Source organism: Anabrus simplex, chromosome X (genome assembly GCF_040414725.1).
Source record: "Anabrus simplex isolate iqAnaSimp1 chromosome X, ASM4041472v1, whole genome shotgun sequence".
Taxonomy (NCBI): domain Eukaryota; kingdom Metazoa; phylum Arthropoda; class Insecta; order Orthoptera; family Tettigoniidae; genus Anabrus; species Anabrus simplex.
In genome coordinates, this window is record NC_090279.1 from 6,338,658 (window position 1) to 6,482,836 (window position 144,179).

Consider the following 144,179-nt stretch of genomic DNA (forward strand, 5'->3'; position numbering starts at 1 on the left):
CTCAGCCCGGTGGTCTGAAGATTACGAGGTGTCGTGTGGTTAGCAGGACGAATCCTCTCGGCCGTTATTCTTGGCTTTTTTGACCTCCATCTCACCTTCAGATAGCTCCTCAATTGTAATAACGTAGGATGAGTGGACCTCGAACCAGCCCTCAGATCCAGGTTAAAATCACGGACCTGGCCGGGAAGCGAACCCGGGGCCTCCGGGTAAGAGGCAGGCACGCTACACCTACACCGCGGGCCAGCTGTCTTAGTGTAGAACAATAGTAAAGTTCATAATAGCTTTACTGCACTGCGAACACTGAAGGATGCGAGCACCATTCCTGGTTTTTAAACAGCACGAAGTTCACCTGGGTATGACAAGAATGTGTACCGCATTTACCCGTAATTTTTTAAAATAATTATTTCCGGATTGACCCCAATAGTCTCCACATTATCTCGGTTAGTCAGGGTTCTACTGTATCACATGGTAATTATTCTCATTTTGCAAATTATAGCCACAACTCTAAACAATTTATAGCATGCAGTACAACCAACAACACTAGATCATGCTTATTTAATTGATAGCATTTAGATTAGCAACTCACGTAAATGCTGATTACTTGTACAGGAAAGCAATCCTTCTGTCCTTCAATCGCGCAAATTTCTCAATCACTTAACGATTGAATACACTGATGTAAAGCAAACTTCTTCCCGCGATTACAAACACCTGTTCACAACGAGCTAGAAAATGCCTATTCAGAATTAGGGTGCTAGCGAAATCTGCCGGTAATGTAATGCAATAGTAGTTCCTGGGAGGCTGTGGCTAACCGTAATAGGGGAGGTGGCGGACCCTTGTGGTCAACTGTAATACTGCCACTGGGTTGAGGGTGGCTCTAGATGACAAGGCACGTACCTTACCGTGCTCTTCGCTAATGGGAATATCAGTGCAGAAAACCATGACGTCATCTGCTTTGCGCATGCGTATAGTCTTCAGCACAATAGCGCATTATCCAGTGTACTCGCTGCACTGTCAGTCAAAACGAACAACTATCGGTGTAACGGAGCTTCGATATAAGTCGAATGCTTTCGATCGATTGTCGAAATCAGGTCGAAAGAAAGGAAAGTTTTAAATTATTCATGAATGCGTGAATACGTATTAAAACTGGGTGTTCACGTGCTCCTGTGCTCCTGAGAGCCCACCGCCACTGGTTAATACCTAAATATCAATATGCTTTCCTTAAAGGCAAAAGCACCCAAGATCCTATTAATATTTTTACTATTGACCTGCTCCTAGCCAAACATCGAAAGCAAAGTACTCTTTCTATATTTTTAGATATCAAAGGTGCATATGACTCCACTGTCTTTGGGAAAAATTAGTGGCAAAAGGCATACCTCCCGCCTTTATTGTTATCCTGCAAAAATTATATACATATCGCTCATTAAATATTAAATCATCGTATCATCACGTACCCAGCCGCTCTGCTTGTAATGGTTTGCCTCATGGTGATATATTAAGCGGAATTTTATTTGCCCTTTATATCAGTGAATTGGAACATCTCATTTCACAATATGCCCGAGTACTTATTTATGCAGATGATATAGTTCTTTACACATCGCAAGACAACATTGATGTTGCCCGACAGCTGATGAACCAGGTCATGAGTCACGTGTATATATGGCCTTCAACTATCCATCGAAAAATGTGCGGCAATGATATTTACTCATAAGCGTTCATATGATCACTCTCCCTTTACTTTTGAGGGATATAGTATCCCTCTCACTGCTCATCATAAATACCTTGGCATAATCTTTGATCACAAACTCACCTGGCAACGTCATATTACTTTGATACGTCAAAAAGTTGATGGATTTATCAAAATTCTTAAAACTGTGGTTCGTCGTAACTGGGGCGCCGATCCCAATACTGCTCTTTCCTTATACAAAGCATCTATACGCTCCATTTTTGATTATTCAGCTCACATAATAGACATCGCTTCAGTTACCTCGCTTATTCCACTCAATACCCTCCAATTTCAAGCTTTACGCCTTTGTATTGGAGCACTTAAGACTACCCCAACCAATGCATTATTAGTGGAAACGAGTGAAGTCCCACTTGTGATAAGGCGTTTACTGCTCTCACAAAAATATCTGGTTAAAAGGCTTGCTTTTTCATCTTCCCCTTTAATTCCAAAGCTACAGCTCTTACATGACTACTATCAACAATGTCCGCCTAGATCGGGACGCGTGCTAGGTATATATACTGCATATACCATTATAAACAGATTCTGCACTTCGATCCTTAGAACTCCTTCCATACCCGTGTATTCTACTCCATTTGCAAGCTTACACTACACACCCACAATAATTTTCTCTCATACATCTTTATTAACAGGATCGTCAGCTATCGCTGATTGCGCCTACCCCATGTCAAAAAGAATGCGCATATCTCCCTCTGTTATCGGTGTAGACTTCTACACAGATGGGGCAAAACACCCCCAAGGAGTCGGTGCTGCTTTTGTTATTAGAGACTCCAACACAATTCAATGTTTTCATCTTCCGACTACTTTCTCCATCTTTTCTGCGGAGTTATTTGCCATTCAACAAGCATTAATTTATATACAACAACATTCCTTGCCAAAAGCTACTATTTATACCGACGCTAAAAGTGTATTACAGGCATTATCCTCTGTTACTCCATCCTTAAATTTATATATTTATACTGTTAAATCCCTACATTATCACCTTGAACAAAATGGCATATATATTACACTCGTATGGATACCGGGACATTCCAATATTCTTGGTAATGATCTAGCGGACACTGCTGCTAAAGAAGCTAGTCGATTCCCCACGCCCCTCTCACAGTAGCTGTACCCCCTCTTGATTTCTATTCCAGTCTTAAGGACACCGCCTACAGCTCCTGGCAAGATGACGGGAATCAAACTGCACGTTCTAGAGGCACGTATTATTATCAACTACAACCACATATTACCACAAAACCCCGGTTTGCCAAGTGTTCATACACACGTCGACATATCACTAACATAATTCGATTACGTTTCAATCATTCCCTTACGCCGCAATACAAGTTTCGTTTTCATTTAGTTAATCATCCTAACTGCGTATGTGGTGAATTAGAAGGGGATAGTAACCATCTCTTTTTTCAATGTCCTGTCTATTCTGCACCCCGGCGTAAGTTACTCGCTAGCCTGACACGAATGAAAATTCCCTTTCCTACAAGTCTTACTTGTCTATTAGTTGATCTCTCATCTGATATCATTGCAGTTGTTAATCAATTTATTCACGATGCTCATTTGACCCTCTAATCATTCCACGCTTTTGGTCCTTGAATTACATATTTCACTGGTATATACGTTTATTCACTCATTTTCATTTGATCTTAGTTTTCATTTGGCTCCCGTTATATTTCACTTTAGTTGCTACTGCTTATCTCGCTACTTTCAACAGCTACGATCTTTTGTTACTCCCGTTCCTCGTGCTTCAAACATTACTATACGTAATTACGGTAAATTCGTCTTTCACCAACTAAATCAGAATATTGCGCACTACTGTTTTTAGGATAGTATTCTCATTTCTGCACTAAATTCTCTGGTATAGGCCTATACCTCAACTCCTCCATATTCCTTCAATTAATACTCCCATTAGCTTTAATTTTTTCCTTTCTCCCTACTACATTTTTTCTAAGTGTTTGTCTATCCCAATTGTAGGCCCGGTGTTGTGTTTGAGTAGTAGACAAATCGCCAAGACAGGCCACTTCGGCGTGAAGTTTAGTACCTTTGTGTCCCTGTGCTTTTTTCTGTGTCACACACCCTTATTTTCCCCCTTCTCACCTGCTTTACATTGTTACGTTCCATACAAGAATTTACATGACACGTTCGCAGTTCCATCATATTTACTGGTGCTCCATATATTTTGTTCTCTCCACAAGTTTATACCTATCATTATTGCGTGCTGTTCTGGCTTCCATCTTTGAATCCAGTGCAAGTTTTGGTTGTATATGAACAGTGAACCCTTAGACTGCTTTCAAGACAAAATTTTCTTCAACCCTCTATAATATGTGCAAAATGCACTTATCCTACGTTTTTTGGACTCTATTTGGCGTGTGATCTCCTTTTTATACGCATAGTGGCTGGACGACAGTAAAACAAGTCCATAAGTATCAAGAAGGAGAAGAAGAAGAAGAAGTCTTAAGTAATACATCCTTTTCTAAATTCAGCCTGTTCTACTGACTGTTAGAAATCAAATTTGTACTTCAAAAGTTTGTTTCAAGTGGTTGAACAACATTCAAATATCCGGTTTTGTTTTGAAGTGGCTGGTATGTTGTTAAATAAGGCCAATTCTGCAGCTTATTCCGTTAAGAAAGTTACGGATTTTCTTCATTGAGGAATTGTGATTTATGTCTTTTTACACTGTGTCCACAACCTCTAACATATTGTCGGTAATGTTCAAGTTCAATAATGTACATTTGCTAAATGTATAGATCTCAAGTGAGAATATTAGAAGTTAATATTAATCCTTCTCAGTTTCAGCATTCTACATATTTTTAATATTTAAAGTTATTAGTTTTCTTAAATTTTATTTTTAATTTAGCATTAAAAATGAATACGCATATAACTAGCATGCTTTTTAGAAAACTCCCAGCCTTTGCGTTGCAAGTGCCTGCAAGTTGTGTGTAGTAGCAATCTATCATGTATCTAAATTTTGTGGAATGAGGATTTTTTTTCTGAAGAGCATCGCCGATGAAGAATTGCGGATGGTAGTTAGACAAAAAATTGCAATATTTAGTGTGTAATTTTAATTACCGATATTGTTTTGCTGTGTTATTTACCTCTGTGTGCAATTTTATAGTAAGGCTGTGAATGTTGAGTTATTCATTACTCTGTATGATGCGACATATGGAAATAGGGTTCAAATTTCTGAGAGGTTTCCATTTAGGATATCTGTATCTTCTTTTATCAGTGTTGTTATGGAGATTCTTCTGTATCACATCAATACCCCGCAGCAGCTATTTCTGGTATTTTTTGTGATGATTTAGGTTACTGTCGGCTGTCTTTCTGATTTATTGCTGTGTAAAAGATTTTCAGGAGTGAGTGGTGGTGAGATTGCGTGGGGTCGAATACTAGTATCTGCAGCCCTGAAAAACGTTTCCGTGGTTTCCCCATTTTATCATTAATTAACCTTAATTAATGCCACTGCATACCTAATCTTAACCCTTTACCTTGGAGTTGTTAGTGCAACATTAAACTGCTTTCAGGAATGGAAGAACAATCTTCAGGAAAAGTTCTGGCTATAGAAACTGTAAATGGTAATCAGAACAAGTAAACACGGCACATTTCAGTATTGTCCCCTACATTAAAATGTATAAAATACAAATGAGCATAGTTTCCTGAATAGATATGTGTTTACATAGAAATGTATTCCCTGGCAATGTGTAAGAATCTACAAAATTAGCCACAGGAACAAAGCTTGTATTACCTGTAGGAGAAATTGTAGTATTCATTGTTTGTGCAGTATGTTTACATTTACAGTAAAATATCACAAAGTGACTAATGAACACTGCAATTGGGTGAAGTGAATTCTCTGGGGCACTACTCGAGGTATTCAACATATAAAGTTAAAAATTTCATGATTTTCCCGTATTGAATAGAGAAACACACAATATTAAACAGAAGGAAGGATCCACCTTTCAATACTCCGTTGTTAAGTTGTGATCACTGTGTTAGTTGTTTTTAGACATTTATGACTTAATTTTTGCACTGCTTTGCCAATTGGCTGATGATGACACTTCAAATGTGTTGAAACCGGTCCCAAACGAACAAGTTGTAACCTCTGTTTGGTTCAACTTAAAACGGAGTATTGAAAGGTGGATCCTTCCTTCTGTTTAATATTGTGTGTATTCAACATAGACAATTTTCGTACCACCTGGGAAACAATAAAAACTGCTTAACATTTAAACCACTCGTTTGACATGGAACTCCCTACAAGGGGCTCTCTGTTAAACACCACTTGTTTGTGTCAGTAGACATGACATGCATAGAAAAATAAAGAAAAGGCACTTAAGTAAAGTTTGCTGGCATTGTTCGATGAAATGAGCTGATAGCAGTATTGTATAAACTTTTGTCTTCATTTCAACAGAATTTTCTTCATTTTCCATTTCCAGTCTTCTGGGTAGAAATGTGAATCAAGAACCTCCTCAGTTTTTCTCTCTCCACCACTCATTTCCTTCCTCAAATATTTTTTCTAATTTTACTCCACTCTTCTCTGTACTCTCCTTACCGTATCCATTCACCCCTTTGTGGGCATACTCCGATGTCATTCTCCTATGACTTTCTCTGTAAATACTTACTGTGGAACTCTATCCTCTTCCATTCTCATCATGTGTCCATACCATTTCAGCTTATGTGTCTCTATCTTGCCTTTCAGTTCAGGGAATCCAATTCACTCCCTCATTTCTATGTTTCTGACTTTATCCCTTTATGCCCTCCCTATTATTTCTCTAAATAATTTCATCTTGGCCTCTTGCATTCTGCGTTCATCATGTATTTTTGTTGTCCATGGTGTGTAATACATTGGATGCAAAATTTTCTTGCATTCTGTTGGATGTCCCAGTTACAGACTATACATCTCACACATTCGTAAAACTCATTGGCTTGTTCAAGTCTCTATCCAGTTTCTTAATTTATTTTCCCATCTTCTTCAACTATTCTCCCTGAATACTTGAAGCTTTCCACAACTTCTAATGGTCTTCCATTTACTTCAATATTCCCAATTCCTTCTCTATTAACGCTCGTCACCACTATTATCGTACTCTTTTCCACACTGATTTTTGTTCCATATTCCTCCATCTCCTGATTCCTTACATTATCTTGTTCTTGTCCTTCCATTTCATCTTCTCCACATATTACCGTCTAATCTGCAAAGAGTGAGGCCTTTGCCTCCTTGGTTCCCATTTTTTTGTCGTATACTCTTATGGATTTCATCAATGATTGTAATTAAGATTGGAGGGGATAAAACAAATCCATTTTGAAGTTCTGTTTCTACTTTGAACCAGTTTGTTTGTCCTATCTTAGTATTCATACTACTTACTCACTTTTCCTTCATGGCTTTTATAATACGTTCTTCACCTCTCCCTGCCTTCTTTTTTATCAATGCATCTGAGACCACTTGCCATGGTACCCTGACATATGCCTTCTCAATATCGATAAATATCATCACTGAATCCAGCCTAAATTCCCATCTGTTCTCCGTCACGTTCTTTAGGTTGAACAGATTTAAAAAATTTAAAATTATGTTTACACTGAGTAAGGAGTATTACACCATATGTAAGTGAAACACAGATAATAACTGGTGCCAAGAAAAACAGAGTTTGAAGCCTTTTAAATGCCGTGTTATCAGAAGTTCTTGAAGATCATTTTGATAGAACATGTCTCAAATAAAGAGATAGTGAATAAGCTTAATGAGAGGAGAATGGTTTGAGAGAATTTGATCCTGGGAAGGAAAATTTTGATAGAACACTTCTCATAGAACTGTGATCTTGTTCAGTTAGTTTTGAAGCCGATTGCAAAGGATAAAAATGGTAGGAAGATTCCATTATATGGACCCCAGTGTCTGGTAACTTCAGGCAGAAATTGGTCGCGATCATGGACACAGGAGGAACTGCTGAGGATGGAAAAATGTGAGGAGGAAATGAGTTGCAGAAATCGAGAGCAGGGCGACATCAATATGGAGAAGGAAGAAAGAAGAGGGGACTGCGGTGTCAGCGGGCAGGTAGTGAAGACAGCAGAGTCCTTGGTGAGTCAGAACAGCCCAGGAAGGAGTGAATCAACAAGTAGGACACTAGACCGTAGTGAAGTAGATACAGGTAGTGAAGAGGTGACGGGAAGGGAAAGGAGTCAGGGTAGTGACTCAACCTCCCCGAATAGGAGTAATGCAGAAATAAACCTGGAGAGAAAGCAGGCGTTAAATAAGGCGAGATCCTTAAGTTTAAAAGATCTATGGGGTGGGAAAAAAGGCTCTGGCACGGAAAATGGGAAGGATGGGGGGTGAGAGGAAAGAGAGGGATGGGGTGGAGCCAAAAGGAAGAATCACGAGAAGTAAGGGGGGAAGTGGTGAAATGCAGAAGTATAGGGAGGGAGGGGGAGGAAATAAATAACTAGATATGGTGATAGGGATGCTGAATATTGAGGGGTTGATGGGGAAGTTAGGTAATAAGGAAATTGTGGATTTAGTGAAAGATTTTGAGATTATTGCTCTAGTAGAGACGTGGTTAGGGAAGGGGGTTGAAATTACATGGGACGGTTATAGAGTAGTTAACGTGTTAAGGAAAAAATAGGGAAGAGGGGCCGAAACCCAGGGGGCATAGTAGTTTTAATAAGAAATGAGGTAGCTGAATGGGTGGAGACGTTACAGACTAGGGTAGAAGGGGTGGTGTGGTTGAGAGTAAAAATGGGGAAGGGGGCAGCGGAAGCAATTTGTCTGGCACTGCTTTATAACCATCCGAGCGATTCAGTGTATGCAAATAAACATTTTTTTGACAAATTGATTGAAGAAATAAACACAATTAAAGGAATGAATGTAGATGGGATGATTTTATTGGGGGATTGGAATGCGAGAGTGAGCAATAGAGTACCGGTATACGGCAAAGAAGTAAAAGTAGATGGGGTACTGCAAAGGAAGAGTAAGGATAATGTTGTAAATAGTTATGGAGAAAGGTTATTACAGTTATGTGCTCCAGAACATTTATTTATTTTAAATGGGTGGATGAAGGGGGATAGTGTGGGAGATTTGACGTATATTACAACAAATGGAGTGAGTGTGGTGGACATAGGAATAAGCTCAGAGATAGTGTTAAGGAGAATAATAAGTTTTGAGGTTTTAGAATATGGGTTGACAGAACATATGCCTATCAAAATAAAATTGAGAACTTTGGTTGCTGATGAGAAGGGAAAGATGGAGGAAAGTAAGCAGAGGTATAGGAATGGAGGATGGAAGTATGTATGGGATGATAATACTAAAGAGAAATTAAGACGGCATTTGAAAGAGGAGGGAGATGTAATAACGGTAGGAATTGAAAGGGCGGTAGAAGGGAATGATATGGATAACGTGCTAAAATTAATTGCACTCCCTGTGGGGAGGGTGGGGAAGAAAGTGAGGAGAAGGGTAGAGGGAAGAAAGAATAAAATGAATGGATGGTTTGATGAAGACTGTAGGAGAAAACGTGAGGTTGTAATGAGAGCCCTAGCAGAGTTTAGGAAGGAGGGTGTGCAAGAAAAAAGGAAGGAATATTGTAAATTGAGAAGGGAATATAAGGAGGTATTGAATGAGTAGAAAAGAGGATGGAAGGAGGCGGAAGCTGAAAAAATAAATATATATTGTAGAGAGAAGAAATTTGAGAGGATTTGGGAGTCAATAAACAAGATCAGAAGAACGAAACCGGAGGGGAAGGGGGATAAAATAGGAGAAAACGAGTGGGTTAGGCATTTTAAAAGGCTTTTAGAAGGGGAGAGGAAATTGGATAGATAAATAGACAAGTCACAAATTGGAAGGGAACTGGGAGTAGGCATTACAATATTGGATGGGGAGATAACAAGGCAGGAGGTAATTACAGTATTAAAAAATGCTAGAACCAAGGCTGCAGGAGGTGTGAATGGTATTTCCAATAGTGTATGGAAAGAGGTAGGGGCAAATGAACCGATGTTGAGAGGGATTGTGAAATTCTTTAATAGGTTGCTGGAAACGGGGAAATTTCCTAGAGAATGGAGGAAGGGGGTATTATGCCCTATTTATAAGAATAAAGGAGCTAGTAGTGATCCAAACAACTATAGAGGAATTACACTCCTAGACTCGCTGTCAAAGGTGTACACAGGGGTTTTGGCGAATAGGATAACAAATTGGGCGGAACAGTACGGTAGGATATCTGAGTTCCAAAATGGATTTAGGAAAGGATGTAATACAGTTGATAATGTTTGGATTCTGGACACTTTGATTACAAAGTATGTGAGGATAGCAGGGCGTAAATTATTTATAGCAGCGATTGACTTAGAAAAAGCCTTTGATACGGTCAGTAGGGAGGAGCTATTTTTGAGATTAGGGGAGGTTGGAATGTCGAAAAAAATGAGGGTGGCAATTGAAACTATTTATGAAGAAGTGTTTGTGATGATTAAATTGCAGGATGGAAGGTTGAGTAAGTGTTTTGAATCGAAAAGCGGGGTGAGACAGGGATGTGAGCTATCCCCGATATTATTTATATTATTTATAAATAATATTTTAGAGAGTCATGGTGGAGACGCATGGCAGTGCCCTTGGGTAGGGAAAATGGAGGTTCCGGGGTTGCTATTCGCGGATGACCTATTGATTTTGGCTTTGACGGCAAATGGGTTGCAAAAAGGGTTGGACAAGGTAGTTGAATATACTAGGAAATGGTCTCTCAGAGCAAATGTAAGAAAGACTCAGATAATGGTGTGTAGGAAAAGGGGTGGGAGAAAGAATAAGGAAGTCTGGAGGCTAGAGCAGGAAGAAATTAAACTAGGGGGAAAAATTGAGTACCTAGGTGTAATAATTAGTAAGAATGCTTCTTGGAAAAATCAGTGTAAGAAGGCAAAACTTAAAGGAAGAGGAGCGCTTGCGGTAGTAGGGGTATTAGAAAAGAAATTTCCAGACGTTAAATACAAAATTCAGAAAACGGTGTTTAAATCACTGGTAATGGGTAAAATGCTATTTGGGGTTGAAGTATGGGGAATGGAGGAAGACAGGAGTGAACTAAACCAGGTGGTGGCGAAATTTAGCAAGATCATGATGGACCTACCGAATTGTACAGCCAATGCCGGGGCCAGATTAGTCTGTAAAGAATCGATAGAGGTTGAAATAGCTAAGAGGGTGTTCAAGTACTGGATTCGATTGGAGGAAGGGAATGGTGGGGCATTAGTACAAGAAACGTTTATTTTCAGAAAGGTATGACGAATGAAGGTTACTGGGTGAATAAGTGCAAAAAATGGTTACAAAAGATTGGATTGGGGGTATATGGAGAGGTCTGGGGGGATGGTAGGAATAAATGGGTATGGGGAAGGATAAAGGGAAGACTACTAGATATTGAAAGACAGAGCTTAATAGGGGAATGTAGAGAGAGAGTCTCTTTATCAGTATTAAATAAATTGGTGGAAGTAATAAACCCGAAAACGGAGTTTGAGGGTAGAAGGGATAAGAGAGGTTTGTATTGGTGGCTATTGGGTGTTCCGAGGAATAGGGGATGGGTAGGTAGTGAGAATAGGGATAGATGTGTGTTATGTGGAGAGAAGTGGGAGGACATGCATATTTTTAATCAATGCCGACCTTTGGCGGAGATAAAGATCAAACTACCAAGTAAGAAGGAGCTGAATATGGTAGGGGAATGCTATAAGATAACATCTTGGTTATGTAGAGAGTGGGAGAAAGGAACGAATATAGCGAAATTCTTAAATGTGGCCAGAGCTATATTTATAAAGAAATTGAGGGAGTAACAGGGGTTGTGCAGATAATGTGGTTCGTGCTGAGGGAGAAAGGTGGAAGGCATTCTGCTCAGAGGAATGGATATCCGCCCTGAGCAGATGCAGGAAGGGTATCATGGTAATCATGATGATAAAGAAGGTATATGTGATAGAATTGAGATAGAGTAAGTGTGAATGTAGTTAGGGGAAAGGGGGAGAGCACCTTGCCCTGTGGAAAGGTGATCCGCCTGGGGCAAAGGGAAAGCCTGAGAAAATTAGGTAAGCGTTGAGAAAAGGGGAGGTTGAGTAGGTTTGAGGGTAGTGTAAAGCTTAGGTGGAAGTAAAAAAAAAGAAAAAAATAATAAATAAATAAAACAAAAAAAGCGAGTTGACTGAGTGAACTAATGGACTTGGAATGGAGTGCTGTCTGTTGGTGTGTAAATGAGGAGTGAAAAAAATGGATTGTTTAAGTGTATTTGTGTGAGGAGGGAGTATAAAGAAGGTATATGTGATAGAATTGAGATAGAGTAAGTGTGAATGTAGTTAAGGAGAGAATGTTGGCAGTGTGGAAATTTTGAAAGTAGGTCATTAAAAAAAATTTAAATGGTGTAGATGCCTTGATGAGGGGTGTAAAATTGAGGGATTCTTGATGTTTATGTATTAAGTTTAATAGGATGGAAGAAATGGGATCTAACAGTTTGATGTAATTGAGGTGTTGTAGACTGAGAAGACGGAGTGAACTAATGGTTTGGAATGGAAACTGTTTGTGTGTAAGTGAAATGTTAAAAAAAAAGTCAAATTGTTTTAAGTGCGATGTAAAATGATTGTTAGTTGATGTTTAAGTCTGAAGCTTAATAAGGTGAGACGGTTTGATATGTGAAGTGTGGTGCGGTAGGTGGAGAAGACTGAGTGAACAAATGGACTTCGAATGAAAAAAAAATTGTCTGTGTAAAAAAAAGTATTAATTGTTTTTAGGTGCGTCGATGAGGGATGTTAAATGGTTGTTAGCTGATGTTTAAGTCTTCAGTTTTATAAGGTGAGATGTAGAGAGCGGGAGTAGTGCGTGAGAGGTGAGGGTGACGTATCAAGGGAAGAGGGAGGGGTGGGGACTTGACCCACTCCAAAGAAGTTAGACTTGAGCATTTCTGCACGGAAAGGAAAAGGATAGCGAAGGTAGTGTGCTGACAATGGACAAGAGTATGTGTGACGTACATAGCGGAAGTGTGTTGCAGGCCACCTGTTGGGTCTGGTTTCAGCCAGGGTGGCTTGTAACACATGATAAGGAAAGGAACACAGTGTTTGTCAGCGAGGGTCGGTGAGATACGACACCAGTTCTCACGTGGCAAGGCTGGTGGCTGCTGTAGATGGGTTGGTGGGCGTGTGTTCCATGCCAGGGCTGTTGCAGCGACCAGTCTAATTAATTTTTTTAATTATTTTTTTAGGTGGTAGTCAGGGGTCGGGCTTTGGGTAGTAAGTAGTGCGGTATCGTCCTGCATGTGTGCTGGCTATCCGCGTACGTGTGGGATGATACTGAGTAGATGTAGAGGTAGTAAATGTAGTTAAGTAGTTTTAAGAGAGATGTAGTTGCTATTATTGCTTGTTTTCCTTTGTTTCGCTCTGCCTGTCTTTATTGCCTAAGCCGATGGTGTACACTAGGGTGGGCAATAAAGATATGTATTATTATTATTATGATTATTATTATTATTATTATTATTATTATTAATACGATATAAGGTGTCATGTAATACTATTATTTTTTTGCTATTGGCTTTACGTTGCACCAACACAGATATGTCTTATGGCGACGATGGGACAGAAAAGGGCTGGGATTGGGAAGGAAGCGGCCGTGGCCTTAATAAAGGTACAGCCCCAACATTTGCCTGGTGTGAAAATGGGAAACCACGGAAAACCATCTTCAGGACTGCCAACAGTGGGGTTCGAACCCACTATCTCCTGAATACTGGATACTGTCCGCACTTAAGCGACTGCAGCTATCAAGCATGGTCATGTAATACCAGGGGTCCTTTGACTATGATCTTGATATCGACAGATAAGTTAAATTATATTTCCTATGGAAGTGATCACTGTTTTAGAAATCATATAAAACTGCAGGTCCTTAGCTTTGATTGAAGTATCAGTCATAGAAAACTTGAGGTCCTATAGGTACGATCATAATATCAACTGTAATGTAAAATTTCGGGTTTTTTGGTATGATCATAATATTGATGGTCATATAAAATGACACGATTGTTGCTTAGTTTGTTGACAAACACCATAAGTATCAATGACATCAATAAGGTAATATATTTTTCTGGCTTATGTTTCAGTCTAAGGTCAGTGGAAGTAATCAACCATACCAGTACCTTCTAACTACTTCAGTTTGAAGTGCAAAATGGACCTGGAAGCAAAGATCAAAGAGGAAGCAGCCTGGCTTGAAGGAAAAACAACTGTATCACTTGTAAGTCTCATTCCAGATAACTTTATAGAGGTCAGAAATTAACCCTTAATAGCTGAATAAGTTTGGCAGGGGCATAATTTTCTATGTGCTTCCTCAGTATTAACACCAGCAGTCACCAATTGCTGAATGAGCATCTATGTGTAGTACAACTCTGTTTTGCTTATTTGTCTGGGAATACACCACAACGCATTACACAAAGCTGCCAACTCTTAGGAACTTAAGGTTGGGCTTGGATTAGTCTGTACTTTTTACTGTCAGTATCGAAATTACTTTGGTTTAGGGGTTGCACTTTTTTATTTTTCCCCTCTGATTAAATTAGAGGATGGTTGCCAATTGTACTTTAAAAAAACTAATATCCTCCTACACTACTGCACCAGTATTAGCACCACATGTTAAAAATTATTACTCCTGCCATAATTAGTGTAGAAGAAGTTAAATCACAAATCTTTCATTAGTGTTTTTGAGCCTGGATACACCAGTCTGCTAAACGAAATGTCAACACAGGTGTGATTATTCTGGGTTACCCTCACATCCACAATGTGCTGGAAGATATTATGTGTTTTAAGGAACGAGCAGATTTGCCTATGACATACAAGGAATGAAATAGCTCAAAATCTGAATGTACGTTCTCTCAAAATAAGTATTTTGCTCAGATGTTGAATTCTTCTAGAAAGACAGAATAGTGATTAGTTCATTTTATTCCTCAAATACAGGTCAGATTCTATGTTATATAGAGAACCATGTCTGAGAATGATTTCTTTTATATGCCCCTTCTTAGTGGGCTCTGACACTTTAAGGACTTAAGGCACATTAAACAGATTTTTTTCTTTCCTCTTTGTCATTATTTCCCTGTCCTTTTTGTGCATCCTTTTCATCCATTCCTTAGTTCGGCTACTCTTCTCTTCTGTATTGAATGTGTTAAGTTGGCATATTCTAGAACTTGTTACTTTAATTCAATTTTATTAGTTACTTAATTTACATGAGAACATAAGCTTTTAATCACAGTCCCTTCCCCCTGTAGTGCTGACAAGGTTTTATGAATCTAAGAGTGAAATTTAAATGTCTCGTAGTAGATCATAAAAGATCTTCTGAAACTGCAGATATTAACTCCAACACTGCTGATTCTCCACTGACGGTGTCCTCATCTCCTCAGCTCCTCACAGAACATTAGATAACATGCTTATGGTAGTGCAATATTTCATTTCCAGCTGCTTTGACTTTGGGTTACATCACATCTTTCACTGTTATATGACTGTGATAAGTCTGCTTCTTTCATGTTTATGTTTTTTATTTTACACTTGGAAGCATTGAAATATGCTGTTTCAAACAGAACTGTATTAATGTTTTATGTAGCCCCTGTGATCTCAGCAAAACCATAGTAGAGAATGTGATTCCATTATTTCAAGTAATCTTAATCTGTCTATAAACAAACTCTTTGCTGAGAACAAAAAATCATATAGAAATGTAACGCTTCTAATTGGTTCAGACAACTTTTATCATTTGATTGATATGATTGAACATATGAAAACATTTCATACAATTTAGTGTTTATGCCTATGGCTGCGTCCTTCCAAATTATGTGTGAGATAGCCCCCATTCCATCTCTGGTATTATATCTTCTGGTATGGCTAGAAAACGTTTGGCATTTTATATTTTGTTCTCAGTCTCATCCTTTCTCTGACATAAGGAGTGAGCAAGAATAGTAACACCATTCTCAGTACAGCCTTTGGTTATAACAATCCTCTGCTGGTAGAAATCTTCCTTAAACATTAGTGAAATTGTGAAAGAAACTGTAATACTGGAAATGAATGAATTAACATGCTCATTTGTTGGTGACTGTATTTGTAGATGTGTGTTATGAGCATACCTGATATTTCTTATTTTCCACAGGAAAATTTTGAACATGTATCAGAAGTGATAGCTCTGAAAGAAGAAGTTAAATCAGAGTTAACCGAGCCAGAGTCATCGCAGGAAGACTCTGTTGAGGTAATGTATATAATTTGATAATCCATCGTCAGATAATGGAAATGGGTAGAAAATAGCTCAACAGATACCAGGGTTTGATCCATCTTTTTAGTGCACATGATTGATAGTCCTAGCGATAATATATTTTTTTATGAGATTGACGGTTTACATATCTAGTTTTCACTTTTCCTTCAAGTTGTTCCACGATCTTGCGTTATGAATTGTGCAGCAGTTAGGATTATTCCAAAGAACTCTACTGTATGTCATTTGGTAGCTGGTATCATTCCTACTAATACTTTTGAATTCGTTAATTAGTTTTGAACACAAAGTAGCTGAAAGGTACATTCTTTTGTTACTGTTACAGAATATTTTACTAGTCGTTTCCAAATGAAACACCTTTGTTATCTTATTGATTATATTAATTATTGTTTTCAAAATAATAATTTATTGATACAAGTTGCAGGTGATATGCTTGTTTACTGTGATTGTTCGCTTGTATACTACACACATTGCAGCCATCTCTTGGCAAGTGAAAAATATTCTTTTTCTCCCTAATGTGGTCTGTGATGGTACTAGTCCATTGTGACTTATAATATTTGTACCGGGAGGTGCACCTCAACCCTGCACATTGAAAAGAAGCGCCTTAGGGAACACTATCTATCGAACAAAACTTGAAACCACTAATGCATTAAGTAGGGACATTGATCAGAAGATGTCACTACTGAATAACTGAGTATGTTATTTTAACATTTCCTAAACTGACTGGATTTCTTTGTTTTGTTTTGGTGTACATCAAAAAGTTTGGATTTTTCTCCATAGATGTCCCCACAAAAAGCTACGGTCATGCACTCTGGTGCAAGGTGGAATAATTACTGATTTAAAGAAGTTTTGGGTTTATAAGTTTTTTCAACTGAATTTACATTCATTTGTTTTGATACTTCATTGTTTTGCAACACTTCCTTCTCATCTCGCCAGCTTTGAAGTCTGGCCAATCACAAAGTTTCTGTATTTATTTTTCAGCTAATCATAAGCTTCTTGTAACTTTTTGAGTATGAGAGGGTGAGGTCAGATTTTGCCCAGAGCTTTCTCGAACCCTCCTGTCGGGTATAAAAACCACGACTTTTTCTAGTTATCTTGTCTTATTCTCGTCAAATTTCTGAGTGTGTGTTAAGACAGGAGGCCTAATTCTTTGGCAGGCAGAACGTCAGCCCAGGTAATGGCCACCAGTTTTCTATATCTGTAGCTGTCTCCTTAAACTCACAGGAGGGGAAGCTTCTAATGTTTAACTATGTAACCATCTGTTTTCAAAAATGTAAGCTTTCATTCTGCTAATGTAAAATTTCATACAGACTTAAACTGTAAATTGGGGATAGAGAGTGTGTTACCCTCTCAAATTCCCCTTCAGTTTATCTTGAGGTGACTACGATTTTGTAACCTTTTTCTTCTGTAAATCACTCATTAACTTCTCTTTCGATTCACCTCAGTTGTGTAGAATTAGCCTCTGCATCATCGGGCCACAAGCCCAAGTAGGGTTTCAAAAGTTGGTTTTCAAGGAGTGCAAGTTTACGACTGCATACATTTTGAGTTTGGACCAGTAATATAACCTGTTGTTCTCTTCCATGAAGGCCCAGTAGTATGGGTAATAGATACCGCTGTGTAAAGGAATTGTAGGTTGTGCCTAGAGATGCCAGAAATTGTATAGTTTTGTGTAATGTTTCCTTGAGTAGGCTGTAAGGAATTGGGAGCACAGCATCCTTGGTTGAATTTAAAGAGCATGTAAACTCTTGTCTGATATTGGTGCAATTTTCAGTCGGGCCTTTGGAAGGCCGTATGTGTAACGTATGGAGCAAGGTGCTCTGGAACTGTGTCTTGGGAGATATCTCTCGTTATCTAACCAAACACAACATTTGTGACATTGTAAACTTGTAAATAGGAGCTGGAAGCTCAAAACTTGTAATTTCCAACCCTTGGATTTCTATTCTTGTTTGCTATTTTGTTCCTTGACCTAGTGAAGAATTTTGTTAAATTTGATATCTGAAAAGAAATATAACCTTTGTTTTAAAGTTTAAATTAATCGTTGATATCGTAGATAGACCCATTAATGCTGACACCTTCTTTCACCTCTCTGCTTTCCACAGATAATCTCGGAACAATATTACTTAAACATGCAATGAATAAATAAGCCATTGAAGTGTTATCTTGCCTTTCTGTTTTATACTTCATAAGGGATAGTGTTTGTGAATAGACCTTGTTAGTTCACCATTACTCACCTGAACATTCGTTACATGAATAATTCATCACTACCAGGATGCACATTTGATCACTGTCATCGTCCACTTCATAGCATGCGTGTCATCTTCTTTTACTATGACTATGTTGCTATGGGGTATTTCATTGCCCATTTATTGAGATATTCATTTCACCATCTCATCCAGGAGTTCTGGGTTAGCTGCTGAAAATATAGCCATGTGGGCAAGGTTGTGATGAGAGAGGAGGTATAATCATGACCAGAGAGTGTAGTAATTGGCTCTCCTATAAGGAAATTGGTTGTAGTTAGGTAAAAAGTGTCAAAATGTTCATCATTTAGTTTTGGTGAGAGGATGTATGTGTTTCAAGAATGGTACATTCTTTGTTGGTGAAGCGATAAGAATCCATCACTTGTCTGGGGTGTTAAATCAGACTCATGACAGCTGCTTCCTAGATTCCACCAAAGTGTGGTGTTGCAGGAGGGATGAAATGCCATATCAGTCCCATGCCTGCAGTTGTGCAAAGAGTTGGTTTTCTGAGGGTTATTTTTCAGGAAGGCCTTGATTTCTGTAGCTGCTCCGTTGAAGTTTGTGCCATTATTGCTGTAAATGTTTAGGGGTTGACCTCTATGAGAACTAAGTTGATAAAGTGCGGAGAGAAATGTTGTTGTGGTGAGATCGGGTATCATGTCTAAGTAGAGAGCCTTATTAGCTAGCAGTCTGGTCTTGTTCGATTTCACACAATTTTTTTATTAGATTTGGGCCAGCATAGTCTGTTCTAGTTTTAAGGAATGGGTATGTCGGGGTTAAAGGCACCATTTGTGTATTTCTCATTAATTATTCCTCTATGTAACACTTTGCATAGAGTAATCAGGATCCTGATTTTTATTCCCCCAGGCGTGAGATCATGGCTGATGATGCGTATGCAATGGGCGAAACATAAATTAGTATGACACGATGTAACATGTGAGATGTGTATGAGTGTGGCTTCTTTCTGTTCCCCTTTCTGAAGAGATCCTAAACTTGTCTCTCAGAGTGTTGAGTGCCAGGATGAAGTAGTCCAAGGTGTTCTGCCATCATAATTATATTTGTGAGGTGATACAGAATTTCTAATGTTTCCAGTCCGCTAGTATTGGAGTATTGTGCAGTCATCCACTGACAAGAAGATGGCCTTCTTGATCTATGATTGGATTAATAGTCTTTATATGAGTTTTTAGTTTCCTGCACAACATTAATATAATATTTGTGTAAAGGGTTCAACTCCGATACAAACAGTGGACTTTAATTTCACTCCATGGGTTGTTTACAACAATCTCAGATAATTATATGTTGCAAATCTCATGACTGGTCCATATTGAAATGTACATTAATTCAACGAGGTTACAAAAGTTTATTGAAATCCTCGTATTCAAAACACATTGGCTTCTTAAAATTAAGAATTTCATCTTATTATACTAATTTAATGGGACATGTTTTGCCCATTGCATGTGCATCATCAGCCGTGATCTCATGCCTAAGGGATTAAAATCACGATCCTGATTACTCTAGTCAAAGTGTTACGGAGGAAACTTAGTCCCATGCCTGCAGTTGTGTGAAGAGTTGGTTTTCTGAAGGTTGTTTTACAGAAAGGTCTTGATTTCTTTAGCTACTCTGAAGAAGTTTGCGCCATTATCGCTGTAAATGTTCAGCCTACAGCCAACAGCGCATAAGCTCAATGCTCTGCCCATCTCCTCTCCTCCGCCACACCCCCTTCCAAGAAGTAAGTATAAATAACCACCTAATCGATACTTTATGAATGCCTCAGGGAAAATTGAATAAAATTCAAACTTACAGGACATGTTTCGACCACTTAGTGGTCCTCTTCAGCTGTATAAATAAAGAACTGAAAAGAAAAACATTGACAATAAGCACAAATAAAAGTTCTTTGGAGACTCCTTTGATAAAAATGGAGGTCATCAGAATAGGTCATCTTGCCTCTCGTTCTTGTTTGGAAAAGATGTTTATTCTGCGCTGTCTAGAGGGTCTGTCTTTGAGCGTGACCTGGTGAAGTAACGATGTGATACAGTTTGACAGTTCATGGAAAGCTCTGGAGAGAAGGGAAGTAGGGTTTTATCGTCATCTAAAATAACATGTGAGGGAGGAGATTGGGCTGTGCTTCTGCGATGTCGTGTTTGATTATATCTCTTGTTTGTCTAGTCTGTTTCATGTCTACCCATTCAAAGTATTTGCAAATATTCTCATATAATATGTTTTTATGCTCGTTTTCGTTGAGATTCTCTTCACCGTTTTCCAATTTATCAAGAACGATGTGGATGTTTTCCAGGTTGTTCATAAGATTACCTTTATTAATCAAACAGATAATTTGAAGGTCCTGTTTTATATTGGTGAATTTGTGGTTGGACTCTTTCACATGGGATCCCATGGCAGAGATTCTTTTGTATCTTTCAGCATTGACGTGTTCTTGATATCTAATTGAGAAGTTCCTTCCAGATTGTCCCACGTAAGTTTTTTTACATTGAGCACAAGTCAGCTTATAAATACCCGATTCCTGGAATTCGTCATCTTTAAGTTTATTAGCTTTATTATGACTAATTTTTTCAAGGAAGCTGTCCATGTTGAGTTTCTAACCTATCTGATAAAATGGTTCGTCACGGACGTGGGTGAGTGAGTCTCCTCAGTAATCAAGTGATTTGAAGGTGTTATACAGCAGTGGAAGTGAAAAAACTTGCGGCAGTGTTACGTTTGTATTTATGAATCGTACCAACACATTTTGTTGGTATTGTTCTTCTTCTTCTCCTTCTTCTTCCAAATTTGCATTGTAAACAAAATGGGCCGCCAAAACAACAGACTTAGAAGCCCAGCCACTACCAATGATGCCAACGTAGACCACCTCATGAAGTGCACGCTGGACGACTTTATTAACTCGGACAGCTTCCTTAAAAAAATTGTGCAGGCCATTTTGACCTGCATAACAGAAATGGTTATAAGAGAACTTGAAAAAAGTTTAATATTTAATGTCGAAGCATTTTCAGAGTTAATCAGAGAAAATCTTAATGAAAAGGAGGTGGAAATCCACAAAATGAAGGAGGATATGGACTCCAAATGTTATTCATTGGAGCAATACAGCAGGAGGAATAATGTAAGATTTTCTTCATCCCCGAATGTTTGAACGAAAACTGAGATGAACTAGTGCTCAGCGTGTGCAAAGCAGTAGGTGCATATGTTACACTTAATGATATTGATAGGTGTCACAGACTAGGTCCTTGATCACCATGGAAAACAAGACCTATCCTATTCAAATTTGTGTCTTATCACTCATGGCAGAATGTCTTCACTATGAAAAGGAAACTGAAAGGCTCATCCACAACAATCTGTGAAGATTTTACAGCTACCAGAATGTCGATCATGACGACAGCAATCCAGTATTTTGGTCTTAGAAACACTTGAACTGACTCAGGAGACATCATAATCAAGAAGGCTGACGGATTGAAATTAAAAGTGTGCCAGTTAAAGGAACTTCCTATGGCATAAGCTTCTCTTGCAGTGCTATTTGATTACTTGACTACGTGAGTCCAAACCCATCGTTAACCATAAGTCACAGCTGAGGAGCTAGCTTTTTTATTTTTTCAAGTAAATTTGTCTATCTATCTATCTATCCATTTACTGTATTTATCTATCTGTCCAAATATCTATTCACTTAATCTGTCTTCTTATCCTACCACCTGTCGATCTACATACTCTTTAATAAAATTTTCCTAACTTGTTCTCTTTTAAGTCAGGCCTCCATATTACGTGTACATAGCTCTAACGTCAACACTACGTAGAAAAAGCTCCTACCTGGGTATTCTCTATGCCTAATCTGCTGTTGCACATTTTCACTCTTATTATTACTGACAATTTAATTCCCTAAAATATGTTAATTGCTGACCATTAATAGGGTGTACTCACATGCTGTGTTTTAGTTTCATTTTAGCAATTGGCAATGCATACCACAAACAGCCATAATCCCTCTGACCATAGCAATATTTTCCCTTCCACACTTCCCCTTCCTCACCTATCCCATCAACCTGTCTACCTGCTAGTCCATTCACCCTAATCTCCCCCTCCTTGAAGTTACAACTCACATTGTCCAGTCAGCCCTAAATAGACATAAAAGCACACTTCACTTATGTCACCTTAGTGCCAAGAGTTTAGTTTCTCAACTCATATAGATGAACAAAATATGTCATAGAAAGAAAGAGAGCCACCTAATCAATACTAATTTATTAAAATTTTTCTTCTTAATAACAGGACCTGTTTCTACTCTTCACAAGTCATCCTCAGCTGTCATGTACATTCACATTAGAATACATTTTTTTAATAGTTGTACCTTGCCCATAAACATTTCATATTTGACTGACATTAGGTAATATGTTTCAGAGTGAATAATACTGTGTTTTATGTCTATGTTTAGAAAACTATTATATATTAAAGAGATACCACTTTTTGAACACATTAAATGGATTACAACGTATGATAAAACTTTGCTATGTACATATGACCTTGAATTACACTGACTGACAGAGCAAATGCAACACCAAGAAGGAGTGGTCAGAACTTTATACCAATTGCAGGGTAGACTGACGTCACTGAGGTATGCTCATGATGTGAAATGCGCCGCTGTGCTGCGCACGTAGCGAACGATAAATGGCACACGGTGTTGGCGAATGGCCCACTTCGTACCGTGATTTCTCAGACGACAGTCATTGTAGAACGTGTTGTCGTGTGCCACAGGACACGTGTATAGCTAAGAATGCCAGGCCGCCGTCAACGGAGGCATTTCCAGCAGACAGACGACTTTACGAGGGGTATGGTGATCGGGCTGAGAAGGGCAGGTTGGTCGCTTCGTCAAATCGCAGCCGATACCCATAGGGATGTGTCCACGGTGCAGCGCCTGTGGCGAAGATGGTTGGCGCAGGGACATGTGGCACGTGCGAGGGGTCCAGGCGCAGCCCGAGTGACGTCAGCACGCGAGGATCGGCGCATCCGCCGCCAAGCGGTGGCAGCCCCGCACGCCACGTCAACCGCCATTCTTCAGCATGTGCAAGACACCCTGGCTGTTCCAATGTCGACCAGAAGAATTTCCCGTCGATTGGTTGAAGGAGGCCTGCACTCCGGCGTCCGCTCAGAAGACTACCATTGACTCCACAGCATAGACGTGCACGCCTGGCATGGTGCCGGGCTAGAGCGACTTGGATGAGGGAATGGCGGAACGTCGTATTTTCCAATGAGTCACGCTTCTGTTCTGTCAGTGATAGTCACCGCAGACGAGTGTGGCGTCGGCGTGGAGAAAGGTCAAATCCGGCAGTAACTGTGGAGCGCCCTACCGCTAGACAACGCGGCATCATGGTTTGGGGCGCTATTGCGTATGATTCCACGTCACCTCTAGTGCGTATTCAAGGCACGTTAAATGCCCACCGCTACGTGCAGCATGTGTTGTGGCCGGTGGCACTCCCGTACCTTCAGGGGCTGCCCAATGCTCTGTTTCAGCAGGATAATACCCGCCTACACTCTGCTCGCATCTCCCAACAGGCTCTACGAGGTGTACAGATGCTTCCGTGGCCAGCGTACTCTCCGGATCTCTCACCAATCGAACACGTGTGGGATCTCATTGGACGCCGTTTGCAAACTCTGCCCCAGCCTCGTACGGACGACCAACTGTGGCAAATGGTTGACAGGGAATGGAGAACCATCCCTCAGGACACCATCCGCACTCTTATTGACTCTGTACCTCGACGTGTTTCTGCGTGCATCGCCGCTCGCGGTGGTCCTACATCCTACTGAGTCGATGCCGTGCGCATTGTGTAACCTGCATATCGGTTTGAAATAAACATCAATTATTCGTCCGTGCCGTCTCTGTTTTTTCCCCAACTTTCATCCCTATCGAACCACTCCTTCTTGGTGTTGCATTTGCTCTGTCAGTCAGTGTATGTCATTAACGTTCAAGTTTTATGAGTAAAACAAGTTCCTAGAATGACTTTGTCATATTACTTTGTTTTTAGTCTTAAGGTCTATATTACTTAATTTGACAAGGTATAAGCCTAATATAAAGTATATTATAAAAGCATACGCAACTACATTTAAGCACATTTTATAGACCTTAAAACTAAAAACACAGCAGGCACAATTTACCAGTCGGTGTTGCACAGAGATATCGATGTTGTCCTGTCTTCAGAACATACTAATGCACATGTCGTATGAATATAGATTTCCTATCTCTAGTCTTTCAAGGTGTTCTGGATTTTATGGACATGAGTGTATTTCAATCATTCACAAAATTTACCAACATCAATAAGTAGATCAGAAGCGATAAGAATCTGCAACAGCAGAAAGTAATAGAAAATATTATTTCAAGAATGAAGTCCCTCTGGAAATGAAATTAACATTTAAAAGAGTTACTTAAAATTTTATGATGGAAGTTGATTTATTCATGGCTGGCAACGTCTCATGATTGGTCCCTTTACCACCCTTTAGGGTTTGGTGGGATCTCTCCTTTAAGTTAGACACTCCGGAAGGAATATCCCTTGCAAGGTGCACCATGATGAAAGTAAAGATACCTCTTGCAAGCAGCATGATGATTCCCCTTCTTCCTTGTCTTGCAGGCTTCTCGTAACAGTAGGCTTCCTCTCTCTCTCTCTCTCTCTCTCACACACACAAACACACACACACACTCACTCTCTCTCTAACTGAAGCGGCACATTGATATGTGTTTCAACCATGCCTATTTGAATGTCAATCGACACTTAACTTGCGGGTTCAGATGATTTATGCATACCACACGTGTTCTGGAATTAATATAGTCGTGGTTATGTCTTGTAGAAGACAAAATAAAGTGTTCCCTCTATGAGACATCACGACTAATAAACGTCTCTTGGCGAAGAATATCTTGTAGGATTGTAGTAGGAAAGCAAAGTGAAGTTGTGCTCTAACGTAGAGCAGTATGAAATCAGTAGTGTAGGAGCTGAGTAAGTAGAGCGTCGATTACACACTGCTTTTATCAGTTCTTGGCCTAGAAAGTGTGATTAGTTGGAAACCAATCATAATTTTTTTCACGTCTTCTTAAAGTATCATTGTTCGAAACTGTTCTTCTGAAGAGTTCTGAAAACTTGCCGGGCGGTGTTAGCCTTGAAAATGTTAACTGTTCATATCTGTTGCATGCTAACCTCCTGACCAATAAGAGAAAAGGAGTAAATCGCCACACGGCCATGCAGCAATGAGCCTAAAGGCGAATTTCTCCAATGTTATCAGATCCTGGCCTTCACCAGAGCTGTTGTAAATGACCCACTGACCGAATTAAATTAGGCTTTTGCAGCAATCTCAATTTTAACTCCAGTTATGCCATTTTTGGTTACAATATGTTGTAGGTGAAAGATTTCTTACCGGGCGAGTTGGCCGTGCGCGTAGAGGCGCGCGGCTGTGAGCTTGCATCCGGGAGATAGTAGGTTCGAATCCCACTATCGGCAGCCCTGAAGATGGTTTCCGTGGTTTCCCATTTTCACACTAGGCAAATGCTGGGGCTGTACCTTAATTAAGGCCACGGCCGCTTCCTTCCAACTCCTAGGCCTTTCCTATCCCATCGTCGCCATTAGACCTATCTGTGTCGGTGCGACGTAAAAGCGCTAGCAAAAAAAAAGATTTCTTTCCACAGTATACACTGCTGTATAAATGATGCAGAATTATTAAAAGTGTATTATTTCGATATATTGATGCAGAATTAGTAAAATTGGTTTGTTGAAATCCTGTGTGTGGTATGGAAACTGCATTTGCACTATAAAGTGTTGTGTAGAACTTTAAGGTGAAACTATCTGTAGACTTGTACAGTGCTTATGTAGTTTCATTCTACATTGTTAACAGTTAACTTCTCTGAGATGCCCAGCTATCTTTTAGCTGTTAATGTTAATACTATAATTGGTTTTACAGTAAAATAATGATAATCATTACATTTACTATTTCTTAATTGATATTTCACCCAAGTGTCATTGAAATGTGTTTGATCCAACCCTGTCTCCTTACTTTTTGCGATAAATTGACCTGTGAGTATTTCTCTATGCCCAGATACCTTTGATCCATGATTCCCGTTTACAGCATATACCCTGCAATTTATTAGTATTTTCGTACACTTCTCTTCCAAATATTCCATGCGATAATTCTGGACGTCGGTTTATCTTCACGTGTATGTGTACTTTGTTTCTTAATATGGATAGATCTGTGTTGATGTAGGACAGTCAAAGTTCATAGAACTATTGTGATAAACCTTTTTCTTGATTGTTGTCTCTTTTTCTTTGTCCCTCAGTGAGAGACGTTGCTTGTTGTATCGTGTGGTACCAAATGTTCACATTGTCAAGAAATGTTAGTTGAAGTGAATTGTTTTACTCTAACTGAAGTGCTGTTAGGTTCAACTTGCATTAGCTTGATCACCTCAAGAATCATGTCTTTGGCTGTTCTTCTGAGTAAGGTTCTTTCATGGGGTTACTTCGGAATGTGTTGCAAGAATATAAGCATAAATTTGGAAGCATTGTCTAACGTAATTACAATGCCGATAAGCTTGATAAGTCTCTTAAAGGGATTCTTGGTGAAGGGCATACAGAGAAGCTGCGAAGAAGTAAGGGCCACCTCGATCCTAGATCCGAAGAACATACGTGGGCAGCCCATCTTGACTTCAAGGGAGGAAGGCATGCTCTGCATAGAATTTTGGGAATCTACTTTACTCTTTACTTTTCCAAAGTAACCCCATGTATCGTAAAATTTTGGACATGTATATGAAAACTTATGTCCAAATGTGCATGTACATCTGGGGAACTGTGAAAGCTGAATTTCTAAAATAAAAACTTACTTTTTAACGTATTGTTTGAAATTACATATTAATATACTCTCACAGTAAGTATTGGAAGAGAAGGAATTCAAGCAATTGCTTCCTTGTTGTACTGAATAACTGGCCATGTAGCTCTTGGCCTGCATTTATAAGATGCTGGGCTCGAACACACTGTCGACCGCCCTGAAGTGCATGTTTCACATTTTCACAGCAAACAAATGGTGCGAATGTACCTTAATTAAGGCCACAATGCTTCCTTCTCATTCATAGCCATTTTTAGCTCATCATCGCCATATGACATATCTGTGTCGGTGTGAAAGAGAAATGGTAGAAACCATCAAATAAACAATATGCCGTAGGTTATGTTCAGTTAACTTTCATTAATACGGCTTAAATTTATGATTATAACTGGCCACTGTTCTTTGACTGATAATTACATTCAAACTATTCACCTTTTTGTCTCTTTGATGTATCAAGGAAACTAAATTTTATGTACATAGTCAAGGAATATTTATGTTCTCATAAGTTCCATAAATTCATACTTTAGGATTATTTGTTGCTTCAGTTAAACTATTGTAGTTAGGATGCATCTAAATGTGGCTTAGAATTATTGTAGAATAATTATTTTATTAGTAAATATCATTCTTGCTTTATTATTACTTAATCTCTTCATTCTATTGTTCCTGTTAACCTGTTGCAATTTGGATAATGTAAGTCCGGTTTAGAATTGAAGTGTAGCTATATAATTAGATTTTAAGTTGCTCGCTTTGGAAAGGCCAGAAATCTCATGACATCAAAGATGTCTGTGAACTTATCTGCCAGGTTACATCCAGCAGGAATGGTGTTGATTTCATTGTGTGCGCAAGCATGCAAGATTGAGTTGCTGAGGTTCAGTGCTATTCCGACAGCCTTATGTGAATTACATTCGACGTTGCATCCTCTCGAACTTGTGTTTTCTATGTCACAATCTGGCTGTGATGACCTGGATAAGGAAGAGCATTGGCAGGAACTACGAGGTCATGTTGCAGCGTATCCTGGAGATGAGTTTCCACTTCTCTGTGATGACCTTAATACGCATGATGGTCACTAAGAATTTTTATAGCTGCCATGGTGGTAATACTTTCGGTACCTGATATGATGATGGAGCTCATATTTGAGGTTTCACTTGTGGTGACTGCAGCAAGCAAATTGACCTTATCGTTGTTCAGCACCGTGATCTACGACGAAGAAAGGATGTGAATGTCATATCATCTGACTGTATTACACCTCTGCATAAGGTAGGCATAGCGGATTTAAGGACCTCTATGCCCCTGAAACATCAAGTGGTGGAAACTTAAAACTAGAAGGACACCCTAGCAACAACATAAATTTTCCTCTTGTTGATCTTAATTCATTTGACAACATGTAGACACATTCTACAGATCTTTCACTGCAACCGTCACAGTAAACTTGGGTATGATATAACCTAGTTCCTCTTGTATTGAATATCTAACGTTCCTATGGATGATTGCAGTCCAAGAAGAGTTGTAGGATAAGACGAAGGCAAACTGTATATAAATCTCAATCGAGACGCACTCACTGTAATGACTTGTGTACAAGGTGTATCAGAACTATACTGACAAAGAAATCAGGGATGCTCTTCGTGGAATGTTGAGAATGATGGTGCAGTCAGATTCTCGGGGAAATGTTTCCTTTTGAGGAAATGAAAGTGACCCTGTTAGTTCCGGTCATGCAGTTCAGATTGATGAACTTGCTCTATTTGCTGTGTCAGAGAGTCAGCCGCTGTGCGTCAGAAAAGAGAAGGGAGGGGAAGTGAAATTTGGAGAAATAGGTAATTCTCGATGCGAATGCACAAGTTTCTCGTTCTTCTCGCATAGTCACTTCCACACTCCGGTAGGCACTGTACAGTTTGTTCTACACGAATTGACTACTATGTGATCCCTATAGAAAGAGAAGACATCTTGTAACAAGAATACAGGCAGCTTTCCAAACTGTTCGCCACACACTACACATCCTGGACATAGTCCATAGTCACTCACTACTATGCCATAGTGAACTATACACCAAAGTAGGAGGGGGCCTTATTGAACATACACTGTAATCAAATCATTCGGCGTGTTGATTCCTTCATTCAGTATTTCATTGAGTTTACAATATTATGAGGGAAGGAATACACAATCTTCGAGCATGTTAATTAATATAGAATATTACTGGGACAAACAGACGAGAGGAGAGACAATCTGTGCTTTCCTTGACTAACATGTGTGTCTTAAATACAGTGTGTTCTTTAACTGTGAGTGCAGTTACGGCTATTAGATAAATGGACTGTGGATATTGCCTGTTAGAGACAATAATATTGAAGTCGTATGAGGAAGCATTATCTCTGTTTGCGCATACATTCCACAACGCCTCCCCTACCCGTATCTTCCCTGAAAGGCGGCAGCAGCTCTTCAATTTCAATAGCGCACCAGGAAGTAACAATTTAACCTCATTTTCTCAAAAATATAATTTTTCCCGCCAGTCTGATTGAACCATTATTCTTAACATAATAAGAAGAGCATTCTTGAATTTTTGTGGGTGTAATTCTGATAAGCACTGTACACCACTGAGCTCAAGGGATGAAGAAGAGAACTGTTTTCCATCTGACGAAAATTGACACTAGTACTGAGCACACTGTCTGCATTAGAGACAAAGATGACCAGTGATTAGAGGACAAACAATGAATCCTCAATCATTGGCAACAACCTTTGTAGATATTTCCTGCATTGAATTACCACATCACCCTATTCCTGATTGTAAGTCCCATCTTATGCATCACACGAAAGGAAGTGGAGAGTGCCAGGAGTAGTATGAAGGACCAAAAAGTGCCAGGACCGGATGACCATCCAGCAAACTTCTGGAAGATGAGGCAGTTTAAAGAGCTCATTATCAACTGGCTGAGAAGCTTATTCAGTGCCAGAGTTGACTCTGGCTCTGTTCCCAGTCATTGGGCTGTAAACATCCTTGTGCCTATTTTTGAGCAAACTGATGATTCAGCAGAATGTGCAAATTACCATCCAAATTGCACCCAATTGTACATGAGAAGGTCTTTTAGAGTAGCCTTCATTATTGACTGCTGCTGCTGCTTGCAAGTTTTCATTCCCCACCCTGATGGGGTGGGGCGGGCCACCTAGAGGGTGTCGCCCTCTCTCTGGCCAGGAGAGATGACGGGGTTGGGAAGGAGTGAAAGAAAGAGGGAGATGGGGGAAAAGGTGGTTTGAATAAGTAAGGGAGACGGGATAAAGGAAGTGTAGGTTCTCTTGCGCTTTATTGACAGATTTACATTGTCTGTGTGTGTTGACAAAGTTGCATACATATATACAGAGCTTTATGGGTGTTTATGAGAGTTACATGAGCGATTTTACACCCAGGTTGCGGATGGTGATGGGATGAAGTGACGGGTTTCGTGAGGTGGAGGGAGAATGTGGAGTGCTAGGATGTGATACAGGGATGAGAAGTTTATCAGGGAGGTGAGTAGGAGACTTAGGAGGTTGGATGGAGGAGGGGGTAGTGGAAAGATTGCAGGTGGGAGTAGTGGATAGTTGCTGGGTGAAAATGGTGGAAAACGGAAGTGTGGACTGGGAGGTTGCTGAGGGGGTGCAGGCCGGGGGCGTGTGCGGTGGCGGGGTGATTTATGTTGGTTAGGAGTTAGGGGCGGAGAGCGGGACGGTTCTATCCGGAGATGTCGACCGTTGAGGTATATCCCTTGGGTGATGAGGCGCTGGACGTCTTCGGGCGTTGGTAGTTGCAGGCGTACTAAATATGTAGGGCCATCATCGTTGTGGATCCTAATGGCTTTCTTCACCGGAATTCCTGCTTTTTGGAGTTCTTGAAGGATAGCTATTGGTGATAGATTAGGTTCCACGCCACAGGCAACACAGCTGTATAGGTTGTTCTGGCTGGGCGGTGAAGTTAGCGGTCGTGCATTATCTGGTGTTGGTGGTTGTGTATTGTCTGCTTGAATTGCTGTTGCTTCATTTGGCGGCGTTGTTACTTCTTCCTGCGGGCCCTGAGCGTGGGAGGGTGGGGGTGGTATGCCATTATGGGAGAGGGGTGGGTAGTAGTTGTGGTGGTGGTAGGGGTGTTTGAGGTAAAATGAGAGGAGGTGGAAGTAGTGGTGGTGACGGTGGTGGTGGTGGTGGTGGTGGTCTGGGAGGTGTAAGAAGAGAGCAACTGCTGTGGGTGTGATGTGCCAGTAGTGGGAGTGGCTGTGGCGTACTCCTTCATTAGCCGGTCGAGTAATTTCCCTGGGGTATCTTGCACTCGATGTAGTTGTCCTTGGATATATACCCCACTGTCTAGAGCGTTGTAGACGTCCTCTAGACCAGATAATATAATAGTAATTCTCTTGTGGGTGTGTCGAGATGATAAAGTCGAGTGGCAGCGTAGACGCCTGTGGGGCGAAGTTCCGTAAGGATGTCATCTGCTGAAATTGCTGGGTCAATATCGTGGGCAATGCAAGTATAGTACATTATGGGGAGGGCCGACTTCCTCTTGGTGTCTGGCCAATTTTGCTTTTTTGGGTCGGCTGGGCGCGTAATTAGAGGTGTGGCGCCACCCGGCCTAAGAAAAAATGTTTGGGGGTGTTTTTAGGGCTATTCAGTCCACGTTCAGAGTTTGGAGATGTGATCCGATCTCCCTTCACTTGTAGAGATTGAAGTCCTTATTGACTGGGTGAAATCGCCGACATTATTGCTATACAATGCATCTTCATTAAGGGTGTTGGAACAACTCATGCAATTTTCACTGCCAGAATGCTAATTGAAAACCACTGAGAGCACCAGCCAGCAGTGTACATTGTCTTCCTTGATACTGGAATTACTGTCAGCCGTGTTACTACGGCTTGTTGCTGTGCACGGTGTTGAATGTTGACAGATTTAGAGAGGTATGAAGTAGCAATTACACAACATGTGAATGTGTATACTTTATTAGTCGATGGGCATCGCAGCCGTCATTCGTGACGCATACGATATGTTACCAATGGTTTGGTCATGTCCTTTTGCAGTACCTGACGCAGTTGACAATTTCACCTAATCCTTTGAAATTACTTTACAATATCCACTATAAGGAACATTGAATGTAATATACAAAAATTTAAAACTAGAAATGCTTCTGGGATGGGTGAAATTTCTGGGCATATACGAAAGTCAGTTGTTTGAGATATTGATTAGAGTATGTATGAAACAGCTACACCAGATGAATGAATACTTAGTGTAGTAGCACTCTGTGTGTAGAGAAAATGTGCTAAACTTAAGGCTAGTAATTACACACTGGTCGTCTTGACTTGTGTTGCATGCAAGCTCTTGGAATGCGTTCTTTCTGATTATGTTATACACATTTAAGAAATTACCAACTGGCTCGATAGAAGGTAGTTCAGATTTAGGAAACATTATTCCACTGAAGCTCATCTTATGGATTCCAGCAGGATATAGCAGATATATTAGATTCAGGAAGTCAAATGTATCACGATTGACATATCCAAGGATTTTCTTAGGGTAGATCTCGGGAAACTACTGACAAAAAATTAGTGCGTTTGGGACAGATAAAACAGTGGCTAAATGGGTGACTATAAAGATATGGCCAAATTATTAAACATTAAAAATTCGAGAATTGAACAGATAAGATGTTACCAATTTTTAAGTTGATGACATTAGTACTTGGTATGCACCCCCTTAGCTTTCATGAGCGACTTGCTTAGACTAGGCATACCCTCAAACAGTATTTTACACTGACCCCTTAAATCGTCATCATGACACCAGATCTGAACGATCTTCTCAATAAAGCCAATTTTTGTCGTTATAATTTTTTGGAGTTTCCTTTGCTATTTTCAAAGGATTTTCTATGGGGTTCATGTCTGGGCTGTTTCTGGGCTTTGTTCTTGCATAAAAATCTTATCTTGCATAAAAATAAATTCACTTTGGCCAAACTACTCTTGCACCTGAGCTACCAAACGGGTTCTTAATACTATTCTGGTCACGTCTCATAGTTCCTTCTACAATATATAATCGTCCACAGCCATACCAAGAAAACACACTCCAGACCATCACTGAAGTTGGATGCTTCACTCAATCTGGATGGAATGCTTCTCCTTATCTTCTGACATATTGACTTGTCTCTTCTTCGACAGGAAATACCGATTCGTCACTAAAGCAAACCTGAAATAAATAAAACAAATCAGTGTAGCATTAAATGCAATAAGCTGTATGGTTTAAAAGATGAATTTCATACATTTACTGTGCTGTACGGTTACATCACTTAGATTGGGTTATAATGGAATAATGAATGATAATTTAGGAATTACAGTAATTGTCATGGACTTGCCTGTTTCCATTCATCAGATGACCAATTCTGGAGGGTCTTAGCACACTGGAACCTCTTTACAGCCATAGCAGGAGTAAACTTCGCTTTGCCTTGAGGTCATCTTGCTTTCATTCCAGCATTAAACAGCTCTCGCTTCAGAGTCCTGGCTAATACAAATGACCCATACTCTTCTAATTTCTTACGTAAATCCAAACTAGTAACCTTGCAGTTGTTTACTGACAAATTAATCAGTTTTGCTTCCTCCTTGGGGTTGGTTTCTTCTTCTGGCCACAGTTTCCAACACGTTGTTGACAATTTGTCTTGGGCCGATGACCTTCGATGTTAGCCCCTTAAAACAACAAGCATCATCATCATCATCACATTTTGTCTTCCCGTTATCTTCACATTTTAAAATTCTACTTACAGATTGCTGTGGTATTTGCAATCTAGAATCTACTTCTTGTTGTGAATGACATTTCTCAAGAAGTAGCTCTCTGTCAGTGCCTTTCTTGGCGAAAGGTCTCTTCGTCTCCCCATAACCTCAACATTTGAGAGTTCTCTAGAACCTCTCTTAAGAAATATCAATTGAACTCTTGAAGAGTATCAATAATACATGTAATTTACAGAATGCACAGTCTTAACAATAGGTCACATTATTTACTTCCAAACAGCAACAATATTCAGCTAATAAAGATAAACAACAGAATATGCTCACTAACAAAAATGACACAAAACCATGTGATAATGAAATTACATTGTGGTTCTCACTTTAGCCACTGTATGAAAAAATACAATAGTGTGGACCAGGATATCCCAAGTGGAAACTTTGCCTCCAAACAAGTTCAAGGATTAGGGTATAAAGGTTGATAGTTTACATAAAGGTAGAAATATACCTTTTACCATTAAAATTTGGCCTCGTCTGGTGTATTTCTAGAAAATAGAACTCAGAGCATAAGAGTAGGTGAAGCTTTATTTGATCCTGTAACAATTATGGGATTGGGTCCCACAGGGCAGTATTATGAGACCTTTATTTTCTGATATATATAAACAATATGAATAATGAACTGAAATAAGTGATGAGGCTCTTTGTAATAAATAAGTTTCAGGATTTTGAGTAACTGAAAAAGACCTTGACAATATTGTAAGTTGGACATCGTGCAATGCTATATTTGTAAACGTGGTGAAAAGTCAGTTTCTTTGTTTCACAAATAGAAAGAGTCCTCTCCGGTTTCATTATTGTATTGATGGGTGAAATTTCTTCATGGGGATCTCTGTAAGTGCCTAGCTATTCATAATAAGGATATAGCTTCATTATTGTAATCATTTAAACATATTGAAAATAAAATTTACAGATCCCTTAATATGATTATGAGGTTATTTTTTGGTTGTAAAGAAGAGGGCATATAAATCTCCAGCAAAGCCACAATGAGAGTGTGAGACCATCACCAGTATTACTTGATTAGAGAACAGGAAATAATCTACAGAAATAGCTCCATTTCTTGCAGGTGATTTCTAACAAAAGAGTTGTGTTACAGAGATGTTGCAAAGTTTCAGCTGGGGAGACTTGGAGAAAGGAAACAAGTTGGAGAGATGGCTTGGAATGACATTAGTTGATGAATACATTTAAGTCATGTTCTTTAAGTGTAGGAAAGGTCACAACATGAAGATAAGTTTGAATTCAAGGGGACAAATTTTGGCAAATGTTCACTTATAGGAAGATGATTTAGTGATTGAAATAATATGTTTCATATATTTCCACAATCTTTTTTGTATATAAACAACCAACAGCCCTAATTGCTGTGGTTTGATTGATTCATTGATTCATTCATTCATTCATTCATTGATTGGGACATTAACTGATTTATGCTTTTGGTCTTAATGTGATGTACAGAGGGGGGATGATGGATATTTCTATGCTTATCATTTAAGCATTGTCCACTTGTAGGGAAAGTGGTGGGAGTACTGTGGGATTATTTGATATTACAGTGAAGTGTTTTTGGAAAGAAAGTATATAGGAACATAGAAATGAAAAAAGAGGTGACAAGTTAAGTCGTATGTAGGAAGATGGAAACAGGGGAATATGAATATAAGAGGATGAAGAATATGGCTAATCATTGTGGAATTAGGGATCAACAGAAAGAGAAACAGAAGCAAGGAATGGTATTGGGTAATGCTTTGGAGATACTGCTTACTATTATTTATTTCCCTAAAATTGTACATGTTCACATACATGAAAGTACCTCCACCCATACATGTATGTGTACATATACTCTGCTGAATATTCACAAATATGTAAGTGATTTTAAATTTACAAATTTGCAATGTTCCTCCCTTTCTGAGCTACTGTGTCTACTGCTCTCCAACAGTGTGTTCCTTTTCATGTTCTTACATCTCATCAATTGTTTGAAAAGCATTGGCAAAAGGGACTCAGGTTAAAACCCAGCAGGTCATTGTGCAAGTTAGGCTCCAAAAAGGGTAAAAAATAAAATAAGTAAATGCAATGTAATTTTTAACCTAATAGAATTTGTATAGTATTATTTGAAGTAGTTGCACAAGTGGTATGTGTGTTGTTTATGTTTGTAAAACAGAAAATATTATGAGTAAGAGTTTGTAAATTCTTTACATTTATTAAGGATGAGCTGTGTGCTTAATAGAAAAAAAGAGCAAAAATTTTATAATACTGTTTTTAGGAAATTGTCTTCTTCTCTGTTCTTTTAAAATTTAGTGCTTGATGATAATGTATTTTTGTGTACCATTTGCCACCAAGGTAGACACCTCTCTTGCATTTAATGGGATTTTCATTTGATTGTTCCTTTCCATTATATATTTTTTAAATGGGAGATAAATTAATTATACTCTTCTTGTGCCACTATGAAATTTATTTTCTCAGCTGTTTCTATTTTAGGCCTATATATTTTTATTCCTTACTTCTTTATTCTACTTTTCTTATTTCTTACTGACAGCCTTCCGAAGATACTAAGGAGGAAGTATTCATAGAGGAACAAACTGATGATCAGCTGTTGCCATACATCAAAGAAGAAACAAAGTACGTACACTACAAGTCCTATACAATATGGGATATGTTGTACCTATTCATAGTTGTGTTCAGTAGTGGTTGGTTTATATCCAAAAGTGGCCATTTTCATCAGTTCAATCCTGTCTTTACAAGGTTACTTTTAAAACTAATATCTGAAAATTCTATTGGTTAAAATTATCTAAAATATTCAGGAACTTTAAGGTCATATTTAATGTTCCATCATGTACTCGTAGTTTTATTCAATATATATCTACAAAAAGAATCTCTGGTAAAGCTAGATATTTTTGAAGTGTATTTGTTTACAATACCTTTAAGCAACCATGAAAAAATGTTCTTTCTTTCACTTTCTCTGCATCATTTGTTCATCACATTCTTATCATTTGAAATGCTATCTGAAACTCTTGCTTCCAGATATTCTGAGTAATATTTTTGTACGTTCATGCCAACAGCGACACACAGAAAAAGCGATATTTGTAGATTAAAAATTAAATCTACTAATTCGAAATTGTTAAGTTTTATGTACATTGTAAATAATAAATATTTCAAACTAACATAATCAGTTTCATTAATCAACATAATGATGGCTGAGTTCAATAATGTGATAACTCGAAGAATATCATATTGAAATTATTTGGTTAGATTCCTTTTTTCTGATCATTTCTTTTCTCTTGTGTGTTAAGTCAGATTCTTCCATGTGTGGATGCCAAAGCAGATAATGTGCTGTAGAAATGAAACTTTGAGGTCAGGTATGCTACGTCTTCGGTATCATAGTTTTCAAATAAAACTTGTGCATTGTTGTAAGCACAAAAAATTGTGCTATTGAATTTATGTTCATTCCAGTGATGTGGTCACACTTTCTGAATCATTTTAGTGTTCATTGTCAGTCAGGTGCTTTTAGTGTGTTGATTGCAAACATACTTACACAATTAGTATTAACTAATAAAATGGACAGGTACAAGTGGAGTTTTAAATTTGTGCAGGTTGCCTAAATAAACTCAGAATTCTTCAAGTAAATGAATTTATTTTCTCATAAAAGTAGATAAATAGGCGGTACATTATTGCTTCACGTCCGTAGGTTTACCCTCAAAGTGCCCTACACGTGACCCTCGGGTGGTGCTAAGAAAGCAATAACTGTGGCTGCTGGACCTATCTTTTTAAAGATCCTCCAGCAATAGCAGAAGTATTTCATGGAAATGGCTCTTCTCAGAGCTACCAGACAAGAAACATCGGACCTTTCATCCATGTTTTCGAGCTTAACGTAGAAAGCATCAGCAGAGCAAAATGTGACTACCTGTCCAAAGTTATAGATGTTGATTCCCATAGGGAATCTGAAATATTTCTCCTGAATGAGTAAATTTATAATACCAATATAAATGGTCCGTTATTGGACATTATAAATTTTCCAGCTAACTCATTCTTGGTTGCCAGCGTTTCGCCCTCGTGTGCTAGGGTGGGCTCGTCAGTTGGTACCTAGCACACCTACCAATACGCTGGCTAGTGCATACCGTGGAGGCCACTGCGTAGGCTAACTGGAGCCACCGGCAGTGCCAATGCACTAAGAGACTTTCAGATTCCCTATGGGAATCAACATCTATATCATCTGATGGCCAAGCAGGCATCAATTTTTGCTGAGACAAAGTCTCTTAGTGCATTGGCACTGCCGGTGGCTCCAGTTAGCCTACGCAGTGGCCTCCACGGTATGCACTAGCCAGCGTATTGGTAGGTGTGCTAGGTACCAACTGACGAGCCCACCCTAGCACACGAGGGCGAAACGCTGGCAACCAAGAATGAGTTAGCTGGAAAATTTATAATGTCCAATAACGGACCATTTATATTGGTATTATAAATTTACTCATTCAGGAGAAATATTTCAGATTCCCTATGGGAATCAACATCTATATCATCTGATGGCCAAGCAGGCATCAATTTTTGCTGAGACAAAGTCTCTTAGTGCATTGGCACTGCCGGTGGCTCCAGTTAGCCTACGCAGTGGCCTCCACGGTATGCACTAGCCAGCGTATTGGTAGGTGTGCTAGGTACCAACTGACGAGCCCACCCTAGCACACGAGGGCGAAACGCTGGCAACCAAGAATGAGTTAGCTGGAAAATTTATAATGTCCAATAACGGACCATTTATATTGGTATTATAAATTTACTCATTCAGGAGAAATATTTCAGATTCCCTATGGGAATCAACATCTATATCATCTGATGGCCAAGCAGGCATCAATTTTTGCTGAGACAAAGTCTCTTAGTGCATTGGCACTGCCGGTGGCTCCAGTTAGCCTACGCAGTGGCCTCCACGGTATGCACTAGCCAGCGTATTGGTAGGTGTGCTAGGTACCAACTGACGAGCCCACCCTAGCACACGAGGGCGAAACGCTGGCAACCAAGAATGAGTTAGCTGGAAAATTTATAATGTCCAATAACGGACCATTTATATTGGTATTGTCCAAAGTTATCCTGAATAATAATATAGATGTTGTGGTTATACATGAAATCCATACAGCCGATAAAGAAGAGTTTCGGAAAAGGGGCCTCATTGATGGTTCCACAGCTCTTGGTGCAACATATCACAGTGCACATGGTATAGCTACTTATGTTCGTAATAATATCCAAGATGCCTCACTGCTCTTTCAAAACGAAGACAAAGAAGAAGACATCCATTGTGTTGCTGTGCGAGAGGCACATGTTACTATTTTTAACATTTATAAACCCCCAAACGCACAGTGGTCAGGTACCATACTCCCGACTGCTCAACACCCTGCAGTTTATATAGGCGACTTCAACAGCCATCACGAACTATGGAAGTACTCGAATAACAATGAATGTGGAAAGAAACTCGTAGAATGGACAGAAATGAACAATCTCCATCTGATTTTTTACCCAAAAGATCTTGGTACTATCCAATGAGCTGCATGAAATAGGGATTTCAATCCTGACTTGTGATTTGTTAGCTGCAATGAGGCAGGATAGCCCTTACATACCAGTCGTAAAGTGTTAAGACATTTCCCCCACAGTCAACATGGCCCCATTTTAGTGGACATTGGCATCAAAATTCCTGTTGTACGGTCAATACCACATGCTCGGAGGAACTTCAGAAAAGCAAATTGGTCAACACTCACCACTGAACTGGATAAATGTGTTCGGTGGATTGCTCCCAAGCACAATTACAAGCGTTTCGTAGATGCAGTTATGATGGAGGCTAAAAAGAGTATGCCATAGAAAAGAATACATCCCTGTTGGAATGCAGATACTGATGTGCCCTATAACGAATATCTGCATACTGGTGATGAAGACATAGCTGATGAACTTCTTTCCAGCATGGATACTACACGGAGAGAACGGTGGATTGAAACAGTGGAGAATATCGACCTAACTCATTCCAGTAGAAGATCTTGGGGGCACTGCAGAAAACTTGGAGGAAGGACACCTTTGGTGAAGCAACAGCCTGGAGTTACTCCGGATCAAGTAGCATCTCACATCATCACAACTTCCCAAAGTCCATCAGATAAGAAACATACCAAATACATACTACGCCAGCTCCAAACTCTGGAATCAAGAACACCACGCACCTCAAGGTATTCACAACCGCTTACGGTGCAAGACATCAGTGCTGCTCTCAAAGATGTTAAACCAAGTACAGCTCCAGATTTTGACGACATTCATCCAGAATTTCGCATTCATTTAGGAAAGAATGCAAGAAGTTGGCTGTTAAGGTTTTTTACCAACCTTCTACTGAACAGACAACTCCCGGCAGAATTCAAAGGAACGAAACTGATTTCAATCTTTAAACCAGGTAAGCCTGCCAATGACCCAAGCAGTTATAGACCAGTTGCCCTTCTTTTTGAGAGGCTATTCCACAACAGAATCAGCGCAACTATTTTTCAGCATATTACAGTTGATCAAGCTGGATTCAGGCCAAATCGCAGCTGCTGCGTTCAAGTGCTTTCACTGACATTCCACATGGAAGCAGGTTTCCGGAAACAACTCAAGACCTCAGCAGTATTCATTGATCTTACAGCAGCATTTGACGCAGTCTTGAGGGAAGGATTAATTTACAAGCTTCTCCGAATTGTACCCTGTAGGACCATCGTGCAGGTTATAAGCAATATGCTCAATGACAGAAGATTTCGAGTGTGTATGGGAAATAGTATGAGTAGAGAAAGGAAGCCCAAAAATGGATTACCCCAAGGATCGGTACTGTCTCCCCTACTGTTCAATTTGTACATCTCCGATCTCCCAGACACATCATCACAAACATTTTGTTATGCTGATATCATAACACTAGCCACTCAACATCGAGACCTTAGTGTGACAGAAGAAGTGCTACAAAGAGACATGATTTCACTTGAAACATACTTCAAGAAATGGCAACTGTGTCCTAACCCTAACAAAACAGAAGTGTCATGTTTTCACCTGAATAATCGCCAAGCTGGCATTAAACTTCACATACGTTTTTGTCACCAAGAACTTCGGCATAGCAGCTATCCCAAATATTTGGAGATTACACTTGATCGCACACTATCTTGCAAACAACATCTTAAGAATCTGTCCAGAAAGCTCAAAACACGTAATATTATCCTTCAGGAATTGTATGGCTCAAGTTGGTGTTCATCAGCAAAGACTTCATGATCTTCTGCTTTGGGACTGGTTTTCTCGTGTTCTGAGTACTGTGCACCAGTTTGGCTGGATAGCCCATATACAAGACTAATTGATACTCAAGTGAATGCTAGCTTGCGGTTAATATCTGGTATTGTCCAATCCACATCCTTTTATTGGCTCCCAATTCTGTCAGGTATAATGCCACCTGTTTTAAAAAGATCAAATGCTCCTATCCGAGAGTTCAAGAAGATAGAAATGAACCCTCAACTGTATGTTTTGGATGATATTCCTGTTCTCAAGGTAACGAGGTTCTGGTCACGATATCCATCTTTGCATGATGCTGTCGCATTGGCTTTATGGGAATTTTCACCCTTTAGAAGAATGGAGAAGTCGCTGGAAAGTTGCCACAGACGGTTCCTTACACAACATCTTTTCTGGTGAATATCATCTACCGCGTAAGATTGGGACCAGTCTGAATCGGGTGAGAACAAATCATGGACGATGCAGGGATGCCCTTTATAAGTGGAAATATATCTCATCACCAGAGTGCGACTGTGGTGCATCTCGGCAGATGAACCCCATATTGTAAGTGAATGTACACGACATTCCTACACAGGTAGCCCAAGTGACTTTTTGGAACCAACACAGGAAGCCATACAGTGGATCACTCAACTGGACATTCTGCTATAAAACATGTTTCTTGTCTGTGTATATTTGTAAATACTATATATTTGTATATATGTATCTAACTTGTTGCCCTATGCTAATAATAATAATAATAATAATAAGAGGTAAATAACGTAGTGATATAATACTTTCAAAATTGTAATTATTGTCACTGACCTTACACAGTACCACAAGTGTATGTCCTTTTTTTAAACATTTAATGCAGTAGTGTTTTTGAACTGTAGTTGTGACATTGCTAATTAATTTTTTGCTGTCACACCTTTGTTGGTTACTGTGTGAAGTGATCTTTGATAATCCCTGGGAAATGGTTGTAAAGTCTCGGATTGGTGCTCTTAACTAAGCCCTTGTATCAGCACGTCATGCGATGGCTAGTCATAGCCTAAGGTTTGACTTCAAACCAGATTTGTGATGGAAACTACGAATTCTGAATGGTTTATTTGATTTTGTGAGTGGTTAGAGTTTTCTCGGCTCTTATGTGATGCATTGACTTGTTCGTACTGTACATTCACAACCAGTGGCAAGAAATATTCATGTCGGTCCTCAGAACTACCCAGTACCAGCTCACACTCTCTGTTTCTTTGTAATTCATGTGTAACAGGACACAATAGGCTACGTTAGAGAACAATCTTGTATTATGACCACCAGTAAAAATGTTGCTTATGAATCCTTTTCACACACAAAATCATATTTCTATTTTTGATGGAGTCTAAATTAGCTTTCTACTTTCTAAACATATTTTGTGCAGAGACCAGCAAAGCGACATGCATTTTATGTGTCTTCTTTTTTCTTGGCATATATGGCAGAGGACAGTCCATTGTCTACGTAGCTTAGTCCATTTTACATCATAGATTTTAGATGCTTCTGAAGGATTTAGTCGACCGGACCTGATCTGCTACTTCCCACTTTGTTTTATATCTAACCTCAGGCGCTATTGTTTCCTCACTCTCATTCCAGCAGTCTACAGATATCATGCCGCAACTTAAATGACTTCCTTTAAAATGTCTAAAATATTTGCCATGCCAGTTTGGTATTGATTTTAAGATTCATAAAATTTCCTAATTGCTGACTTGTGGAAATACACGTATTTCTGAGATTACCAATTAGTGATGAGATTACCTTCCATTTGTGGAGAGACACATCGTCCTGAGCTAAATAGTGATGAGGCTTACTTCCGTTTGTGTAGGACACATGGTCCTGAACTAACCACTTAGTTATGTGGCTTCCTTCCAGCTTTAGAGCGTCGAGTGTCACATGGCCCTTAGCTGACCTCTTTGTGCCACTCCTCCATGGTCTTCATATTTATAGGCGTGATTGGAGTGAAAATAACAAACTGATTAATATGATCGTCTGCTGTCTATGACGTATGTAAGCTGAAATATGAATTGTAAAATTCTATTCAGGCTAGAATACACTGACGGACTCCCCTCTTTTAGGTACTCATAGAATTTCACCGGATATTCAAACTGTCCTTCCCATTTAACACATATATACCCATTTTTTTTTTTTTTAGTTATAAGTTTTTCTTCACAATGCGTTTATAGGAGTCACTTAAACACGAAATGCAGAAGCGTTCGGCCATTCAAACACTATTTTTTGAAAATAAGTATTTATAGATATCGGACATAGGCTTTAGGGGAGAAAATTTGAACATACAATAAACTAATTTGAATGTTAGGATGTGTAAAATATCCTTTGCATTCCATTTTTGTAACAGAATATTCATCAGTCTGCATCTGGTGGCAGGGTCCGGTGTTGTGGTTCATTGACTCCAGTTAGTTCGGTCTCGGGCCATGTCTGCATGTAGTCTTCCAGCTTTCAGGCCGTTGTGCACTTTATCAGTCTCTTCTGTCTGGTTCGTCCCTAGTGCCTCTTTTCACCGACTTTCTGTGTAATACTCTGACTTTCCCAATGTATCGTCCTCTACACGCAACACTTGCCCAAACCAGCGCACACGCCTTTCCCCAATTTTCTTCTGGATCGGTGCAATGCCAAAACATTTTCTAATAACATCATTTGAAATGTGATCTAGTCTAGTTATGCCAGCCTTCCACCTAAGCAACTTCATATCCATGATGCCTATTTTGCGTTCTACCTCTAGAGCTGGGCAGCATTCGTTGCCGTAGAAAACGACAGGATGGATATCGATAGGACAGATATCAGTTCGGTAGAACTTACTTTAGAGATGGCCCTTCGTCCGAAGTTCGAAAGGGTGCCTGTTGTCATTCTCCACTTCAATCAGGCTTTGTATATCCTTAAGTTGACTTCATCAGTAAGTCGGCCATAATCATAGATTGTGGAGCCAATATACTTAAATATCTCTACTCGTGCAATATCTTCAACGTCAACATGCATGGTTCCAACTTCTCGACGATGTAATGCAATGTATTCTGTCTTGTTCTTGTTGAGGCGCGGGGCTTATTGCGCTAGTCGATTGTTCCAGTCTTCTGTTTGACGCTGCAGGTCTAGCTTATTCCCTTCAGCCAAATGATATCATTTGCTTAGAGAAGTGTTCATGGTATTGGACTGTGCAGGTTTGTGGTAATTGTGTCCATCACATGAATGAGCTGCAGTGGTGATAAGCCGGGGCCTTGATGGACTCCTACAGTTATGCGGAAGTCATCAGACGCTCCTGCGGCAGCTTGAACACAGCTCATTTTTTCTTTGTAGAGCAATTATACCCTCTCAGCAAGGTGCTCTGGAATGCCATGTACTCGTAGGGCTGACTGACTAGGTCATGAAGTACCCGATGGAAGGGCTTTTAAGGGTCCAGAAATTTGTGATGAAGCCTCTTATTCTTTTCACGGTGTTTCTCAAGTAACAGTCCGGCAGCATGGGTTTCTCCTATTGCGCCACAATTTTACACAAATCCAGCTTGGCTTGTTGTATGTTTGTCTAAATCGCTAATCCTTTTGTCGAAGATTTGTTCTAAGTCTCTCATTGCGAGGCTCAGAAGTATGTTCGGGCCGTAATTAGAAAAATCGCCAGGGCTTCCCTTATTTCTGAATTGATACTCCGTCGCTAGTCTGTTTGTTTTTGACCTTCATTGATGATATGGTTGAAAAGCTTGCTTTAGCCACACTGCTGCATCCCCCCATTGAGAGAAACAAAACTCTGCTGGAAGATAATCGGGACATATGGCTTTCCCTGATTTCATTTCCTTCAGCATAGCCTGGACTTTAGTGACGTCATTTTCGTACGTTGGACCTTCAACAGCGGAGGTGATTAGGATTGGTAGATGCGGAAATTCCATGATTGAAATGATGTTAAAATAGTTCCGCCAGTGTACTCGCGCTTCCCGCCTGTCCAGCAGCAAATCGTCTGTTTCCTCATTGATGCCGTAAAAACGTTGGACTTCTGACGTTTTGCGATGGCTCGATTGGACTAGCCGTTAAAAATTCCGCTAGAATTCGCGCATGTCATGTTTCACATATAGTCCTGCCTACCGGTTTGATTTTGTTACGGCAAATACCTCCTTCATTTTACGAGTGGCTGCCTTGTAGGCATTCCAACGAGCAAGAAACTTGTGGTACAGCTGCTTTTTCAACCGTACTGCATATTTAACATCTTCATTCCTTGGCCATATATGATGTTTAATCCTTCGTTGTCGTCGCCCTGACTTAATTGTTCCAGGAATAGAGCGAAAGGCGTCTTTCGGTTTAGTCCGGCTCACTTCAACTATGGTGATTTGTGACTCTGTAACTTTTGCAACGACGTTAGTCTCCTTCTTCAGGAGCAACCATTTGATCCTAATTTGTCTATATCCTGTGAAGTATTGGGCTCTTGGTGACATTATCCACAGCTTAGAAGACTGGTCGTTGTTGCATCGCAAGGATTTAATAAGGGACAACTGTTATCTCTAGAACATCTTCGAGATTTCACCCTCTCACAAGGATGTAGTCAATGCGAATTGGATGGGAGCCACTGTAGTACTGAATAGATGAATATCACTTTGTTTGAACCGTGTGTTTGCGATGATCAGTTTCTACATAATCGCGAATTTGTTGGGCATCGTCGTTCTTTTCTCCATGTCCATGAACGCCATGGACTGTTTGTTCTTCTTTCCTCGGTCCGACACGTCCATTCAGATCAGCGGCAGCGGTCTTCTTGTCAGGCGGTGCCCAGAACGCATCTTTGGTTTCCATGCGCACGTCAGTTTGTGGAGCGTTGCGCTGAATAATTGGAATTTCCTTCTCTCCCCAATGCGGACGAGTTACATCAAGCGATTGTCAAACATTTGCACCTCGGAGACTGAACCGTCAAATTTAGCTGATATGACAATGTCAACACCATGAACTGTCCTTCGGTTTCTGTTGTACACCAGTTAGTAACCACACCTCTTTTCACATGACTTTTCTACATTCCATCTTTTTTCCGCACCTCTCAGATGCATACAAGCCTTCTTTCAAGTGCAGTGGCGTATTCGCTACTTCACCCAAGCATAATTCAATGATGTGATACAAAATGGGGGTACTAGCATGGTTAGCCGTCACAGCCCGTGCGACGGTAACCCTAGCATACTTTTCATGCTGACTGGGCACTGCCAATGCGCGTCCCTTCCAGGGGCTGCACTAACCTTGGCTCCGATACCATGAGACATATTTCTGTAATGATGTAACGGCATTATTTTACGGCCGGCTTGTCTTGAAGCATTTAAGTGCTCATGACGGAAGGTAGTAACGCAGCTGCGGACATGGAGAACAGATGCCTTTTGCAGTCACTCCTCTAGAGAAGAAACGCTACCCTCTTTTCTGCATTAACTTCCAGAAATTTAGTGTACCTCTTCCGCCATCTGGTCCCTAGTGAACGTCTCCATCTCCGCCAAAGTTGCCATTAAAGACTTTGTACATGTTTGGTACGCGAGAGCTTTTATATTTTACTCAAGTTCATCGGCAGGCCAGCGGGAAACCCGTATCCGTCACCTGGGAAGCGCCACATGTTACAGCAATATAGTTGGTTGGTGTAGAATATTTATCAATGCTTAACTAAACATTATTTTACTGAAAACTAATTGTGAACCTGATAAATTACTTGTCACAAGAATCACGTATTCACGTAAAGAAGAAGGGTTACTGACTTTTGCACCTTTGCTTGGTGTGATATGCCACAGAACGCATGACATACCATCCAGTGTCGTATTTCCTGCCCCCTGTTGTCTAGTGGTGTCAACATCAATATCTTGTTTGATGATCAAGAGATTTAGTCTGTCATATCTGGAATCAATGTCCCCCTTTCATTTGTCGACTTATTTTCTCCAAAGAGTGCAGTAACAATACATGGTCGAGCCTCCCATTACTTTGCTTGTGTGCCAGTCATGCATTCGACTGGGCCATGTGAATTCAGTTCATACAGTATGAATTGGAATGTACCAGTCCATGTTACGATATATTTTAGCCTGTGTGATCGATTTTCCCATGTGGCAGTTGTAAGCGGATCTCACCTTTAACCAAGAAATTTGCATTTCCCGCCCTTCTTCCGTAGAATATGTAGAACTACTCTGTGGTGGGGAGACAGGCTCAGAATTGGATGCTATCCAACTATGTTATGAATCCACTAAAAATAATCACGTTGCCAGTGATCTTTTGAAATAAATAGAATAATATTCCTTCTTTTACATAGCAGCAATATCCACTACGGTGCAATTCAACATCTTGTCATCTCGAATTTTGGCTCAAGCCTTGATTTTCATGCTCCTTCTATCCGTATTGTTAAAGTAATACTTGTAAGAATATTCAAGAGCATGATAGGTTGCGTTTGGTTTCAAAATTAGGATATTAGGACATTGTAATAAGACGCTACCACCAATGCCATATTCTGTGATGCCTTCATAATGTCTTTAACAGCAGTGTCTTGAGGAGAAAAGAGAGTATCAATGCTAGCGAGAGAGCCGTCGTATACTTGTTATATTTCAGCTTTGCCAGGATTTCATCAGGATTAGTGGCTACCGTGTTAAATAAAGGAATTAAGATGCAGACTGATGTAGTACATGGTAGTAAGTATGAACGTCCTTGTATAAACCTACCGTCCTATATATAGGTTGGCTATGTTTGATTGCACATCAAAGATACATATTTCGGAAAAGCGACACAGTGACATAATAAAATGCTATAGGGATATAACAATGTACAAATACCATATGTATATTTGTGTGACAAAATAACATTCATAAAAGATTAGCCGTGTTTCAACAGATCTTGCTGAATGTCGGCATACGTTCTCAACTTTATTAATATCTACAGCACAGACATTATCTCAAACAACCTCAAGAACAAGGTCCTTTACAAAAATTATTACTTCCCTGCAACAAAGCGCAGAGTGCTTCAACAAGATCAAAACTCCAAAGCATATGCCGTTCTTTATGTAGAACAGACTACGGATTTCGATAGAATAATATGTGCTGGATTAAAGAGCTTGTATGAGTATTTACCCTTTTAGGCTGGACAACTTCTCATGCTTTCTTCAAATGCGGTTGTCTATTAACTCGTACATTTCTAAACCGTGACAAGTTTCTTGCGCCTGATATCGTGATTAAGAAAAAACGCAACATATTCTGGTAAGAAGTGAGAGCTTTTCAAATTTAACCTCGGATGATGTTTACTCTCAGGAATGTAATGTTTATGAGTATCGAGCTCTCTGCACTGGATATCAGTTATTGGAATGTCCAGTAGCAAATCCCCTGTGTGAGAGTTGTAGTGGATTTGGCTGTTGAACTATTGGTCACATGGTTTTAATTTGTCACTGTAGATCGAGACCCGAGGTGAGCTATAGAGATCATCAACCTCCGGACGGCGGATCATCTAGTTTTAGGTGTAGTGTGTGCAGTGAAGTCCTGGCTAGGAAGTTGGACCTCTTGCGACATCTGAAGAGACACAAGGAAGATCGACCCTTCAAGTGCGATCACTGCGGAAAAGTGTTATGTAGCCGAAGCAGCTTGTCGAAGCACCTCAGGATCCACCCGCTCCAAGTGTGCGGATTTTTGATAATTGCTTTACAAAGAGGAAAATGCTGACTGGTGACACGCGATTGCATAAAGGTGGGATTATAAACGAATGCTCAGTATCTCATAAAAATTGCAGGAAAATGCCGGACAATATGCGGTCTCACACAGGCGAGAACCGATGCTGCTGCAACGTCTGTGGTAGATCCTTCAGCGGGAAAATACTAGCAGGTCACATGGGTATTCACACAGGCAACATGCCTCACTTTTGCACTGTATGTTGCAAATCATATGTCAAGAAAAGCAGTTTATCTTATCACAAGCTGACTCAAACAGGAGAGAAGGCAAACAGTTGCAATGTCTGTAGCAAGTCATTCATTCAGAAAGGCAGTCTAACCGGTCATATGCGGACCCATACACGGGATAAGCCATACAATTGCAATGTCTGTGGCAAGTCATTCATACGGAGAAGTAAACTAACGGAACATATGCGTACCCATACAGGCGAGAAGCCTTACAGGTGCAATGTCTGTGGCAAATCATTCATACAGAGAGTTCATCTAACCGAACATATGCGGACCCATACAGGCGAGAAGCCTATTACCTGCAATGTATGGTGCAAATCATTCATACGGAGAGGTAACCTAACCTTACATATGCGAACCCATACAGGCGAGAAGCCATACAGTTGCAATTTCTGTGGCAAGTCATTCGTGCAGAGTGTTAAACCAACCGAACATATGCGGACCCATACAGGCGAGACGCCGTACAGTTGCAATGTCTGTGGCAAATCATTCACAACGAAAGGAAGTTTAAATGATCATGTGCTTACCCATACAGGCGAGAAGCCATACAGCTGCAATGTGTGTAGAAAATTATTCATGCAGAGGTGTAAACTAACCGAACATATGCGTACCCATACAGGCCAGAAGCCTTATAATTGCAATGTCTGTGCCAAATCATTCACAAGGAGAGGCAGTCTGACCGATCATATGCATACCCATACAGGCGAGAAGCCAAACAGCTGCAATGTCTGTGGCAAGTCATTCATACGGAGAGGTAAACTTACAGAACATATGCGGAGACATACAGGCGAGTCATACAGGGAGACAAACTAACCGAGCATATGGGGACCCATACTGGCGAGAAGCCGTACAGGTGCAATGTCTGTGGCGAATCATTCATAAAGAGAAGCTAACTAACCGAAGATGTGCTTACCCATACAGGCGAGTCATAAAGAGAAGCAAACTAACCGATCATATGCGGACCCATACAAGCGAGAAGCCTTACTGGTGCAATGTCTGTGGCAAATCATTCACTAGGAAAGGCAGTCTGACCGATCATATGCGGACCCATACAGGCGAGAAGCCAAACAGGTGCAATGTCTGTGGCAAATCATTCATACAGAAAAATCTTTCTAACCGGTGACATGGGGACCCATACAGGCGGGAAGCCATACAGCTACAATGTCTGTGGCAAATCATTCATAAAGAGAGGCAAACTAACCGAAGATATGCGGACCCATAAAGGCGAGAAGCCTTACAGTTGCAATGTCTGTGGCAAATCATTCACAAGGAAAGGCAGTCTGACCGTCATATGCTGACCCATACAGGCGAGAAGCCAAACAGTTGCAATGTCTGTGGCAAATCATTCACAAAGAAAGGCAGTCTGACCTAACTGTTCATATGCGGACACAACATAAGAGAAGCCATACTGTTACAAAGTTTATTCCACTGAAGCACAACTTGTAGTATTCCAGCAAGATATAGCAGATATCCTGGATTCAGGAGGTCAATTGAACTGTATCGCGACTGACCTGTCTAAGGCAGTTGATAGGGTAGATCATGGGAGACTACTGGCAAAAATGAGTGCAATTGGACTAGATAAAAGAGTGACTGAATGGGTGGCTCTGTTTTTAGAAGATAGTACTCAGAGAATTATAGTAGGTGAAGCTTTATCTGGCCCTGTAAAAATTAAGAGGGGTATTCTTCATCGCAGTATTATTGGACCTTTATATTTTCTTATATATATCAATGATATGTGTAAAGAAGTGGAATCAAAGATAAGGCTTTTCGCAGATGATGTTATTCTGTACAGAGTAATAACTAAGTTACAAGACTGTGAGCAACTGCAAAATGATCTCGATAATGTCGGGTTGTTGCATTTTCAGATTAAAGCTCGCAAATGAGCTGTTTTCATTCAGCAATGGCTACTATACCCCACCCATATCCAATCCCTCCTTCAACGATAACGTCCCTTCCTCCCCAACATCAATAACCGAACCACCGCCGTCTCAATCTATGTATGTAGGATTGGGACGGCAGTGAACCGTACTGCCGAACCTTACCCCCACCACTACCACGTGAAAGGGTTTGACAGCGGCATAGGTCCTACCCTTCCGAGGGCCCGGCTCAGACTGAATACTTTTCCCTCCACTCGCGTGGGCACGCTGTTGTACATCACGTCACTCACCCTAAGCCCACGTGACGAATACGGCAGCTCCTATTGGTAGAAACATCCCCGATTGCTATTGGTCGATTTGAGTTTGACAACTTGGACCACGTGGGACGACCACGTTTTTGACGTTTGTGACATTTTGCTTTACTTTGATTTGTATGCGTATATCTGTTATCTTCGTTTGCGTGTTTGAAGAAAAAGTACAAGATATTTGAGGTAAGCATCCTTACTGTTCTTGTTTTACTAATCTCCTGAGGCCAGAACATGAAAACATACCACAGCAAGGCAAATGAATTTCGGATAATTTGAAACATAAGTGCGGCCAGTATCCAGTATTCGGGAGGTAGTAGGTTCGAACCCCACTATCGGCAGCCCGGAAAATGGTTTTCTGTGGTTTCCCATTTTCACACCAGGCAAATGCTGGGGCTGTACCTTAATTAAGGCCACGGCTGCTTCCTTCCCATTCCTAGGCCTTTCCTGTCCCATCATCGTGATAAGACCTATCTGTGTCGGTGCAACGTAAAGCAACTAGCCTTATCATAGTTGTCCCCCTGTGGGTAGGGGCAGTAGAATAACAGCCACAGCATCCTCTGCCTGCTGCAAGAGATGACTAAAAGGGGTCCCATGTGGGCTCTGTACTTGGGAGCTTGTGTAGGCGACCACGGAGCCCTTAATTGAATTTTGGCACTGCTTCCGCTTATTTGTGCAAGGCTCCCCACTTTCATCTATCCTATCTGATCTACCTCGATCACGACCTGTTCTTTTCTGCCCCCGATTGTATTATGTATGGAGGCCTAGGGAGTCTTATTTTCCTCAAACGGCATGGTCCTTCTTAGCTGATACCATCATTTTTCTTAGTGTCAGCCCCCTTCCATTTCTTCTCTCCGATTACTAATATATATAGGGGATAGTTGCCTAGTTGTACTTTCCCTTAAAACAATGAAATAGATTTTAGGCCCTTTTAATCAACAGGCATCATCATCTTAAGCAAGGAGATTTGTGGTGAGGGCAAGATATTTGGTGGCCATGACATATACTAGGAACTGTCCCATCATTCGCCTTACTGCAGGCGAAAGGAAAAACCAATCTCAGGACAGCCAGTGGTAGGGGAACAGCCCGTTTCTGTGTCCGAAATGCAGAGGTGTAGAAACACGGTGTAACCATAGCCACCCCTCCTCTGCTTGGTTGGCCGGTTGGAGTGCATGCTGTCAGACCACAGATCAGCCTACTCTGCAACCATCAACATAGATTTCTGCCTTCGATATACAGCAGGCACAAATGGCACTGTCTGAAGTGAGTTTCCACTGTCTTCAACTGGCATTTCGTCTAGGTCGCAGCATAGTCCCTTGCACACCGTAATGTTGTGGAAGTAGCAGCATATTGTTCATAATACTGTACTAAATTAGCAAGCAATTCCTTGGACATAGCTCTTAATAGGTGGAGCTATGTTGTGACTTGGCATGGGAATGTTTTGTGCTGGATCAGCTGCCATATTATTGTATGTAGATCCTGATGCTACATATTTCTGTAAATTTATTAGAACTCCTCTCCTGCGGATGGACTGAAAGGAAGCATTATTTGTACCTCCTGCATGTTGTAAGAGCGAGCAATCACAGAATCTGTAAGCTCTCTCTTGTCTTTTAAACCCTCAAATATATTCATGATTCCATCCTTTTCCATGTAGCAGAAAATTTTTGATATATCCTACTGTCACATAGAATAGAACATTTTTATTGTAAATAGTGTAGATCAATGAATACAAGGGATGCATACAATTTTGTAGCTTGACATTCTTTATCGTCTAAATGCAGATGACTGATTGAATGATATGTTGTGTTTTGGTGCAGTATGTAGGAACAGAGTATGTGCTATCATGTCTTGGTGTCTTCAAACACTACTCTGCAAGAGATTTGTCATCCTCTAGTAGATGCAAAAGAAGTACACATCTCAATATTTTTCAGTGTGTGGCCCAAGGTGCCTCTTTTGACAGACTGAAAGATGTATCATATAGTAAGTTCCTTGGGAAAATACAAATGGTGTTGCTGAAAACTTTTGCTGTGTCATTGCAACGTTAAACTGCAATAAGAGAGAAAAGTATTATGTTGTACCTTGTCAGTTCCAGTCTTTCTTTCATAAATGAATGATCTTGTATTTGTGTTGTATTGAATAGTTTTCTGGCCAATGAATATTAATTGATGATTAACACTGCTGAATATAATTTCTACACAATTTTGTACCTGTAACACTGTGGATAGTAAGTAGAATATAGCTCCATAAATCAAAAGATCATGTTTCACTTCAATTTACCTTTGAATCCTACAAACTCCCTCCTTAGCATATGAGTTTCCTTTCATCATTTTGGTTCCTGTATATGGTTTTCTTTCTTACATTGTATTTATATTTTATTTCCTGCATAAGTGGCATATCTTGATACTATTGAATGTTACAGTTGGCTTAAGTAGTGTTAAAGAGGACTGATGTACGAGGGGATATTAGTGTCTATTTCTGTCATAGGTCTTAATCTGAGATAAGGATTGCCAATCCCACTCACCTTCAGGTCACTTCCTTCCTCCCTTTGTGAGTTAGCTTCCTTTTTCCTCAGCAGAAACAAACAAAAGGAGCACAGGCAAAGCCAGTCACTCCGATCCTTGAAGGCTTTGTGAATTAGTAAAAATAAAATATAGCTCCATAATTGAAATAATTATAATAAGCAGCACAAGCTTGTAAGCTTCTTTTCTCCAGCAAAAAATTTATTAATAATAATAATAAAGCACAGCCCAACCTCCAGGTGTATTGTTGTTCAGAATGCAGTATTTCAGAAAAAGGTAACAGAAAGAAGGAAAGAAAGAAAAGTAAATGAAAGAAAAATAGAAGAGAAAAAAAAGAAAAAATATACTTAATATAATATTTAAGAGTGGAGGGGGACGAGAACCTGGGGACCCTCCGCGCGCTAAACGATTTAAATCACCCGCCCGGTAATTTTAGTTCAGCCCTGTTTACACTAGAGGCGCTGGTGTGCAATTCCTGGCGATCTTTTCGCTGCCGTTGCGTTCAGAAGTGAAAAATAACGTTGAGAGTCATCTCTTACTCATTCTCTTTGACCACGTGTAAAGCCCACTAGAGCAGGACTGTATTGATAGTTGATAGTTAGAAATATAACGGGACATTGCACCCAGTGCTGTTTTCAAGACGTGTCGTGTACACTGGAGTTCTCACTGGTAATTCATCCTTTCCTAAATTCAGCCCGTTCTACTGACTGATACAAATCAAATCCGTTCTTTAAGTGTTTGTTTTAAGTGATTACACCGAATTAAAATATCAGGTTCTGTGTCGAGGTGTGAGGTATGTGTTACATAAGACGCGTATTAGGCATTTGTACAGCCTATTCCGTTAATTTATTGTGCTACAGATTTTCTTCATTGAGAAATTGTGACTTTTATCATTTACACTGTGTCCACAATCTCTATTGTCGGTAAGGTTCAAGTTCTATAATTTACTTTTGCGAAAATTATAGATCTCAATTGGGAACAGTAAGAATTTAATACTAATCTTTCTCAGTTTCAGCATTCTACATATTTTTAACATTTAATATTTTTAATTTTCTTAAATTTTGTTTCTACTTAAGCATTAAAACTGTATACACATATAACTGGCATTCTTTTTGAAAACTCCTGGCCTTTGTGTCACTAGTGCCGCAAATCTGTTCCTCGTGTGTTGTAGCAATATAACGTAACTTACCTTACCTATCAAAATTTTTTTGGAGTGAAGAATTTTTCTGAAGGGCTACGCAGGTGAAGAATTGCGGATATTAGTTTCAGAAAGAAATTACAATATGTAGTGCATAATTTTAATTATTGTGTTGCTGTGTTATTTACCTATGTTTGCAATTTAATAGTGACGCTGTGAATGTTGAGTTGTTCTTTACATTGTAGGCTGCGACATATGGTAGTAGGGTTCGAAATTTTGAGAAGTTTCCGTTTAGGATATCATATGTAGAATTCTTGTTATGGTTATCAGTGTTGTTATGGAGATTGTTCTGCATAGTATCAGTCATAGAAAACTTGAGGTCCAATAGGTATTATGACAATATTAACAGTCATGTAAAATTTTTGGTATGTTCATAATATTGACGGTCATGTAAAATTTCAAGCATAATGCTTAGTCTGTTGACATATAACCTAAGTAGCAATGACTGCAATAAGGTAATATATTTCTCTGGGCTATGTTTCAGTGTAAAATCATTGGAAGTAATCAAGAACCCCAGTAGCTTCTAACTACTTCAGTTGCAGTGTGAAATGGATCTGCAAGTAAAAATCAAAGAGGAACCAGCCTGGCTTGAAAGAACAACAAATGCATCACTTGTGAGTCTCATGGCAAATAACTTTATAGAGATCAGAATTTAACGCTTAGTAGCTGAATAAGTTTGGCAGGGGCATAATTTACTATGTGCTTCCCCAATATTAACCCCAGCAGTCGCCATTTGCTACATGGGCATCTAGGAAAAGTATGTCTCTCTTTTGTTTCTTTGTCTGGGAGTATGTGATAATGTGCTACGCAAGGCAGCCAACTCTTAGGAAGTACAAACAACAGTATTTATATACATCTATAGGTCCAACTAGTGACAGAAACTTTGTTCATGGGGCAAGGAAAGGGGTTCTGGTGGCACATGCCCCCAGATTATGGTCGCCAAGTGGACAATTGGCCTCTAGCATTTACTAGGGAGATGGCAGTGCATGCTATGTTTGATAGTGGCAAAAAGCTGAATTAAAGTTGTGGACTTGATAGTGAAGGAACCTTGGTTAGGTCCAGCTACCAATGAAGTTGTGACAGGCAGCGTTTCAAGATCGAGGCATCAGGACATTTCATGAGCTAAGTACCCATCAAATGACTGTTTATTGTTTATTGATTACCTCTGGCATTTATTGAAATGGATTTCTGTAGGTTGTATGGTTATGTTTTTATTCTCCATGGTTTGGTAATGGTATCGTTGTGGGATTGACATCATCTCCTATCATACATTATCCAATTTTAGTGCTAGTAGCTGCTGAACTGAAGGACAATAGTGGGTGCTGGATTTAATTCGGTTATGACCAGTAGGTCTTTGAATCTCATAGTGAACATATTTTGCCTCCAAGAGAAATTCCAGGTAAGATTTGCATCATTTAAACTTCTTTACAATGTTACTAATGTTGGGTGATCTCATAGTAAAACTCTGCCTTGGCGGAGAAGCTGTGAAATAATTTTGGAGAAGAAGCGACTTATTGTCATCATCTTTCCTTGCTCTGTCTGTTGCTACTGTAAACACAGTAAATTGTAATCTTCTGAATGTGTGGCTTACAGTTCAGTCTCTCTTCATCTGATAGTTTACATGGTGATGTGATAACGTTCTACTTTCATGTTGGCGAGTGTAATTTGGGTCCATTCTAGAGGTGTTTGATGAAGCTGAATATCCCAGCACACGTCTGTAATTATACTGGCATAAAAGTCAATTCCTGCACATCATTCTATACTCTTGACACTTCTTGTTATGTTCTGTTCTTGGGTATATAGGAAAAAAACAATAGCTGTCATCAACAACAACGGAATTCAAAAACTACAATGTGATCCTACAAATAAATTTCAAAACAAAATAAAACAAGCTATCCAGCAAACAGACTTCATTCTCACAGAACAAGAAAAAGAAAGCCTCACCATCAAAAAATCCCAAACTCCCCACAGTAAGAGCCATCCCCAAAATACACAAAAGCTCATGTCCCATTAGACCAATAGTGAATTATGATGTGCTAAGTTACAATTTAAGCTAACAACTGAAAAAATCCTAAAAGAGAAAGTCGCACATAAAGAAGACAGATAAATTAAAACCAGCCTAGAACTAATCAAGCCTGAAAGCGCCCGACTGTTCACTTTGCCTTACGGTCCTTATTGCCCGAAAACACCCAGCTGCATTATCTGCATACGTGTTCAATCTATGCAATAGTTTTGTATTTTTGGTGGTGAATTGTTTATTAGGCATTGATGAACATGCAGTACAATATACTAGCCTTAGGAAATAAAAGAAGAGTGAGAATTTGTCTTGAAGTTGTCTAGGCAACGGTCTTGAACTTCCGCGACTGCTGGTCAGCTGTTTCGTTCTTAAACATGACGGGATTGAATACTGCGGATATTGAGACTGAGCTGAATAACGGCATAAGAAATGACACAGAATTGTTGAGCAGGTTGGAGGAAAATTTTTAGTGAGTAAATAACATATCAACAAAAATAATTTTACTGATTACTGCGATATAAGTGAAAACGGATATCTAGAAATCGGACCTGATGATGATGCGGCTGCAATTCAGATAACACAAACATTTTGTTTCATTATTCAATGATTATACGGATGATGTTGAACCTATCAATAATTTCAAAAGAGTATTATGAGAAATAGGTTATATTTTTACATATGTTAGGCGGAGAGAATCTATTCATTGATATTACCAATTGCGTATATATTAATGCAGCAATCAAACAGGCATTTCAGTAAAATAGAAACAGAATGGGAAGACACTTGCTAGAGGAAATGAAAGTTGATATACAAGGTCACCATTACACTTCCAGAATCTCATCTTTATTGGCTTAGGGGCATTTACACAACATGAGAATTTGACAAATACAGCCTACCTCAGTGTTGAGTATCTCCAGCACGGGTGGGGGTTTGAACCGACAAACTTATGACTCAATGAATAGAGAAATGGACATGATGGTATGTTAAATGTTGTAAAGGATGGCATATTTTCTAATATTATTGAAAATGTGAATACATTGTGATCAATATTTTTTAATGATATTTAACCTTTTCTGAAACGGTGTGCTCTGTTTGAATGTTTCCTAATTAATAGGTTGAAACCTGGGGATAAGCGGAGAAAAAATGTAGGTGGTAAAGGGTTAAAGATACCCTTTGACATCACTAACATGTACACCAACGTAACAAATGATGAATCCATTAAAATTATCGAAAATCTTCATAAAGAAAATACTTCACTGCAGGAAACCAAAGAAATAATTAGCCTTATTAGAACAATGCTACACCAAAATAGCTTTGCATTCACTGACAAGATGTATTGCCACAAAGAAGGGTTAGCCATGGGCTCACCATTATAAGGTATAATAGCAAACATTCTTGTGAATAACTTTGAAAACATCTTCTGAACGTATTAGCATTCAAAAGGAATATTATACCGGAGCAGGTATGTAGGTGACATCATGTGCATATGATAATGACTTCACTAATGCACACCAGTTATTAAACACACTAAATTATTTACAAAATTCCACCAGCTTCACAATGGAGCAAGAATCTAATAAGAAAATAACACCACAATCAGCAGGAATAATGGCCACCTGTCTTACAAAGTGTACAGCAAGCCCACTCAGGTGTTGCATGCTATTGACGAGTCAAACCATGCATACACACTAAAAATAGCAGGATTGAATACAATGTTACACAGAGCTGTTTCCGTACCAATGAGCACAATGAATTTCAATGAAGAGGCACGAATTGTTGAACAAATCTGAAAGAAGACAACCACCCTCCAGGCACAGTAGATAAAATATTAAACAAATAAAAGAAAAGTCCCTGGAAAACCACCACACTTGGTTCTCAACTACATTAATAATAACACATAAAAAGTAGGTTATATCTTTAGGAAACAGGGTTTTAATTAACCTTTAGGATGAACAACACACTGCAGAGACACATCAACAAGTGTACTTAAACAAAAAAGACCCTTTCTCAAAGTCACGATTCTATGAACTCAAGTGCCAAGAACTTAACTGCAATGCCACCTATATAGGTCAGACAAAACAAAATTTCCACACAAGATTCAAAGAACACAATAAACGATCAGATATAATCAGCATTCAGCCTTTGGGGAGCACATATACGACAGTTCACACTATTTCACAGACATCAACACAGATCTAAAAATTTTACACATTAAAAATAAAATCAAATCTTCGAATATGAGGGAAGCAATCAAGATCTACATCGCAAAAAGTGCTAACGTAACCAACTTAAATGACCATACACACTTAAAAAAATTCCCCGCACATCGCTCTACTCACATAATATCTGGACCATACTTACTCATTAAATTGGCATTTATCACAATAATATCCTATAGATATTCTCTATTTCAATTCCATACATTATTCATCTAAAATCATTCAGTTGCATTCATCCATCTTACATAAAAGTACATTATAACATGAAGTAGGTTAATAACCTTCTCTCCCCTCTCCAGTAAGGAAAGAGTATTCCACAGTGCTCCACTCGTTCCATCCTACTTCCCCCTCTCCTCTCCATGGTACAGTGTACTAGATTTTAACATCCAGTAGGAGATATCCACAGTGTTCGGCACTCCCCTCTCATGCTTCCCTTCCCCTCTCCGTAAGGTTTGTGCTATACTCAAAACTTTCCATTTACCTCTCCATGACCACAGTCCTGAAATAGTATTTAGTGACAACAAAGTTGGCATTGGCAGTCTAGATAAGTTCAGGAGTTTTCTCGATATATTAATACTTGTAAATTTCTTATTTGTCAGTACTGGCTCATATTATCACTGAACTCTCTATCATTGACAAGTTTATGCAACGTAAACAATGCTGTACATATATGCATATTTTGTGTGATTTCATAGAATCTGAGGATGTTCTTGTAGAATGAAACATGTCATTCTTTGTATAATAGAGTGTTTATTTTTTACGGGTATGTTTATAGTGTAATAATTTATGTTAAAATTGTATGTTTGACGAACTAGAAAGTTTTTTGTTACATTTAACTAAGTCTACAATGGAAAGTATGGCTTCATCTTTAACAAACTCTCAATTTCGTGCGTCATTTTATCTTCCTTTACTTAGTTCAGCTTCTGTTCGATTTCTTCTGTATTAAATGGGATAAGTGAGTATATTCTGGAATTTTATACTTTAATTCGCTTTTATTAGTAGACTAACTTGTAATAGAATATACGCTTTTGATCACAGTCCCTCCTGCACCCCTTTAGTGTCAAAATGTTTCATGAATCCAAGTGAAAAATTTAAAGGTCTCGTAGTATACGAGGGCCATCCGATAAATAGGTTTCCCTATTTTACAAAAAATACAAGCAGGCTATTTACACTTGTGCTGGCCCTGCAGTGTCGGGGTAGCATGCCTGCCTCTTACCCAGAGGCCCCGGGTTCAATTCCTGGCCAGGTCAGGGATTTTTACCTGCATCTGAGGGCTGGTTGGAGGTCTACTCAGCCTATGTGATTAAAATTGAGGAGCTATCTGACAGTGAGATGGTGGCCCTGGTCTAGGAAGTCTAGAATAACGACGGAGAGGATTGTTCGTGCTCACCACATGACACCTCGTAATCTGTAGGCCTTTGGGCTGAGCAGTGGTCACTTGGTAAGCCATGGCCCTACGGGGGCTGTTGCCCCATGGTGCTTGGTTTTATTTACCTTTGGGAAATATTTAATTTTCATTCTACAACTCGTACACTACTTTTCCACATAGTCACTATTTCAGTCCAAACATTTTGTTATCTTGACAGCAGTTTCTTGATACCTTCATCATACCGGGTCGGGTCCCATCTCTGTAGACAGCGGTGCACTTCCTCTTCCACCTCTTCATCAGTTGCAAACCGCTTACCTCCAAGGTGCAACTTGAGTTGTGGATAGAGATGGAAATCACTCGGGGCAAGTTCCGCAGAATAAGGTGGATGGGGAAAAAGGTCCCTTTTGAAGTTCTGCAGCAAATCCTGCGTCCTTTGAGCTGAATGGGCAATATTTTCTGAGACAAGACCGGAACGTTTTCGTTGGATTTCAACTCTGAGCTTCGTAAGGACCGTGCAGGACCTCTCATGTGTAACCACAGTGCATTGGGGCGGTCAGTCAACCAATGCAACATCATTACAGTCCCAAAAGGCAGTAGCCAGAACTATGCCTACAGAGGCTTAGGTCTAACCGGGCAAGTTGGCCATGCAGTTAAGGCCGCGCAGCTGTGAGCTTGCATCTGGGAGATTGTGCGTTCGAACCCCACTGTCGGCAGCCCTGAAGATGGATTTCCGTGGTTTCCCATTTTCATACCAGGTAAGTATTCGGGATGTACCTTAATTAACGCCACAGCTGCTTCCTTCCCACTCCTAGGCTCTTCCTCTCCAATCGTCAACATAAGACCTATTTGTGTCGGTGTGAAGTAAAGTAAATTGTAAAAAAGAGTCTGATGTCTCGGCCCTTTTTATGAGCATGTTCGCCAAGTTTCTTCCATAGCATGCTTTGTGGTTTTGTTTTTAGAGTTGAATAATGCACCGTGCTTTCATCTCCAGTAACAATGCGGGAAGACATTTGATCTCCCTCTCTTTGAAGCATTTGCACGAAAGCTCAGGCTACCTCGTTCTGTTATTGCTTGTGAGCATCAGTAAGAAAACTTGGGACCCATCTTGCACAGACTTTTCAATACTGCAAGACATTCAACAATATCATTGCAATAAAGGACTGCCCAGTTTCCGTACCGGGAGGCAGTAGATTCATTATGTCATCAGTGCTGAAGCGTTAATCTTCGTCCACCACATTCCGACCTGCAACAGTGGATGTATTGGGGCTGGCGCTGCGCTTGTCATCATGTACATCGTGCTGTCGTTCCAGGAACCATAAATGCCAGCATGCATTTTTCACTATAAACTCACACCAAATGACAATAAATATTGGTAGCCACTTCATTTTTTGCCGTGGAAAAGCGAATAACAGAACAGAGTTCACAAGTGGACACGCTTTCAATTGGTAGCTCCATGGCAGGTAGCGCCGTACTGGTGAAAACAGAGCAAGCACGTGCGGTTGAAGATCACCTTACCCCAGCCATATGCCAGTGGAAGTTCCTACAGTACCAACTTAATTCTAAAACATGTGGTTTGCAGAGAAAAAATAGGGAAACTTATTTATTGGATGACCTTCGTAGATCATGAAAGAGCTTCTGAAACTGCAGATGTACACTCCAACACTGATGGTGTTCTCATCCCCACAGTTCTTCACAGAACACTGCATAACATCCTTGTAGTAGTAAAACATTTCATTTGTAGTTGCTTTATGTTTGACCTGCATCACATCTTTCCCTGGTCTATGACTGTGATAAGCCTGCTTCTTTCATGTTCGTTTTTTTATTTTTATACTTGGATGAACAGAACTGTCTCAATGCAGTGTTTATCCCGTGTGAGCTTGGCAAAACCAGATTATAGAAAGTGATTAAAATGTTTCAAGGGATTTTGATCTGTCTGTCTAAACAAAATGTATGTTAAGAGCATAGTATTAATATTTCTCACTGTATGGCAAAAGATTTAGGACAGTTTTAATACTTGGATGTGATTCAAACAACCTCAATGATTTTATAGACATAATTGGATACTTAAAATCAATTAATATAATTTAGTGTTTATGTCTGTGGCAGATTCCTTCCAAAATTTTGTGCGAGATGGTCCCAATTCCATCTCTGGTAGGATATCTTCTGATATGGCTAGAAAATGCTTCTCACTTTATATTTGGTTCTCAGTCTCATGCTTTCTCTGACATTAGGTTTGAACAAGGATGATAACACCATTCTCAGTGCAGCCTTTGGTTTTGAAATACTCTGCTGGTAAAAATCTCTCTTAAACAGTAGTAAAATTTTGAAAGTAACTGTAATACTTCGAAGTAGTAAATTATCATGCTCATTTGTTGGTGACAGTATTTGTAAATGTGTGTTACGTGCATAACTTATGTATCTTATTTTCCACAGGAAAATATTGAAAATATATCAGAAATGATAACACTGAAAAAAGAAGCCAAATCAGAATTAACAGAGCCAGGGCCAATGCAGGAAAAATCACTTGAGGTAATGTACATAATTTGATAAGCCATTGTTAAGTACTGAAAATAGAAAATTGCTGAACAGATATCAGTGGTTGACCCTTCATTTCAATACATATGATTGATACATTTTTTTATGAGATTGACTGTTTACTTACCTAATTTTCACGTTTCCTTCATGTTCTTTAAGATCCTGCATTATGTATCACGCAGCAGTTGGGATAGATCCAAAGACCTCTACTGTATATCATTTGGGAGGTGGTATCATTGTTACTAATATTTTTGACTTAGTGAATATTTTCAAACACGGAGTTGCTATAAGGAGCACTTTTTTGTTACTGTTCCTGGGTATTTTACTAGTTGTTCCAAATGAAACACCGTTGTAATCTTGTTGATTATATTAATTATTGACTTCTAGATAATACAATTATTTGTAGATAAAAGTTGCAGGTGATTGCTTGCTTACTGTCAGAATTCACTGACATACTACACACATTGTAGCCATCTTGTGGCAAGTAGAATACATTCTTCTCCTTCCTAATGTGGTCTGTGATGATACTAGTCTATGGTGACTTATAATATTGCTTAAACTTTCAATGAATAAATGAGCCCTTCAAGAGTGATCTTGCCTTTCTGTTTCATATGTGGTAAAGGACAGTGTTTGTGAATAGGCTTTGTATGTTCCCCATTACTCACCTGAACATTTGTTACATGAATTAGGATACACATTTGATCACTGCCATCGTCCACTGCATAGCATGTGACTATGTTGTTATGGGGTATTTATTGGGATATTTAATTGACAATCTCTTTCAGGATTTCTGGGTTGGCTGCTGAATATACAGCCATCTGGATAATGAGAGAGGAAGTACAATCATGATCAGGGAGTGTAGTATTTTTCTCTCCTACAAGGAAATTGGATGTAGTTAGGTAAGAAGTGTCAAAAGGGTCGTCATTTAACTTTAGTGAGGAGATGTGATTATGTGTTGTAAGAGTGGTCCATTCTTTGTTGGTCAAGAAATAAGAATTCATCACTCTTCTAAGGTGATATATCAGACTGTTGACAGCTGCTTCTCATTTTCTATCAAAATATAATGCTGCAGGAGGGATGGAATGCTGTATCAGTCCCATGCCTGCAGTTGTAGGGAAGAGCTGGTTTTTCTCAGGATTGTTTTTCAGAAAGCCCTTGATTTCCTTAGCTGCTCTGAAGAAGTTTGTGCCATTATCAGTGTAAATGTTCAGGGCGGTGACCTATGTGAAAATAAGTGAACAAAGAGAGGCGAGCAATGTAGTTGTTGTGATATCAGGTATCATGTCTATGTAGAGAGACTTGGTAGCTAGGCAGTCTGGTCTTGTTTCATCTCACGCCAATGTTTATGAGAATTGAGCCAGCATAGTCTATTCTAGTGTTAAGAAATGGGTACACGCACACTTTGTGTATTTCGCGTTAATTGTTCAGAAGTACCTGCATTCAACTTACGACCCTTGAGACGTGCATAAATGGTGCTTCTTTACCGTCCCCCCTTGCTGATGGGATCCGAAACTTGCCTCTCAGAGATGTGACTAAGGGTTGAGTGCCATAATGAAGTAGTCGAAGTTGTTCCGCAATGATAATTAGATTAGTGAGATGATGATATATATACAGAATGATCTAATATTTCCTCCCCACTAGAATTAAGGTATTGTGCAGTCTTCTGCCGACAAGGAGATGGCTTCTTGATCTATGATTATGGTTATAATCAATATGATTTAATATTTTCTACAGAACATTAATGCAACATTTGAGTGGAGGGTTCAACTCCGATATGAACAGTGGACTTGAATTTCACTCTTGTTTATAACAATCTGAGATAAATCAAAAACAATATGCAGCTACTCTATGTACCTTTTTTAATCTTGAAACTTTTGATATGAATAAGTCATCATCAAATCTCTAAAAGCATTTGTGGCATTTTAGAAGTGGGAGATTAATTCGAACATCACGTTTTCATTTATTCCTACTCAAAGGATCTTGATTCAACCATCCAGAACTATGCCAACAAACTGTATTGTTGACAATTGTGTTCAAATGTGGTCGTCTGGACACTAAGTCAGCGGGTTTCTCTTTGGCCGGCACATGGTGCCACTCATTTGTATCTTTAGCAACTTCAAACTGGGAGCCTTTAATGTTTTCTTTGAATAGTCTTGTCAAGAGAAAGAGGTTGTTGGTTAGGAAATGTCTGTTCTGTTTAATGAAACTAATTGTAAATGTTAGTGACACTCTCACTGATCTTTGTAATATTTCGTTTGTGTTTGGTTGTGAATTACCTTTTGATTTTTTTTGTGTTGTACTGTTTGTAAGTTGTTGTGCCTTGTCTTTCAATACATCCGAAGTAGCCAGTTCTTGTTCATGCACTAGTGTCCTTGTATTTTCCTGACTGCTTGTGCATTATTTATATCTTACCCCTGTTGTACAATCCATAGTATAACCTTTCTTGGCCAGCACGTGCATATGTCTCTTTGATGTTCGTAAGTAATTGTACTAACCTGTCCATCAGAGATTCATCTCAATGTTGTGTTTTGGAGAACTGGTTAGTTTTTATGAGTTTGCTGATACATTATTAAATGGTGTATGAAAATTTGAGTTCTTATGAATAGGTCCATTTGAGGAGTATGCAAAATGGGATCAGCAAGTGTTAAGTCTCTAGGAATGTTCCGGTAGGAAATTATCATTGTTGAAATTGTGGTTCTTTTTCAGAAGCTCACTAGCCAGGGTAAAGTCAGTGATGAAATTGTCTGTAGTGACGTTTCTCCCTGTTCCCTCAATATCTTTGACAAGTCTCAATACCACATTCCTTCCATTGTTCACTTCTCTCTCTCTGTTTACTGGTGTAGCGTTGTCAACTGTAGAGGCGCACACATAAACTGTGCCCAAATCCGAGAGGAGCCATAATTTTGTTCCATATTTTCCTCTTGGTTCGGTAGATAAATACTGCTTAAAGAGGCATTTTCCCTAAAGGAAGCCAGCTGTTCATCCACAGTATTATTTTCATATGGAACAAACACTTTAGGTAGTTGTGAAACGAACATGTCATGAACTTCTCTTTTTGCTGTTAAATTGCCATTACATCTATGAGCTGGTCTCTCTTCCTTATTATCGAAGCTCAAAACTGGGTTATCATTTAGGACAGTTGAAGAGATATTGTAGCTTGAAGGATAGGGTGACTGCTTAAAGAGGCATTTTCCCTAAAGGAAGCCAGCTGTTCATCCACAGTATTATTTTCATATGGAACAAACACTTTAGGTAGATGTGAGACGAACATGTCATAAACTTCTCTTTTTGCTGTTAACTTGCCATTACATCTATGGGCTGGTCTCTCTTCCTTATGATCGAAGCTCAAAACTGGGTTATCATTTAGGACAGTTGAAGAGATATTGTAGCTCGAAGGATAGGGTGACCGTCTGCTTCATTCCATACTTCTCGAAGTGATTTGCCCACTGATTTGTAGACTCCAGCAAAATCAAGCTTGCAAATATAGATAACTGCATGTTATTGTTGATTGTGATTAGTAGCAGCTAACAAAAAAACAGAAACCGCTATTGTTTCCAAATTGTGTAAATCGTACATATCTAGAAATGCTTCAAACTCTATCAAAGAAATGGGCTTGTAGCTTACCCTTTATCTGCAAAAACCCTCTTCATTTCAAAATTTGTGTCTCATAAAGTGGTTTCCAGCATTTTATCAATGATGAATAACTTCATTGCCAACATCTGGGATCACCTGTCCTCTGAAGAGCATATCTCGTGGATCCAGGTGCAATTCTCATTATGTTACTCAATCTGGAATATGTATAATTGAAATTTACGTTTCTCTGAAGTATTATTAATATAAACAACTAAAATATTGAAGAGCATATAGGCCTATAGATATAGGTCCATGATGTAAATGAAGCAATAGCATTGTTCATATTACAGTGCAACCCCAGTTTTGTGTGACCTCGATTTAGCATAAACCCGCATTTAATGGAAGAAATTTCAGGACTTGAAAATTATTCCATAAGAGCAATGCAATTTTATATTCAATTTTACATAATTCAAAATACTGTAGGGCAAAACTCGCATTTAGCGTTAAGAAAATGTTAAAATTTTCCTATTTTTCTATTCATTTTGGTTATAGGACATTAAGAACCACTGCAAAAGATGTCGTAAGCTTGCTAAGAATGATTCAAGGCAGAAGAGGAATTTGGAGCATGGGCACTTAGAGCTAAAGTGAGATGTCTGACTCTGATTGACATCTGTTCGCGGCCGATGTAGTAGAACAGAACCCCCGTTTTAATGACAATGTTATTATAATCTATGAAAATTCCTGTATTAATCTGTGCAATATCCTTTAGTTACAATACAATGAGAATCCTTTTACCGTTTCATACATTATCACAGGCAAATTCAGGGATGTTAGTTTTCATCCATTACCAATATTCATACACTCTACCCCAGGGTTTATATTGAATGTGATCAATCATCTTCTGTGTTGATTCATTGCTACGCATGAGTGAATTGATCTTGAGTGAGTCTGAGGTCTTCTCACAACACAGACTGGTGTATTAAACATAGGGATAACATATTTTTGCAAAGTGCAATGACAGCACTTGTTAACTCTTAGAAATAAAAGCTGAAGTAAAAGATTCCTTAATTTACTATGTTCTGAAATTAAATAAGAATGTGATACTTCTCGAGATACAGTGGTGTGCATAACTAATTTCAGAGGTTAGGTTATGTACTTGCGCATCTTGTTAAATTTCAGAATGGCTGTTCCCTTGTACGTTTATAGTAAAATTGTTATTATTCTACAGGGAGCTTGAAATTTATTTTTATAAAATGTGCACGGTAAACCTATGTTACAAAGAAACAATAACAGTAAAAATTTCCACCTATTTGATATTTGCATTAAGCAAATCAATTAATCATACACAGTACATGTTTCATTCCATTTTGGAACATCCTCAGCTGTATTACATTGCTTAGGTGAAAACACTAAGTATTTATCTTTTTAAGAATATCTCAAACAGGTACCGTGTTTTTCTTAAAATCTACGTAAATTTAAAATTTGCAATAAATTAAAATGAATGTGGATGGTTGAATGGGGTCGAAGGCTGCATTAGCTGTGCTCCTCCAAGGACATAGTAGATTTTAGCAACAAGACTATGGGGAAGCTCTTTTATTAATAGTAAAACAGCAATCAGCTTCAGGGATCCTGAACTAACCAAATTCAATAGATATTTTTGTAAATTTAAAACAAATAGCAATCACCTTTGAAGGAGCAAACGAAGAGAACACCTTGTAATATTCAGGGCGGTGACAAAGGAAAGTTATATTTTCAAAAAAAAAATTTATTAGAAGACAAGCAGAATATTTTGGTGTTAAAAGTGCTGGAAACATTTTTTACAAAATCTGTTCAAGTGAATATATTTTTTTAAAATAGGCTAACCATAAGCAGATCCATTTCCCTCTCATTTCACCACCCCATTCAACCATCCACATTGATTTTAATTTATTTCAAATTTTAAATTTATGTAGATTTTAAGAAAAACAAGTTACCTGTTTGAGATGTTCTTAAACTGATAAATACTTAATGTTTTCACCTAAGCAATGTAATACAGCTGAAGATGTTTCAAAATGGAATGAAACATGTACTGTGTGTGATTAATTGATTTGCTTAATGCAAATATACATATCAAATACGTGGAAATTTTTACTGTTACTGTTTCTTTGTAAATAGGATTTGATACGGGAAATGAAGCTGATTTCTTGCAATTGAAACCTAGGTTAGGTGATGCCGCTTGAAATAGGAAACTGGCAATGTTTGCAACAATCCTCTGGACTGATGCTATTGCAGTTCTTAAGAAGGAAATGTAATATGGGTGTTCAGTCTATTGGAATTAGAAAATACATGCTAATGAGTCAGCTGCTGCTTGGAAAACATCCGCAATAATGTTTAAACAAACTGATTGCTGTTCTGTAGTAATTTTAATAGGTTTGTGTGAGTTCAGTATCTTTCCTGCCTTTTATGAAAAATCATGCATAACCTTATAAGAAAAACCTTAAAGTGAAGAGATTTGCATTCACCAACAGAAAATTGTCAAAATGAAGCACAAACTGTAACTACAGTACAGTGTATAATGTAGATATCTCCTTTTATTGCTGTCATTGTGTACATAACGTATGATGGCACAATATATGTTAATCCCCATTTAACAATAAAAATTCAGGTCCCTGTAAAAACGTTAAATAGGGGTTCTGCTGAATGTGGAACGTACCTTACACCTGATTGTCAATATGGTTGTTTTCTCCATTCCGTCCCATTTCGAGATATGTACACTTCTTTTTGTACAGAGTCAATCTCATCTTGTAGTTTATAACCAGATACTTGGAGCTCGTCATTTTCTTCTCCCTCCAGAGAAACGTGATCGTCATCAGTTTTTTGGAAAACACAAATTCAGGATCAGCCAATGCATCATCAGCTTCCTCTTCATGTTTACTCTCACTAATTTCATATAGATTTCTCATTAACCGCTGATGCCCAGCCATATTTGATCACAGAAACAATGCAGCACTCCCTAGTCGTGGAGGTAGTCGAACATTGTTTGTGTAGTGACCAGCAGGTTGGGCAGCATTGATATTAATGGATATGTACATTTGATCCATTCATCATATATGTAATTTTTTGAATTGGTAGAGTAGTCACCAACTGAAAAATATTTTTAAATCATCTCAATACCTACTAAAGGAGATGAACAAATACACAAGTTTTTTGGCATATACAGTTCATATTTTGTCAATTACAAGCAATTGAATATTAAATCTGGGTCGATGCAACCCATTCAGATTAGAAGGATTAAATGGGGGTAGGGACGAGCCTTAATGAACTGTCGAGATGCTGATAATAATGTCTAACTTCATTATAATGCTACAAGTGGGACAGAGCTTATTTGTACATTCAAGGATGTGCTTCGCATACTCCAATACAATCAGCTTAGGGCAGTGGTAGTGGTTATGAATTAAGTTCTACAGTATGGTTATATTTGGTTCAATCATGGCAATGTTTTACTAGGGTTTTCTTTGTCTAAACTTTCAGGGACAAGGTGATATTTTGAAACTTTTGATTCCAGTTAGGCCTTAATTTTCTAGTGATCTTATTTAAAAATTGCCCTTGAAGTATAGTCACAACATTATGTCTGTGTCGAAACTTGGTAATTTTAATTTTTGGAAGGCAGACCTTTCTCTGTTTGACCAGTTCTCTTGATTTAAATAAATATTTGCTTCAGTTTCATTATAATTAGCTACTGGTTTTAGAGAGGTTATCATTTTTGATTCCAGTAAGTCTTAAAAGACTTTGAAATCTTTTTCATATGCGTCATGCCCATGTCAGTGAAACACTCCCTCTTTTAGAGAATAATTGTATAGTTGTACTTAAATAGTGATTTTCTTGATACTGAAACGTTATTTGGGGTATATTCCAAGGAGCTCCCACAAGGAAGGGTGAAATATTACGATCAATTTTCCAAGAATTAGTTTACCCCAAAATAATAATAATAAGGTCCGCGACACAGGGTAGGAAAATATGCCAGCAGGGAGAGAAAAATGCCAAAATTAATTAAAAGAAAAACAGGTTAAACAACCCACAATACTAAATTCATAACAGGGAAATCAATTCATTTCCACCAACATCCATCAACAATCAGCATCACCATCAATCAACATAATATTCCGATGGGAACGAAAATACGCTAGGTAGTTAAGGAAAATGGCCAATCATAGGCCACCAAACAACAATAGGCATGTACTTATTAAGAGACAAAAGAAAAACAGGACGTCGAAAAATCACGAAAATACCAAACAAATTAATTTAATATAACACAGAAGTAGGAAAATTAAGGTGGAAAACGAACGTTTGTTCCACATCCTTGCAGCAACCCGCTTGGTTAATAACCCTGCCAAAACATTGCATTAACCCCTACTTATTAGGGCTAAAAAGCCGCTACAAATCATTGAGTATTAAATTTACAATTTCCAAGAATAAGAATTAATATTAATTCACAGCAGATGCAAGTCCCTGGTAAACAAAAGTAGTTTATATATAAGTTTTTGACTCGAAAAGTGTTCAAACACCGCAGGGCTAAAATGTAGAGTTTAGTTGATGCAAAGTTACATCCTGTTGCGGTACGCACTTCACATTTTGAAATATTCAGTTCACTAGTTGGAACAAGTTAAGGATGAGTTGGAAAAACACTTACAGTGTAGTATCTTGCCATAGTCGTGAGTTCGCTTCAGCGTCATACCCTTACTTACGTATTACACCTTTCCTACCATCTTCTCTCCTGTCATCGGCACCTATCTACTCATATAACTCTCGTTGGGCGATCATAATATCATGCCTCGGCTGCAAATGACCCAAAACTAAGATAACCATCATTTACGCGGGGGTCTCTCGCATGTATAAGTACGATGGTTGGAGGTATACATTTGGTTCTCAGGGTAAAATATCTCATTAAACTCTCAAATTATACAAAACAGTCGTAGGTTCCGTTGAAGAGTAGTCATGATTCTAATCAATCATTCAATTCCCCCGCAAGTAGGTGAAAACCTGATATGATGTTCATTACTCAGCATATCTAACCTTAAATAGCTCTAATACTATCCTATTTCTACGTATTATAAGTTACTTTGGGAAAAGAAACAGATAAATAAGCCTAGATCTAATTTATTAGCATGCTAATGTTTTATAATTAAAATAGGAATTAAATTATTAGCAATAGTGAAAAGAAATTGGATTCATATTATAATATCATTCTTGAGCTCGTAATCTTCATGGTAAACATAATTGAATTCATCATAGTATATTCATTAAACTGAATATCATCCGGTCATATAACCATTTTCATTATTTTAATATGTTTCATTGGGTAAGAGAAGGATAATTCTTTATTTATCATGGAGGGAGTGGTATATCTTCCTGTTAGTATTATTTGGGCTAGCTTTGGGACATCCACTGGATTCTCATTTGAAATTTTTGGTTTGGATTTTCATTATAACTTCTTCACGACATGAGATAAGTAATATGTTTCTTAATTACGGTTTTAAAAATATATCAATGCAACTATAAATGTACCTATCGATACCGATATCAAGCTTATTATAATTATATACATTCATATGTGCAAGATTAATTCAAGTATTCTTACTATAGAGTGCCACCATTACGATGATCAATCAGTTGTAAACGCGTAAGTTGTGCCAAATGTTTTCATAAATACATGCCATTGCATATAAAACCAACTCTCAAGTTATTCACCGCTGTGCCAAAATTAGGTTAAAAACCTACTCTACCGATCTACATTCACATAATAAGACATATTTTTAGTTATGCGATGTTCCTTCATCTGTACGTATATTCAGATTATATTGCATGTAATACACAAATAACCTAGCGATATGTCTGGCATCAATGCTATTTATCGACCATATAACGCTTGGACTGTAACATACATTCACATAAACATGGCCTAATTCCAACTCTTGCATTGTTAACCTCTATATTAAAAACCGTAACCGACACAGAAACTCGCAATAACCTCATCTAGGCTTTGCTTACGCCGAGAACAATTCACATTTCCTCAGGCTAACAACATTATGCAATTCTCATATTTCAATTCTTCCCGATACCTTCATATAAAAACAATACAAATTCAACTTCATTTCAATAACCTCTGTGTTACGGTCAAAACAGTCCAATAGCCTGAGTTTCCATTCATAAACTGCAACTCGCTAATATTTAATCATTTCCTTTCAATACAATAATCGTACTGGCCATGTCTGCCGATCAAGTGCTCATAAAAACTAGGTTACGTTACGTACATCGCATACATTCCTCTTAACCACAAATAGTTCGATATTAATTGGTCTTCTCAAGTAGATTGGCATATAAAACATGGATATGCTCATATTGATCTTGTTTATAACAACCTACAAATATCTCACGAGCACAGGATTTGTATTACTTAAAATAGCACATGTCAGCGGTTAATTTTTTAAATCCTGACCATAGTATTCACTTATTGGCACTTTATATATATCTGTAGGCACTTCTGCACTCAAATAAATATATCCTAGCAAATAATTAAAATTGTATAATGCAAAGTTCGAAACCATATTACTTATCTCGTGTCGACTTCCCCGTTGCTGGCTCCTTCATCGACTAGGACATCTCGGAGTAGTCAATCATGTCCCACGTCACGGCTGGATTCGGCTGGGCATCTTGGCTTGAGCTGAGTTCATCTTGCGCAATCTTCCTCCATCCGAATAGGCGAGATTCATTACGTCACCAGGGATCATGCAACGAAAAGACAGCAAATATTTTGTAGAATACATATTTCTCTGATGAATTGTAGGTTTTCCAATATGTGTACTTGAGTTTATATACTTTATAACTGATAGAAATATTTCTCTTAAATTATATATTTCCTCAATTTTGGTCTGGTTTTCGTCAATTATGTCGCCTAAACAGGTACTGCTCATAACTTCAAATAGTTTTTTCTGCGTTTTTTAGTGTAGATTGGCCACTTATTATGCTATTCCGGCCTTTTTCTTTACGTCGATATCTGACTCGGCTGTAGTCACACTTTAATTCAATATCTTGGCGTTTTTCTTTGATTCCTTAAGTATCCTGCAGATATTGGAGGTTTATTCCTTCGATTTATTATATATAAATTACTTTAGTATTTATAATTCGTTGATTTTCTTTCGCTATCTCGTAGTAAAACGTACAGTTCTTCCTTCACGCAGTTTTTCTTCTCAAGGTATCTAAGAATCGAGTCAATTCAATTATTTCATGGTCCATAGTTGTTCAATCTTGGAAACTCTTTACTCTTTTGCTGGTCAATATCGACCTCCGCCTACTGATCAAGATCGATTTGCAGTAAGATTATATTCCGTTCGCATTTACGCCGCCTGAAGCTGTTCCGCGCCATATTTGTCCACTGTATTTCCATAATAGTTACTGCCTCAAATGTAACGTAATGGTACAGTATGGTAAAGGTAATCCTTAGAGTGCACTCCAAAATTCCAGGAGAGGTACATTAAATGGTAAAAAAACTTAAAATTAACTTTCACAGTTCAAGAGTGCATAAGCCGTATCAAACAAACGTCACCCTGGGTCCATGATAATCACTCTAACCATCCCGCCAAGCGGAGGAGCACGCTGACCTTCCATCACAGCTCACTAGCAAAACCTTAATGGCGACTGGCCAGAAGCCTACATGTCAGACCACAGTCGCAATGTTTACGTGCGCATACTCGCTCGGTGTAGGGGGAGAGTGGCGAGATGGTTCATACCGACGACACTAGAATGCATGAGAATACTGGAAAATTCACTGTCTGGCCATACACCACAGATGGGCACATTAACAACTTTAAAGCCGGCGGAAGTTAATGTTTATAAATATTGAAAACCATGGTATCTGTGACCATGTATCTCTTGATGAATAACGCAGCGGCAAACCACATTAAAGACACGAATTTCAATGGCCATGCAGCCAGCACTAATATATTCACAGAGAGGTATAAATTCTTAATCCGGTAATAGTCTCCCTCCCCGAAGCTCCACATATACAACATATAATGACTTTCATAAGGTGGTGGTGTGGATACAAGCTGAGTTTTTAATGGAATAGTCCGAAGAAGAAAATGACCACCGATCAAATGTCCCAGTTTATGCACCACCAGCAAGATGAATACAATAGTCAATTAAGAACCAAAACATATGTGAATTGAGTAAAAAACAATTGAGTGCATTTCAGTGACACTAGCTGTCCAGTTACTTTCAATCATTAAGAAGTCCCATGCATTAAAGGGGTGCTACACGCAAGTCGCAGGTAAATCTGTTAATGTTCTAGATAAATGGTGACACTCATGCTCCAGATCATTTGCTAAGTTTTAATTCCAATGAACAAGTCTCGCAAGTTCATATGTATCAACTGTTCAAAGATTTCGTTACTTTGTGGTACACACACACAACTGAACAACTTCCTAAATGTTCACTGGTAGAATAATAAACCTTCTTAGATTTAAATGCACGCGATTATAAACCCAAATTGAGATTATCACATGTTAGACATTCATTTTAGTATTGTTTATCGGACTTGCGTAAGTTAAGAAACGCCTTCATTTGGTTTCAATTTTATTATTATTGCCAGGGTGGCATAAACCAATTTAACAAATTAAAAACGCCCAGGTGGGCAAGGAAAAGAAATGAACAAATATAGGAAAACAAAATTGGTGAGCATGTAATAAGATCACAAGATCCAACAGGTAAATTCTTTACATAATCTTAAACTGGATTAACTTGACTTAAGACTACAGTATGGCATTGGATAAAACTACTAGTAAAAGCAACAGGAGAACAGGATTACAATAAAATACAATAATTACCTAAACGGCCCTTGACCAGGTAATAGGAAATATATAACCATAAATATATCATGCTAAAATTAAATATATCGGCAGAAATTTGCTGCACAACATATAAGGAAAAGAATTAACTTGAAAATTAAAGATAGTCATCTCCTCAAATTAGTTTTCTGTGCACGTCAGCAACCCTATCGTAATGCCACATAATAAAGGCACCACCAGCAACAATGAAAACGAGAAGCTACCGTTGCATAGACATACAACTTCAAACATACACAATACACGGAAATAAGTTAAGCTTAGGAAAGAAGATACTGACAGATTACAACAAATCACAAACATGGTAAGTTCAATAAGTGCAGGCATCAATCAAGTAAGAACACGCTACAGATCATAACAGCTGATCCAGCAATGCATGATAACAACACAGCAAGAAACACATCAAATTATCGAACACAGCCACACCGACAGTACTCTTCATATAGATGACCTACCCAGAGATGTCAAATCATTTCCAGAATTGAAATACTAAGGGAACAGCAATCCACACATAATTTCAAAATAACCAGACGTTGACCAAGGGAGAACATGTTGCGAAGCAATAACACATTACACAGTAATCCAAGTTAATTAAAATTACAATTAATTTTTTAAATCAGTAGAGTAGAATCACTAATCAGTGAGCCAATAAATAAATTTTTAAACCCATTAACCCTCAAGCACACGCGTATGGGGTGGAATCCACCCCAGGTCATTTTATTTCCTAGTGAAATGTACAAATAACTTTCCTGTGCTCACCCCGCTCTTGTACCTTTCTGGCTGGATCCCCGCAGAGAGAGTCATTCTTACATAATATATCTTAAAATATCAAATTAATACAGTAATTCATATTTTATAATACAATGATATGTGGGGTGGAAAACACCCCCACGCGTGTGTCTGCGTCCTAAGATCTGGCGCGTGTGCTTGAGGGTTAAATACACGACCAAAATCTAGAAATTATATTTTGCAATTAATCAATTGTAATGCTACGTATACACTCCATGCATAACCCGTCTAAAGAAGAGATAAGATCAGATATAGTTATACTCACAAATAAGAGAAACACTGAGAAACTGGATATGAGAAAAAGATCAATATCCATGGGTTACGGTAAATAATTACTCAAGGCGAGATGAATATAGTTAGCTGCAGTTCGAGACCTCAAGATCTTTCAGATGGTGGATACGCGTATCAGCAACACCAAGTCAAGAATAGTATTAGGATATAGGAACTCATAATAACACCATGGTGGAGCAGGACAGAAAATGGCAGAAAGAAATTCAGAAGTGTCACCCAATCTTAAATTATATTCCTCACAACTTCACCGAATTTTCAAACATATACATCAACAATGGAATACTCATTTAAGTAAATGGTTTAGAAATACCCCTCAATTAAATGGCCAATTTGGAAATGAGAGCAGAGACCTGACACGATTCCCTACCGGTTATCCACAAGGGATCTCGGATAAATCCGGAATAGTAGCAAGTGACATCCGTAGACTCACACTGTAGCCACACAGCCACAGGTACCGTGCGAAATATATATGAAACAAGGTAAATAAAATTTAAATGGTAGATCATGAACTAGGACGACGGAAAACGCTCAATAGAACGGTGAAGAAAGAGAAAACACCATGAAAAGACCCGATCATCGAATAGTGGGAGGCTTCAATACCACCTATGAAGCACTAGTTAATCCCATACTCAACTGGCGCCCCGCAGAACGGCAAGATGACCAAAAATTAATAGCAACGGATACTAACACTCCGGAGAGAAAAGGACCAATAGACTGGCAGGTTAATCCAAAATGAACTTTATAGTACAGGATAAATACATGATGACGTCAGATTACCTGGGTATGCAGAGAATTAAAACAAAACAAGAATAGACCAGGTCATACAGGAATCACAAATTACATGCAAGCAGACCAGGTTTTTCTAAGAAGAGTGGTAAACCCATGCCGGGATTTATTTCCCAATCTACGGGCACACAGGGGTAAATTAAATGCAATACCGACCATACCGAAGTGTTATAACAATTTAATTATACAACACAATGACAATACAACCTTAATGAATCACAACGGTCATGCGTTAGCAAAAATGGGGGGAAGGGAGCACTAACTATCCCCAAAGACATGCCGTGAAGCCATCATGCCACCTCACAATGCAAGCTTAAAACAAAATCACGTACCGTTACAACATAACTAACTCAGGACCAAAACCATTACCTACTAGGTTCGAAAGGAGAGGATCCATTGGTGCAATTTGTGAAAAATAACACCACCATGACAAGTAGACGAGGTAGGACGACATGGACGTTACAACTCAATAGATTAACACACTTCATGAATAATACACCAATTTAGAGACAGAAACCAGGCAAGTAAGGTCTGCAGAAGAATGCAGAATTAATACCACATGCGCCCCAAAAATACAACAAGTAACAACGTAGTTAACCACCATTACCAGAAAGGAAAACCCAGATGCCTAATTTTGAGAAGGTAGATAGTGTAAAATTTTACTCACCAGAAAATCAAAAGGACAGGAATGACTAGAAATAGATCACTTAGTTAACGGGTAATTCACAACTGATTACAGAAATGATTAAAAGTTGGGCATGAGACCAATCGGAAATTAGGAAATCGTACCACCAGAAGTTGGAGACCGAAAGCAGTGAAGACAGTTAAGTTCATGCCGTAAAGGCAAACAGCCAACCACCACCAAGTCCGATCGACAGAGTTCCGCAATAACCAATATCCACAGGCAAATCCAAAACTCAACAAATAGGATCTAACACCGGGTACTATCCAGTTCCTAGTCAACCCCCCAAATAAAGAAACTAACCTAACACATTACTCGGTTCGTTTAATGCACACCTAACAATACCACAACCGGAATAGACAGTTATATCACCAAATTAAAGTCGGATAACAAGACATAGGCAATAGAATACTAGAACAGTTAAAGATAAATACAGGTTAGGACACCTTAACAGTTTTCATACCAGTGAACAACAATGCACAGACCTAATATTATATACATTTTTCCAAAATTTGCTACAAGACAAAGGCTACTACATAATACATAATTAAATTAATGATGAAAATTCAGTAATCTTCAATGATCAGGATAGAATCAATTTATGATGGACAGAGCCGGCATGCACCCAAACCAAAGGAGCAATGGGATATTAACGATTGAAAAATAGGTGCCAATAGCGCAAGTGAAAGGATCCACACGCCACGAACCACAATCACATTTTATAATACAATGGTAACAAGTACACGGTAGTAAGCTACTACACAGTGATATTAAGATTCACATGAGACATGAATGCAGAAGATTTGGTGCAGAAAATCATAACACGTTGTAATTAATTCGCACACTACTAAACTACAATTTCTGGAAAGAAAAAGGTCATACGGTCAGGAAGCAATACTCAAAACAAAAATACTATACATAGAAAAGTTACTAAATACAATTCACACGCAACCAGAATAGTTACAAAATAATCTAAAGATAATTAAACAAATTTTCTCACTGAAATGTAGCCCTCATCCGCAGGTCCGTACTACATACCATACGTATTATCAAGAAGCCCTTAAGGGAGAAGAGGGATCACACATAACCTGATTTTAACTGGGAAAATTGAACTCGCCTAATTCTCTTGGTGATGGGGTCACTCCCCAGTACCGATAATGGAGCCAAAAACTGTAAAATAGTACAGGGACTTTGATACCTAGGAGCAAGCTTAGCATAAAATTTGTTAATTTCTTTACTAATGGTATAGGACCTGACAAAAAATTGATCACCAACTTTCAACCTAGTTGACTTTCTAAATTCGTTGTACTTATCTCTGCCTGTCTTACAGGATACCGACAATTTCTTCTTCTGAACATAGTTGGGTTTAGACAGGTCGGGAATATTATCAATCCCAAGTTCGTTGGACATAGGAGAATACGGGGTGTAACAGAACATAAGGAACATGGGAGGTTTACTATGAGATTCGTGTGTGGCAGAATTGAAGGCATGGGCTAACCAGTGTTGGCAAGAATCCCACTTGGATTGGTTATTGTGATGATATGCAATCAGGGAAGATTTCAGGTTCCTGTTTATTCTCTCGGCGTAAGATGGGTTTGGATAGTTTGGAGTTGTAGTAGCATGGGAAATGCTCAACTCGAATAGGTACTTCCTAAACAAGTGGCTCCCTGGCATTGTCATAAATCAGAAACTTGGGAGGACCAAAGGATGCGAAGATAGAATTAAGGCAACTTAATAGACGTACGAGAAGTCATAAATCTAGTGGGAATAATCCCGGAAAACCGAGTACGCATCAATACACACAAAGATATGAATGTTTCCCAAGGTAGAGCAAGGGAGCGGACCTACAAAATCGATGACTGACCTTTCCATCTGCCGAGAGTCTTTTGAAGATGAAAATAAACCAACACGGTTCTTCAGGTTGGGTTTACTGATAGCACAAGTTTTACAGGACATAACCATTTTCCAAATGAAGAATTTTCTAATTTTCTGCCTAGTTTTAAATGTGCCTAAGTGACCACCAATGCGTCAACAGTGATAATATTTGAAGATGATTGGCACTCGGACCTGGCGAAGAACAATAATGAAATTAGCATCAATTCGACCTTTTCAACATAGAACACCCTTCACCAGAGAATAAGGTTTTACTACCATTCCGTCACTAATCTTGTCGGTGATTTCTTTCAACTCAGGATCTGCTTTTTGATCGCCAAACTCATGGTATAACAAAGGTAGATCCGGAAGAATGGCGCCCACACTAACAATATTAGTTTCATCAATTTCTTCAACTTCAGATTTTACATCAAGGCCAAAGCTCCCGTCAAACATTCTACTTAAGCTGTTAGCGGTGACATTCTCCGAACCTCTGGTACGCTTAACCTGAAAACTAAAAGCGGGTATCCTAAGTGCCCATCTAGTGATTGTGCCCGTTCTTTTGGGTCGGTTCAAGGTCGAAATGTACATGTTCAATAAGGGGTCTGAATTTCTCAAGTGCAAACAGCACGCCCAAACATTCTAACTCATAGATTGAGTACTTACTCTCCAGATTATTGAGTATCCTAAACACATAGGCAACGAGTCTACGACCGTCCTCATGGTCCTGAAAGAGTGCACCAGCAACAGCTTCTCCAGAGGCATCAGTTTGTGCAATGAAACGTTTACTAAAGTCGGGTATGGCCAACAAGGATCATTCGATAAGGCAAGTTTCAGAGTTTCAAAGGCTTCTTGCTGGGAGGGACCCAGGTGAACTTGACATCCTTACGCCTCTGATAGTTAAGGGGTGAGGTACCACAGCAAAATTCGGGATAAACTTGCGGAAGAAATTTACCGTACCCACAAAGCGTGCAACACCTTTTACGTCCTTAGGTGGTTGGAATTCCCTGATAGCCTGGGTCCTAGATTGATCAACGGAGACTCCGTCGGGCGACACGACATGGCCAAGAAAGGATATATATAGCTTGGCGAAGGTTACCTTGGATAGTTTCACAGTAAGACCAGCCTATTTCAAACGCTCAACGACTTCCGTGACATGATCCACGTGTTCTTCAAAGGTATTCGAGAAGATCACAAGTCAGCAAGGTAATTGAAAACAAACTTAAACTTGATATCCCCTTGAATAGAATTCAGAAATCTAGTTAAAATAGCTGCTCCGCAAGATAGTCCGAACGTCAACCTGAGGTACTCATAAATATTCCAGTCCGTGATGAAGGCGGTTCAGGGAAATATAAGTTTTAGAGAGCGGAATCTGATAATAGGATTGAACTAGATCTAACACGGTAAAGATCATGGGCGGAGAACCACCCAAAACATGTACATCTGGCAAAGGAATAGATTGCAGGATGATTGTGCGATTAAGGGATCTGTAATCGATAACGGCACGGTATCCTCCAGAGGATTTAGGTACCAGGTAAACCAGAGAGGCATAAGGAGAAATGGACGATCTGTTGACACCATTGGCAAGCATTTGGTCGATAATCCTTTAGAGTTCTAGCATGCGAGGAGGTGAAAGAGGTAAGGAGGAGTTCTAACAAGTTGGTTGTCAGACAGTTCAGTATCGTACTCCAATACATCCGTCAGTCCTAACTTGTTGGTAAATACCTCAGGAAATTGATGGCGAAAGTTACGGACTTTATTAGCTTGTTGATAATCCAAATGATCAAGATCCAAGTGATCGATTTCATTGTTCTTCCTTGGTAGCGGCCTACCTACACAAGAAATTCTGAAGGTACCCAAAGGAGCATCAATAATATCGACGTTACAATTTGAGGAAAATTTAAAGTAGAATTGTCTAGCCTGGAGGTCTAAAACGAATCCGGTCCTTGACAAGAAGTCAGTGCCTAAAATAATACTACAAGTTAGATTCGGAGATACCAAGCAATGAACCTTCCAAGTAAAATTACCAATACGCAATATCACGTCAACAGATCCAAAAATTTCCATATTATCCTTATTAGCCGTGACACATGCAATTTTGACTTTCTGCAACTGAGGCAGTTTACAAGAGTACCTTATTTCATCATACTAACTGGCATCAATTAATGTGGGCCGTTGACCTTCGATGTGAGGAGGTGAAAGACGGTAAGCACCGAGCTCGATAGCTGCAGTCGCTGGCAAGTATCCAGTAATCGGGAGATAGTGGGTTCGAGCCCCACTGTCGCCAGCCCTGAAGATGGTTTTCCGTGGTTTCCCATTTTCACACCAGGCAAATGCTGAAGCTGTACCATAATTAAGGCCACTTCCACTTCCTAGACCTTTGCTATCCCATCGTCGCCATAAGACATATCTCTGTCGGTGCGACGTTAAGCAAATAGAAAAAACAAGCATCATCATATATTAAAGTGACTATATTACCCGAGTCATTTAAAGCAACAATCGGTTCATTATTAAGCTCTGCCTTCGCGAAGGCACTTTTAGACTCAACCAAATCGGAGATTTTATTACATTCCCGCCGACAAATAACTCTCTCTGAATCCACAGAAGATTCAGGGGCAAGATTCACAAGTATTACTATTAACCTTTAGTCATTGATTGCGTTTTTTGAAAAAGGTTGGGCAATTATTCTTAATGCGCTGCCTCGACCCACACAAATAAGAACAAGGACCAGTACTACGCTTTATTGACGGGCGAGCATTCCGAAGGTGGTCACGTAATCCACAATTATACCATTTTTAAGATTTCCACTATCCCTAGATTGAGGCGAGGCCGGGTTAAAACGAGGAGGGTGGCAGATGGGTCTGGCCGCGTCCCCGTGCTTGACATATTCAGGAAAGGTACACGCAGCCTCTAATTCCACAAAATTAGTCGGGGTCTTCCTGAGGAAGAGGTAGGATCGGTTGTAGGGAGGAAAACCTTTCAGAATATGTGCCACCATTTCTTCTTCTGGCACCGAAATTCGAAATACCATGCAATAAAACCTCGAGTCTAAGATATAGTTGAGTCCTAAAACAATATTGAGGAAACAAATTGTGCAGTGCTAAAGAAGCAATAAATTTTGATAGTACAAGCACATGAAATTCCGTAACCTTTGTATTCTTCGAAATAGCTTCAGAAATTTCACGTTTCAGGATTCCCTCACAATGGGGAAACAAGGCATTTAGAAATATTCAGTTCACCAGTTGGAACAAGTTAAAGATGAGTTAAAAAAACACTTACAGTGTAGTATCTTGCCGTAGTCGTCAGTACGCTTCAGCATAATATCCTTACTTACGTATGGTAAAGGTAACCCTTAGAGTGCACTCAAAAATTCCAGGCGAGGTGCATTAAATGATAACAAAATTTGAAATTATATTGCAAAGTTCACGAGGGCGTAAGCCCTATCAAACCAACTTCACCCTGGGTCTATCCACCCCGCCAAGCGGAGAAGCACGCCGTCCTTCCATCACAGAACCTTATTGGCGACAACCCAGAAGCCAGAAGTCAGACCACAGTCGCAATGTTTACGTGCGCATACTCGCTCGGTGCAGGGGGAGAGTGGCGAGATGGTTCATACCGACGACACTAGAATGCAGAAGAATACTGGAAAAGGCACTGTCTGGCCATACACCACAGATGGGCACATTAATAACTTTAAAGCCGGTGGAAGTTAATGTTTATAAATATTGAAAACCATAGTATCTGTGACCATGAATCACTTGATGAATAACGCAGCGGCAAACCATATTAAAGACACGAATTTCAATGGCCATGCCGCCAGCACTGAAGTATTCACAGAGAGGATATACATTATTACTCCGGTAATAAGAGGATAAATAAAATAGCTAGTCATTGTTGAAATAGGGATCAGCAGAAAGGAAAAAGGAAGCAAGGAATAGTATTGGGTAATATTTTGGAGATAGTATTTATTATTAATACTATTATTTATTTATTTTCCTAAAATTGTACATGTACAAATACACGGAAGTGCCTCCATCCCCGTATGTATGTGTGCATATTCTCTGCTGAATATTCACAAATATATAGGTAATTCTAAATTTACGTATTTAAAAATGTTCCGCTTTTTCTACGCTAAGTTGTCTACTGGTATCCTACAGTGTGTCCCTTTTCACATTCCTATCTCTTATCAGTTGTCTAAAAAGCAGTGGCGAAAGGACTTGGGTTAAGACGCAGCAGGTCGCTATGCAAGTTAGGTTCCAAAAAGTATAAGAAAATAAAATATATAAATGCAACTTAAATTTTAATCTAATAGCAGTTGTATATTATTGTTTGAAATAACTCCACATGTTGTATATGAGTTGATAATGTTTTGAAATACAGAGGATATTATGAGGAAAATTTCCACGAACCTACTACGCTGGCGTAGCAGGGGGAGAAGTGATACTCCCACGTGGCGCGTCCCAGGTGGCGGATAGGGGGTCCTAAGCGGCTTGCTGGCGGACATGAGGGAAATAAAATACCTCTCGCGGACCAAACACACAACCCCCCTGTGGGTTGGGGGACGCAGACCAAGAATACACCCACGTTATTCCCTGCCTGTCGTAAGGGGCGACCATGGAACCACGAAACTACTTGTGATTAGTACCACCATGCGGAGAACATCATGGTTCGCTTTTACTTGCGCGTAGTACCACTATATTAGGTACCAAATAGGTTTGTGATTAGTATCATAGGAGCACCGTGCGATCGGCTTCTGCAGTACCTGTGATTAGTACCACCATATGAGCGGGACCATGAGATGATAGCTACCATGGTCCTGCCTTGTCTGTGATTAGTACCCACTCTATGAGGAACACCGCAGGATAGTGCAGGTCCCTGTAGCTAGTACTCTTATGTGATGAACACCATAGGTTTGCGTTGCCTGTAAATGGCGCTGCAAGGTGAGAAAACCCATAGGTCTGTATTGCATGTCGAGTTTCATAACCTGTGTGTAGTACCATAATGTGTGGAATACCGCAAGTCTCTGCTACTTTTGATTAGTACCGCAACATGACAAATACCATATTCTACCTTCCTAGAGGTAAGTAGCGTTATGCGGGGCCGATAACTTGGATTTTCGACCCCCTTTAGACTGCAAGCATCATCCATTCAGTGTTATGCTATAGCAACAGTCCCTTGGTCAGTAATCCTATTGTTTTACGTAAGTTGTGAATGTAAGGCATTCGGGTCGCATCCACTGATTGCTTTAAATTCATGTCCATTCATTCATTCTTCGTCCTCACGTATTGAGTTCTGGTCAGTGGAGAATTTTGGACTTTTAATTTGTCATACCATTTCGTAACATTAGGGGCCGATGACCTCGATGTTAGGCCCCATTAAACAACAAGCATCATCATCATCATTAGTTAAATTTTGTAAATATTGTAAATTTATTAATGATGAGCTGTGTGTTTAAAAGAAAAAAGTTAGTGTAAATTGTATAATACTGTACTTTAGGAAATTGTCTTCCTGTCTGTTCATTGACAATTTAATGCTTGATAGTAAGGTATTTTTGTGTGCCATTTGCCACCAAGATAGACACCTCCATTGCATTTGAAGTGATTTTGATTTGATTGTTCATTTCCGCTCTTATATTTTTTTAAATGGGAGATAAATTAATTATACTCTCCTGTCTCATACATCTTACACACTAAATGGAATAACCTTGCCATGCTGGTTTCTCCTAAGGTAGTCAGTAATTCAGAGGGAATGTCATCAATTCCAGGAGCCTTGTTCCTATTTATTACTCACAGCTCTCTCAAACTCTGACCTCAAAATTGGGTCTCCCATTTCATCAGCATCAACAGCCTCTTCCTGTTCCCGAACCAAATCATCTACATCTTTACCTTGATACAACTGTTGGATATGTTCTTGCCATCTATCTGCTTTGTCTTCTTTTCTTAGAAGTGGCTTTCCATCTGAGCTCTTAATATTCATACACCTAGATTTCCTTTCTATAAAGGTTTCCTTAATTTTCCTGTATGCAGCACCTACCTTCCCTAGGACTATACAACCTTCGACATCCTTGCACTTCTCCTTCAGCCATTCTTCCTTAGCTGCCTTGCACTTTCTATCCACTTCATTCTTTAATCGCTTGTATTCTCTTCTGCCTTCTTTATTTCTAGCATTTTCGTATTTTCGTCGTTCATCAATCAGGTCTAGGATCTCCTGAGTTATCCATTGATTCTTACTTGATCTTTTCTTCCTTCCAAACATTTCTTCAGCAGCCCTACTGACTTATTTTTTCATTACTATCCACTCTTCCTCTATTGTGTTTCCTTCAGCCTTTTCATTTAATCCTTTTGCAAAATGTTCCTTGAAACAATCCCTCACATTTTTTCTTTCAACATGTCTGGATCCCATCCCCTTGCATTCCTTCCTTTCTTCAATTTCTTCAACTTCAGATGGCATTTAATGACCAACAAGTTGTGGTCGGAGTCTACTTCTGCTCCTAGGAAAGTGTTCCAACCCAACACCGGGTTTCTGAATCACTGCCTAATCATAATGAAGTCTATTTGATACCTTCCAGTGTCTCCAGGTCTCGTCCACGTATACAGCCGTCCTTTGTAGTGTTTGAACCAAGTATTAGCAAGGACTAAATTATGATCAGTGCAGAATTCACCCAGCCGACTTACTCTTTCGTTCCTTTGTCCCAATCCGAATTCTCCTACTATATTACTTTATCCTCCTTTGCATACCACTATATTCCAGTCTCCCATCACAATTAGATTCTCGTCACCTTTACATATTGTATTAATTCTTCTATCTCTTTATATTGTACCGGTAACGGCGGTACAAAACTATGTCCCCGTAATAGAAATCTTTAAATAACTTACGCGTTACGCTCCGGGCCGGCTACGAAAGACTGACTGGACGGCGAGCGTGTGACGTAGAGAGCGGGTGACGTCACAGCATGCCTCACCACAACACAGAGCCTAGACTGTTGTGGAATGTTCTTCGAGGTTCTATGGGTAATAACTTTCCCCACAATAATAATTAAACAAATTTAACAATATCATCGTGTAACCCGATCCCTTGTCTACGTTCCTGCAGAGTTTCACGTAAATCTGGCATGAGGCGATGAAGTTATGGAACGAGATGTGAAGGCCCGGATCAGATATAAATACAGTACTGCTTCGCTCAGCAGAGCAGTGTGTGGCCTGAGTATGTGGCCAGAGTGTGTATGTGCACGCTAGGCAGTGGAGTTCATACAGTCGATTCGCGAGGACCGTGATCTAGCGTGAAGCGGCTATCAATCTTCGAGTCCGTGGACTTTAACCCAATCGCGTCGAATATGGACTTGTACGGATTTCTTTATACTGTGAGTGATAAACTTTTACTCCGACGGGACGTGATATAAATTGTGCTTCGTCTGAACATTATCAAGTGACTGTTTATTCTACACGAGTGTCTAAGACTTGCGAATGTTTTCGAGTGCTCGTAATTTGAAGTTTAATGTTATGGACAGGACTTAGGACAGTTTGCTCCTTACAGAGTACTAAATACTTCAAGTTTATGAGACAGTGTTTTAATCCAGATTTACTCCATTGCAAGCATGACTACGTCACTAATTTACCATTTCATGAACTTTAGGTCATGAACTGTAAACTGTGCATATGTGAACTGTGCATTTCAATTCTATTAAACAGCACATTTCAATTCTACGAACATTCAGTTGTGCGTTTCGATTTTACGAACAGTCGAACCGAGGACTGTCAATACATGATTAATTTCGTCTTTTAATTTCATGTTATTATCAATACGTGAATGAGTTTGAATTCACGAGTGAAACATCTTTATTTTCGTATCCAATTAAATTTTGTTGAACAGTGTTTCAAACTAAGAACTAATTCGTGCGGCATTACTTTACATTATGCCAAGTGCCAGAAACTTCAAGTGACTCTGTTAAAATTCGACGATAAGTTTCGAGTGGACTTTTATTTTTATGAGTATTAAACTTACATGCTCATTCGAGTCTAGTGGCCTTATTTTCATTTAACACAGGACAAAATTTAGTGACATTTCACCGTGTGATAAACTCTCAAAGATACCTTTTTTCGTGTTTGAACCTTGTTAAAACCATTGATAAACTTTCCTCTCATCTGTGCAGAAGCAGTCTTTGCATCAAGTCGCCCGAAGGCTTAACGATGTTCATTCACGTTCATCGTCTACGAGGACTACCTCAACGCCCTTCATCAGCACCGTATGGATCTTCAAGACGTCGGATGGATCTTCTAGAACTTCCATCGGGGGAGGAATGGTGGTTCACTGGTATGGGAAAAGGAGGAGCTGCCGGAATCCAAGAACATCGCCAGCCCTAGGACGAGGAACATTTTCTACTGTATCTGCTGTACAGAGGTGACAAGACCTTGAATTTATTAATGAACTCAGAGGAAAAATTTTAAGATTTATTTCTAAACAATCCCTCTCCCCCTGTACGCACTTCAACGAATGGTACACGCCCTGCGTCTCATGTCTACCGAAGTACCACATTTACTGTTACAGATGAGAGGGGGAGAAATTGGCGCCCCAGTCGTGTTGGGGCCGATTTGGAGTGCAGTAGAACTAGAAATTAGCGTTTCAGCAATATAAGAACTTAATTATGAGTGCAGTAGAAATTAAATTGACATTTGACCATTCTATGTTCAATTTTGAAGTACTAGTAATAAATTAAGAAGTGCAGTGATAGACAAAATCGCACTAAAATCGTGTGACTTAGCAACTTCATCCAGATACATTTCCAGTGCTTTGTGTGGAATAGCCATTAACATTCCAAAGAACTTTCTAACAAGATTTAACTTTTCTTTTATAAGAAGTGTTATCAATGATATGGGATAGCTTTTTTGTGTGTTAAATGTCTTGGAGAATTTTCTTTTTGAGAATGTTTGAATGACTTTGAACATGAACTTTTAACCATTGGACAATAATGGTGATATCTGAATTCTTTTCAAGTGATTTATGATTTTCTTGTTGCTTGGTTTAAATACATTACCATCAAAATGGAAAATATTTTAGCTGCTATTGAAGCTCTTAAGATTAGCTTAAATGAACGTATTGCCGAATCGCATGCTCAAGTAGGTGCTGATTTACAAGCTCGTATTAACGAGGCCAATGCTGCAACTGCTCAATTAGGTACTACTTTAGAATCTCGTATTAATGAGATTAACACTCGTATTAATGAGGCCAATGCCGCAACTACAGCCAACTTAGAAAGTCGTATCACACAAGTAACTAAAATAATTAATACCAAGTTTACCGAAGTTAATGCTAATTTGGAAAATAGGCTTACTAAAGCTGGTTCTGAAATTGATAAACGATTCTCAGAAACTAATGCGAAGATTAATTCTAAGTTTACGGAAATAAACGAACGCCTCATCCGTGACTTAGAAACAGTAAAACAAGACCTTAAACTACAAATAGTTGAAGATCTAAAAGCTTCGTTTCCCACCTCACATCAATTGATTAAGGAAGTTGAAAGCTTAAAGGCAGAATTTAAAGAATCTCATGGTCAGTTATCACAGGCACAAGCAAAAATAGCCTCTATTCAGGATAACATCCATGAATCTTTTAAGACTAACTTCCAGAAAATAAGTAATGAGGTTAATTTATTCAAAACAAAGCAAGATGAAACAGATAAGCATGTAAAAACCCAATTAGATAGCGCACATACTCAAATCATTCGCATAGGCCGCGACGTAAATGAAGTGAAGCAGGACCTCGAAAAGGAAGTCCAGAGCATGGAAAACTCCATCCGTGGACAAGATAAAACTATCAAGGTCGAATTGCAAGGAAAAATAAAGACCATTGATAATAGGATATCTCAGGTGGAGAAGGAGGTGTCTACACACGAATGTCAATGGTCTAGCGGAGATACTTCTAGCATTTCCACAGTTTTAAAATTATCAGACGATAAACCTGCAAAATTTTCCGGAAAGGAAGAGTACACAGCGAAAGAATTCCTCCTCAACATTGAAGAGTACTTTCAAGAGAATAAAGTACGATCCGATCATCAATTGAGGATAGCTTCTAGATTATTGGAAGGGAAAGCATTAAATTGGTACACAGCATTTAAATTTAACATTAAAACCTATGATGAGTTCAAGGAGGCCTTGTTGAAGAGGTTTTGGAATTCAGAAATTACATTTGATTAAGCTACAGTTGTACTCCAGGAGATACAACACAGCGATTAATTCTTCACGATATTCTGACTTTCTCATTTCTCAATTAAAGAAGATGCAATTCTTTGATCCTCCTTTGCCACAACAGGAGTTAATACAGGTAGTAACATTACAATTTCCGGTGCATGTACAAGAAATTCTTGTGGCAGCCAATGTTCAAGACCTAGAACAACTTGATAATTTATTAAGGAAACTTGACACTGCACATACACAAAATCCGCCCAGGGTTGCTAAGACGAAAGAGGTTGCAACCAACCATGCCGAAGTTAACAACCCGCCGAGATCGAATCCCGAACCCCGTGAGGAAGTGGAACCACGGAGAGATTCGTTATCTCATTTCCGGCGATTTAGGAGACGTCCATACGGGCAAAGTACGCCTTACAGACGTAATGAAACGTGGAAGAAACCTATTGAGTCGCTTACTCGAGATGGAGATTCGCCGAGAGCCGAGATCGAAAGAAGATGGAGAGAAACTCGCGAATATATCCAGAATCGAAACCGGGATGAAGGATTACCTGGCGCTACCTCTTTAGAATACCAAGAGCACGCCAAAAGACAGAACACGACGCCTGCGACAAACCCCGAATCGACAGGCGCAATTAAAAAACTTCGACAACACAACAATAAGATTGCCTGAAAACCGGAGTAGAGGAGAAATAATTTCTGTCACTAATATTAATTACTGGTACTTGGATGACTCAGATCTCTTGTATGAAGATCCCACTCCTACAACACCAAAGGTCCAACGAAGACTACCAGTTATTAATATTACTTTGGATACCCTTTACGTAACCGCCTTAATCGATTCTGGAGCTCAGGCCTCATTAATTTCTGAGAGGTTAATTGAAATGTTGAAGGGGGGAGAAGACATGTTATTGATACCAGTCGCACAGGTCAAAATTAAAGGGATAGTACCGGACAGGCATATTAAATGTAAATTTCAAGCTTTCGTTACATTTGACATTGAAGGTGTCCAGTTCGAGCATATATTCCTAGTCATTTCGCCGATGAAATTCAACGTCATCCTAGGGTTAGATTTCCTAGCCAGGTATGGGGGAATCATTGATTATCCTGCCAACGTCATACGATTTTTTATCATCGACTCTGTAGAGTTGCAGCTGGTAGACTGTAATAATTTGAAGTGCCAAGGTCTTGGTACCCCATTCATAGAAACCGGAGGCAACATGAGCGATGCTCTGCCTGCCGATGAAATAGATTGCGAAGAGGGTAGACCCGGTCAAGAGGGACCCGTCGAGGGCCAGGAAGTGTCCATTATTGAGGATGTGTTCGACGAAGGTCGTGATCACTTCATATTTCTCACCAGTGCGGCTGAATGCCCAGAGTTCGATTCCCGCATGGCAGAGGCAACTCGACAAATATTTGAGAAATTTCCTGAGGTGTTTGATGACAAACCCGGCGTTATTAGAAATTTTGAGTACCAATTGAATGTTAAGGACACCTCTCCTTATAAAAAACGGCCCTATCCAGTTCCTGATAAGTACCGAGAAAAAGCCAGGACGGTGATCAAAGAGATGGAGAATAATGGTATCATTTCTAAATGTGTCACTCCGTATCTAAACTCCCTGGCCATTGATAAGAAAACCAGCTGTTTCGCACCCCGAACTTCGCATTTATGCAAAGTTTTGCCCACTTTATGTAAGACCATATAGAATTGCAGAGGTTCTCGAAACCGGGGCATACAAAATTAATAAGCTGGATGGAAGCATCGAGGGCATTTACAATGCAACCAACCTAAAGAAATATTTCAGGAGAGATCATTAAAAGAAAATCCTATCAAATTTTCTTTTCCCCAGGAGGAGGGGGAGATGTACCGTTAACGGCGGTACAAAACTAAGTCCCCGTAATAGAAATTTTAAAAACTTACGCGTTACGCTCCGGGCCGGCTACGAAAGACTGACTGGATGGCGAGCAACAGCTGTGTGCGTGTGACGTAGAGATCGGGTGACGTCACAGCATGCCTCACCACAACACGGAGCCTAGACTGATGTGGAATGTTCTTCGAGTTTCTACGGGTAATAACGTTCCCCATAATAATAATTAAACAAATTTAACAATATCATCGTGTAACCCGATCCCTTGTCTACGTTCCTGCAGAGTTTCACGTAAATCTGACATGAGGCGATGAAGTTATGGAACGAGATGTGGAGGCCCGGATCAAATATAAATACAGTACTGCTTCGCTCAGCAGAGCAGTGTGTGGCCAGAGTGTGTATGTGCACGCTAGGCAGTGGAGTTCATACAGTCGGTTCGCGAGGACCGTGATCTAGCGTGAAACGGCTATCAATCTTCGAGTCCGTAGACTTTGACCCTATCGCGTCGAATATGGACTTGTACGGATTTCTTTATACTGTGAGTGATAAACATTTACTCCGACGGGACGTGATATAAACTGTGCTTCGTCTGAACATTATCAAGTGACTGTTTATTCTACACGAGTGTCTAAGACTTGCGAATGTTTTCGAGTGCTCGTAATTTGAAGTTTAATGTTATGGACAGGACTTAGAACAGTTTGCTCCTTACAGAGTACTAAATACTTCAAGTTTATGAGACAGTGTTTTAATCCAGATTTACTCCATTGCAAGCATGACTACGTCACTAATTTACCATTTCATGAACTTTAGGTCATGAACTCTAAACTGTGCTTGTGTGAACTGTGCATTTCAATTATACTAAACAGCACGTTTCAATTCTACGAAAATTCAGTTGTGCGTTTCGATTTTACGAACAGTCGAACCGAGGACTGTTAATACATGATTAATTTCGTCTTTTAATTTCATGTTATTAGCAATACGTGAATGAGTTCCAATTCACGAGTGAAACATCTTTATTTTCTAATCCAATTAAATTACGTTGAACAGTGTTTCAAACTAAGAACTAAGTCGTGCGGCATTACTTTACATTATGCCAAGTGCCACAAACTTCAAGTGACTCTGTTAAAATTCGACGATAAGTTTCGAGTGGACTTTTATTTTTATGAGTATTAAACTTACATGCTCATTCGAGTCTAGTGGCTTTCTTTTCATTTAACACGGCACAAAATTTAGTGACATTTCACCGTGTGATAAACTCTCAAAGATGCCTTTTTTCGTGTTTGAACCTTGTTAAAACCATTGATAAACTTTCCTCTCATCTGTGCAGATGCAGTCTTTGCATTAACTCGCCCGAAGGCTTAACGAAATTCATTCACGTTCATCGTCTACGAGGACTACCTCAACGCCCTTCATCAGCACCGTATGGATCTTCAAGACGTCGGATGGATCTTCTAGAACTTCCATCAGGGGAGGAATGGTGGTTCACTGGTATGGGAAAAGGAGGAGCTGCCGGAATCCAAGGACTTCGCCAGCCCAAGGACGAGGAACATTTTCTACTGTATCTGCTGTACAGAGGTGACATGACTTTGAATTTGTTAATAAACTCAGAGGAAAAATTTTAAGATTTATTTCTAAACAAACCCTCTCCCTCTGTACGCACTTCAACGAATGGTACACGCCCTGCGTCTCATGTCTACCGAAGTACAACATTTACTGTTACAATATTGTGATCTTTCCTACCTTTAAAGACACCATCCAAAATTATTCGTCCACTGATGTCCTCCCACGCCATCTTTCCACTGACAGCTCGGAACATACCACTTAGACGAGCAGCTCGTCTCCTTTCTCCCAAGTCTTCCCAGCCCAAACATTGCAACATTTTTGTAACGCTACTCTTTTGTCGGAAATCGCCCAGATCAAATCGAGGTTTTTTTCTTTGGATTTTTTCCAGTTCCTGAATCAAGTAATCTACTCTAGTTGGGGTCTCACCAGAGACAAATATGCTCTCTCCTCTACATCCTTACTACAGCCCCTAAATACTCTCATAACCATGTGCAGAGACCTGTACCCTTTATTTACAATTCCATTTATGTGATTACCCCAATGAAGATCTTTCCTTATATTAATACCTAGGTATTTACAATGATCCCCAAAGGGAGCTTTCACCCCATCTACGCAGTAATTAAAACTGAGAGGACTTTTCCTATTTGTGAAACTCACAACCTGACTTTTATCCCCGTTTATCATCATACACTCCCTACTGTCCACCTCACAACATTATCGAGGTCATTTTGCAGTTGCTCACAGTCTTGTAACTTATTCATTACTCTGTACAGAATAACGTCATCTTCGAAAAGCCTTATCTCTGATTCAACTTCTTTACACATATCATTGATATATACAAGAAAACATAAAAGACCAATAATACTGCCTTGAGGAAATCCCCTCTTAATTTTTACAGGGACAGATAAAATTTCACCTACTCTAATTCTCTGAGTTCTATTTTCTAGAAAGAGAGCTACCCATTCAGTCACTCTTTTGTCAAGTCCAATTGCACTCACTTTTGCCAATAGTCTCCCATGATCTACCCTATTAAATGCCAAAATTCAATCGAACCCGTTATTAATTTTGCAAACATGTCTAATATAATTAGAAAAACTGCTTTCCCAAAGCTTACATACAATGCATGTCAAACTGACTGGCCTGTAATTTTCTGCTTTATGTCTATCACCCTTTTCATTATATACAGGGGCTAATACAGCAACTCTCCATTCATTTAGTAAAGTTCCTTCATGCAAACAATAATCATATAAGTACTTCAGATATGGTACTATATCCCAACCCATTGTCTTTAGTATATCCCCCGAAACCTTATCAATTCCAGCTGCTTTTCTAGTTTTCAGCTTTTGTATCTTACTGTAAATGTCACTGCTGTCATAGGTAATTTTAATACTTCTTTAGTATTAGTCACCTCCTCTATCTGGACATTATCCTTGTAACCAACAATCCTTACATACTGTTGACTGAATACTTCTGCCTTTTGAAGATCCTCGCATACACACTCCCCTTGTTCATTAATGATTCCTGGAATGTTCCCCTTGGAACCGGTTTCTGCCTTAAAGTACCTATACATATTCTTCCATTTTTCACTAAAATTAGTATGGCCTCCAATTATGCTTGCCATCATGTTATCCTTAGCTGACTTCTTTGCTAGATTCAATTTCCTAGTAAGTTCCTTCAATTTCTCCTCACTTCCACAGCCATTTCTTACTCTATTTCTTTCCATCCTGCACCTCCTCCTTAGTCTCTTTACTTCGCTGTTATAATATAGGGGATCTTTACCATTCCTTACCACCTTTAAAGGTACAAACCTATTTTCACATTCCTCAACAATTGCTTTAAACCCATCCCATTGAATCGTAATAAATCGTAATAAATAAATAAATAAATCAATCAATTAATCAATAAATAAATAAATAAATAAATAGATGAATAAATGAATAAATAAATAAATAATCCGCAATATGCATATGATACTTTTCTGTTTGCAGTAAGTGATGAAAATCCACAGATATTGGCTAATTGATTGGTCAAAAAAAGTTCTGGGTTTAAACACGAAAAATACTAACTTAGTGACCGTAAGAAAACATGCCATTCAACCCATAAAGTTGACAGTACCTGACACATCACTGGAACATGTGGAGTGCTTTAGGTCTCTCACCAGCGTACTTGATCACAGCATGAGCAGTCCTGTTGAAACTAGTTCCCAAGAACTGCATTCAAGATAATGATTTAAATCCCGTGTCACTTCATTTTCTCTGTTCCTGTTTACTTCAGTGTTGTGTATGTCCTGTCTTATTTTATGGTGGTTTTGCTATTTGCTTTACGTCGCACCGACACAGATAGGTGTTATGGCGACGATGGGATAGGGAAGGCCTGTGTGTGGGAAGGAATCGGTAGTGGCCTTCGTAAGGTACAGCCCCAGCATTTGCCCCATGTAACAATGGGAATCTACAGAAAACCATATTCAGGGCTGCCGACAGTGGAGTTCGAACCCACTACCTCCCGGATGCAAGCTCACAGCGCGCGCCCATAACCGCATTACTAACTCACCCGGTTTACTTTATGTTGCTGACGCCTGCACACCATCCTTCGAGATGTGGGGCTACAGTACTCCGAGCTGGAGGTCACGTACAATATCAGAAAGTAGAGTACTTTGGTCATGTCATTGGAAATTGTGAGGTAATGTGGTGGTTTATACGTTTAGGGAATAATAATTTCAAACCAAATCCATCAAAGAACCAGACATATGCTTTTCACGTGGGGAATACTGAAAGTTGCAGGTGAAGTGATTGGGAAATGTACTGGAACACAGTGATACGCCTAAGTATCTGAGGTCAAGCTTTGCACTTATCACTGCTCCAACACCGAGGCAAAAGTCCTCTCACAATGCTTTGACATGATCAGATTGGGCCGCTCATCCAGAAACAGTGCCACAGCTGTATGGTATAAATCTGTACATGCCAAGAAGTTCTACTTTGCACCCTTGGAAGCTTACTGAATGATCACAGGGTATCTAAAATCAACCCCAACAAGTATGTTGCACTCCCTTGTGGGAATAGCTCCACCTGACACTCGACGTGAAGTAGCCGCGAATGTGGAGAGGTACAGTTCGCCTCTCCATAGACATCAACTTGTCTACTTGCAGATCCAAATGAAACCATGTTTGAACCAGGAACCGCAAATTCCCAGATCGCTTGGAACTTGAGAAACTTGAACAGAAGCTTCTCTGTTACTACGAAGAGTCTTGGACGACATGGAAGTCTTTAAACTGAATTGGGAGGCCCAAGGACAACGTAAAGAAAAACATCCACATGATACTAGTGCTAGTATCTGGTACTAGGCAGCACCACTCTAATATGTATCATCTTTCTTGTAATTTTTACTGTATTATGGGACTGGCTCAAATGAATAAGTGACCTCCTGCAGTTTATCTTATAGATGACATTTAAGGAAAGAGGAGTAGGGCAAAAAGGAGAAAATCTTGCGTACATAATCTACGAGAATGTTGTGGGCTTCGTTCCACCACACTTTTCCGACTTGCTGGGAACAAGGGTCGATCGCCGTGATGACAGCGGACATGCGATGAGGAAATTGTAGAAGAAGAATAATTATTGCTAGTTTTATATCGTGATTATATATGTACAACATAGAATGCGATAAGCCTCTTGTATATTTAAATACAGTTTTAACAGTAAATATGGGCTAAATGTCACCGCTGACTGTTTCGAAACATTCGATGCGCCACAGCGAATTTCCTCGAAGCCGTGTGACGACACACAGCGCACTTCCATCTCCGAATGCAAGAGAAACAGTGTTTCTTGATGGCGTCGTGGTAAATGAACCATGCTTCATAGCTAAGTCCACTTTACTAAAGAAAATGTTCGACGTTCTGACAACGAGAAAATGTGAACTTCATGAAATGTTAACTAGCAAATGAACAGTACTTAGTAATCTACGTAAGTGAACTAACTTGAATAATTATAAAATACTGTACGTGCAGTTACAACACTTCATCGTCATCCTGGTAAGGAGAAAGGAAGAGGGTCAGTTTTGAGATCGTACCAACTGCGCGCGACATATGTTACATAATCGTGTATTCTCTTTAAAGTCTCTGAGGCTGCTGGTGCTTCTTGTCGATAATTTAATATAAGTCAATTGCAGCCATGACATGGATCTGTTATATTCTACCGCTTTTTCCACAGCATTGGGGTAGTGGGTGCGAGATGTGTCTCACATGTGGAGTTGACTCTGTTTTACGATCTGATGTTCATCCCTACGCCAAGCCTACGTGATGGGATGTAATCACTATTGCGTGTTGGTAGTAGTAGTATAATTGGATGGTTCGGGCGCCTCCGCCGCCGCCCGCCTCCTCCTCCTCCGCCGCCTCCGCCGCCGCCCGCGGGAAATTTGAATTTTGGCGGTAAATTTGAATTTTGGCGGGAGATTTGAATTTGTAAACAAAGCCACGTGCTTTTTGACAGCTGTCATCGACAACAACGCATCGCTAACCTCACTGCTGCCATCTTGACGGGCCTAAACCTCACTAGTGCCAACTTAACCTAACTAGCATGAGGTAAACAAAGCCACGTGTTTTTTGACAGCCACGTGCTTTTTGACAGACAACAACGCATCGCTAACCTCATTACTGCCATCTTGACGGGCCTAAACCTCAGTAGAGCCAACTTAACCTCACTAGCGCGAGGTAAACAAAGCCACGTGCTTTTTGACAGATTTGTAAACAAAGCCACGTGCTTTTTGACAGACAACAACGCATCGCTAACCTCAGTACTACCATCTTGACGGGCCTAAACCTTAGTGATACCAACTTAACCTAACTAGCATGAGGTAAACAAAGCCACGTGCTTTTTGACAGCTGTCATCCGCCATCTTTAATCTAGAGAGTACAGTGCTGCCCTCTTTAGCTACTTACCTTTGACAGCTGTCATCCGCCATCTTTAAGCAGTGCTGCCCTCTATGTGGTGGCGGCAAATTCTAAATGCTTTACAAACCTATGCCCTTTTTTGGCAGCTGTCATCCGCCATCTTTGAGCACTGTGCTGCCCTCTTTCGTCACCTGTCATCGGCAGTGCTGTCATCTTGACGGGTCTAAACCTTAGTGCTACCAACTTAACCTCACTAGCGCGAGGTAAACAAAGCCACGTGCGGCTGTCATCCGCCATCTTTGAGCACTGTGCTGCCCTCTTTAGATCCACCATCTTCGAGCATCGTGCTGCCCTCTTTAGCTACTTACCTTTGACAGCTGTCATCCGCCATCTTGCATCCGAAACCTCAGTGCCGCCTGGTGACGGAAAATTCCACGTGCTCTTGTTTGGAAACAAAGCCACGTGCAGCTGTCATCCGCCATCTTTGAGCACCGTGCTGCCCTCTTTAGCTACTTACCTTTGAAATGTGGTACGTCATCCGCCATCTTTGAGCACCGTGCTGCCTGGTGACGGCGAATTCCACGTGCTCTTGTTTGGAAAGAAAGCCACGTACAGCTGTCATCCGCCATCTTGCATCACAAACCTCAGTGCTACACTCTATGTGGTGGCGGCAAATTCTAAATGCTTTTCAAACCTATGTGCTTTTTTGACAGCTATCATCCGCCATCTTTATTCACCGTGCTGCCCTCTTTAGCTACTTACCTTTGACAGCTGTCATCCGCCATCTTTAATCCAGAGAGAACAGTGCTGCCCTCTATGTAGCGGTGGCAAATTCCACATGCTTTACAAACCCATGTGCTTTTCTGACAGCTATCATCCGCCATCTTTAATCCAGAGAGAACAGCGCTGCCCTCTATGTGGTGACGGCAAATCCCACGTGCTTTACAAACCTATATGCTTTTCTGACAGCTGTCATGCGCCATCTTTAATCCAGAGAGAACAGTGCTGCAATCTATGTGGCGGCAGTAAATTCCACGTGCTCTTGTTTGGAAACAAAGCTATGTGCTTTTTTGACAGCTGTCATCCGCCATCTTTAATCACCGTGCTGCCCTCTATGTGGTGGCGGTAAATTCTACGTGCTTTACAAACCCATGCGATTTTCTGACAGCTGTCATCCGCCATCTTTAATCACCGTGCTGCCCGGTAGCGGCAAATTCCACGTGCTCTTGTTTGGAAACAAATCAACATGCTTTTTTTTTGACAGCTGTCATCCACCATCTTTAATCACCGTGCTGCCCTCTATGTGGTGGCGGCAAATTCCACGTGCTCTTGTTTGGAAACAAATCAACATGCTTTTTTTGACAGCTGTCAACCGCCATCGTTAATCACCATGCTCCCCTCTATGTGGTGGCGGTAAATTCTACGTGCTTTACTAACCTATATGCTTTTCTGACAGCTGTCATCCGCCATCTTTAAGCTGTAAATCCCCGATTCTCGTGTTAGAAGTTGTAAAACAGATTCTTAATCCGAGTTGTCAGGAAGGGCAACCGGTCGAAAACAATAGTGTATGACGTGAGAGGCTAGATACTGCTAGTTTTACGTCAGGAAGGGTAACTCAACAAATTCATGCGATTTAAAAACCTTAGTCAGGAAGGGCATCCAGCTGTAAAACAATAGTTCGCGATTTAAAATCTAAGAAGTACATCTAGCTGTAAATGCCCCGATTCTCGAGTTGTAAAACAGATTCTTAATCCGAGTTCTTTGACGTCAGGAAGGGCAACCAGTTGAAAACCATAGTGTATGATGTGAGAGGCTAGATACTGCTAGTTTTGCATCAGGAAGCGTGACTAGTCTTAAAACAAATTCTTGTGATTGAAAATCCTAGTCAGGAAGGGCATCCGGCAGTAAAACAATAGTTCGTGATTAAAAATCTAAGCTAGCTGTAAATCCCCGATTCTCGACAGATTCTTAATCCCAGTTCTTTGACGTCAGGAAGGGCAACCGGATGAAAACCATAGTGTATGATGTAAGAGGCTAGATACTGCCAGTTTTGCGTCAGGAAGGGCGACTAGTCTTAAAACAAATTCTTGCGATTTAAAATCCTAGTCAGGAAGGGCATCCGGCAGTAAAACAATAGTTCGTGATTTAAAATCTAAGCTAGCTGTAAAACCCCCGATTCTCAACAGATTCTTAATCCGAGTTGTCAGGAAGGGCAACCGGTTGAAAACTATAGTGTATGAGGTTAGATACTGCTAGTTTTGCGTCAGGAAGGGTAACTCAACACATTTATGCGATTTAAACACATTTATATTCCTAAGAGAATCGAACCCGAGACTACTGGGTGAGAGGCATGCACGCTGAACTAAACTGTAGGCTATGGGTTTGTTCTACAGTCCTTGAAGTATCGGCACAGTCATTCTGAGCGAGTTGTGGAATGCGTGTGTTAGCTGAAATTGTACACGTATCTTCCGGCTCGACCTTGAACGAGGACACTGCGTGCTGATAAGCGGCTTGTAACTCGCGAACGTCTTCTTAGCTGAGTAGCATGTAAGCTCTTAAAACACAGTACCAATTAAGGTTGTAAAATATTCTGAAATAGTCCTCCTCTCTGGTGTAGTAGTTAGTGTGATTAGCTGCTACCCTCGGAGGTCCGAGTACGATTCCCGGCTCTGCTACGGAATGTGTAGCATTTAGCCTATGCAAGTTCCTAACGTAAACTATCATGATTGTACGGAGAGGTTAAAACACACACACACACACACACACACACACACACACACACACACACAGTGCGAGCATATAGCACACCCCTATCGAAAGAGCCTGCACGGTGCCGGCATGTATGCTTCTCCTGATGAAGGAGCCTGCACAAGGTTTAACGCTCCCCCTATCAACAGCCCTTACTTAATGCCGGCTTTCTTGCACACCCCGCCTCACACCATAGTTTTACGACCGGCTGCCCTTCCTGACTAGGATTTTAAATCGCAGTATACGCGATAAATTTGTTGTAGCGGGTTTTATAACTAGATATCCCGGTACCGACACATAGCCTACTCCCACTGAAGAAGCCTGCACAAGGCTTATTGCATCCATCCGACAAATGAATCACCGTCAAGTCTTGTACTCAAAAAATCATTTTCGAAGGAGTCTGCACAAGGTTTAACACCCCCTATCAACAGCCCTTACTTATTGCTAGCTTTTTTGCACACCCCGCCTCACACCATAGTTTTATACGACCGGTTGCCCCTCCTGACTAGGATTTTAAATCGATATCCCGACATAGCCTACTCCTACCGAAGAAGCCAGCTTAACACCTCCATCCAACAAATGAATCACCCTCAAACACTCTTCAATCATTCTCGCTACTTCGGAAGATAGCGGGTTCGAACTGGAAGCCGTAAATGTTAGGCGAGGGACCAGCGCGATCGTCATAACATGATCTAGCTAGATGCCCTTCCCGACGGCATAAGTTACCAGGATTTGAATCGCGTACCCCGACTAGAAGAAGCCTGCACATAGCTTAACGCCTCCATCCGACGAATGAATCACCCTCAACACTCTTCAATCATTCTCGCTACTTCAGAAGATAGCGGGTTCGAACTAGAAGCCGTAAATGCTAGGCGAGGGGGCCCTGCGCGATCATCATTACATGATCTAATTTTAGCTCGATACCTACAGGTAAGGAATACCGCGTATGTACCCTCGAGAAGTCGAGGATCACACGCTAACTTTCCAAGGCTCGAACTCTTAAATTCTGACACCTCGGCATCAACAGGAGGTTCGAATACGTCAGCCTGCGGGACTATAGGTGGGAGCTCTTGTTGCATAAACACTTCGTTCCGACTGTACCGCAGTTGTCAGCGATTTTTTCACATCCGCTTGGTAACAAGCAACATATTTACTCGTTGCAGTCTGCGCGAAGTGCTCACAGTTCTCTGTATGCGTTTATTACGTACACACACATCTCCCGTCTGCTGTGAATATTATTCTTCAGCCTTTATCTTAAGGTAAGGTAGAACTGTTAGTTACTTTTTTTATTTGCAAAGCAACTTCTACGCTAGACATCTACATTCATATATGTTTGTTCTTTTTTTAGGTACCGTTCGAAAGTACGCAATTTTATTCATCCCAGTAACAGTCTGCAGCACGTGCATTTTTTTAAAAGGTATGTTTTCGAACTTTGAGTTGTAAAGATAACTAGGTTAGATGATGCACCCTACACTACATTCATATATGTTTCTTCTTTTTTTAGGGACGACCAGAATATTATCATTCGAGTTTCAGGCTTGAACGCACGCATTTTATTTATCCGAGTAACAGTTTGCAGCGCGAAGATTTTAAGGTATGTCTGACCTCTATTCGTTGAAACTTGGTTTCTTCTAAAACATTGTAACTTTAGTCTATTGATAAATAGTTGTTCTCTTCAACCTGCATACTATAGACGAGGTGCGCACATAGCTATGTCTGCCCTCAACAGGCTGAAAACTTGGTTTCTTCTAAAACATCGTAACTTTAAGCTATTGATAAATAGTTGTTCTCTTCAACCCGCGTACTATAGACGTGGTATAATTTCAAACACGTGCACATAGCTGTGTCTGTCCTCAACAGGTTGAAACTCGGTTTCTTCTAAAACATCGTAACTTTAAGCTAATCATAAATAGTTGTTCTCTTCAACCCGCATACTATAGACGAGGTGCGCACATAGCTATGTCTACCCTCATCAGGCTGAAAATTGGTTTCTTCTAAAACATTGTAACTTTAGTCTATTGATAAATAGTTGCTCTCTTTAATCCTCACGCTATAGACGAGGTATAACTTCAAACACGCGCACATAGCTATGTCTATCCTCAACAGGTTGAAACTTGGTTTCTTCTAAAACATCGTAACTTTAAGCTAATCATAAATAGTTGTTCTCTTCAATCCTCATACTATAGACGTGGTATAATTTCAAACACGCACACGTAGATATGTCTGCCCTCAACAGGCTGAAAATTGGTTTCTTCTAAAACATTGTAACTTTAGTCTATTGATAAATAGTTGCTCTCTTTAATCCTCACGCTATAGACGAGGTATAACTTCAAACACGCGCACATAGCTATGTCTATCCTCAACAGGTTGAAACTTGGTTTCTTCTAAAACATCGTAACTTTAAGCTAATCATAAATAGTTGTTCTCTTCAATCCTCATACTATAGACGTGGTATAATTTCAAACACGCACACGTAGCTATGTCTGCCCTCAACAGGCTGAAACTCGGTTTCTTCTAAAACATCGTAACTTTAAGCTATTGATAAATAGTTGTTCTCTTCAATCCTCACGCCATAGACGAGGTATAATTTCAAACACGTGCACATAGCTATGTCTGTCCTCAACGGGTTGAAACTTGGTTTCTTCTAAAAACATCGTAACTTTAAGCAATTGATAAATAACTGTTCTCTTTAATCCTCACGCTATAGACGTGGTATAATTTCAAACACGCACACATAGCTATGTCTATCCTGAACGGGCTGAAACTTGGTTTCTTCTAAAACATCGTAACTTTAGTCCATTGATAAATAGTTGTTTTCTTCAATCCTCACGCTATAGATGAGGTATAATTTCAAACACGTACACATAGCTATGTCTGTCCTCAACGGGCTGAAACTTGGTTTCTTCTAAAACATCGTAACTTTAGAGTATTGATAAATAGTCGTTCTCTTCAACCCCCATACTATAGACGAGGTATAATTTCAAACACGTGTACATAGCTATGTCTGTCCTCAACGGGCAGAAACTTGGTTTCTTCTAAAACATCTTAACTTTAGTCTATTGATAAATAGTTGTTCTCTTCAATCCTCACGCTATAGACGGGGTATAATTTCAAACACGCGCACATAGCTATGTCTGTCCTCAACAGGCTGAAACTTGGTTTCTTCTAAAACATCGTAACTTTAAAACTTGGTTTCTTCCGAACATCGTAACTTTAGTCTATTGATAAATAGTTATTTTCTTTAATCTGCATGCCATAGAAGAGGATAATCTTATAATTTCAAACTCACAGCAATGTCTGACCTGTACAGGTTCAAACTTGGTTTCTTCTGATCATCGTAACTTTAGTCTATTGGTAAATAGTTATTCTCTTCAATCCTCATGCCATAGAAGAGGTTAATCTTATAATTTCAAACTTACAGCAATGTCTGACCTGTACAGGTTGAAACTTGGTTTCTTCCGAACATCGTAACTTTAGTCTATTGGTAAATAGTTATTCTCTTCAATCCTCATGCCATAGAAGAGGTTAATCTTATAATTTCAAACTTACAGCAATGTCTAATCTCTGTAGGTTGAAACTTGGTTTCTTCCGAACGTCGTAACATTAGTCTAATGATAAATAGTTGTTCTCTTCAATCTTTCATGCTGTAGAAGAGGTTAATCTTATAGTTTCAAACTCACAGCAATGTCTAACCTGTACAGGTTCAAACTTGGTTTCTTCCGAACATAGCAACTTTAGTCTATTGATAAATAGTTGTTCTCTTTCAATCTTTCATGCTGTAGATGAGGTTAATCTTATAATTTCAAACTCACAGCAATGTCTGACCTGTACAGGTTCAAACTTGGTTTCTTCTGAACATCGTAACTTTAGTCTATTGGTAAATAGTTATTCTCTTCAATCCTCACGCCATAGAAGAGGTTAATCTTATAATTTCAAACTTACAGCAATGTCTAACCTCTATAGGTTGGAACTTGGTTTCTTCCGAACACCGTAACTTTAGTCTATTGATAAATAGTTATTTTCTTTAATCTGCATGCCATAGAAGAGGTTAATCTTATAATTTCAATCTTACAGCAATGTCTAATCTCTATAGGTTGAAACTTGGTTTCTCCTGAACGTCGTAACATTAGTCTAATGATAAATAGTTGTTCTCTTCAATCTTTCATGCTGTAGAAGAGGTTAATCTTATAGTTTCAAACTCACAGCAATGTCTAACCTGTACAGGTTCAAACTTGGTTTCTTCCGAGCATAGCAACTTTAGTCTATTGATAAATAGTTGTTCTCTTTCAATCTTTCATGCTGTAGATGAGGTTAATCTTATAATTTCAAACTCACAGCAATGTCTGACCTGTACAGGTTCAAACTTGGTTTCTTCCGAACATAGCAACTTTAGTCTATAGATAAATAGTTATTCTCTTCAATCTTTCATGCTGTAGAAGAGGTTAATCTTATAATTTGAAACTCACAGCCATGTCTGACCTCTATAGGTTGAAACTTGCTTTCTTCCGAACATAGCAACTTTAGTCTATAGATAAATAGTTATTCTCTTCAATCTTTCATGCTGTAGAAGAGGTTAATCTTATAATGTCAAACACACAGCCATGTCTGACCTCTATAGGTTGAAACTTGCTTTCTTCCGAACATCGTAACTCTAGGCTAGCACACTTACCCTTTTATATCCGATTATTACTATGTGTGATGCAAGTGCTAACGCTACATTTATATATTTATTCTTTTTAGAAAAACCATGGAGAAGATTAACCAGCTAGGTCATATTTCAACTCCAACTACCAAGCCGTTAACAAGTCTACCGCTAAATGAGCAATTTAATGTAATTTCACTACGAAGATTAAAAACGAAATTTGGAGAAAGGATTTTATGTGTCTGCGAAGACTTTCAAGTTTTTTTACCTAATAGATTTAGCGTGCTAACTGATTTAGAAATAGAAGAACTAAATCAACGTTCTATTTTCATTATATATCACGGCGTAGAGAACAAATCTTGTGTTATTAGTTTTACTGATGCGTAAAAGCATGTACATACAAGAATTACATCGAGAAAGCAAAAGTATGCAAACATCACTACAAGTAAAATCATTCATGATAAAACTAGTACATACAAGATGTGAATAAATACTGTAGAATTGGCATATTCTTTTATTTTAGATTAGGTATTACCTTCTCCTCCTACTCCTTCCTCTCGAAGAAGAATAAGAGCAAGAAAGAAGATGTTGATTAAATTCGTAAGTATGTTATCGTCTAGCATAGTAAGTATGTTGAGAAGAGATTTTTTCCTAAACTATGCTTGATTCTAGTCTTGTAATATAGTGTACTACAACATCGCACTATAGTATGTGTATATATGTTTTTTGAACAGTGGTATGTATTCAAGTCTAAACTTGCACACTCTCGCTTTGCGATGCATGTTCGATAAAGATGTACCTTGACAGAGTAAGTAAAGGTAAAGGAAGTTATACACCTCAATTAATGTTCTGATCACATGTTAAGGTTAACGACATCGAGTGCAGTGTTCGATTCTAGTCTTGATCACTTATCTAGTGTTTTGAGCACATCAATTAATGTTCTGATTACATGTTAAGGTTAACAACATCGAGTGCAATGTTCGATTCTAGTCTTGCTATGTTTTAATCTCATTTCATATTCTAATCACATGTTGAAGTTAACAACATCGAGTGCAGTGTTTGATTCTAGTCTTGTTATGTTTTACAATCTTGTTTTTTGCAATGCATGTTCGATAGAGTTGTACCTTGAAAGAGTAGGAAGAGTTCGATTCTAGTCCTGCTATGTTTGAACCTGATTTAATGTTCTAATCACATGTTGAAGTTAACATCAAGTGCAGTGTTCGATTCTAGTCTTGTTATGTTTTACAATCTTGCTTTTGCAATGCACGTTCGATAGAGATGTACCTTCACTGAGCAGGAAGAGCAGCTTAGTAAGTATGTTGAGAAGAGAATTTTTTGTTTTTCTAAACAGTGCTTGATTCTAGTCTCGCAATGCTGTATTCTGCAACATCGAACACTAGTATGCAGTTCAAGTTGTAATAAGTTTTGAACAGTAGTATGTATGTGTTCAAGTCTAAACATGTGTCACTGCGGGTATGCGAGCGGATAACAGCCGACGAAATTGCCCCGCATAGGGCAGCACGGTGCTCTGTTCATTAAAAGATGGCAGATGACAGCTAACGAAATTGCCTGCATGATAGCAGCATAGTGCTCTGTTGGTTAAAGATGGCAGATGACACCTGTCAAAAAGCACATGGCTTTGCTTCCAAACAAGAGCACGTGGAATTTACCGCCACAACAAAGAGGGCAGCACTGTACTCTGTTGCTTAAAGATGGCGGATGATGGCTGTCAAAAAAGCACGTGAGTTTGTTTCCAAACAAGAGCGCGTAAAATTTTTCACCACCACATTTCAAAGGTATCTAGCTAAAGAGGGTAGCACGGTGCTCAAAGATGGCGGATGATAGCTAACAGAACTTTTCAAATTGCCCGCTACTACGTGCTTAAGGTAGTAGCCATAAAGAGGGCAGCACGGTGTTCTACGGATTAAAGATGACGAAATTACCCGCATGATAGCAGCATGGTGCTCTGTTGATTAAAGATGGCGGATGACAGCTGTCAAAAAAGCACATGGCTTTGTTTCCAAACAAAAGCACGTGGAATTTGCTGTCACCACATTTCAAACTAAAGATTGCAGCACTGTTCTCGCCACCGGGGCAGCACTGTTCTCTCTGGATTAAAAGCTTTGTTTCCAAACAAGAGCACGTGGAATTTGCCGCTACCGGGCAGCACGGTGATTAAAGATGGCGGATGACAGCTGTCAGAAAATCGCATGGGTTTGTAAAGCACGTAGAATTTACCTCCACCACATAGAGGGCAGCACGGTGATTAAAGATGGCGGATGACAGCTGTCAAAAAAGCACATAGCTTTGTTTCCAAACAAGAGCACGTGGAATTTACCGCCGCCACATAGATTGCAGCACTGTTCTCTCTGGATTAAAGATGGCGCATGACAGCTGTCAGAAAAGCATATAGGTTTGTAAAGCACGTGGGATTTGCCATCACCACATAGAGGGCAGCGCTGTTCTCTCTGGATTAAAGATGGCGGATGATAGCTGTCAGAAAAGCACATGGGTTTGTAAAGCATGTGGAAATTGCCACCGCTACATAGAGGGCAGCACTGTTCTCTCTGGATTAAAGATGGCGGATGACAGCTGTCAAAGGTAAGTAGCTAAAGAGGGCAGCACGGTTAATAAAGATGGCGGATGATAGCTGTCAAAAAAGCACATAGGTTTGAAAAGCATTTAGAATTTGCCGCCACCACATAGAGTGTAGCACTGAGGTTTGTGATGCAAGATGGCGGATGACAGCTGTACGTGGCTTTCTTTCCAAACAAGAGCACGTGGAATTCGCCGTCACCAGGCAGCACGGTGCTCAAAGATGGCGGATGACGTACCACATTTCAAATGTAAGTAGCTAAAGAGGGCAGCACGGTGCTCAAAGATGGCGGATGACAGCTGCACGTGGCTTTGTTTCCAAACAAGAGCACGTGGAATTTTCCGTCACCAGGCGGCACTGAGGTTTCGGATGCAAGATGGCGGATGACAGCTGTCAAAGGTAAGTAGCTAAAGAGGGCAGCACGATGCTCGAAGATGGTGGATCTAAAGAGGGCAGCACAGTGCTCAAAGATGGCGGATGACAGCCGCACGTGGCTTTGTTTACCTCGCGCTAGTGAGGTTAAGTTGGTAGCACTAAGGTTTAGACCCGTCAAGATGACAGCACTGCCGATGACAGGTGACGAAAGAGGGCAGCACAGTGCTCAAAGATGGCGGATGACAGCTGCCAAAAAAGGGAATAGGTTTGTAAAGCATTTAGAATTTGCCGCCACCACATAGAGGGCAGCACTGCTTAAAGATGGCGGATGACAGCTGTCAAAGGTAAGTAGCTAAAGAGGGCAGCACTGTACTCTCTAGATTAAAGATGGCGGATGACAGCTGTCAAAAAGCACGTGGCTTTGTTTACCTCATGCTAGTTAGGTTAAGTTGGTACCACTAAGGTTTAGGCCCGTCAAGATGGTAGTACTGAGGTTAGCGATGCGTTGTTGTCTGTCAAAAAGCACGTGGCTTTGTTTACAAATCTGTCAAAAAGCACGTGGCTTTGTTTACCTCGCGCTAGTGAGGTTAAGTTGGCTCTACTGAGGTTTAGGCCCGTCAAGATGGCAGTAATGAGGTTAGCGATGCGTTGTTGTCTGTCAAAAAGCACGTGGCTGTCAAAAAACACGTGGCTTTGTTTACCTCATGCTAGTTAGGTTAAGTTGGCACTAGTGAGGTTTAGGCCCGTCAAGATGGCAGCAGTGAGGTTAGCGATGCGTTGTTGTCGATGACAGCTGTCAAAAAGCACGTGGCTTTGTTTACAAATTCAAATCTCCCGCCAAAATTCAAATTTACCGCCAAAATTCAAATTTCCCGCGGGCGGCGGCGGAGGCGGCGGAGGAGGAGGAGGCGGGCGGCGGCGGAGGCGCCCGAACCATCCAATTATACTACTGGTAGTGTTGCATAAATATGAAGAGGAGAGTGTTGGGACACCCAGTCCTCGAGCCAGAAGCAGTTACAATCGTGACCCTGCCGGTATTGGAAGCCGGGACCCTCCGAATTGAAGGCCTGAACGCTGACCATTCAGCCAAGGAGTCGGACGGATCTCTTATATTTATTATGTTGCTCCTTGTTGTAGAAATAAGAAACACTTTTCAGTAAATTCAATCGTGCGGTACTTCTACGTCTGTATGCGCACCACCCAGCCTCTTCAAGTCGTCTATCATGGCGTCTTTGACTTATCGTATGTTGGAAAGGATTGTCAATTTCTCTTCACGTATGAACCCAGACCAACTACAATATTATCAGACCAGAATGCATATATAGATGGCTGTCACATTGGGCCACGTATAGACGGCGTGTGGGGCGTGTTCACATTCAGTTCGGTTTATACCGCTCACGTGTGTGGTTGGTTGAGGTTATCTTGCTACTGGAATTCGCGATTTGTATTTTTCCACCAAATGGGTCTTGAAAGCCAAGAATAATGGCCGAGAGGATTCGTCGTGCTGACCACACGACATCTCGCAATCTGCAGGCCTTTGGGCTGAGCAGCAGTCGCTTGGTAGGCCAAGGCCCTTCATGGGCAGTAGTGCCATGGGGTTTGGTTTTGGTTTGTTTTCCACCGAATATTTTTATGTGCTAAATAGTGTTGCAGTGTCCTTTTATCGGTCATCAAGATATTTTTAAGTGTTGCGGTGTTTTTAGTATTTAGACGTTATTTCATTAAGTGGTGTGAATGTGACAATTTTACAGATTTTACCTCCTTCATCTGTGAAGTTCAGAAGAAATTCGTTGAACCATTCAATGGAATAGTGAAGGAAGATTATGCATTGTTTGTGAAGGTGGATGATGAGTCATGTATTAAGGTTGCAACATTGAGATTTAAAGTTTCAAGTTCATTTGCAGTTCAAATGTTTCACAAAAATGTGTGTTTGCCTACAGAGCATTTTAGTGCTTGTGAAGACCGGAAATATGACAGATGGACGAAGTTTTACACTTTGCTAAGTCATTTGACAAGTTATTCTGATGATTCTTTCTATGAACCTTTTGAAAAAACGCACTTGAGTTAGACCTGTGAGTTTAATGCAGAGAGAATTGGTAAAATAAAATTTGTCCCGGAACAGTTAGAGCTCTCTATAATTAATCAAATAAGATACTCTCCAAAACTAATGATATGGGCAGTGACATTCTCTTATTATACCAAAAGTTGATAAGACATTTGATGTTTTTAGTGATGTGGTCAGTGTTGGTGTTGGTACAGAGCCAGTCTGTAAATTATAACTACTCAGGCCAAATTTTCAGATCATGAAGAGTTGTTTCGTTCAGAGAAGAAATTGTTACTAAAAATGGCTTCAAATTTATCTAGGAAGGCTCTGTATCCAACAACAATAGAGACAGAATATGTCATTAGCAGTTAAGTGTTTGACCATAAGAATGTTGCTGATTTTTATTTGCTTAAAGCTCAAGGTTTAGATGTTTCTGATGGCACAATCCATTTCCTAAAATTAATTCAAAACTGGTGGTCAGTCTGTAACATACAGCATCCCATGAAAGATACATATACCAGGAATGAATATGCTAGTCCAATTACTGGTCCTGGTAACATGAACCTTTCATTCCTTACATGTTAAAACATATATGCACATAGGCACATGTCATAAGCAGAAGGAAGTTTGACAAGTGAAACATACACTATTTTGATACACGTACTTACCACAGTGTGTTTTCAATAATTTCCACTGGTCTTATGTGTTTACTACAAAATTGTAGACAGACAGTTCAGAGGGAAGATTTGGTGTCTACAGGAGATTGAGTGGTTGCACTTCTCATGCCTCTGTGGAATGAATTCTTGAGTCTGAAAGAAAGATCAAACTGTTAGGTGTATTGAAGATGAGGTCTGGAAAACTTCGTGAATTTTATTTGACAGACTTTGCTCATTATGTTTATATCAATAGCCATGATACAGTTATTGATAATATAGATGTGTTAGATCTTAAGTAGTTCACATCAGAGTTCCCCTTGAAACTCAATGGATTTTAGTCTGCATTGCCAGCTACACCAGTTTGCAAGTGATTAAAATATCATTTTAAAAGTGTGATGTCTGCATTAAAATGTTGCAGGCTGAAAAGAAATTGCTTGTGGATAATGACAGGGAAATGGTGATGTATTCCAAAGTAGTGTAGAGAGGTGGTTTGAAGTGTCCATCATTGATGGTCATGTCCTGTGTGGCGGCCGTACCATATGTGCTGAAGTGCTGCAGCACATTGCCTATTGGAAAAATAAATTAGTTTAAAAATATTATCTACATCGAATACAGTGCATTGGAAAAGGCGTCAGCCAAATAATAAGAAATTATTCAACTCCCCTCACAACCAGGTAACTACTGGTGCGCTGCACGCCGGGTGCTGTGTGGTCACTGCTCAGCGAGAGCTAAGCTTTTAGCCAGAAACCAGGAACTCTGCCTTTTGCGCATGCGTGCCCAACTTTTTCGATACAAAGAGAATGTGTTCCGACAGGCTGTGGAAACAACAGCCAAGACATCACTTCACAGCGATTCTTCGTTCGACCACAGAGAGGCAGCACTAGCACTAGTCACACTTGCATAACGACCGATATGAGAACTTGGCAGCTGGCATCCTCTTGACTCAGCGATAGTATTTAAGAGGGGATCGCTCAAAGCAAACGGGAACACAAAATGCTGTAGAGCTGTTTTAATACCAAAGAGGATAGATAGATAGATAGATAGATAGATAACTCTTTATTGCCACCCTAGTTTGCACCATCGGTTACAGACAATAAAGAGCATAAAATACACATGAACCCAAAAAAAAACCTTCCCTCACTGCTAGGGGCTTTACGTCGCACCGACACAGATAGGTCTTATGGCGACGATGGGACAGGAAAGGTCTAGGAGTTGGAAGGAAGCGGCCGTGGCCTTAATTAAGGTACAGCCCCAGCATTTGCCTGGTGTGAAAATGGGAAACCCAAAAAAAAAAAAAAAAACAATATAAACTAACATACTATTATATATAATATAAAGCTCTAACTATCTACACTAAAACTATTAACTAAGAACCTAAAAAAATATCGCACAAAATAATATAAACCAAACAAAACAATTACTATCTACTCTACTTATTTAGTGGTGTCAATGTCGGCGGAATCCAGCCTAACACTGCACCAACTTGTCTAAAACTATTGAGATGCCTCTGGTATGCGAGGAACTCCTCCGCATGTAAGGGCATCCCCTACCTTAATTCTAGTGTACTAACCCATATCTACAGCTAACTAAACATAAAGAAGAAAAAAAAACCTTGGCTGCATGCGGCATTCCCTGTGAGGAGAGAGCCATCCCACCCTGGCCGCTATCAGGCACTCCTCCCGGGTTAGATATTACCCCCACCTATTACTCGTACTTCTCTCCTCATTTTACGTTGCGAATCGTAGAGGCGGTTTCCGGTCCATCATACGATCCGTCACGCATTTATCTACTGCTCCGCCTATAATCGTGTCTTCTTACTTTCCTGCCACCATCTTGATTCGCTTGTTATTCTGTGAGCGGACATGTTTCCACTTTCACCTAGGGATGGGACTGTACCATCCCACCCGTCTGTCTCTTATACCCCTCCCCCCTTCCATCCCCAATCTTCCCCTCTTACTCTTCCTTGCCTCTGTCCATCTCTCTTATAATACTTATTCGCTAACTTTTACAGTTATCTACTTTCCACTATACCGTATAGTTAATATTTATACACTATATACAAGCGCACTTGTTGACAATTTCCAGTTCCTTGCTCATCCTAAATGCATTCTTTTTTTTTAATAGTTTAACTTACATATTAGACCACCGAATTGCCACAAATCACATCTGTCTTTTCCTTGTTTCCTCACATCACTTATCAATCCTTTCCATCTCTAAACAGTCCAACAGTTCCTCTTCCTCACGACCACTCATTACTTATTAAAATTTTTAAGCCAGAGTTTAAAATTATCTACTATTATGTTATCCAAACACCTTTTCTTGTCCACTAACCCTATCATTCATATTCTAACACTGTTTACAAATGTATTTGTTGACAATTCTCTAGCTCTACGAGTCTTAGACTAAAACTTAAAACTACTCTCTAATTATTTTTTTTGAACTTACATCTTAAACCATCGAATTGCCAACAATCAAACCTGGCTTTCCCTTATTCCTTCTCTTTCTTCCGCTTATTTCCGTTTCTAAACAGTCCAACAGTTCCTCTTACTCACATCCCTCGTTACTTTATTATTCTTTTTTTTCTTTCTAACATTAACTACCACCTCCGTTCTCTCACACATGCAATCCTCTCCAAATATATACAACTCTTCTTTTCATCATACAATCAGATTGTACTTCAAACTCCTCTTATTGTCTTCAATTTTTATATAACCTAGCAGTTTCGTCTACCTCCTTCCTCTCCTTCCTCTGTAACCCTCTTTTACCCCTTATTCTCTTAATTTCTTTATAAATCTCATTCGAACCATATTTAAATATTTCGAAATATTTGTTCCTCTTTCCCATTCTCTGGCCAGCCAAACCGTCATCTTTTCAATTTTTTCTACTTTTTCTATCTCTTTTTTACTCAACGCTTTCTTTTTCAACTCTTCTAACTCCCTACATTCGATGAATATATGTAGGTCCGACCATTTTTCTCCGCACAGAATACATCTACCTGCATTTTCTGTACTTATCCACCCTCTGTTTGTAGGAGTTCCAAAAATCCACCAGTATAGACCTCTCTTGCCCTTCCGGTCCTCCACTTCGATTTTCGGGTTCATGATTTCTAACAATTTATTAAATACTGATAGTGAGGCTCTTTCTCTACATTCCATTATTAAACTCTGTCTCTCTGTATCGGCAACTCTCCTTATAACCCTTCTCCATACCCATTCTTTCTTCTCTCTCCACCTCTCATATCCTATATCTCCTAACCCCAGTTTTCGTAATTTATTTTTGCACTTATTTACCCAATACCTCTCGTTCTCCATATTTTTCTGGAACCTATATGTGTCTTGTACTAAATCCCCTCCCTTCCCTTCTTCCAATCTCATCCAATACTTCATCACCCTCTTGGCTATAGTAGTGTCTATCGATTCTTTACATACTAATCTAGCCCCAACATTTGCAGTACAGTTCGGGACTCCCATAATAATCTTACTAAATTTCGCCACCACCTGGTTTAGTTCTTTTCTATTTTCCTCTAATCCCCATATTTCTGCCCCATATAACATTTTTCCTTTGACCATTGATTGGAACACCAATCTCTGTATTTTGTACTTTATATCCGGAAATTTATTTTCTAATATCCCCACTACTGCCAGTGCTCCCCTCCCTTTATATCTGGCTCTTCTAATCTGATTTTCCCACGTGCCGTTACTACTAATTATAACTCCTAAATACTCTATTTTTTTCTGGTCTGATTTCTTGCTGCTCGACTGTCCAGAATTTCTTTTCTTTCTTGGCTTTCCTCTTCCTACATATCATTATCTCCGTCTTCCGTACATTTATCTTGAGTGCCCATCTTCTAGTATATTCCACTACCTCATTTAGTCCTTCCTGCAACCCCTTTGCTGTTAATGCCAAGATCAATAAATCGTCTGCAAATGGCAGCCCCGGTATCTCCCTCTTCCCAATCCAAGGGCATTGCCATCTCTCGCCTCCATGTCTATCCAATATATTATTTATAAACAGTAGAAATAATATGGGTGATAGCTTACAACCCTGCCTCACACCCCTTTTCGATTCCACACACTTACTCAACCCACCCCCTTTTAGTTTAATCATCACCAATACTTTCTCATATATTCCTTCTATTGCCAGCCTCATTTTTTCCGATAAACCAACCTCTCTTAATCTAGTAAATAACGCCTCTCTATTCACTGCATCAAAGGCTTTCTCTAAATCTACTGCTGCTACGTATAATCTCTTCCCTGCTATTTTCACATACTTCGTAATTAAAGTATCCAAAATCCATATATTATCCACAGTATTTTTCTCTTTACGAAATCCATTTTGATAGTCCGAAATCCTTCCATATTTCTCTGCCCAATTTATAATCCTATTAGCTAAAATTCCTGTTTATACCTTCGACAGCGAGTCCAGGAGTGTTATTCCTCTATAGTTGTTTGGATCACTTCGACTTCCTTTGTTCTTATATATAGGACAAAGTACTCCTTTTCTCCACTCGCTAGGGAATTTATTCGTTTCCCATATCTTGTTAAAAAATTTCACCATCACTTTCAACATTACTTCATTTGCTCCTACTTCCTTCCATATCCTGTTAGTAATACCATTTGCCCCACCCGCTGTTTTGGTTTTTACTTTACTTAACACCCTAACTATTTCCTGACTTCTTATCTCCTCATCTAGTAACTGTACTCCTGTTTGTACTTCCTTTACAATATACGTCTTTTCCATACCCCCCTGACCTTCTCCCCTCCCACCCAAAAGCTCTGCAAAATATCCTATCCACTCATTTTCTGTTATCATTGTTCCTCCCCCTGTCGATCTAGTTCTCTTTATCTTATTTATAGTTTCCCAAACCCTATCAAATCTTTTCTCTTTACAATACCTGTTCACTCTTTCAGCTTCCGCCTCTTTCCAGCACTTTTTTTTCTCATTTAGTAACTTCTTGTAATCTCTTCTTAATTTACAATAATCCTCTCTTTTCCCTTGTTCCCCTCTTTTCTTGAAGTCCGCTAGAGCTGTCATTACAACCATTCGTTTCCTCTTACACTCTTCATCAAACCACCCCGCGCCTATGCTTCTGTCTATCTCTTCCCTTATTCTCACTTTCTTACCCACCTTCCATACTGGGCGTTCTATTAGTTTTAAAACTTCATCCACATCCCCTCCTTCCAACATCCTTTCACTTTCAACCCTTATACTTTCTTCACTCTCTTTTAACTCTGTTCTCAATCTCTCGATCGTGGTATCATTCCAAATGTACTTCCATCCCTCCTTATACCTATCTCTTTTTCCTACCCTTCTCTTCACTCCATCATACTCCCCCCTTAATTTTATCTTGATGGGCATATGTTGTTATCACACTTTCTGTCACCTCAAAACTTATTATCTTCTTTAGAGCTATTTCCGTGCTAACTCCTATATCTACTACACTCCCGCCCTTCGATGAGATGAATGTCAGTTCACCATTACTATCTCCCTTCATCCATCCATTTAAAATATATAATTTTTCTATAGCACATAACTCTAATAATCTTACCCCATAGCTATTTATATCTTTGTCTTTACTATTTCTTCTGTACTCACTCACTTCCTTATCCTCTCTCCCATAATCGGGTACCCTATTACTCACTCTTGCATTCCAATCCCCTAACAATATCATTCCATCTTCCACATATAATCCTTTCATTTTGTTTATTTCTTCAATCAGTTCTTCAAAAAATGTTTTATTAGCATAAGTTGAGTCTTTAGGATGGTTGTATAATAGAGCCAGGCAAATTGCCTCCTTCGCATCATTTTCCCTTTTAATTCTCAGCCATACCACCCCTTCTACCTCATTCTGTATTCTCTCTACTCTCTCTACTAACTCATTTTTTATTAAAACTGTTATCCCACCCGGATTTCTTCCCATTCTCCCCCTTTTTTCTTTTATCACGTTGACTACTCTATACCCATCCCATTCAATTTCTATCCCTTTTCCTAACCACGTCTCTACTAGGGCAATAATCTCATACTCCTTTACTGTTTTCTCCAATTCTTTATTCCCTATCTTCCCCATCAACCCCTCAATATTCCACAACCCTATCGCCATCTCTAGTTATTTATTCCCTCCCACTCTTTGCACCTGTGCTTCTCCATTTCCACCTCTACTCCTTGTCACTCTTCCCTGTGAGTCCTCTCCAGATCTCTCCTCGTCCTCTTTTCTCCCGTCATCCTTCCCTTTCTCCATAACTACGCCTTTTTTCTTACCCCACAGATCTTTCAAACTTAATGATCTTTCCTTATTTAGCGCCTGTCTTTTTTCCATTTCATTTTCTGTGTTCCTTTTACTCGGAGAGGATGCATTCTTACCCTGCCTACTGTTACCTTCATTCACAATTTTCACTGTACTCCTCACCAGTTGTGGCACATTACTTGCTTCCTCCATCTCTGTGTTGTGATGACTCTTCAAGGACTCTCCATTTCCGCCCACCTGGTTGCTGGCACTGCTGTTCAGCACATCCCTACTTCCCGCACCTGATGTGATGTGGACTTCGCTCACTTCCGTAATATCACTCCTTTCTACGTCACTGACCTTCCTTGCTACTTCCACTGTTGCCAAGGACACGTTCTGCTACTGTTGGTGTTCTTCCTCAAGAGGATAGAATACCACCAACTTTCCTATTCCATAGCCACATTTGTAAATCGATGAACTATAAAAATTGTACGTTGTATGTTGTCAAAATAAGGACCTGATATTGTGATTTTCCTTAATGAAAAATCTCTAGTTTATAAATGTCAATATAACATGTAATTTTGCATTACGACGTTGCTGCTTTTATTTCAATGACGTTGGTAGCATTAAGAAGTTACGTTTTTGCGCGCTCACACCAAGTGTTTGAATTGGTGAATATTTTGCCATTGCAGGTGTTATTGTGTGTTTAATTATATAGGTTTATAGTTTTTTATGAGGAATGTGTATATGTGTTGGGGTTTGCGTGTTTGTTCAGTGTGGAAAACTCAGTGGAGAGCCCCCTGAAAACCAGATACCACCGAGCGAATTCGCCGTGCGGTTAGAAGCGCGCAGCTGTGAGCTCGCATCCGGGAGATAGTGGGTTCGTATCCCACTGTCGGCAGCCCTGAAGGTGGTTTTACGTGGTTTCCCATTTTCACACCAGGCAAATGCTGGGGCTGTACCTTAATTAAGGCTACGGCCGCTTCCTTCCCATTCCCAGACCCTTCCTGTCCCATCGTAGCCATAAGACGTATATGTGTGGGTGCGACGTAAGGCAAATGGCAAAGAAAGAAAACCACACACCGGTATGTTTCTAAATATTTGTATTTTTTGGAGTGGGGATGGGTTACAGCCGCCACTGTGCAAACTGTTCAGAATGTTCTATGTGTTAATTGGTTACAGTTACAAACCAGAATTTCCTAAGTTACAGAATCAAAGAGAGGCGGTGCTAGCAGTTTTTGTAACCTTGATAAGTGTCATTGCAGTATGAATTTGAAAACGATGATTGAAATGTGCATTAAGGTGTTTGCAAATTGTTTATCAATAATTATGATTTTATTATAAATACACTGTAATTGTGTATCTCAAGTATCACTAGGCTGGTGAATGTATATTTGTTGGGAATGTTCTTTCATTGTCCTATGTAATTTGTGTTTTTCTTGTAATATGGCGTGCATTGATGTGATTTACCAACGAATCTTGGTTTAATTTTGTCATTTTCAAAAGTGGTGCTACTGCAGTTGTTAATGAACGGGGACAACACTTTAGATCAAAACCACCGTCTAGACAAACAGCGTACGACGTACGAAATTGTTTTGGAGAACATAGATCTGTTATGGATGCACCGGGATCTGACCGCCCAAGAACAGTCACAATTGAGGAAAATGAATTGCGTGTATGTTTAGCTGTGAACCAAAGTCCGCGAAAATCAACCAGACGATTAGCAAGTGAGCTGAATTTATCACGAGGGTCAATGCAAAGAATGTTACACAAACAGAAGTTTAAAATTAACATACCACGTTTACGACATGGGATACTTCAAGACGATTCATATCATCTTAAGTTTTGTGAATTGATGCTTGGCGAACAAAAAGATGATCCTAACTCATTCAATAGCATTCTGTAGTCTGATGACGCCAATTTTAAGTTAACGGACATAAATGCACGTACTGGTATACTGAGAATAAGTATCTTTTCTTAGAAGAACAAGTAAATCAACCTGGTGTGGGTGTCTGGGGGCAATATCACTATTTGGCGTATTTGGACCATATTTTTTGACGGAACAGTTACAGTGGATAAGTATTTGGACATGCTTCAGAATTATCTGTTACCAGAACTTACAGCGTGTGCTGAAAACTTTCAAGAAAATTACCTTCAATATGCTTGGGCACCACCACATTATGCCACTGCCGTCCGCGATTATTTAAATGAAACTTTCCATAGAAAAGTGATTGGTCGAAGCGTGACATGCCTCCACGTTCACCAGATATCACGTGCATGGATTTTTTCCTACGTGATGTCGTCAAGGACTCTGTTTATTTTAAAAATCCTCAGACCATTGCTGAAATAAAAGACTATATACACGACGCATTTCGTGACTTCGACAGTGATACCACACTATGCCATACAGTATGTAGGCCTAAATGTTCCAAAAACTTGGAAGATGTATTCATGCAGACGGAAAACAGTTAGCATTGTTTGTATTTGTAATGAAACAGAAATTCAATCTTTTGTTTACATCAGCGTCCAGTGACTTTTGCGCCACCCTGTGTAGGGTATTTATTTCGAGCTCTTCAGAATTGAATGAGGAATAGTATAATGTGTGAATCTAAAAAATACTTAATTTAGTAGTGGTGTTTAAATAACATTTACAATATCATTTTAGTGGGGCATGATTTCTGGATAAGATTACCATCGGTTGGTTATCGAGGAGGTCTGGATTTAAATTCTGAGCAATGAAAAGTGGTTTCCTCAAGAAAGAAGATTTTTTTACAGCTTATGGAACAAGATGTGTTAAGCTTTCTGCAATTAATTTGCGAGGTCCTGATTGTTTTGTGACAAAGAAATTATGTGATTTTGTGCTAATCTTAGTTCATTTTGTATTTTAGAGATGCCACGAGGAGAATTTTTCTTCTGTTTCTTTTATATGTTGCAAATTAATAGTAATAAACATGAATTGAAGGAGTGTTATTGTCTAAATCACAAAATGTATGAGGCATTCTCCTTTCTCAGTCCTAGCCAAATCTCCTTTGCTTTTTCAGATCAACATCTGTGATTTTCCATACTTCTGCACTGATATGACTGGTGATCAACACGATCATGATCGTGTAGAGGAATGTGTCCCTTGCGGTGTGTTGTGTCTCAATATGGCTAATGTGTTCTGGGGAAGCCACAAATGTCTAACTTCTCAGCTTTCCAGCGTGATCTAAAACTCTTGATACCGCATTCCACATGCCGGATCAAGTCACCAATAGCACATGTGAGGCCTGTACCTCCGTACCTAGATCTCAGCAACTCCAAGTGAAACTTCTGGGAAATGCAAACTTCTCGATAACTTACCTGCTCTTTTGGCCCTAGTCATCCAAGACCAATAGCTTTCTAATCTGCACAGGGGAGTGTACCGTCACAAGCCAATAAAAGGGAAGATTGCTCAATGTTGTCGAACGGTGAACGCAGGTCAGTGCTCACCCAGGTCTCAATGGAGACGTTTCAGTTAAGCCAGTATTGAATAGCTCTAGTTCCATGCTTTGTCACTATGCTCTAGGGATAGGAAACAAGAGGACATCTCTCAAGTTTCTCGAGAACCTCTCAATGCTTTTTCTCACAAAAGCATGCCTCATGAGGCTCTCGAGGACATAAGCACGCACCTTACACCACAGTTACGTGGCACACTGAGAACGACAGGCTTTGACAGCGTGCGCAACGGAACAACAGGTCGTGTCGTGAATGGAAGTTTGGCCTTCTATTCACGGGGAAGTAAGTAGGTATGCAACATCACACTTAACCTACGAGTAAAAGTCAGTCATTTAATTTAAGCCTAATCATTTGACTGTCGTTAAAGCGATGCAGTTCTTAGAGTGTATATTGATAGCTACCAAGAGGAAATCATGGGCCCGTGAATATTTCAGGGACAACTCAGAAAATAAACTGCAGTGCCATGTTAAAGAAGTGTATGTTCATGTTACTTTCATTACATCCTGTATTCAGAACTACGTTATTAACAATCTAACACGTTTATGACAGACAAAACTTGACTCTGGTAGTCGCAGTTCAGTGACAGCAAGATCACGTTGCCTGCTTCGTCGAGTCAACATTATTGTATGATTCAGTGTTAATGTTGCCCACTGTATAGATATGTGAATATATCTGGGTTTTTTTGCTAGGGGCTTTACGTCGCACCGACACAGATAGGTCTTATGGCGACGATGGTATAGGAAAGGCCTAGGAGTTGGAAGGAAGCGGCCGTGGCCTTAATTAAGGTACAGCCCCAGCATTTGCCTGGTGTGAAAATGGGAAACCACGGAAAACCATTTTCAGGGCTGCCGATAGTGGGATTCGAACCTACTATCTCCCGGATGCAAGCTCACAGCCGAGCGCCTCTACGCGCACGGCCAACTCGCCCGGTTATATATCTGTGAAGTGAATAATTTACACTAAATGGGGTTAGTGTGAGTCTCTTCGACATCTGATTCTATGACTTCTGCTCCAGAAATAGATACTAAGTAATTACCGATGCGTATGTTCGAGAAGTTTACATTTCATAATAAATATTACGTCTTCAAAATAATGTAAGGGGGTGTTCCACTATTTCACAGCCCATGAAACCATTGTGAGAGTTACGAATGGACTATTTGATTTTAATTTTTGTGTTCATTTCTGAAGACCATCTAAAGTAAGTTATTTTCTATGTCATTCCTTTATGTGTTCATATAAACTTAAATATAAGAGCAAAAGAAATATTCCAAGTGTTCCAGGGCAGATCAACAAAGAATGCCGTTGTTTAAAATAACCCGAATGTTGCTCTTTGAGAAAGAAGTTCTAACACCAACATTTTGTTGCAATGGCGCTCAAGGAATGTGGCACTATTCAGTTTCTTTCGAGATGCTTTGAGATTCTCCAGATTTTAGCCATTTTTCTCTAAACTCCCGAGGAAAAGGAATTCTCGTCCGTACTGTGCACAGCTTGGCGAGACTGGGGTATGTGCTGGCGGGGAAGGTGCCTTATTAGCTGTGCAGTCGGCTTTTGTATGCCGAGTGTTGAACTGTCTTTTAGCTGACGCCGTTCATTGAATGTATCGTATTCCTTCGGAAGTGTATTGTCTCCATATGTTAGGTGATGGCAGGTCCTAAAACAAAGTTGTTTATAGGGAATGTAATTGCTTTTTGTGGTTTAGAAAAGGGTGCATTTTCCTTTAGCTTTCTTTCAAGCAAGTAAACGAGCTTCAGTGGTAAGGAAACATCAGCTATTTATTGAGAAAATCAGAAGGGAGGTGATGATGGGATGAAGTTATCCACTCTGGGTAAAAAGGGAGTAGTGAATAAGGAAATTGTACTAGGTGATACAGGCAAGTGCATCATCAGACGGAACAAGGCGATCTGCAGTTTATAAATCTCATATTCGCTGTTCTGTATCGACACCAGTACGCATTGGTATTGAATAAGGTGGATGCAGGATAAGTCCCTTTCAAGGTTGCTGTATTACAAGGCGAGTCGCAAACATCTGAGATAAGTATTGCTCTCAATAGGCTTTAAATTTAAGAAGTGTGAAGAACATGGAAGAAACTAAATTCTGCTTAAGACATTGGTGTACCTGAGAACTTCAGCAGAGAAAGACAAGAGATCGGTCCCATTTTTAGATGAAATATTTTTTCCGTCCATCCTATACTGTAATGAAGTTTTGGGAGTATAATTCATCTTTGGACAGTGCAGGTCAGCGAAAGATCATATGCAGGTAGTTAGAAACGGTTTGTACCCTGCGGACTCTGCATGTTCAAATTGAAAACCAAATATTTTACCAAGGTGAAATGGAGGTATATAACTTCATAACTTGACTTAAAACAGCTTGTACCACACATATCAAGTGTGACATATTGATGGACAATGTGATGTACTACACCCATCAGATTAATGAAGTACCTTCAACATCTGGCAGTAAATACGAATTAAGAGAACTGGCTAATCACAAATAGGAGTACTGTGAAGCACCTAACTGCTGACAAAAATATGTACCAGCTACTCAGGGATAAAGAGTGCACCATCACAGTGTCCTTCCTTTGCAGCCGTTACAAGTGAGGAATGAAATGAGTATGAATTTGTATACAAGTTAAGAGTTGAGTGCTGGAAGAGGAATGTGTAGCTCGGAGAACTCCTCATACATGTTGGTAGTGACAGGAATAGCGATTCAATCTCTGAACATGATTGTTCAGTGCAAAATGATAGCGAGTTCTAGTCTGGGTACCTTAATTGCATTGTGAGATCACATCTGAACTGGGTATTCATTGTTTAATATGGTAAGTTGGAATCACTGCTTTTTAAAGTGTATTTGTACAGTAAATTTTTCTCATATAATATTAACGGCCGGCTATAGCTGTTGCGCTTCACTGCATCCCCTCTGATACTCGCCCTGGTGTCACACTAGCACTTACATCACTTGGCTTCAACTTATGCTATACATGGCACGTAGCCAATTTTACATCACGAAACACACTGCTGGGGAAATATCAGGTGATTTTCCCTTGCCTGCTAAATCCTATGTGACTGGCGAGATGTATATACAGTTCATCTGTCTGTGATGGCATTTCCTCACCCTTAAACATAGTGAGGAGTAGGATTACATTTTTGTAAGGTTCTCCTGAAACGGAAAGTCAGATGCCTTGTAATCAAACTGAGTAGAAATTCGTTCACGCAGAGTAGTCAGGGAGTCGGATTATTTTCCACTACCCGACACTAGGCGTAGAGTTGAAGGCGGTGTGGTCTATTCCATTACCATAGGGCGATACCCCTCTCATCCTGTGCGTATGAAATGATTATGAAATTTAAAATAATATGGTAAGGAAATGAATGAAATATACACCAAAGAAAATGGAAATTGCAACACCCAGAAGATGTGGTGCTACATTGCTGCAATTGAACATGCAGGACGAGTGTTCGGTTGTGATTCGATGATTACACGTCCAGGTCCCTCTGACGGCAAGTTTGGACAACAATCATTACAGGATGTGCCCATCACGAGCTGCAATACGTTGATGAATTCGTCGTGGCATGGAGCATGGCCAGACTATACTAAAGGCCGTGACACTGAAACTTGGCAACACTGTACTGTTACTCCTTGGAGTCTTACTTGTAACATATGGGAAGTTAACCTTCAATGATGTTTTCTCAAATAAAACGTTGCTGGAAGAGAGGTTTTCATTGGATACATATAAAACGAGGTGAAAATTTAAATAAATACGTCAAGGTAAAGATGAGAATGGCTACAACTAGAAAAAACAATACAATCCTTTATCTTTTATGGTATGGGTGACGGACGTGCGTAAGACCGGCTCCTCAGTTTAAGTGAATTAGAAGGTGTTATTCTAAAGGTAGCTATATAATAAGTGGTACACGAGTGTGTGATACAGTGTTGATTCAAACCAGCGAGTATCAGTCATTGTAACAATCAGTTCACCAATATTAAGTAGTGATTTCTCAGGCAATATGGGCCGCGGAAAGCGCAACACCAGTGACCCGAGCAGTAGTGGCAACCCAGTTGAAGAGGCAGTCACCAGGATACTAAACGAAACCATCAGCTCTGGTAAGTTTCTTGAAAAGATAGTAGCCGCCATATCGGAGCGTTTGACAGAACTCGTCATAAAGGAATTAGAAAAATCTCTCCAGTTCAATTCTGAAATTGTGGCAGAATTGAACGCAAAACTCGAGAGCAGGGATAAAGAAATCCGCGAGATGAGGGAAGACTTTGCTGCAAGATTTGACTCACTGGAACAATACAGTAGAAGAGGTAACGTTAGAATATTTGGGGTACAAGAAAGTGTAAGTGAAAATACGGACAAACTTGCAGTAAATGTTTTTAGGGATATAGGTGTGAATGTGAATTTTCAAGACATTGATAGGAGTCACCTAGTCGGACCTAAATTTCCAGGGAAACCTCGGCCAATCATTGTCAAATTCACATCATATCGAACAAGGCAGGAAGTGTTTCGCAATAAGCGAAAATTGAAAGGTACCCCAGTAACTATTCGCGAGGATCTAACCTCCACCAGACTGTCAATTCTTAAGGCTGCTATTCTCCGCTTTAATCAGAGCAATTGTTGGACCTCGAGTGGGGACATCATTATTAAGAAACCAGATGGCAGTAAAATTAGAATTAACCGGCTGAGTGACATTCCTAAGGACAGTGACAGCAGCTAAATGTAACAATTCACTGAACTGAGTGCACCGAACTGAGTGTTTATATTCCTAGATTAGTCCATATTTATTTCTCTCAAGATCGTTAAATTTTATCTTAGAATAGTTTAGTGAATTATCATTTATTTTCGTTTAGCTTAGTTAAAATTTCTTTTCTACTATTTATCTATATATTTTACTAAATAATTAAATTTGCTTTCTTATTTCTTGATGATTAATTATTCATATAACAACTTTCGTTTTTAAATACTTTAATTTTTATTTTATTTACTTAGACACAACACCCTTAATTTAGTCGCACTTGAAAATAATAGATAATTCTAGGCACAGTTGATTATATTCCTGCACCTCACTACTTCAGTTAACGTTAAATTCCTCCTAGCCCTTTGTGTTTATATGTACGTGTTGTTAACTCTCATCGTTCCAAGTTGGTAAAAGTTACAAGTGACAAAACAAATTCCTCTGACGTCACTAGTCGATTTCAACAGAAACCTCATGTCTCCTCAGACCGGCTACCCTCTCCCGTCCTTCCGCTGTCCCCACTCCCCTCACCCTCTAGCGCAAACCTTGACCAAAGTACCGCTAGTATCCTCAAGAATTTCGTCTCCCAACATCCCAGAGCTCTACACGTCTGTCATATAAACGCGCAAAGTATATTAGCAGCCAACCGAAAGGACGAGATTGTAGAAATATTCACTCCACCTGTTTTCCATGTCCTGCTTGTGTCTGAGTCATGGTTAACAAATAATAGCCAGTCTTCTTTGTGTCATCTTGAAGGCTACTCGCTTCTGAGAAATGACCGCACTCACAAACGGGGTAGAGGGGTATGTGGCTATTTCCTAAGTAGCCTCAAACCTAAGTTGTTAGGACATTTACCAGGCAGGTATGAGAGAAAACCAGAATACAAGTTCGTAGAAATAACAACGAACGGGATTAAAGCCCTTGTAGGAGTAGTTTACAAACCTCCGAATACAGATCACTTAGAAGATTTTGAAGCTGACTTAACTAAACTACTGCCAGACTACCCTTACACAATAATTATGGGAGACTTCAATACGGACTTAACTGACGCAACTTCTTCCGAATCCACACGACTCAGAACATTGTTTCAAGCCTATAATATGCAAATCTTACCTCGCTTTCCGACTCACCATACATCTCATTCGCACACACTATTAGATCTTATAGTTACTAGCAACTCAGACAGAGTTCTCAATGTTGGTCAAAACTCTGTACCTGGTATACCTGCACACGACGCAATATACATCTCGTATAAACTCCGGCCACCGAAACCCTCCCAGAAATTTATCACCTGTCGACTACTGAAAAATGTAAATTAAGATAGACTCTTAGAGGACGCAGGCAAAATACCCTGTGATGACATAACGAACTATAACAATCTAGACGACAAAGTTGACTTCTTTAATAGCAATGTAACGGAACTATTTGACAAGCATGCCCCAAAGCGGCGAGCGAGAATATTGAAAGCACCCTCCCCGTGGTTAAATGACGAAATTAGACAACTAATGAAACAAAGAGACTGCGCCCACAGACAATACAAGAATGTCCCTACCGTACAAAACTTTGACGAATATAGGAAGTTACGAAATAAGACAACACAATAAATACGAAATGCCAAACTGAGACACGCTTACAGTTTAATTACGCCTGACGGTAAAACATCGACGACATTTTGGAAATCTATTAATAAGCTTGGACTTACGAATAACAAGAACAGAGAAGAAATTACAGTACCTCTCGAGACTCTTAACGAGTACTTTACTGCTAATTGATCCGCAGTACGACCTGACGACAAACAGAGACTTATGAATTATTACGATACACAGCCTACCCCTGACAGAGAGAAATTCTATTTCAGTCACGTGACGCCCTTCCAAGTCATAAAATCAGTCCTCAGAGTAATCACGAAAGCAAAAGGAATTGATGAGATTGGGACTGACATGGTCAAACTAATTCTTGATTGTATATTACCAACCTTAACTCTCTCTTCTATACTCCACATATCCAACTCTCTGGAAGAAGGATATTGTGCTACCTCTTCCGAAAAGTCAAACGCCTTCGAACGAGGGAGACTATCGTCCAATCTGTATTTTATCAGCTTTATCTAAAATCTTAGAATATGAAGTCCATACACAAATGTCTGAGTACCTTCGAACGCACAATCCCCTTAATCCTCTCCAGTCCGGTTTCCGACAAGGACATAGTACAACTACAGCCTTACTTAAAGTGACTGAGGATGGTAGACAGGCAATAGACAGAGGACGATTCACAGTTCTGTTACTACTAGATTACAGTAAAGCTTTCGACAGCGTAGACATTGACATTTTACTAGTAAAACTGAAAGCTCTACATTTTTCTCAGAGTACGATTGCTTGGATGCATTCTTATCTTCACGGACGTCAACAATGTGTGAAAGGTAATAATGCAATCGTTTCCACGTGGCGCCACGTGAATAGAGGAGTCCCTCAAGGCTCTGTACTTGGTCCTCTTCTTTTCGCACTCTTTGTGAATGACATATCATCGAATTTAAAACACTGCAACTACCATATGTACGCTGACGATCTTCAACTCTACACAGACTCTACAGCACGAGACTTCCAGGAAAATATCGACTTACTAAACATTGACTTATATGCTGTTAGTGATTGGTCTGCTGCGCACGGCCTGAAATTGAACCCTACAAAGTCGCAAGTAATCCTTCTTGGCCATCAAAGTCAAATAATGAGTATAACTAAACGTCCGTTGCCAAAAGTAATACTTCAGGATGTTCCAATTCCTTTTGTATCACAAGTGGAGAATCTCGGTGTTATCATGGACGAACGCATGACTTGGTCTCCACATGTCTTACATACATGTCAAAAAGTTTACTCAGCTTTACATTCTTTATATAAATATAAACATATATTTCCAATAAAGCTTAAAATTAAATTAATTGAAGCTCTTGTAATGCCACATTTTGACTAATGTGATGTTGTTTTCAATGACGCGAGGCCGCAATTTTCCCTAAGGCTACAGCGCGCTCAAAATGCATGTGTGAGATATATATGCAATTTAAGAAAATATGACCACGTGTCACCATCTTTCCTAAAATTTGAGTGGTCGCGACTCCATGTTCGTCGTAACCATCATACTTTGTCTCTCCTCCATCGAGTTCTTTCTTCGCGGTTCCATTATTTCTCAAAGGTTCATGACAGACATACAAGGGCTCAAACATCCAACCTGCTCATCATCCCTCACCATCGAACTGCCGCATATAACAGCTTATTCTCGATGTTTGCCGCACGAGAATGGAATCGTTTACGAGACGACGTGAGAGGAATACCAACTACAGTGTCATTTAAAAGAGCGTTAAGAGTTACAGCAGGATGCGATTGACCTGTGCATTTCTGGTCTTCACTGATAGTGCTACTACAATACCATTACTAGCTATTATTATTATTATTATTATTATTATTATTATTATTATTATTATTATTATTGCTGTTGTATGTATGTCTCACTGTGGTGGAATTTTATTTGTTATATTTTGATGTGAGGCGAATGGAGGAGGATAGGTTACCTAGGAGAATAATGGACTCTGTTATGGAGGGTAAGAGAAGTAGAGGGAGACCAAGACGACGATGGTTAGACTCTGTTTCTAACGATTTAAAGATAAGAGGTATAGAACTAAATGAGGCCACAACACTAGTTGCAAATCGAGGATTGTGGCGACGTTTAGTTAATTCTCAGAGGCTTGCAGACTGAACGCTGAAAGGCATAACAGTCTATAATGATAATGTATGTATGTATGTATGTATGTATGTATGTATGTATGTATGTATGTATGTATGTATGTATGTATGTATATTTTGATTGTGTTTAAATTGTGTCTTCTAGTATTAATTACGGTAGTATTACTTATGGCTTTAATGTATAGTAATTGGTTTAGTGTCAGAGAAGGCCTAATGGCCTTAACAACGCCAATAAAGACATTTATCTATCTATCTATCTATCTATCTATCTATCTACCTACCTATCTATCTATCTGTCTATCTATCTATCTATCTATCTATCTATCTATCTATGTTCATCAAAATACATTTCTAGCATTGGGAATCAAGTTACTCCGGGGTCATCAGTTTCCTTTCCTTGCCAGAACTCTTAACCATGGCATCACCATCATTAACATGTTTCGTGTAGTTGTTGATCAAAATATTTGCAGAATAGGGCAAAGGTAGGAAGATAAGTTAATATAGAGGTTTTTCACAATATGAGCAGCACTCCGTTGTATCACTTACACTTTGCCTAGCAAGCTGAATCCATACAAATTTCTGAAGAATGCTACTTTATATTCCTCAGAGATTAAAATCTGCATGATCTTATATATACTTGTACACACATTGAAGAGCAATTTTGAAGGGACCGATAATCCACCTCTGTTTAAGCTATCCACTGCTTCATTTGATATGTTCGAGATACAGTATCTGCAATTAAGTTTACTGGCAGCTTAAAGCTACATAACCTGAAACGTAAATGACAGGAAACATGTTATCAAAGTCTACTTCTATTTCACTTACTTTCACTAGCACACTGGAAAATTCACTGCGTATATCTGTTTCGTCAGTTATGTTCAATGAATCGGAATCTAATTCAAACATGTCCTTGCTTAAATATATTTCTTTATATTTTGCAGACCTTAATCCTAGCAAACACTGCACTCTTATCTTCTTCTCAGCTTCAAAAACTTGTAAAACAGATACATTATAATTGGCACCACACAACTGTCTATTAAAATCATAGTTGCTGGAGCACGAAGGAACACAGCAATGCCTTGGCATCTGAAATTAAGCCTAGCTTTAGATGTTATACTTGTGCAATGTAAAATAAAATAACACAATCATTCTGCTCTTTCTAACTACTCAATTTTAAAAATACAAACACAGAATGGCTTAAAACAACGGTGTGGATTGTCACTCTTATACATACTGCAACGTGAGAAAGCACACCTTTGCCGTAAATTAATGCCGTTCCAGGATGCCAAATAGCATGTAGATTAATATTTTAAACTATAGCACATAAAATATCTTCAGTATACTTTGAATTTTAAACAGCGCCATCAAGTTAATTCACGCTCAACACAAAATATAATGATACACCACGTTAGACTTGTTCACAAATTACGAACACAGAAGTCATATGCTTGACTCCAAGCGACGTTGTCGGATCTCCAATGTCACGGCCTTAGTAAAGTCCGGCCATGGTGGATGGCCAGACAGTGTCACCTAGTAACCGTGCAGGTTTGATGTAAGGTATGGATGGATGGCCAGAAATTGTTACCAAGAAATTGTACAGGCTGTGATGTGGAGGTTAGATGAATCGCCAGACAATGTTTTCATACAACCGAGCAGTCTGTGATATAAGATAAGAATGGATGCCCAGACCATGTTTCCTAGTAACAGTGCAGGGTGTGGATGTAAACTCTGGATGGGTAATAGCCTGACAAAGTTACATTGTAATCGTACATGCTGTGATGTAATGTGTGGGTGGCTGACCTGACAAAGTTATATTGTAACCGTGCATGCTGTGATGTAATGTGTGTATGGATGGTCAGACAAAGTTACATTGTAACTCTGCACGCTGTGATGTAATGTGTGGGTGGGTGGCCTGACAAAGTTACATTGTAACCGTGAATATTGTGACGTACTGTGTTGATGTGTAGCTTGACAAAGTTATATTGTAACCGTACATGCTGTGATGTAATGTGTGGGTGGGTGGTCAGATAAAGTTACATTGTATCTCTGCATGCTGTGATGTAATGTGTGGGTGGGTGGTCAGATAAAGTTACATTATAACTCTGCATGCTGTGATGTAATGTGTGGGTGGGTGGCTTGACAAAGTTACATTGTAACCGTGCATATTGTGACGTACTGTGTGGATGTGTAGCTTGACAAAGTTATATTGTAACCGTACATGCTGTAATGTAATGTGTGGATGTGTAGCCTGACAATGTTACATATCCACAGTGCAGGTGTCAATGTCAGTACTGGTAAGTATGGGTTTTAAGGGCCACTCTGACGTCCACACGTCGCACAATACACGGACACCTTACTCACCATACCTCAATACGGTAGCATAACAGTCTTCCTCTCAGGCCTACCAGCAAGTGCTTAACGCCTCACAGCTAGAACATTGATCTCAGTCAGTCACTAGACTAACGTGAATCTGGGCAACCGATGATGGATAGCCGTGACTGAGAGATGTATAGAACGAAACTTTTATTTTCCTACATAGAAACGTGACACCATTTTAAAAGAATTTGTACGCAGAATGCTCAACATATGTGTACCTCATTACCAACAGAGCTATTATTAGTTCTGTTTGCTATTTAGCGAAAAGCAACTTAGGACCTGTCTGCCGTTTATACATTCTCTCTTACTGCGGCGGACAAAGTTGGACTCATATAAATTGTTTCCGTTTAAATAGAAATATTTGACAATTCACCACAGCGACACAACTCAGCATGTTACAAAGACTCCAGATGTCAGAGATAATATTGTGAAAAACGAAAATGAGGGCTAAAGTACCAGACCGCCACCAAGAGTCGCACAGTAGATCCATACAATTATTCTCTCTTCAGAATATCGCAGTTGTTTCTGGGGTCTCTGGAGACCCCAAGGAAAATTTTGCTTTTGGCCGGAGATTTACGGTCGGATGCCCTTCCAGACTCCACGTGCATTTCGAGATTAAAATATCAACCGAGAGTAGACCGGGATTCGAATCTCACCTTTGGGGAACCCTCGTGGATGTGGGCCGTAGAATGACTGAATAGGCAGGGAAGAAGTTGAAGTTGATCCTGGTGCTGCGCAAAGCAAGATCATCTCCGTGTCTTCCAGTACGAGGCGTGTCAAGACCTACAATATTATAGACGATCCCGCTAGGAAACAGCTGGGTAGCACGCGGCCATGCTGTGTTCCACTGAGAGTAACAAGAGTCCTTGGTTTCTAAGAGACTAATGGTTCACGGCTATTTCTCACAAGATTTTGAACCCAGGACCTCATAGTTAATATTTTGTTTAATTGTAAGTATTCCTGTGTGTGTAACTATTCCCATCCATCTCCATGATCCCGATATGACCGATCTGTCATCTGTAGTGCACATGTTATAGCCGATAATAAGATACCGTTATGTTCTCGCGACTAGTGTAAACACAAAACAGCGAAACATGAGCGAGCAAGAGGCCATGAGCATCCCAGTTGTGATGAAGGCGGAGCGCTAATATCACCACCTGTGTTAGACAGTGATGTGATATGTCACCAACACAGAGCCGTGTCGTCTTTGCTGGGAATGCTGAAAATGGCAGACTCGGACAAAATCGGATATTCCAGTAGGTACAGTGACGAAACTGAAAAGGCAACAGTGAGATTCGTGACGAGACTGTAAATAAATTAGAAACTGCTTCCGAAAACAATGATGAGAAAGTGATATCTTTCACATAGAAGTCACTGCCTTCGGACAGAAGCTAAAGTGAATTATCCGTCAGATACCGAGTTTAGTGGCTTTTTAAACCTCTGCCCGAAATGTGTCCATGATCACAGTTCCCCGCAAAACAACCCTAAAGCTCTACATTGGCATCTGCTCAAGGGAAACCATTGTGGTGGTGGTGGTGGTGGTGGTGGTGGGTTTAATTTAACCACCCTCTATTAACACTAAACAGAAGTTAAACAGATAATGTCGAAAATGAAGGTACCAGCGAAAGAAAGACACGGGCCACGAAGGCCTTGAAAATGAAAGACACCGCAGGCCCCGATACCTAATACCTAAGGGGTCAGAAAAGAACTAGTGTTGGCCAAGGAGGGTCGGGTAAGACAGAGGAAAGTGAGGAGCTTTCCTCAAGTAAGTTGAAGCAGTGCCAGAACTCAGCTAAGTGTACATTGGTCGCCAGACAACGGTCCCAAATCAAGAACCTCTACGGCTCCTTTTAGACGTCTCTTGCGAAAGGCAGAACTTAACTTGGTTGTTATCAATCGCCTCCACCCACAGGTGGTGTGACCCAACCAGGCCGTTAATTCTGCCATTTGACTATTGCTATGCCAATAAAAATTGAAGAGTGTCCTTTTAGTGTCAGACGTACATTGCCCCGCAAAAGCTCAAGAGGCTGTAGCAAAGCTGCAGAGTGGAAGTCTGTCAGCTTAATGATAGAGAACCATCCTAAACCCAGCAATGTTCAATGTCAAAAAGACGGTACAAAATTCCTCTAACGAGAACATTGCGAGAGTTCGGTCAGCGGAACTTTGAATCTCAGCACCGGCTTACTCAAGCCGAACCACATCAACCCAAAAAGGAAACATAATTCTCCCGCATGATCACTGTCTACCTGAAGGTCAAGGAAAGGCTTCCTCAGGTTCCTCAAGGATCCATGGAACCAACTGAGTCAGTAAGTGGCAGGAAAACGGAACGACAAGACCAACAGTTCTAACTTCGTTTTAAGTAGAAAAGTAGAATTATTTCATCTTTTTTCATCATTGAACAGCACCAGCCCTCACTTTGGGAGTCCTGCAGATTTCAGTGATGCAAGCAAATGATTAGGCAATTTGCTGAATTTAGGTTGTGCTACTTTTGACTTGAAACCTGAAGTACGTAATTCGTCTTGGATCCCCCGCAGTTACACTGTAGTACTTTCCAGTTGCATTCCTTCCCTAGCTCTTCAATGTAACGCAAACGCGGATAACATCCCCATAGCAAATGGATGGCGGTAACAAAGAGAGTCCGAAGTGCCGGAACACTGCCTACCTCATGGGAAAACTGGCCGTAATTTTCCAAACGCCAAGTGATTGCGGGTCTGTTGAAAACCACGCTGGGAATTGCGACTGCGGCAGAACAACAAGTGTTTCCTCCTCCGGCATCTCTCGCAATTAGTCAGATGACCAAACATATAGTAATTAAATACCTACGGCCTAAAGCCCATTTATGGATTCGAGATGGCAGGTATAGTATGTGTCTTCCGTGACGGCACATACTCCATCATCGCAAGTGTGGGCAGAACTCCCGCGTATCGTCGGAGTACACAATTCACCTACTCATCTCCATCTCCCGTCACTTTCGGCAGGTATGTTCAGTTCTGGCCATAAAGCGCGAGGTTGTGGCACACCATCTCAGGCGCCCTTCATGGAGATGGACTTGAGGAGTGCAGCAAAGCGGCTCCTGGGCCGTACAAAATCCATAACCATTTGAGTGACTGATCAACAGCATATGGCGTAAGGGCACTGGGATTCCAATTGCCGAGCCAGGTAAAGATTATGCCCAACAAATGGCCTCTGAAAGCTGCCTGTAGGGATGGATAATGGAAGACTTTTGCGGGCCTTCGATGAGCGAGGTTTCTTGACGTGTGTGACGGTCTGCCGTGGATCACAATTCAGGAGGCTGCTCCTCGGCAGTAGCACTTAGTCGCCGTGTTTTATTTTTACCTGGGAATGTCTCAGAACGGTACCTGGTGGTATTTTCACCATAAAACAGTGGGGATTGCGGGGACTTCATGTCCCTCATGCGTTTTCCGGTTCGTGTATTACGTTCAAAATCATGGAGATTTTTACTGAATGCCGCTCTGTTCGCAGTCGTTCCATCGCTGTACGTAGACTGTCAGCTCTACATTTGAGCTCCAGAATGAAGACGGTCCCTGAGTAAAGTGTCGAACGAGTCGAGAGACAGTAGAGAAAACCACAGTTGCACACTTCTATCAACAATGGCGTGAAACCTCAATGCCCACTACATATGCCAGATGGCCTTGTATTTTATAAAAGAAGGTAACCCATTACATGTCTCATAACTTTGTTGTTTTTGAGGGAAAGCTGAACATTACGTGTCTGATGACCTTGCTGAATTTCAGGGAAGGTAGAACATCATGTGTCTGGTGACCATGTTGTTTTTAAAGGAAGGTAGAACATTACATATCTGATGACCTTGTTGTTTGTGAGGGAAGGTAGGACATTACATGTCTGATGACCTTGTTGTTTTTAAAGGAAGGTAGAACATTACATATCTGATGACCTTGTTGTTTTTGAGGGAAGGTACGACATTACATGTCTGATGACCTTGTTGTTTTTAAAGGAAGGTAGAACATTACCTATCTGATGACCTTGTTGTTTTTAAGGGAAGGTAGAACATTACATATCTGATGACCTTGTTGTTTTTGAGGGAAGGTAGGACATTACATGTCTGATGACCTTGTTGTTTTTAAACGGACGTAGAACATTATATATGTCTGATGACCTTGTTGTTTTTAAGGGAAGGTAGAACATCACACGTCTGATGACCTCGTTGTTCTGTAAACTTTCCCTGCAGTGAGTGTTGAAACCAGAGAAAAAACGTCACGACTAATTTACAAGTATCTTTATTATATATCAACACTGTACATGAGATCTGTTCACAGCGGGATCTCGCAGATGAAGGGCAGGCGTTCTGCACAATCGACGTTCCACAGCAGACCTGTCTCGTCAGCAAGGGCGCACTTCCTACCAGCACTGTTATTCGGGTAACCAGGATACCACCAACTGCTGAGTGGAGGCTCACCTGAAACACAGGACACAAGTGTCGTACACTCGATCCATAACACTTTATCTTTCTTCATATTATTCCAGTTATTTCCGAGGTCACTGGAACACCCCAGGCTCATTTTGGTTTTCGCCTCAGATTTACGGCCACATGGACTTCCTGACAACACGCGCATTTCTGGATGAAAATATCAACCCAGTATAGAGCGGGATTGGAACCTCAGCCTTCAGGACCCCCAGAGGGTTTGGGAGTTAGAAGAGCATCCACGGTATCCCCTGTTTCTCGTAAGAGGACACTAAAAGGTCAACCACTGACTCTCACTTGAGAACGTGGTTTGACGACCACGGGTCCTCTAGCTGAGCCTGGCATTTTCCCCACTAAATTCTTGTCAGGCTCCTCCCTCTTATCTTTCTTGTGCGACCTCTCTGGGTCAACACTTGTTCTAATCCGACACCGACGTCCTTGGGAGTCTTTCATAATCACGACCGTCGTGGGGCTTCTCTATCTTTCCGGTACCTTCAATTTTTTGAAATGTCGGACCGCTTCTGATTTGTTTTAATAGAGGATGGTTTCCCAGTGGCATTCCTATTAAAACAATATTCACTGATGTTCTACTTGACTGCACTGTTAAGCCACCAGTAATCTTATTCTAAAAATAATTTCTACTGATGGCAACAACTTACCACGTGAGTGATTCGTCAGACTGGTATTACATATTGCTATCATGAAGTCAACCAGGTCCGTGTAAATGAGATCGGAATATGTTCACAGATCCACGAATTGGAGCGATGTCAATTTTATCTACGCTTTTCACAGGCAGCTGAAGCACTTTGTGGAAATTTATAAAGAAGTCTTGGATGTTATCTCGTGCTCCAGTTTTCAATCCGATAACTTTGATGTTACGAAGCTGGTACTTCATGTCGATACGCCGTGTGCTGCCAGTTGTACTCTATTACGTGCATTTCCACATTCTGTTCCGCTCTTCTGTATTGAATTGTATTCCCTATCATTACGCACCGCGGTATTTCTATTCTGATTTGATGTACTTATTCTTACAATTCTATTAATAAATAGTCCGTCCCTTATAGGACACATTCATCGCTTTCGGTATATTTTCAACATTTTCAAGTATCGTAATTCTTATCCGTGTGTTTTGAGGTTGCGACAACATTGTTGTTTTATTTTCCCGATAAGTACGACCCCGTGGGTAGGGACCATAGAATACATCCATGGTATTCTCTGCCAATCGTAAGAGGATAATAAAATGCGCCCCAAGAGCTCTTCATTTTGGAGCGTGACTTAGTGACCGTGCTGAAGTTAGCTGAGTCCTGGCATTACTTCCACATAATTTTGTCAGGCTCCTCACGTTCATCTATCTTTGGTTAACTCTCGTTCTTGTCCGACCACGGCGATATTACATTTTTGATACCTGAGGAGACTTTCATCTCCCCCTTCCCTTTCTCAGGCCGATACCTTCATCTCTCGAAGTGTCAGACATTTTCATTCTTTTGCTCCATTAGTGGATGGCTGCCCAATTTTAGTTCCTCATCAAATACAAGCACCACCATACCACCACCCAATAACTGAAAATAGTAATAAGTAACAAATGCCGACATGAAATAATGAACGAGCTGCCTCAGAAACGATGAAGTCTTGTCGGTATAACGTACCACAGTGGTTCGAGTGATTGAATAGGCCAGAGAAGAAGTTGAAGTAAATGCTGATGCTCCTCAAACCAAGATCAAATCCACTATGCCTGGAGCACTGTGTCTGAAAAAGATGTGGCACTGCCTTTTTATCCATCTGTTGACCTAAAATGTCCACTTAGTAAGAATCGCGCCGTGCTGTCAGAAACTCACAACATTATAAACGACTAGTGCTGTACGACAAGTAATTGGAAATAAGAACCACACATGTTAACGTATTTATGAAACAAAAGACAGATAGTCGTTATCCCTGGAAGTACTGAACGTTGAAAGGCATAACAGTCTATAATGATAATGTATGTATGTTAATAGCCTTTAATACATACTATGGAGATAACATGGCTTGCATAGTGCAAATGATCCCTTCACTGAGAGATAGTATTTAACACTTAACAGTTCGAGTTCTTGTAATGTGTAACTGGTGCCAATGATTGCCGTTTCCTCAGTAACTTTGTGTAAGGCAACAGAAGTGCCGTTGTAGCTGTGCACATCATCACACGAGGCAATCACTTCGCAGAAGTGAGCGTCTGTCTATAACTGTGGAAACATTCTCATTATTTCAATATCGCCCTGAATGACAAACAAAATAGGGATTTAATACATGAAAGATCTGGCCAAGATATCCTCACAGCCACCGATCTCTAGCACTCGGCGTGCTGGTAGCACCTGGATATCGTAACGTCCCATGCTGTGTTCCACTGAGTAACATCAGAGATAAACAAGACTCCTTCATGCGATGGTTTCCTAGGAGGTTGCTTCCCATCTGTAATTTTTCTACTTTCATTGCGCACGCCCACTGACGAAACTATGCCCATCGCGATCTGTCACCCGTAGTACACATTTTATAACAGACACGAACATATCTAAAGTCAATACAAACCAGTGAACCACCCAAAATTCAGCCAAAGTGAAGCGATGAGAATCATAATTGCGATGAACGAAATACTCAAAGGCACAGTGCCAATATCACCCCCAGTGGAGTGATAGTGTCAGACTGCACTTGTTGGTGGCTGCAGGGAATAAAGTGATGCGAAACGTGCAAGTCGAAGACTCAAAGAGCAACGGAGATTGTAGTAGCTGCAATAAGGAAGCTGAAAAGGGAGCACAGTGAGATTCATAACAAATTCGAGCACTTTCTTTTATTATAACTGAGAAGAAACGGGAAGGAGATGGCTTCAAATATCACAAAAAATATGAAAATTCAAGCGCACCAGAAAGTAGAAACTGCTTCGGGAGTCGATGATGTGAAGGTGAAGAGAGCAAGTACATATGTATCGATTAGTTAACCTGAGGTCAACTGAAGACACCGCGGTTCACTTCTAGACGTCATCTGTTCAGAAGAAAACATTTCCGGGATAAAATCGCAGAGACTATTAGAACAGCGAAGTTGGCTTTGGTCGTCTTACTATCGACGATGTCACTACTTGGTCTGAGGTTTAGGAGGTTCCGTAGTCGTTATCAAGGATATGGATGATATTGCCACACAACTTTCATATGTCTCTGAAGTGTTAGCATCTCAATTTGTAAATTACTGTTCACGTGCGAGTAGAGAGCGACACCATTGAGTTCTTGGCGATTACGACGAAGTTAGGAACACTACGTATCTATTATACTTTCACGACGAGACATGTGGGCACTTTGAATTAATTAATTAATAAGAGCATAGAAATGCACATGGGGAAGTGTGGGTGTTTATTCTCTGGTATAATATAGTAGTGTTCTCTTGCGATTCTTGCAACAGGAGGAGTATTATTTGTCACACAAACTACACGAAGAGTCCTTGTTGGGTTCATGGTATTTCGCAGTCTTGCATATTCTGTGGTGGTATCCATGTATCGCCAGGCTTGTCAGTGCAGAACGCACTTCGTGGTTTCCTTTTGTCCATCCTCTATCAATCATGGCATCTGTAGAGTAGAAATTCTCTTCTATATTCATCCGCTTGTCTCGTCGGAGGGTCAATAATTATTTTCTTGGCTGGTTGATTGCAGCATTAAGTGACATCTCAAGTCCTCATTGAAGGAGGTTTCTCTTGCAGGTTCATACGCAAGCCTTGAGGGCGCTTTTTTGATATTGCGAGGGCTCATTTTAGGAAGCGGACTTTTACATTTTCTATTGTCTCTAGAAATTCCCAGATCAGTTCCAAGTCGTACGTGATAATTGGTACTATTTTAGCGCTGAACAGAGTCATAGCTCTTATCGCTCTTTCCCTGATGTGGATCCTGTATGACGTTCCTGATGTCTCTAGAGTTAGTCCTAAGTACTTGTTCCTAGTAACATCTTGTCTTCGGTCGGTAACCTGCCCCTCTTCGAAAAACCATATGTATACTTTTCCTGGTTTATGACGAATTTGTTATTTTCAGCTCAAATGTTCAGTTTGTTTAAGGCTTCTTTAAGGTCATTTTCGGTCTACGAACCTAGGACCATGCCATGAGCATACATATAGAGCGACACCGATTTCATATTTTCAATGGATTTTCTGTGTCTGATGTAGCAATGTTAAACAGGAGGGAACTAACTGGGTCACCTTGAATTACTCAATTTGTTTGAAGGATTTCTTGTGATAAAATTCTTATCCCGTCGTATATCGCTACATTGCTTTGTGATAGGAGTTTCCTATGAGTTTGACAATTGCCTTGTCTTCTGTCATGGAGTCCATACTGTTCCTGTCCAACATGTCGAATGTGAAGACTGTACAGTATTGGCCTATGGGGTGTGTTAAGCCGCCCAGATGTCTTCTTGTAGACATTTTATAGCCTGCGAAGGTGATCGTTTCCTTCTTAATCTAAACTGATACTCATATATTTTATGGTCAGTGAAGTTCGTTAGTCTTTCTGATATTATAATCTAGAGCAATCCCTCAGTATGAGATTCAGTTGTCGCCTAGTCCTTTCCTTTATATAATGTCTTTATTCAGGATTTCCTCCAGTCCTCGGAGATTTTCCGCTTTGTAGACATTTGCTGAACAATAAGATCCATATATTTACAAGGTCTGATTGCGATGGTCTGAAGATGTGATTACATTATTTACATCAATAATTTGAAAAACTGAAGTACAAGACACACCACGTAGTTTTTCAACGGAGGTTTACGAACACTTGGTCTGTGTCCACTGTGAGATGCATTCGGTACTTCTCAAAATCAGGTTTCCGTTTTGTCCTTACAAGAAAGTTCTCAGCTCACACAATTGAGAACACCTCTCCCCACATCAGGAAGGCCATCCGGCTGTGTGTCTCAGGAGGATGTGATGACCAGACAAGTGCTGTTTTATCACCAACGGAATTGATCATCGTCTATGAGTGCAAACTGTAAGAACAAGGCCACACATTCTACTGATCAGAAATGAGAAAGTCTGCGAGAAAACACGGGACTGCGTTTCTGCACTTGAGACTGAGATAAATCAATATCTTGGAGGAATATGAAGTTCTGGCTCTGATGTAAATGAGACCTGGTAATCTGGCAATCTAAAAAGTTGTAGCTTGCTGCCTGTTAGAACTCTTAAAGTCTATGAGGGCTCCTCCACCATTTTCACGTGTCAAAGTAAAGACATTCCCGCTCTGGCTCTGCTCAGTAATATCAATCAAGGTGATAACGCTGGTACGCGTATCCTTCTAGCTAATTCACGGCGATATATATCCTGAAACAGAGACAGCATTTACGTGCGGTCGTCATCGTTCAAAACCGTTTGTTATATATAAAAATATTGTGTTCGAGACCATCTGAACGAGTAGCGAAGAGTACATTTTAGTAGTGCAAATTGAAATATGGATATTGTAAGCATGTTTCTGGGCCCTGCCTCACGAATTACTTCAAGTGATTCGCAAGAAATAAGGAAATGTTTAGTAAGAAATCGGTAAAACACGACGTCAGCTATAAATAGAGATCGGAGTAGCTGACAGCTGATGATGATTGGTAGTGTGTGTGAAAAGAAGGGTTATAAAGAGAATAATAAAATATTACGACAGGCAGTACATTTAAACAGGAAGCGACACATTCTTATTCACTCGGGCTGTTTGTCTACGAGCTTTACCTGTACTACTTATCGTCGCACATGTGGGTCCTCTTCTCGCCATGAGTGTGTTGGTGATCAAGAAACACCCTGTACCTGCTAGTTGGTAGTGACACTTCTCACAATGAGAACTCCATGACGAGGATTTCTTATTTATTAGGATGTGCATCATTAAATGCAAGTCACTTCCTCTACGCGATGCAGGAGCATTCGCACCCGTTTCCCACGTGATCGACCTTCTCATGGTGAGAAACTTTTCGAAGGCGTTTTCGACGGCTGCTTCGTTGTTGAACCTGTTTCGTGTCCAACCATGAGCCCAGGGTACTGTTGTCGTGTGAGTGACTGCAGTCACGTCCTAGTACTTGAACTATGGGCAACGACTGAAGGGACGAGTAAGTGGTACTGAGAGTCGGGAGTAGTACTGAGCACCTCGGACATACTCTGAGTGATGGCCCTCCTTGAGTCAGGATTGGTATTGGGCACTTCGGACATATTCTGAGTCATGGTCCTCCTTGAGTCGGGAGTAGTATTTGGCACCTCGGACATATTCTGAGTCATGGTCCTCCTTGAGTCGGGAGTAGTATTTGGCACCTCGGACATATTCTGTTTCATGGCCCTCCTGAGTCGGGAGTAGTATTGAGTACCTCGGCCATGTTCTGAGTCATGGCCCTCCTTGTGCTCAAGAGGCGAGGACTATACAATCAACCGTAGGTCGCTAACCTGTCAGAGGAGAGACCCTCACTTGGACTATGTGTAAGTAGATGAGCAGCCTGCTTCACATAATTTACCGAGCTGAGAATATTTTAAGCAAGCCTCCGGGATTAAAGGATTTCCAATTCGTTTTGACAGTGCAGGATTCTTTGGAAGCAAAGAGGTAAAAGAAAAGATATTCGATATTAATTTATCGACCCACAGTAATGGGGAAAAATAACAAGTAAAGTGGAAATGGACGAGTTAGGAAGAGTTAGGAAATAATGATATTTCGGTAAGCGGAGATAATGAGGAAGGGATAGGAGAAAATCAAATGCTTTTAACAAGTGTTGATAAGGGATGGGCAGTGTGTGCGGTACGGAGGGAAAACGGAAATAAATAATGTTCTGAGTTAATCTGGTGAACTCATAGTACTTCCGAACAGATAATGGTACAGGTGGAAGGAATGTAAGAGGAAATATTTTTCTTGACGTCGTGAACAACCGAGCTCACACAGTAATAAGATGAGCCTGGAAAGTTAGTAAAGGTCCTTCTGATTTGACGAAAGCAGTAATTGCACCTATTTGTAAGCAAGAGGACTGTTTGAACCATCAAGGTACTTCAACGACACTGATGATGGTGATTCCTTCGTGCACCGGGAAAGGTATTCACTAGTATTTTTGGAGGGAGAAACCAATAAATATTTTATGCTATGTTGGATGAGACCAGTGTGGTTTCAGACCTCAGAGGGGTTTTCATAGTCAAATCTTCAGTATTCGTCCATAAGTAAAAAGTGCTACGATATGAATAGCAAGTTTTGTTTATGTTTCGTAGATCTAGAGAAGGCATATGACAGAGTACTTCAGGGAAGGATGTCAGCCACACTGGGAGAATATGGGATTAAGCCTAGATTATTGGGAGCAATAAAACTCACTTATGTTGACATTGAAAGTTGATGGTAGAACGAGTTCTTGATTCAAGGTACTTACACTGGTGGGATATGGCTGCAATCTTCAATGTTGTTGTTCATAGTTTACAAGGATCATCTACTGGAAGGTATATAGCGCCAGGGATGCTGAAATGTCGTAAGCATTTTGGTGTTAATGGCAGACAGAGCTGAAAGCCTGCAGTGTAATTTCTTGGAACTTAAAATAGGTGCAGTGAGCCCGACATTAATATTGGCATTACCAAGAATAAAGGGGATCCCTGGCCGAGGCGGTAAAGGTACAATCGGTTCGCCCGGAAGGACGTGGGTTCGAAAAATTTCATAAAATTTAGGAAATGAGATTTCCACTTTCGGAGGTGCATATGGCCCTGAGGTTCACTCATCCTACACCAAAAATGGTTACCAGATTAATTCTTGGGGGCAAAGGCCGCCGGGCGTAAAGCTAACCACTCTACCCCATGAAGTGCCGAGGTTACGAATAGTGGAAGCCTTTACCTTCCACCACTCCCAGGGCCTTCAT